Below are 143315 nucleotides of genomic sequence, written 5' to 3'. Positions count from 1 at the left end.
CTTACCAAAATACGTGATTACATTCATTCACATGTTCACATTAAGTGTGGTGCTTCTTCTCTGCTCCTTTCTGAAACTGCATTGTTTGTGGTTATTTGACAATCACACTCCGCTGAAAATCGGAGGTCTCCACGGTAATTTGATTTCTCTGTTTAAGTCGGCAGCAGCTCTGTGTGTCGGCGTGGGCAGCTTCAGCGACCCCGGCGACCTCCCCGGCCTCGCTCACTTTCTGGAGCACAGTGAGTAATTAATGCCGGTCGAGTCCAGTCGAGTTCTCGTTTTCTTTTCAGGGCCCCGACACAAGGCTGAGACAGGAAAATTAAGAGCTGATTTAGTGGGGGGAAAGTAAATCAGAGCAGTGGATTCTGTACATTTCATCAGTACTATCAATCAGGTCATTTAAAACCCAAAGTATCTTTGGATTTGTTGTAATAGAAAGACTATTAACTGATATAGGCTATTATAAGATTTAGTCGACTCCTCCAAGTGTGGGGAAAAGGAGCCTCGGCGCTGCCTTTTATCATGTTTTTTAATGTGAACCTTTCTCTTTGAAGTGAAAGGTAACCCTGTCACGTAATCCTTGGCTGCCACTACATTCAAAGCCTTTTTCATTTTTATGTCTCCACACCTATTGGCACTCGTGCAAATGAAAATGGAGACTGGAGAGATACAACCTTGTACCTACAGTTTCACTTCTGTGGCTCCTTATGTTTCAAAAAGAAAAAAAAAAAATAATTATCTAGTTCAAATGATCCGTCTTTAGAACACATCTGCAGGGGCAGCACTGCAAACCGGCATCAGATCCTCGTGTAAAATGTCAACTTTACTTTGTTGAATGAGCGCCCCTAAGGGTTTTCCTTCCTATGTTTATCCCAGCCTCAATGGAACGTGTCACGAGGTTGAAGAAAGATAGCACAGCAAACTGTGCTTTAAGAAGATGGGAGGTTACGTCGTCTATTTATATATTCTACAATCTGTCTTTAAGCTGCCACTTATCCTAGTTTTTAATGCACTCCAGGTAGATTTTGTTCCTCTTTGTTTGCCTTGTAATCCTGTTTCGTCAAGTTCAAGATCAGTTAACAGTATGTGACAACGCTCAGAATAACCCTCTCCTTGGGCCATGGTCATCCAGTATGGGGGGGGGGGGGCTGGGTGGGGGCAAAGGGCATAAAATTAGCTTTAGGGCTTTTTTTGACCCACTTTTCCTGCCGCTTATATTTGCATCCAACTCGTTACCTGCAAAAACCCATTTAATACTCGCAGATGCAAAACAAGAAACTAGTTTAAAAAAGTCAAACAAAATCTTCAGTTCAGTTGGATTTGAGTCAATCATGGCTGCTAACCGCCAGGACTTATGGGGGTAACGCTTTATATTAAGGTCCTTGTAATAAGCATTAGTTAATAGGTAATAAGACCTTAATAAGTGCCTACTAGATGCTTATTAACATTATTATTTGTTTATAAGACTATATATGCATTAATAGACTCCTTACCCTTATGGGGCCTCGCCAAGGCATTCATACTGAATCCTCTTATGTTTTGTCACATTACAAGTGCAAACTTCATTTCATTATTTTGGGATATTATGTGCCATGACCATGAATTAAAAAAAATAAATAAAAAATTCAAATCTGAACAGTGTGGCAGGTCTATGTTTCATTCCTGCTGTGTCAACGCTTTATAAACCCCCCTTTTGTTATAATTACAGCTGCGGATCGTTTTGCATCCCCACCAGCGATGCACATCTACAAGCTGAAAGTGGATTTAGATCTGGACTTTGACTTTGTAGCAGAGTTGGTTGGATTGTTGGTCAACCGCAAGTCGAATGCATCAACATAAGTTATTGCCTTGCAGCTTTGCTCATAAAACGGGGCATTTGTTATTTTAAAAAACGCCCCCTTCTTCGAATCATAGTCCGCTACGGACGAACAGAGCGCAGCGCCATCAATGCCGTTCCCAGCCTCGCTCCCCAGGGATCCCCGCTGGGCCGCTGCTCTCTGTCTAGACGCCACATAATGCTCTCCTTCCTCTGCCTGTCGGTTTAGGTTGAGCACACATTAGGCGTCATGGCGGCCTAGATTGCACATACTAACTAACTGTTTCTGCGCTAGGCCAGCTAAAGTGACTCATCATTGGGAAGTGGAGGGACAATAATACCTGGTTCTTAAAAGCTCAATAAAATCCAGTAGAGCCAATTGCCTTTAGTAGTCAGGTTATTAAGGCTGGATGGGCGAGCAGATTCTCTGACCGTTCCCCTCCTTGCCCTGCAGGTTTTAGTTTACAACCAGGTCTGTTGGTAGATTTGTCACACTCTTCCCATTTTTGAATGATGGATTGAACAATACACTGTAAGTTTAAAACAAAAAAAGTCAAAACAGAAATTATAGTATATTCTGAAAGGCAGTCACTAATTTGCTGCTATTTAGATGATATACATTGACTAAGGGTAATTCGGGCCATAAGATCCTTCTTTTATTGTGCAACAGCAAGACATGTTACAGCCTGAAGGAAAAGCTAGTGCAACGCAGACTGCCACACATCTTTTGGATTGCGTTCTGTTATGAGGCCGCCAGCGGCAGAGATTGCTGGGCGTTTTTCTTAGGTCATTAGTCATAAAGGAAGCCCGTGCTTATTTTTAAAGTTTGTCATCCAAACTGTCAACAAAACGTTAAAAGCTTTATTTAGAGCTATGTGAAGAGAGACAAAGCTATCATTTTCTGAAGTACATTGTCAGACTGGCTCATTGTCCAGGCAAACAAGAGGACCCATAAATAAAATACACTTCCTTTTGAAAGCGGTTGAGATGGATTTTTTTTTTTTTTCCACCCGTGCTCTTTTTATTTGTTTATTTATGTGCTCGTTCACTGACGTACAGTCACTTTTTTTCCCACGTCTCTCATCACATCCGATGTCCTTGTTGTATTCCAGTGGTGTTCATGGGCAGCGAGAAGTACCCGTCAGAGAACGGCTTTGATGCTTTCCTCAAGAAGCACGGTGGGAGCGACAACGCCTCCACCGACTGCGAGAGGACCATCTTCCAGTTTGACGTCCAGAGAAAAAGCTTCAAAGAAGCTCTTGACAGGTTTGGAAACCAGAGATTTCCTTTGTCTTTTTGTGTTCGTTTTTTTTTTTTCCTCCCTTTTCCGCCGCTGTCGCCCTTCAGAAGGGAACTTATTGAGAGCGGTCGCTTGACTGACAGATAAACAGAAAAGACAGAAACAGGGAAGGAGAACATAATTCAAAGCAGCCATTTAGATACTAAAAGCTTGTTTATGCACGTTTGATTACATTTGATTAAACTTTGTACAAAGAGATTGTGTTTGTCCAAAAGCATCTAATTATGCTAAGCTTGAATCTGGTAATGGGTAGCAAAAAGGGATGTGGCTCTATCAATGCCCAGATATGGAAGAGTAAAATCTGTTGCTGTCTTGCACACTTTGGCTCATTTTTAGCAAGCTGTTTTCTCTCTACATGTGTGCACACCTGAGTTTGCATTTTTATTCAGTTTGCAACCTGAACTTCATGGAAATCTAGGTTCTGCAATAGCAGCAAATAAGCAAATTGCTCAGTTTGTCTTAGGGTTGGGCGATATGGCTTGCAATTTAATAAAATCTCTCTGATTTTATTTTAGCAAATCCGATCATTCCATATTTTTGAAAACTTGCTTTTATTTCAAGCGTTTCATCTGGGAGTTGACCTTAATTCAAAGTAAAACAGATGGTAGGCACAGCCAAATATACTTTTTTTTTATTTATTAAGGGAAAATTTAAATAAAATGTAATCAAGGCTGGGAAAACACAATTGCTTTTTTAAAATTCTGTCAGTTTATATCAAGTTTGTACAAGACATAATGTATAGATTACATGTAACAATGAGAGCCTGAAACATTTTTAACTTTAAATTATTCTGATGAGAAAAGCATTGATTAGATTGTTCAATCCACATCACTTTTTTGTGTAGAAACTTCTTTTAAACTGTGATAAAATCTGATGCTGCTCTTAAAGTTTTAGGAGTAGTGCCTCATTCTTTCTGTATGATCTGGAGCCATTTTATCTTGAATTTACTGCCCACATTCATTTAAATGTGGGAGTAAGTCGAGCGCGTGTGTGTGTGTGTGTGTGTGTGTGTGTGTGTGTGTGTGTGTGTGTGTGTGTGTACTTGTACCGGCAGCTGTGTATGAACATTTTTGCTCATTTTACTAGTAAAGTGAGGACTTTCATGTGAGGTGAAAATCTTTTTTTTTTGGTCCTCACCTTTTGGGGGACGAGGGGTTAAGCTTAGGACTAAGGTGTCATTTAGGTTTAAGTCAGGCTTAGCTATATTCTGGTAAAGGTTAGGCCAGAGAAACGATTGAAAATGAATAGAAGTAAATGGAAGTCAAGGCACGGTCCTCAGTAAGTCTTTAAAACAAGGATGTGTGTGTGTGTGTGTGTGTGTGTTTTTACACGGTGGGGTTTGAAACCGTTCTTTTTAAGTGAATTTCATCATCTGCTGATGGATGATCCAACTTCTGCACAACTTTTACTGCTCCAGCTTCAATGATTTGAAGAGATGCGTGCCTACGACAGCAGAGTCCAGAAACTAATGACAAAACAGTAAAGTCTAGCTAATGCAACATAAATGTGATTGTTTTTAAAACGGTCATGGCCCAAAAGATAAGGAAAGTCACTCCTAGCTCTCTGGGTTAGAGGAGGGTTAGAGTAATAGATGCTAAAGGAAGTGTGCTGATCATGAACCTCAAGTGAGCACAAGGACAAGATGAAAGTTCCTGTTGCAAAAACAAATTATTATTATTATTCAGTAATAAAACTATAACTGAGGATTATCGACTGCACATCTGTAGAATCCCTCAAAACCCTTTTGAAAACATCTAACTGTAAAAGATTTGAGTGAGTTTTAAGCATAGGCCTGTGTTTACTCACTTAGACCAATTAGACCTCATTCACAGGTCATGTTCTGGAAATATACACAAAACAAAACGCAAGCACTACAATACACTGTTGGTATTAAATACATACTATTTTAATTCAGTTTAAAAAAAAAAATGCTTCCCTATTATTTTGTGGCCGGATGTCTGGCACCATTTATCTCTGGTCATTGTATCAATGTCTGGTTTTAGTTCTTGTGCTGTGACAGTCCCGTCCAGACACACTTGCTCACACATCTTTAGCATGCAGCGCTTCAAAAATGAACCCTCTGGTTCAGGGATACATCTCGGTCTTGGTAATTTTTTGAGGCCAGGTCCCGCTCTGGAAACAACAGGGGTAAAAGAATCTCCCCGGGAAATTACACCGGATCCTGGACATGTTTCTTTCTTTGGGAACTCACCTTAATTGTTGGGGAAAGCAGCCTTTTAAACAAGATGCAAGGCATTGTTATTTTACAAAGCAGCAGTCTTCTCTTGGTCACATTTTTGACACAATCTTGTTTGTTCATAGGAATGTTTATAAAGATGTGTGTGTGATTTAAAAATAAATAAATAAATCACATTGTGATGTTCATGGCTGACTACCCAAATCATTTTAGTGACATTTTCACTGCAGGAACCTTTTCCAGTAACCAGGAAATGGTTTTAGGGTAATTTTTCCTCCTCCATTAGTTTCCTTTGCAGGAACCAGGGCCAAATTGGACAAAAGCTGGTAAGACCCCCACCTAGGAAATTGGCCCTTTAACAGAGGTAGTCCGTTTTGAACTCAGCTTTAATTGAGTTTTTTGTTATTATAATAATAACTGCTACTAAACATTCCCTTTTTTCCAGAAGATTTTGTTTAACGTCTCCTGCAGTTCATATTTTCTGTTACTTTTTAATTATGCAGCAGGAGTAATTCACAATCAGAAATACTTTAATAATATTATTATTTGCAAATAAATTTACACACAGTCACCAATGTTTAGTGAGCTTTTAATCCCTAAATTAGTTAAATCCCAGGGTCAGATTTTAAGTGACTTTCATTCAACCAAGTAGTTTGTTTCTATAAGGAAATGAGACGGACGTCTCTTAAAATATAAGAAATGCTGTCTAAAAAGGGGAACAGTTTGGGGAAAAAATTGCTAAAATTGCTCTGTTTGTAATGTGCATTTTATTAAAAAAATGTCTTGTTGAATATTAATTATACCCTTCCAAATAATCTATAGAAAATGATTTATTAGCATCACAGAAATCAATTTGTTATAATCTACATAATGATGGGGAAGTGGTGGCCAAATGGTTTGTGTGCAGGGCGCATGTGTACTGGAGAAGCTGCAAGGTTCCCAGTTCGACTCCCACAAACATCTACTCTTAGTCCTTGAGCATGACTCTTAGCCCCAGAATGCTCCCCGGGTGCCGCACAGTGGCAGCCCACTGCTCCCTGAAGGGTGGGTTCATTGGGATGTATGTTGCAATGACAATAAAGATTATTATTATTATTATTATTATTATTATTAAATTAACTATTTAAATAGTCATTGAGCAAATTTTTGCATGTTTCCACTGGCATTTTAATGCTTTATCTTTGGTAATGAGCTTATGTCCACTTACGGGCACATTCCACCATTCACCATCACATTTTTGGCTGTATGTCTTTGCATGTAAGCTCCTTTATATGTGTTGTTTTTCTCGCTCTTAGGTGGGCACAGTTCTTTATCTGCCCCCTGATGATCCGAGACGCCATCGACAGGGAGGTGGAGGCCGTCGACAGCGGTGTGTCTCACCGCCGCTGTATATCACCTGCTGTGTTTTGAGATGATAAATCATACCTCATCTATTTGTGGTTCTATACATCACAGCTGCTCATGTGGGTCTTTTATACACCATCTATTGTTGTCTTTCTTTTTTTTTTAAATCCCTTGTCTATTCCTCTTTTGTGTGTGCATGTGTGTGTTTTTTTTCCCCTGTCAGAGTACCAGCTGGCGAAGCCATCCGACTCCCACAGGAAGGAGATGTTGTTCGGAAGTCTAGCCAAACCTGGGCACCCTATGGGCAAGTTCTGCTGGGGTAAGTCTGGGAAAAAAACCCTCCACTGGGACACTTAATACACACAGGGCCTCCTTGGAGAATGTGCAGCAATAACAAACAGGTGTGATGCATAAAATGCCAAGATTGTAGTTTATATCACTGCGTTCAATCTCTGCGGCTCCGAAACTATCCTTAATTGCTTGTTAACTCATCATAAATCTAGGTAACGCAGAGACATTGAAGCAGGAGCCCAAGAAGAAGAAGATCAATGTGTATAAGCGCCTGCGTGCCTTCTGGAAGAAGCACTACTCTGCCCACTACATGACTCTGGCTGTTCAGTCAAAAGGTCAGGAAAATCCATCCCATTCATCATTCATAAAGAACCGTTTAGTTGAGAGAAATTAACTTGATTCTTTTAACTTATTTCACGCAGTGAAACAAACCGATTCCACCAAAAGGCAGTCTGCAGGTTCATAAATTAAACTGGCATTTGCACAAATAGGGTTCCTCTTCATCTGTGTGCAGCCAGCTGGAGATAATTGCTGTCAGATAAAGATTATCCAACAGATTTTCAGGGTTTCGCAGAAAATGTCACGCGAGTAATTAACTACTTTATTCCAGTAAAATATTGACAAGTGTTGAGTTTTTTTTGTGCTTCGAACTATCATCCTCATTAAAGCAATGAGTTAATGGTCTTCAGTATAAATATGATCCCTTCTCATTGGGAGTATTTTCTTTTATCTTTTTCTCAATCTAAGATAGTATAATGGGAAACAGAGGTGTCACAATCGCTTCTAATTAGAAAAGCAGACAATAAAACATCTAAAAACAAAAAAAAAAATATGAGCGTTCAATCAAGCCTAAGTGTTTTGAACAACACGGTTGCTTAATTTCTAATCTTCTTAATTCTTAATTCAGATCTCATGATGCTTTTATACGCATCTTAAGCGCATATACGTTTTGTGTTTTAGTGCTTTGAAAAACCTTGTTTTATTGCTTTGGATAATATGCAGTGATGGGCAATAAACTTGAAAATATATTAGAAAATCTTTCTAAAATCCGTAGTACTGTTATGTCAAGACTAGACTCAACGGTGTTCTTGGCTATAAAATGCAGATTGCATGCAGTCTAGAGCACTTTGCTCTAAAACATAAATACACTTTTTATTATTGTCTTCATGGAATATTGAAAAAATTGCTCAAGCTGCAAAAGTAATTATCCCGTCGATTAGGTTGGAGTGTTGGTGGTTCTTGTGTGTGTGTGTGTTTTTTTTTAACATCCTCAAGGAGTTTATTATTGTAATCTCAACATGACTGTTTATTGCAGGAGCATACTTTTATTTTTAACCACATACACATTATTTGTGGTGGTATGAGATTCACATAGTTTTATAAGTTTGAGGAAAATAAACTAGTTAGGACAGAAAACTGAAACACGGATTTAACATCATCTAATTGCTTTAACTTGCCAATTGTAGTTTTAAAACCTTTAATGTAATTGATGGTGCTTCTTTGTTTTTACAACTCTCTTATGACTGGAAACACAACAGCCAAATTTATTATTATCGCTTTCTTTTGAGAGAGAGAGAAGATTGCTGTTTCCTTCTTTACAGCCAAGTCATTGGCGGTTTCTAGCTATGGGTGGGGGAGGGGCAATTTAATTGAATTTAATGGAAATCGTGAAAGACTTTGCAATATCAGCAAACATCATATCGTCATCCAAACAAACCGCTGCCTATAGCATCTTATCATGATAACGCTGGTATATAAAATACTTACCCCTAGTAAAGTATATATTACTCATCCTAGCAGTAACTGCGATAAAAGTAAATAAGCGATAGAGTGATTTTACATCTTAAAACAGCACTGTGAGTTTTGACCCAAGTATTAGCTTAGTTTAAGATATATTAAAAAAAATTTCATGTCAATATACAGCAATTGGTGCGTATCGATGCTACGTGCCTGCTGCCCTTCTCAAAAACTCACCTATGTAGTCGCGTTTCCATCAACCTTTTTTCAATGCGTATTTTGAAACATCGCATTAGGAAAGGTTGATTGAAACGGCAAAATTTTAATTAACTCACTAAATTCCGAGAAAAGTTTTTACGCTCGCATTAGGTGGTTTTTGACTTTTTCATAACGGTAAATGCGCTAAAGAGGAGATTTATCGAATGAGTTCTGATGTAGCGAACGTTTACCTCACACGACTGATCAGCTGTTTCTGCTGCCGGCGTCTTCCCAGATGTTCCAATAACGCTCGAAAACAGGTCTGGACGCAACAACCAGTACGTTTGGACCGACAAAGAGACGCGAGCATTTCTTATTCGTCAAAAATTAGCACATTCATTAAAACCTTGCTCCATTGCTGATCTGTTGTCCATGCTAGTTAGCGATATCTACTTCCTGTTTATTACAGCCAATGTCAATGGATGACGACATTACGCTGTGGGTCGCCTGGTTAATTCGCTATAAACTAGTAAATGGAAACACGTCTGATGCATATTTATTTTTTTATTTTTTTGGTTATTTTCAAAATTTGCTCAAAATTCGCATGAAAATTGGATGGAAACAGCTTGTAACTTGAAAGGGTCAGCTTTTACTAAATGGTTCATGTAAACATGAGCGCTAACCTCTACTTTTCTCATCCTTGAGTCAAAGTTTGTAATGACTGACGAGATTGTAATTAGCATTGTTTATCGTTTTTTTTAATATATATATTTTCTTTATATTTTAATTGAGTGTTATTAGTTTTTATTTCTGATGAGTGACATGTTTATGCCTATACTTTATCGCAAACATGTAATTTATAATTTATGGTTTTAGTGCTTCCACAGATTTACAAAAAAATTTAGAATTGAGAAATCAGCACTGTATTTGGCTAAAAAAAAAAAAAAAAAAACTAATTAAGCCAGTATTACTATGATGTTTGTTCTGAAATGTTTGCCCCTTCACTCTGTGGGTCTCTTAGAGAAGCTGGACACTCTAGAGGAGTGGGTGAGAGAGATCTTCAGCAAGGTGCCAAACAAGTGAGTACCAGAGAAGAGCCTCTCAGCAGCTGAAGAGGGGCGGTCGCTCTATAGATTCAGGCGCAGTATCCTCCTTGCAATGTGAATGTCAAATTCTCCTCTATCTCCTTCTCTGCACTTTTTGAATAATATATTAATCTTTATTTTCCTAATAATCCTGAAATGGATCCATTTAAGTGAGCTAAGTGTGTTCTTATGTAGCTCCAGTTCTCTGCTTTAGAAGTCATTGGCTTCCCCTTTTTTTAGGGAACCAACGCATGCATCGTGGTAACATGAAAGCCACATAACCTTTGTGTTGTAAAGGCTTTCATTTCGACTAAACGATGACAGGATGCTGTATTTGGCTAATGAGGTTTTTTTTTTTTTCCCAGCTCTGCTTGGGGAGAAGAAAAACCCTTTCATGTGTCTTTTTTAAAACTCATCTGGATGAACTAAACTAATTTTCATCTGGCTTGAATACATAAAAATGTTTTGGAGTTATGCTTTTGAAATAAAAATCCCCGACATTGGTTCTGTCAAGTAGCTATAAAAATATTCAGCTTCAAGTACTTAATGAAAATAGTAAGACCTAAGTTTCTTGATGCTACAGTGTTCAGTTCTTTGGGTTTCTTTGTACTGTATACCCCTGGGTAAAGATGTGTAAAAAGTCTTAAACTAGATTCCTCTTCTGTGGGCGTAACACAATAAAAGGTGGAAAAAATTAGGAAATCAAACCTTTAATTTCACTCAAAATTCATGACAGTAAATATTTGCTTTAACAAAGTGATTGAAGGTGCAGTTATTGGTTCCTCTTTGTGCCATCCTCTATTGTAAAGCCATTGAAGCACACAAAGAGAGAGGGATCTTTGATAGATCCTTACTGCACAATCTCTCTAGATCAGTGGTCTCAAACTCCAGTTCTCCTGCGCCTGTGCCCTGTATCTTTTAGATACGTCTCTCTTTCAACAGACCATGCTAGTGAGGCATCCATCCATCCATCGTCTTCTGCTTATCCGGGGTCGGGTCGTGGGGGTAGCAGCTTCAGTAGGGAGGCCCAGACGTCCCTCTCCCCAGCCACTTGGGCCAGCTCCTCAGGAGGAATCCCAAGGCGTTCCCAGGCCAGCCGGGAGACATAGTCCCTCCAGCGTGTCCTGGGTCTTCCCCTGGGCCTCCTCCTGGTGGGACGTGCCCGGAACACCTCACCAGGGAGGCGTCCAGGAGGCATCCTGACCAGATGCCCGAGCCACCTCAACTGGCTCCTCTCGACGTGGAGGAGCAGCGGCTCTACTCTGAGTCCTCCCCGGATGACTGAGCTCCTCACCCTATCTCTAAGGGAGAGCCCAGACACACTACGGAGAAAACTCATTTCAGCCGCTTGTATCCGGGATCTCGTTCTTTCGGTCACGACCCAAAGCTCGTGACCATAGATGAGGGTAGGAACGTAGATCTATCAGTAAATCGAGAGCTTCGCCTTTTGGCTCAGCTCTCTCTTTACCACAACGGATCAGTACAGCGCCCGCTTCACAGCAGACGCTGCACCAATCCGCCTGTCGATCTCCCGCTCCATCTTCCCCTCATTCGTGAACAAGACCCCAAGATACTTGAACTCCTCCACTAGGGGCAGCACATCCTCCCCAACCCGGAGAAGGCACTCTACCCTTTTCCGGTTCAAAACCATGGTCTCGGATTTGGAGGCACTGATCTTCATCCCGGCCGCTTCGCACTCGGCTGTGAACCGCTCCAGTGAGAGCTGTAGATCACGCCCTGATGAAGCCAATAGGACCACGTCATCCACCAATAGCAGAGACGCAATCCTAAAGCCACCAAAATGGATCCTCTCAACACCTTGGCTGCGCCTAGAAATTCTGTCCATAAAAGTTATGAACAGAATCGGTGACAAAGGGCAACCTTGGCGGAGTCCAACTCTCACTGGAAACCAGTCAGACTTACTGCCGGCAATGCGGACCAGACTCTGACACCGGTCGTACAGAGACCTGACAGCCCTTATTAAAGGGTCCGGTACTCCATACTCCCGGAGTACCCCCCACAGGATCCCTCGGGGGACACGGTCGAATGCCTTCTCCAGATCCACAAAGCACATGTAGACTGGTTGGGCAAACTCCCATGCACCCTCTAGGATCCTGCTGAGGGTATAGAGCTGATCCAGTATTCCACGGCCAGGACGAAAACCACACTGCGAGGCTACTGAGGCAGTTTATCCAATTGATTCAGGTGTGTAGGGCAACAGAACGTTGACAGGATTTGAGTTTGGGCTGTTGCTCTAGATCCTGGGTCTTCTCTCATGAATTCTCCCCTCTCCTCACCCCCACAGGGTTTATTGTAGCATTTAGATTTGCAGCCTGTGATGGCCATGGAGAACAGTTGTTTTTCAGTCTGATGACCATTTATTTGTTCAGTTTGCCAGGTTAGGATCAGTATCCTTTTTGAAAGACTAAATAACACTCCTTTTTGACTTACCAGCAGAGGCCACAAGATTTATATTTAAGATTTTCTATAGTGTTTGTGGTGATGTGTATTCTAACAATGCTACTAGAGTCTTTGGAAGAGAAGCAGGCCCAAAGCATCACAGGTCCTCCATTATAATACACTGTGGACTGGCTTTTCCACATGCTATTTGTTTCATGCCAGATCCACCTTAGGTGTTTGTTTCTGAAACACTGGTCCAGTTAAAGCCAGAGTAGAGCTGAGCAAACTCCATATGTTTAAATTTGTGGTGGTGGGACAGGAAGTCCTTACAATCCCAGGTGAAGCTTCAGTAGGGTTTAACAGACACCTGTGTTTATGTTTGGGTAGAACGGGTGTTTTCTACAACCACAAAACCAAGCAGCTGATTGGCTTGGAAGCTATAGCTTGTTTTTGTAATGGAGTCCTCCATGATGCCACCCTTTGCTGCAGTTCTCAAACTAAGATTTTTTTCCCCATTATTTTTTAACCTCCTTTACCATTCTGCTTATTGTGCATGGTGATGACAGAAATATTGGTCCTCACCCAGCTTAATGGCCTGCGGATATAAGAAATGGACTTCTGTGTCAAGTTATATTCGTAACTCAGGGAAAGAGTCATAGATTACTAATTATAATATCCCCGAAAGTCTGATCACCTTCTGAAGTAAAGTATAACTTAAAAGGGGCGGTTTGGGAGCCAATGATGGTACCCTCTGTGTTTTTGTTTTTTGCCGGCAAAAATTTCTTCGCATGAGATGAATGTACGTAGATTAAAGGCTATATTTGTCTTATATTATGCCACTGCAATAAAAAATGAATTAACTTTAAGGATTGTTTACACATCTTTACCAGAGGTGCCAATAAACATGGCCAACACTGTAGATAGAAAAACACGCTTTAACTAGCTGTAACTTGCATGTTTACATATTTTGTGCCTACAGTGGTCTGCCTAAGCCAGATTTCTCAGCTTTGCCGGATCCCTTTGACACCCCAGACTTCTGCAAGCTCTACAGAGGTACCGATCCACTTGGCTGCCGACGCCTGCACACATCTGGCGCGCTCCGTCTCAGCCTATAAATAAGTCTTGACGACTTGCGAGATTGTTAAAGCAGGTTGATGGCTGACTTAATGACGGCGCGCGAACATATGCGAGGCGACGAGCCGTTAACCCGCTCGGTCTCTCAGTGTCTGCGTCGCTCTGTCTCCCTCTGCAGTTGTCCCCGTCAGGAAGGTGCATGCCTTGAACATCACCTGGGCTCTCCCCCCTCAGGAGAAGTACTACAGGTGAGCCGCAGTTCATGTCTGACAAAGCTTTCAGCTCATTTTAGAGGAGTTGCATCAAACCTGTAGCTTTTTTTTTTTTTTTTTTTTTTTTTTTTTTCCCACGCTGTGCCGCCTTCCTGCAGCGTGATGCCTCTTCATGTGAACATAGAATTAGACCAACTCAAACATGCCATGCGTTGCCCTGGTTGTGGACGGATTGCATCAGTGTGTTTTTTTTTTTTGTTTTTTTTTTTGCGTTCTCGTTTTCATGTTCTCTGCTCTCCCTTTTCAGAGTGAAGCCTCTCCACTACATCTCATGGCTGGTTGGCCATGAGGGCACAGGAAGCATCCTCTCTGTGCTGAGGAAGAAGTGAGTGTTATTGCTTTGGTCTGTTTGTTTTTGTGCTTGGAGGGTACTCCAAATCGCAATTAAAACCTCCTCAATTTGCCGCGGTTTATGCGATGCCTTTCTTGCTCCGAGTGAGCTCCGAGCGTTTGAGCCCGATCTTCAAAACCTATACATGCCGCCACCGTCTCACTCGGCAGCGTGATTCATACGTTTTCATCCTTGGACGTGGCTGCACGAGAGCATTTCAGCCTCTCGTTGCTAAGTGGCAGAGTGATTTGCCAAACCTGGTGAAGTCCCACAATGCCGAGAGCCCTTCCAATCCTCCCCTTACCATCTGCACCACTTGGAAAGCCACTTGATAAAATATTCCTGTTTATTCTGTGCGCGCTGTTCGCTTGCTGATAAATAGTGGCAGCGGATTTTGGAGGGCACTCGCTCTCAGTTTCTTGTCAAACCACTGATACAGTAGAGTGGCTGTGCTGAATTTAATGAAAAGCCAAGAGGGGCGTTTGAAATTGGGCAGATGTTGTCCCCTTCAGTGAAAATGGGAAACAGTGGTGGATCTCAGTGTTTTAGAATATCAAGGAAATTTTCATTTATCTCAAGCATTTGGCTCAAAAAGTGAAACTCGTATTATATAGATTAATTTCATGAATCTATACAGTATTTCAATCAGGTATTTCTGTAAATTGTGATTGCTAGAGGAGCATGGGTCATAAAAAAGTAAATTTGGTTTCTCAGAAATGTGAATATTGTATCGGTCAGAAATGTTGGCCTATAGAAAAGTGTGATCATCTGTGTTGCACTTAGTTGTGTCAGCTAACGTTAATACATTTAAATTGATGCAGAATGCAAAGCATGGACTTCTAAATGTTTCTTTGCTGAAATCGGCCGTAAAGCTGTGCGCTAAAGTTGTGGAAAACATAAAGCGGTATTTAGAGATTACTATTAGAACCACCATTATGAGAGCAAAACATGGACGGTTCATGGACGAAGTGGGGAATGGTGGCCTAGTGGTTAGAGCACAGAGCTTCGGTCCCAGAGGTTCTGAGTTCAACTCCCACAAGCTGCCATTCTGGGTCCCTGAGCAAGACCCTTAACCCCCAATTGCTCCCCAGGCGCCGCACAGTGGCAGCCCACTGCTCCCCAAGGGGATGGGTTAAGATGCAGAAGTGAATTTCTGCATTGTGAGATCAATAAAGTCCCATTATTCTGTCTGGTTTTCCATGGCTCTGGATGAGAGTTGTCATGTCTGTGATACAGCCCAGTTGTGTCTTCGTACCTGGAATACCTAAAAGATTTGGACAGACTTTTGATGTTGATGAAAAGCACTTCAGTGGTCAATGTCATCCATGGAGTCGCTGGGGCTAAAAATGGGACAAACTGGTCGGTGTTACAACCGATGGCTGTCCAAAACTGATGGGGAAAGTATTGGACTTTGGAAGCAGATGCAAAATAAAGTGAGTGAAAGGAACCCAGAATGGACACGGATGTTTTTTCACTGTAGGAGGAGCATAACAGTGAACTTGGTGGCATAAACTACCAGAGAGATGGCTCAGCCTTACCAAGGTGCCAACAGACCTGAGAGCAGAGATTCAAGAGTTTTGTGAAAAGAGAAGCAGCAACGTCTCAGAGCTCCGGTGCTAACTGGGCAGCAGATCTGGCCTTTGCTGTTGTTGGGATTGCACTAATGAATGGACTAAATACTACGCTGCAAGGCGAGGGCCTCTTTGCACACATAATGTACAGCTTGGTGACAGCTTTCAGGAGAAAGTTGAAGTTTCTTTCAAGTCAATTAGAGGGCAACATTCTCCCTCTGATGCCAGCACTGCAGGAAGGCACACTGTCAACTAATCCCCTCCACAAGTATTCATCCATGTTAGAGGCCCCGCATGATGAGTTTTCAAGAAGATTTGAAGACTTCAAACAGTTGAGAGTGAAATGCACTGGATTTTCTTCCTCCTTTTACTCAGTGTGGATAATGCACTGCAGTGATGTCCAGCTTGCCCTCCTTGATCTGCAGTCTTATAATCTACTGTCAAGAGTTTTTTATTCCGCACCAAAAGACGAAATCTTTCCCCACTTGCAGACGCATGCTCAGAGGATATCGCTTATCTTTGGATCTAAATACATCTACGAAAAAAACGACCTAAGTGATGAAGTTTCACATATCCACATATAGATTCTGGCTTTGCTATGATCACTGTTGTGCTGTCCTTTGCACCTTAACTCAGACATTCAGCCAGACTTCAGTGCACTTGTTCAGGCCCAAAACAGGCTAGATTTCTCTGATTAAACACTCAGAGGACGGATGTAAACCAAAATAAGTAATGCTGGGTGCAGTTATTGCTTCTTCTTTGCTTAAAGTTCATTTAATGTTGATGTCCAAAAAGTAGTTAATAAGGATGATGAAGATAATGCTGCAAAAAAATAAAAATTTTCTAAATCGTTTTAATAAAAGTTAAACAGTGAAATAATCTTGCGCTTTCCAAATTCTCTTATTGTGCCGTTTGTGCCCAGTTACACCGTTAAAGCAGGTACCTTCGGCCATGCGAGCAGGTTATCACAAGCTGTGCTGGAGAATGAAATCAGCATCACTGTTAATCTTGTGAGCAGAAGGAAGCATGAACTGCACTAAACCTTCCTGGTAGATGGGGCTTGTTGACTCTGGACTTCAGAAAACACAGCGGATCAACACCACCGCACACGGCTCCTTAAGCCAGCACTGACTGTGGGAACATCACACTGGATTTAACGTGGATTCTGTGCCTCTCCACTCTTCATCCAGACTCTGGGGCCTTGATTTGGAAATTAAACGCAGAATTTACTTAAATCTTAACGGAGGACTTTTTTCTCCCTAACCCAGGTAAGACACTTTTGATATAGCTTCGTGGTCACATGTTTTGTAACATGAGGAATGCAGCAGCTGCAGCCCATATCCTGTGTTTGGTAGCTCTTGCTCCAGCTACATTTATTGGCTTTGGTTCACATCCAGTCCAGGGCACTCTGATCACTATTTCTTGTACACTTTTTTTTGTTCCTAACACACTTTTTGCTTTCCGCTCAACTTTCCATTGTTGAACATTGATGGGTTGTGTAAAAAAAACAGCTTCTTTAGCGATGAACTCTTGTTTGCTTTTTTCCATCCTGCAGGGTTTCAGTATCAATCTGCTAGACAACTGGGAAGAAACAATCTTCCCCGATGGTTGTTTAGAACATAACCACATTTCTGAGAAACCAACTGTATTAGCTGTAAGCCATGATTATTTAAATAAATGGCATGAAATAATTGAGCTATATCACTCCGTGTGTAATGAATCTTTACGATACACGAGTTTGACCTTTTGAATTGAGCTGAATTCGGATTTGTAGAGACGCTCCGGTGTATCTTGTTGTCACAAGGCGTTTGTTCATTACAGAAGAAGAAAAAAACAAAGCCTTTTCTTTTGTTTTCCTCTTATTACTTCATCTTGTCCCAGGCTTCTTGAAATGCAGGGTCGTCATCTCTTTGAGTTGCCCTAGAACAATTACCATGATTTTTGGAGGTTTGAAGTGCACAAGTTGTTTTTCCCATTTTTCACTGGCAATAAAAGCCTTCCCACTAGGAAGGACGAGCACATAAAAGCATGACACATCAACTGCCTGAATCTTTAGGTGTTTTTTTTTTTTTTTTTAAGTCTTCTCTGCTCCTGCAGGAAGGCAGCCAGGAAATGTGAAGTGATATTTCTGTCACTTAACACCCCGCTCACATTTTAGCACTTAATTTGATTACTGTTGGCAGTCTGCAGCTCTGTGTGAACGCCTGCCCCGACATTGTGTGTCTTTCTGTAGGTGTTGGGCGTTGGCTTTGTTCGGGGGGAACAGTGAGACTGGCTTCGACCAAAACACCACCTACTCCATCTTTTCGATCTCCATCACCCTCACGGATGAGGGCTTCCAGAACTTCTACGAGGTAAAGAAAACTGCCTTGCCTTCCACTTTATATATCCTGCCATTGAACTACTGTAGCCCCAACTCAAGGACTTAAAACATGGAACTTTAGTCACTCGCTTTGTTTTTTAAAATTTTTTTTATCAGATCTTCAATTTTGTTTTTATGACACCGATAAGATGTTCTTATTTAAACCAATAGGAGACTGGGAACATGGCCCTGCTGCCTCGTTTCTCTTGTTTCCACAGGTATTCTTAAGGAAGCTGTGTGTGTTATCTGTTGCTGTGACAACTGACTTCAGTAAACCTCAGTCACAGTGGATGATTGTTTAGCAGGATGGCTGTTTGCCTGCCTTTCTTGCTTGATTGAAAAAATGTATCTTGGCACAAACCTGCATCTATAGCTCCTGCTCAAAAGATTAAAAAACAACCTTGGGAGCATTTACTTTCTTACTTTAAATTAGTAACAGTTCATTGTTCAGGATGTTGTGCTAAGGAACATGGTCTTTTGGGGTCAAAGCAACTCCTGTCGCTGGCATAGTTTTGACATTTTCCTCACTCAGGCGGTTTTCTTATTTACAACCGCTATACTTTCCACATATTCACGTCACAGCCACAAACGTTATGTATTTTGTATGTATTGGGATGTTATGTGATAGACCAACACAACGCTGTATATAGTTGTTACATGGAAATGGGAGTATGGCCAGCATTTCTATTCAAACCCCCTTTGGTCTGATGCTTATGAATAAAAACAAGTTCAATTCAATTAAATTTTATTCATATATGGGGCAATTCATGAAACATGTAATCTCAAGGCACTTTTCAAAGTCAAATTTAATCATATTATACAGATTGGTCATAAAGTTTCCTATCTAAGGGAAACCCAGTTGATTGCATCAAAGTCCTGACAAGCAGCATTCACTCCTGAAGAAGCGTAGAGCTACAGGGAGAGTCGTCTGCATTGTCCATGACTTTGCAGCAATCCCTCATACTGAGCAAGCATGAAGCGACAGTGGGAAGAAAAACTCCCCTTTAACGTGAAGGAAAACCTCCATCAGAACCGGGCTCAGTATGAACGGTCATCTGCCTCGACCGACTGGGGGTTCAGTCGCAATTAAAACCTTCTCCGGCAATCGCAACGTAAACACAGCTGTTCTGTGAAGGCTTCAGATGTTTCATAGAGAACATTTGTGAACAGTCAAGCAAATGGGTCAGGGACAAAGTTGTAGATGAGTCTAAAACAGTAGCACCTGGCAACTGCAAGCTGACAGAGACATCCAGCGATACTGACAGGTGGAGCAAGCAGAGTATGAACCATGAGGAGTTGCAGCCAAACCCAGCTCTTGTGGGAAAATATGCTGAAAAGACAGTGGTTACTTGTGCACGATGCAAATATGTTTTTTATGGAAGAGTGGCAACAAGAAGGCGATTGTTCAAAGAAAGAAATGTTTAGTTTGCAAATAAACATGCAGTGGACACGGTTACCATGTGATTGAAGGTGTTTTTGTCAGATGAGATCATAAGACAGATTTGTGGCCTTCATGTAATATTCAGTGTGTAACAAAAAGCAACGTACATCACGCTGGTCCAATTAATCATGGTGGTGGCAGCATCATGCTGTGGGAAAACTCTTTTTCAGCAAATTCAGGGAATGAGGTGTGATTTAGAAAGATGAATAGAGTTTAAAATACATGTAAAATCCTGGAAGGCAGCCAGTTAGACTCCACAAAAGACAAGAGACTGGAAAAAGACTGACATTCAAGCAGGATAACAACCCAAAACACTGTCAGAGGCAGAGCTGCAATGGGGTACTTGTTAAAATAGCCCAATCAATGTTCAGATCTAAATGCAATTGAGAATATTTAGTAAGACTTGAAATTTGAAATTCGCAGATACACCCCAACTAATCTGACTGAGATTGAGCTTGTTTACAAAGCTTTGTACATCTGGAGACTAAAATCTTTTCCTACGCTTCTGATTGACCTCTAAATGACTTGCTGCTCCGTGCCAGGCAGGTTAGGCAGACGCAAGACATGAGCTCCGGTATATGTGACATAGCGAAATATGTAACATTATACAAAATCAGTGTAAACGATTAGCACTTAATATGTTACAGTTTGAGTAACGTTTGTGATTTAGAGATTGGCACCAGGCTACGCCATACCGTATAAAGTGACTCTGCACTGTCCACCACCACAAGTAAATTCTCATCCTATGGGAAACACTGGATGACGTGAGGGAAGGGTGCTGGAAGAGGCACTCCATGCCCCTTTTCCTCCTCATTATCATATATTTTAAGTTTGATATTTAGCCGAGGAACTTCCAACTTCCCTCAGTCTTCCAGCAACCTATATGCACAATTTTAAGGTGTGTGTGCTTTTTAATCTTGCCTAAATAGAAGTGCATACATAAGAACCTCCTTTAAGACCCTTGAGAGACCATCCATGTTCTGATTTATTTTAATTTCTATGGGAGGATTAGTGTTGTGTGAAGGGGTACTAATCTGAGCCAGAAGTTGTCGATGGTTGTTATGTCACTTTGGTTGAGTGACAAAGACTCAATCACAATCCACTTTTATATGCAGTTGCATATGCCTCTTCTCTGAATGTTTGGGGTTTCTTTTAGGACAGAGCCATATTATCAGCTTTGGTTTGCAGGAGAAAACATGAAAGCTCCAGGTTTTGGCTGCAGGACAAATGTTCTGTCCTTTAGCCGGATAGGTTACATGCAGCCAAGAATTTATCTAATGCTTTCCCCATTGAGTACATACCTCACATCAAATTGCTGCTGAGACATGCTCAACTTGTTCAGCTGACGACTTTTTCAGCTGCGGTACTTCACTCCTGTGGCCTCCAGGTTGCATCTTTAAAAAAAAATTCTGATATTTAACAACCAAGACAACGTTTTCCCCCTTCATAGTCATTTTATTGGTAAAAAAAAATCTTCTATACTGATTAGACCCTAAATTATGCATGTTTTCAGTGATGCCTCCTTTAGAAAATATATTTATGCTCTGATTGCAACAATCAGGGAGTCTATTGAAATATACATGGACAATTTGCAAATTAGAAATGATGACCTTTTTGGACCTTTGTCTGAATACTGGAGATTATACAAGAAAATCGCCACACCAGGACTGTGTGTCTTTTGATAAAAGGACATCTTTCCATTCCAGAGAGTTTCTCTTGAAAGCACTGGGAGAGTAGAAGTATTTCCTTTCAGCTAGTTAATTGGCAGTGCACAGCCACAGATAGTTGATGTACAGTGCTGTGTTACTCTCTGCTCTGTACAGATGAAAAAAGCTTGTCACTCCTGCATTTTCTGTGGGTTTATTAGAAAGAGCTTAAGCTGTAAAAACATGAGAACGTGATGAAACATTTTAGCGCTTTTGAATTTGTTTTTAAGCCTTTCCAGTCAGAAACCGACTCTGCCTAAAGATTCAGAGACTATTACTGAGAGTCGTCCCTTTAATTGTGCAGAAGGTAATGATGTTCCTATGTCTGAGATCCTCAACAGTAACACAGTGGGAAGAGAGATGTTGAAGGAGGCGAAGCACATTAAACAAAAAAACTTACTTTTCCGCAAAAAAACTTCTTGTGGCAGGCAACTGTCTAGATTGTCATGGTAACATTTTCTCTTTTTAAAATGTTTCAGTGTTTTTCTGTTTCGAGACAGCAATTTCTTAAGACCATTGAGCATAACTTTTTTTTTAACCTTAAAAGGTTGTCAAGTTTTTCTTTTCTTTTTTTCTTTTTTTTTTTTTTTTTGCTGCCCGTTACCACCTGAAATGCGGATTTCAGGCATATTAATACTGTCTGAGGTGTTTTTAAGAGCATAAATGTTAGATTTATTCTGTTCCCATTCACACGACAATCATTGTTAGAATTGCTGGGCTAATTCTTAAAACTTAATTGTTTAGCTTTCTTAGAATTTGCGTCACAAAAAAAAAATCTCGTGAATTTCTGCAGTTTATCCACCATTATTAAACCCTTTCACTGTAGGGAGTATTATCTTTCTTGTCATTCACATTCTCTATCTTTGCAACAAGGTCAATGCCAGTGACCTTTCTGTATTTCTCCACTGGTTGCCTGGCAACTGGTGTTGGCCAAGAAATAGTCTGGTCCATAACCCCCTGTGTAAACATGACATAATGTGTTAATTAGAGAGACTGAAGGGTTCCTGGTCGTAAAGATAGTTCAGCCAATCAGCCGCCGGCAATAGCTGCATGCTTCTTTTTTTTTCAAACTGACACATAAACGGTCTCCATCTCCATTTTTAACAAGATCCCCTGGAAATATTAGAGCAATACTATAAAATAAGTAGTTTAGAAGACTTATCCTTTCCATTTAAAAGACACCATATATTCATAATATTCTGTTGCTACGCAATGAAACATACCCGACTAGCTGTTGTTATAAACACTAATCGTATTAAAGGCTTTCAAATCCTTCTTTTTATATTTAAATCATCCAGAGTGGAACTGCAGTTCAGTGGTCTGAACTGAACTAATGTGAGACACGAGCTGTAACATCGCTCTGCCGACGCCGAAGTGTACGGCAGGCAGATCTGACCTCCAACAAACAAAGCCGTCATGGTGGTGATGGTGAAGCTCACAGCTTTACCAGAGGCATTTTTGCCTTATCTGCCAACATTGAGACAAAGAAGATGGGGAAAAAACATTTCAAAGTAGTTGTACATCAAAAAATGTACATTATTTAAAAAAAAAAACATCTGTGATGGTCAACAGGTGCAGTAAATTGTCAAAATGATGACCAGGACATGTTAATAGCATGAGAAGACAGCCATGTTTACAGTTTATTAGCAAAAAAAGTTGATTTGGGAGTGAGTTACTCTTTAACAGAGTGACTATAGTATATGTTTTAATGGTGGCATCAACCTATCCATAACAAGAATTTACAGTGACATTCTGTATTAGGAGTGCAAAGTTTAAAATACACTAACTATAGAACGCCTTGTACAATATTGGAGTCCTGTTAACTGATCTAGCTTAGAAAGACTCAACTTATGCAACCAGAAGTTGCAACATGCATATATCCAGAACACATAAAACACAGCAAAACTTGTGTAAAGGGTTACCTTTAAATTTAACCGCTAAACATACAATGAGATTATGAACAAAAGCTAAGCTTTTGCTTGTAGTTACCTACGTTCAGACGAACCCTCACTAGTTCCCCGTTGATCACCATTGTGTTTTACTATTCATGTAGTCGACCGCATGCCTTTATCCATCTTTTATATTTTTTGAGACTCCTTTTAGGTTCCACCCTCTAAATATTCAAGATAATGCATGTTTGAATTGCTATTTCTCCAGTCATAATGATAACTTTTTTTTTCCTATGTTTTTTTTTATAAAATCCCTCTGATCCCAATGTATTCATAATGCAAATTCCTGACAACGTTGTCAGAGGTAAAAGACCTGCAGCTCCAGCTGGTAAGGGTGTATGATCTGAAGAAATAGACTGATTATTTATAGCAGAAAATATATCTGCCTTATCTCTATAGAACAATATCAAGGAATAAAATTAATTTAATTTGGTGTTGACTAGGCTCTTTCTATGTTCTTATTTCATTGAAAGCACACAACTTATGTATTTCACTATTTTTTCCACTAACTGGAAATATTCTGTTGTAAACGGAGAATGCGGCAAGGGATGGATAGACTGAGATTTCAACAAACCAGTTAATGATTTCAGATCTTAAAAGAATGTGAGAATGTTGCTTGCCAATTGTGAAAACTAAAATCTTTACAGATCTTTTTTTAGTCCTGTTAATCGTTTTTAGAAGTACTCTTTTTTTTGGTTTTTTAATCTGGTGGTCGGTTTTACACCTTCTTAAGGGATTTTCGTATCCGTTAGCTTTTGGGTCGCATTAGAGAAGCGCAAACCAACAGGAGTGTCTGTGGTGACTTTGAATTTAGATTTCTCTGCCACATTTGTCTTGATTACTCATCTGTCGGTTATTAATGAAAGACAATTTAGCTATTGTAGGAACAACCCTGTTTCCCTTTGGGTGCATGGTACAGCCATCGGCTGAAGCCACAGGTTAAGCTTTGCCTCATTAAAGATGAAGCCGTGAACCACGGCGCAAGTAAGAGTGTTTCTGTTTCGCAGGAACAACTCTGTTGGTAAGCTGTTTTGCTAAACTGCAAACCGGATACGTTAAAAGTACAGGTCAGAATGTACCCAAGTGTATGAAACCAAAATGCTTTACTGCAACAGCTGCCGTCATACCTGTAGTTACGAACGCATCAATTCTGTGTAGCCATGGTTAGCATTCTTAGCCACAGCTCATCAGTCTGCAGTATCTATTAATGTAAGTTTAGCACCATAACTTACCTGTTTAACCAGTCTGTTAAATAAATATAAAAATATGTATTGTCCAACTAGCTCACCAGCTGTTGGTTAGCCTTCAGTTGTTCTAACAATTTCTTCACTTTTCCACAAATCTACTTTGATATGGCTGTCAAGTCATGTTGGCTTTGGTCTCAGCCCTCTTGGATTACCAGTAAATTTCAGTCTCCAGGACCAACTAATATGGATATTAATTGTATTAATCCTCGTATTATACAGGTTATTGCCTTGAGACTCATTTACAAGAGAGACCTGTTTAAACACATAAAATTACAGCAATTTATGACAGCAATTACAAATTTAAGTGTCCCAACAAATTTCATGACAAACAAATAACTTAATTATAAATACTAAATTAGGACGCCAAGAGGGTCATCAGCTACAGGCAACATATAAGTTGCTTGTAACCTTTTAAGAAAGCCTCTCATAAAAAAATCCTGATCTGTCCCCTAAATGTCTGATAACCCTGTTTTTGTGTTAACAGGTCACTCATCTGGTGTTCCAGTATCTGAAGATGTTGCAGACCCTCGGACCACAGCAAAGGTACTTTCACATTCACAGACTCACAAAATAACACAAAGTATATTTTGGTTGTTGAGCCAGCATTTTAAAAAAAAATGGATTTACTGCATTTTAGGAGGCAGTCCTCAACACTAATATTTAATGTGTTTGGTTTGCTGTCTGCTCATTAATGTTTAGTGCTTTTATTTGTTTTGGTGTGCATAGATGAGGTTTGAGGTTTTTCTTTTGGGTGAATAAAAGTTAAAACTTTGTTTGTTTGTTGACGTCCTCAGAATATATGAGGAGATCCAGAGGATAGAAGCTAATGAGTTTCACTACCAGGAGCAGGTAAGGATATTAACATGCAGATAGTGATGCACGAACAGCAGACCCCTGAAATATTCTGTTGGTTAAAAAAAGGAAAGAAAAAATGTTTTGTTTCCTTGTTGTTAGATTGACCCGATAGAGTATGTGGAGGACATTTGTGAAAACATGCAGCTGTTTCCTAAGGAGGACTTTCTGACAGGAGACCAGCTTATGTTTGAGTACAACCCTGAAGTAAGTAGCTCAGCTGTTCTGTGATTTCTATTCTGAAAGGCAGCATTTCCCTTTTTAGACAAAGGTGTTAATGAAACGGGTCACACAGATGTAAAACATTCTGGATTTTTTGCGATAATTTGCAGCCAACATCTTTTCATATCAGAAGCAACGCTGTTAGAGTTGTGCACCTGTCTTCTGTTATGGATGGGAGCTACAATCTAATTCTGCCTTTTCATCTTGTCTGCCGTCTCAGTGACTCAGATATGTACAAATCTTTGCGCGCACAATGTCTTACAGAAGGATTCAGTCGCCTTGAACTTTTTTTTCCTAACATTTTGTCAAATTACAATACGAAACATGAAAACTTTTCACATGTTGTGCAAATAAATCTGAAGTGTGACATACATTTGTATTCCGCTCCACCGAGTCAGTACTTGGTAGAATCATTTCTTGCTGTAATTACAGCTCCAATCCTTTCAGGGTATGTCTCAGTCAGCGCTGTACATCAGAAATCCAACATTTTCCTGTATTCCTTTTCGCAAGACAGCTCAAACTCGGTCTATGAAAACAATTCTTTTAATATTGTCCCAGGTTCCCAATTTGATTTTGACTTTGACCGGCCCGCTTTAACACACCAATGTGCTTTCTTTGTAACTCTAGCTGTAAGCTAACCCCCCGATTCCACATTCGCCGCGCTTGGACGCGTCTGTGAGTCCATGAAAGGCAATACCTACTACATCCGCTGTTACTCCGTCTAGCTACACTTCAAAGTTTCTTGGAGCCCGAGGAGAGCATGGGCGATCATTGACATTGCAAGCAAAATGCAAATCTCTTTGCTGAGGATTACCATGTTTCAAACTGAATGTTGAAATGAGAAAATCTGCTTCCCTATTTGGTGCAAAATGAGTTGTTTGTATCCGATATTTAGGTAAAACAGTTAACTTGATTGTGAATATCAAAAAAGTTATTTGATTTGTGGGTAACATTCTCTATTTACTAGGGCTGTACGATTTTGCCAGAAATCTAAATTGCGATATATTTCAACCATAATTGTGATTCCGATTTAATTTTTGACTTCTCTGCATTAACCTCAAGCAACAAAAATGGCCTCTAGATAAAGATGTTTGTAAATGAGGACAATTTAAAACAAGAAATTTCACTGGTCTTATCAATCAAAATATTCTTAATAAAGAGAATAGCTTGTTGAGTTTGACATCAATCCCTGTTGAATATAAAGTGCAACCAACAATGAAGTCTGTGTATTAAACAGTTTGACCAGGACGAGATTTCTGAAAGTTTCTGGTAAAAACCTTATGATTATATAAACTCTAAAACAAGTAATAAATTTAGATTATCTCACTGCTACAACTCTTTTCCCTTCCTTGTGGAGGCAAACCCACTTTAAATATATTACCTCCACCTATAGGACGCATCTTAGAATTGTTACGTGGCCAATAATTGCAGACCTCTACGATTTGGAAATTGCGTCATTTAAAATTGCAATTACATTGCAGATGCAATTATTTGTGCAGCCCTACTAATTACATTATTTAACTTCGGCAAACAGGATGTTGTTAGCGTTCTTTTTCCTGTTTGCTACCATTGGAGTTGTGGACCGGAACGAAACAAGAAATTTGAGTTTTTCCCAGTCTTAAGCTTTTTCGCAGCTTTAAACAAATTTTCTATCAGGATCAAGTTCAGACCAGCCTCCCTGTCCTGCTAACAGTGGTGGGCAAAGTCCAGCTAATCTACAAACAGATAATTCTGGAACTACCTCTTTGTTCAGCGGATTAGCATTCTTGCTAAGTTTTGATACTGTTAGCAGACCGATTATCTTCCACTATTGGGTTCCAATAACTGTAAGTCCACTAACAACGTTCACAAGACTCAGCAGCACCCAGAGGAAGGCGTGATATTGGCTTACTGTGCGTGTACACATGTCACGATGTCGTCGTCATGATAAAAACAGAAGAAGAAGAAGATACAATTGTGCGACAGGATTTTCTGCTGGGCACGGAGAGAGACAATATTCTCGAATGCTTTCACTGCTGTGTAAATGTTACATTTTAAGGTCATTTATCCTCAACTAAAACAACTACTGTCCCAAACATGCTGCGTTGCGTGAGTTTGTCATGCACCATGTGTGTGCATGCAGCATCTTTTGTCTGAGGACATGTGACACAGACTGACAGTCATTGGTTAGCATTAGCTTCCACTAATTTCCTTATTTACTGAGGCGTTTAGCTCTAGTGAAGCTCATATTTTTTATTAGTGGAATATAGGTAAGTAAAGCTGATGTTTTGGTTAGCGGTGCCTACCCACTACCCACTTACTGCTTAACGAAACAGCATAATGCTGCTGCTACTATGTGTCCTTAAGGATAGAGTGTTGTTTTTTCTGCCTCATAATTTACATGTAGTACAAAATTGTATCTTCATAGAGCACCCTCTTTTAAGATGTTTGTTGTGTCATCTAGAAAGCAGTAAACTTCACACAGGACTTTAAAAGCTTTTGTTTCAACCTGAGTTTCCTTTGCCCACTCTCCTTTAAAGTCTGAATTTCTGTAATTTTTTTTGCTTGTTTTGGCTGCTTTGCTAATTAACGGTCGTGTCTAGCCTGTCGGTGTTCATCGGCAGGCCAATAAAATCCCTTGAAGTTACCTGACAGTGTTTCAAAGTTCAAGGAGGTGCATTGTATTACTTTTGCGAGACAGTGTAAACAAGTAGCCTAGGGGACTGCAGTAAAACGTCCTGCAAACTGAGCCTGTTTCCTCGTGTGTTTAGGTGATCGGCGCAGCTCTCGCCCTGCTAACCCCAGAGAACGCTAACCTGATGCTGCTGTCACCAGAACACGAAGGCCAGTGTCCCCTCCGGGAAAAGTGGTTTGGCACACAGTACAGCGTGGAAGGTATGTGTGTTTTCATTTAATAGCGTGAAGCTCAAAGGCAAGAAATTCTTTGGTAATAGTCTGTCATAAAGTCCGTATAGTGGTGCAAAAGCCAGCGCAACAGAGTTCGAACATTTTAATTAAAAAGTGTGCAGAAGTGCGTATAACACCCAGTCTTTGTCACATTAAAGAGCTTTAATTAGATACATTTTACAGCCTTTATTTTTCTGGCATGCTGATGAGTGTGTGAACTTTACGCAGACATACAGCAGAAGTGGATGGAGCGATGGAGTGGAGACATGGAGCTGAACAGTGACCTCCACCTTCCTCCAGAGAACAAGTTCATTGGTGGGTGAATAAGCGTCTCTGAGCTCAGCAGAGTGAGAAAGTGGCCAGTTATGTGCTACACAACAAAGGGTCAGGAGTAAACAAGATTGTGCTTTTGCTCTTTATTCATTCATCCAGTAAATGCGGTCATTTCTGCAGTTTGTCGGGAGATTTTTTTCAACTGTTAAAAGTGTTTGAATTCGAGCTGAATGTGAGGTCCCAAAGCAGGACAGCTGGTTTTTGGAGCTAATTGGGGGACTTGGAGTGTGTTCTCTTTTTACTGCGCACTTTAAGATTTGCAGATTTTTCTCTAATTGAATGGTGGTTTGATTGGAGTTTCAACTGTGTTTGTTAAAGACGGAGGGAGAAGAAAAGACGATCTAACCATAGAGGTGATTAGGCTTTTTATCCTGTAGGTGCTCAAATGATGTTAAAACCCAGACGCCTTAAAAGGAGGGCAAACTTTCCTGACACCAATCTGTAAGACTGGAACAAAATGTCAATTAAACAACAAAAAAGAAAAGACGGTTAAAATTCTTTAAAATTTTCCTTTTTATGTCAAAAACTAGCTTTTGTGTCACTTTGTCCACTCAAATTTGATGGTCACGTAGAGAAACAGCCCTTTTATGGGGTCACCAACCTTTTTAAACTGAGAGCTACTTCATTGGTATTTTGTCATAAGAAGGGCTACCAGCACTGACCTTTGAACTATAAGGGTCAGTTCATGTCACAGTGAGGATTTTACTTACCAAAAATAAAGAAATGCTTGACTCAACAGTGTTAATCTCCTACTATTATTGGTTCATTGCAATCATAGAACTAATGTAATCAAATATCTATCCAGTTTACGACTGTACAATATTAGGGAAAAGTTGTGATATGCGATAATATTAGTAGATATTGTGATAATGATATAATTTGCAATAAATGGAGAAAAATGTAAGTGTTAATGTCTTTCTGCCTTAGGATCATAGCAAACATAATGAGTAGAGTATTCGGCTACTATAATGAAAATGATGAAAAGGTTGTCTCTGTCTGACTTGAGATGTTTTGGCAATGGAACTACTTAGTTGTATTTTTTTATTCAACTTTACCTCCTCTTTGCCTTCTCAAACTTTTTGTGTTGCGTTAAACAAATGTTTAATGGTACCGAGCCTGAATGCAGGGTGCTTACATAATTAGCTCACACTTATTGCATTCCAGGAGATTCTTTAGCATTAACAATATTGTGATCCATTATATTGCAATGACGATAAATTGGCGATATATTGTGGAGCCCTAATCCAGATACTGGAAAAAGCTTCAAATTTGTCATTTCCATCTCCAAAACATGGTGCCATTGGAAAAAAAATTGCCGTTCTTGCAGTGAAGCAGCTTATTTGCCTCATTGTCTAAGCAGTTCTGTCCCATATTGATATTGCAAACACTGAAATTGTGGTGACGGTTAAATTGTGCTATGTTGTGCTGTCCTCACCATCGCCATACAGAATAAACATCTTTGCTGTTGCAGCCTCGCCAACATGCCACTGTAAAAAATATTTTTCCTTTCCAAATAGTTTTTTTAATTTTTTTTCCCTTCTCTGACACGTAAACATGTAGATGATAGAGAAGAGAGCGAACTCGAAGTCTTCTTTCCTCAGTTGCTTTCAAACCGGAGCGTTTTATTAGAGGTTTAGTGCAGAAATAGCTATTTCCTTCGTTAGTAAGATGCTAATGTCATTGTATTCCTGTTTAGTGGGTCACTTCTTCGTTCTTCACTCGTGCTGTTTTTAAATGTAGTTTTTTCGCCTTCTGATGGTGACCAGCTCCTCTCCAGAAATCCTCATACTTTGAGAACTGCTGCTGTAGGCAAATTGAATTTCTTCAAGGATCTTCAAAGGGATTTTCTTGCTTGTACGTGACGATCACTCAGGTTCTCAAAGTGCCTCAGTTAGCAACGATTTCCATCTTAATAATTAAATGCTGTCATTTGTTCTGGTTTGTGTTTGAACCTTCTCCCGTCTTTATTGTGAAATTATTAGGACTGCTGTAATTGGAGGATTAAGTCGTGCTTTTGTCATTACTACCGACATTTAAAATTAATTTGTGAAAATGTTTTTTGTAATTTGATGGACACATTAGGAAAACACAGCTGTGCGTTTTCTTGTTAATTGAAAGCAATTTCATTAGTGGTTTTGAAGATCAGCCTTTTTTTTTTTTTTTGTTCAAATTGCAAGGCTCCTCCTAAAGGAACTATAACATGATCAGTTGTGTTGCCCAATCATATTTAATAATTTTAGATTTATTTATTTATTTTAATAAATTACACTGTGCTTTGAAAAATGTAAAGTACATTTTCTTAACTCTAAAATACACTGAAAACGGGTATCACAAGGAGACAGGCCTCTTGAGATTTATACTGAACAAAAGTTTCAATCTTTAGACCCAGGGGGTGCCAGTTTACGCTAAGTTAGCTGAATATATCGAGCAGCTCCCTTTGGGGCCAAAAAAGGGATTTTATTGCGTTTGAAAATGTGCACCGCATGCTGTCGCCACACTTTGACAGGTGAGAGTGGTGCATTACCTCCTTAGACTTGACATAAAAGCTGCTGGAGGTGAAGCTCACCTGATCTTTCCCTCTGTGTGTAATAATGAAAGCAGCTCCTGTAATGTACCTGTGGGCGCCGGTGCTACACAAGCCTTAAACAGGCGAATAAAAACACACACGCACACACAAAGATTTTTCACAAATTCACTTAGTTTTAGAGGCGGTACTGACCGGGCAGCGAACACGATGTCAACACGGTTTATTTTCACCAAAACATGGAGGTCTCCTAGCCGTCTGCTTTTAAAAAAGAGGGCCATAATCGCTGTTTCCACCGTCAAAGGGAAACCTGTTTTTCCCTGCCGCATGCTCATCCCCAGTCAGCCGAACTGACTTTGTTTCTGCTTGCTCATTATTTGAGTTGGTCCTGAGTGGATGGATGATGAACTGTTGTTGTGAACCTTTATTTAGCCACCGACTTCACCCTGAAGCCCTCTGACTGCTCAGACACAGACTTCCCTGTCCGGATAGCCAACGGCGACAAGGGCTGCCTGTGGTACAAGAAGGACAACAAATTCAAAATCCCTAAAGGTATGGTTGTTTTTTTTTTGTTTTTGTTTTTTTAGCTGCTTGCAGTATGTTTCCATAGATACATTTAATATCTTCAGAGACGTGTTGAGACCTGTTTGCCCTCTCTCCTGCCGCAGCCTACATCAGATTCCATCTCATCTCTCCGATAATCCAACAATCTGCCAAGAAGTAAGTTCAGCCTCAGATATGAGCGTGAAAAAGCGACCTATGCGTTCTGCTTTTACCACTCCACCTGTCAGCCTCTCAGCACATCTTACTGTTTATTAATACTTTTTTTTTTTTAACCCCTCAGCGGATTCAGTTTTGTTTATGCTTTTGGCCGTTTCATTCACTTTACTCTGTATCTGCTGGGTTTCTTTCTTGTTTGTACTTTCACTTCGGTCCACCTGCTGATGCGTTCCATTGTATTTATCGCTTTGTTCATCCTGTCGGCCTGCAGCATCGTCTTGTTTGATTTGATGGTCAACATCCTGGGCCACAACCTGGCCGAGCCGGCCTACGAGGCTGAAGTGGCGCAGTTGGAGTACAAGCTGGTGGCCGGCGAGCACGGTCTGATCGTCAAAGTGAAGGGATTCAACCACAAGCTGCCCGTGAGTGAACTCCCCTTTCCGTGCAGAGATATGCGTCCGTTGTGTGTTTACGCTGTGCTTTGCAAAATAAAGCTCATCTCTTAAGGTTTTGCTCATATTACAATCACAAAGTGCAATGTATTTTTTAGTGGATACATGCTTTTCAAAATGTTGCACAAATCAAATCTGATAAGTGTGGTGTGCATTTTTATTTAGCACTCCTGAGGCAATACATTTTTTAGAAGCATCTTTCACAGCAGTTTAAGGCGCAACTCTTGAAAGATATCTTTACCAGCTTCCCAAACTAAAGGGTACATTTCACCAATTGGTTGGAGAGCATCAATAAACAGCAGTTTTCAAGGTTTGCTACAGATTCTCAGTTTGACTTTTAAGTCTGGAATTTGACTGGGCTCATCTAAGACCCGAATAGTCTTTTGCACCCTCTTAACAGGATTCCTATAATGTGTCGTCCTTCTTCCTATCAGCTTCCCTGTCCCTGTTGCCACGCCCAGATGTTCTTACTGATGTGAAGTGTTATTTTTCTCTTCAAACATAGCGTTTTGAATCCAGGCCCAAAAAGGTTAAAATTTTCATCTTATCTGAACGGAGCAGCTTCTTCCATATGTTTGCTGTGTTGTTTAAACGGGACTCTTTAAGACTTTTTTTTAATGGTTTTCTCCTTGACACCCTTCAATAATTACCAGATATTTGGAGTGGACCTCTTCCAATTTTTACATCAACCGATATTTCCACCTGAGCTTTGGCTCTTTGCTGCTCCTCCATAGTTGTCTTGGGTCTCTTGGCTCCTTCTCTGGTTAATGATGTCCTTGCCCAGCCTATCAGTATAGGTGAATTATCTCACACATGTAGACACTAAGTTATAAATAAGTTGGTTACACTGGATTGTATTTGAGGTATTAGAGTAAAGGGGTTTGAAATTTGTAAAAAGAAAAATCAAAAAACAGGTTTTCTTCTCATTGCCGTTTACAAATGTGTTTGTGTTGTCATTTAAAATGTCAGCAACTACTGAAATTTTAGGTTTGTTTAGTGCACATCCCTGAAAACACAGCCGCGTTCACGGAGAATCTCTCAGCGCCGCTCTCTGACCGCGTTTCTCTCTGCAGTTGCTCTTCCACCTGATTGTCGACCACCTGGCTGATTTCTCTGCCTCCGAGGATGTCTTCAGCATGTTCATGGAGCAGCTGAAAAAAACCTACTTCAACATCCTCATTAAACCAGACAAACTCAGCAAGTATGTTGCGTACACTCCAACCCCAACCCACCCCCCTCACACACACACACACACACACACACACACACACACACACACACACACACACACACACACACACACCTGTCTTAACCATCTCTGACACTCCAGTCCTTCTGTTCTGTTTCTCTCAGGGACGTGCGTTTGTTGATCTTGGAGCACTCTCGCTGGTCCATGGTGGAGAAGTACCAGGCTCTGACGGCCGGTTTGACCAGCGAGGAGCTGATCGGGTTCAGCCGGAGCTTCAGGGCCGAGCTGTACGCCGAGGGGCTGGTGCAGGGGAACCTCAGCAGTGCCGTGAGCCAACAACACTCAGGACTCAGACAAACTGACCAGACTATTGACTGATTGCTAATGTTCGCCTCTGTATTAATTCAGTCTAAAGTGTATTTGACATTTCCCCCTCTTGTGTTGCTGAGTCCCTCTTATCTTTGCCTATTCATTGCTCCTTATTGTTTCCTCCACAGGAATCTGTGCAGTTTCTGCAGTACGTCACTGAGTAAGTTCAGCTTTTGCTCTGAACGCGCCTTCTAATCAGAACACCAGCACCATGTGATCAGATAGACACTGTTATTTATTGATTTTAATCCCCCTCTCTATGCCTCATCTCTTTATCTATTTCGTTTGCTCCTCATTTTCCTGCCTCTCGTCCGGCAGTAAGCTGCAGTTCTCCGAGCTGCCAGCAGAGGTGCCAGTGACGTTCAGAGTGGTGGAGCTACCTCCAAAGCATCATATCTGCAAAGTCAAGTCTTTAAACAAGGGGGACGCCAACTCTGAGGTCACCGTCTACTATCAGGTAACGCATTTGTAGCTCGTCAAATCAGACATCTTTCCAAATCTTTCATCTTTTCCTGCTTTTCAACGCAGATTGCTTTGCCTTCATTATCGTGTTATTCCCTTTTTCTTCTAGTCGGGGCCCAAGGCTTTAAGGGAGCACACCCTGATGGAGCTGCTGGTGGTGCGTGTTTAGAGAGACGTCCTTTCATCTTATCAGCCCACCTGGTCTTCGTCCCTCTGGTACTGACCGAGTTGTTGTTTTTTCAGATGCACATGGAGGAGCCCTGCTTTGATTTCCTCAGGACTAAAGAGACCTTGGGGTGAGTTTTTTTTGTTTTTTTTTTTGCTGCCTGCACAGTTTAGGAGAACATCTGAAATGCCGTTCAATAAATAATAAACCAAAAAATAAATAAACACAATAGTTTCTGTAATAACTATGATTGTTTATTCCATATTTAACAGAAATCCGACTTTGCTCTTGGTTACTGGTTTGCTTGAATTTTTTACGTAATTAAGCTCCTAAACGTAGCATGGATTAAAAACGTCCTGAATGTAATGTTTTGTGGCAGCACCTTTTGCAGCAATCACCACCAACAAGCAATCTCTGTACTTCATAAGATGTCGGCATCTCCTAACATGTAGCCTGGCCCACTCTTCCAAAGCTTTTGGCAGAGTGAGAAGGTACCGAGTCTTATTGGAAAATACAACCAGCATCTGCATTAATCTATTTTAGCAGTGTTCCGGATTGTCCTGATAGATGGCTGCATCGTCTTTGGACTTGATAAAAACAGAGTGGAACAACACCACCAGAGGGATATGTCTCCCCAAATCGTCCCTGACTGTTGGAACTTCAAACTGGACATCAACCAGACTTTCTGACTTTCCAAATCCATCCATCCATTTTCTAACACGTATATCCCTTTTGGGGTTATCAGGGGTGTCTGGTGCCTATCTCCAGCTGTCAATGGGCAAGAGGCGGGGTACACCTTGGACAGGTCGCCAGTCCATTGCAGCAATTCCCAACTAAAATACTAAATTTATTTACATTTAAAAAGAGGACTTTGGACCACTGAGCAACAGTCTTGTCCTTTTTTTCTCTGTTTTCCAGTTAAGAAGCTTCTGATGTTTCTGGTTTCGGAGTCGCTTTTATATAAGAGATGTTAAAGCGCTCTTGAAGCAGACCCGCAGTCCACATCATGTAAATCTCCCCAAAAGCTTTGCTTTACAATCTCAAAGCCGTGACTATCACTGTTTGTTGTGCACCTTTTTTCTGCCACAGGTTTTCCTTCCACTGAACTTTCCATTAATATTGGATGCAGCTCCATGAACAGCCAGCCTCTTTGGCTATGTCCTCCTTGTGGAGGGGGGCAATGACTGTCTTCTGTTCAGTCAGCAAATGTTTGTGTAGATTGTTTTCATTTTTATTTCTCTTAAGGTAAAATTCTGAAAAACTGGATTTTGAGGTTTCATTATTTTTATGTCAAAAGCATGAGAAATAAACCAAATGAAACCCTTCAACTATCTCACTGTGTGGGGTGAATGGGTTTCGCCTTAATGGGATGCACCTGTACATTGGACCATAGCTTTTTAAGAAGTCATGTTTCAGATTAAATGAGCTGTGAAGGTACCAGCACAATTTGTCCACATCTGCACATCCCCGTTTTGTTTCGCTCTTGGATAGAAAAGAAGCTAACGATGTGTTTGAACCCGCGCTGGCCGCCGCGGTAACACCAGAACAATGTTTTTTCACAAGTTTAAAGACTTTCATGGATGGATATCTGTGCGAGCTCGAAGCAAACGTGGTTTACCTCTCGACTGTTTCTCCCTCCAAATCCTACCCCGCCGTCTTTTGTGTCTCCCGCTGCAGTTACCATGTCTACCCCACCTGCAGAAACACCTCTGGTGTTCTGGGTTTCTCTGTCACCGTGGAAACACAGGCGACTAAATTCAAGTGAGTCCGCAGCACAATTTTTACCCTTTCAAAGATCCGATCTATCTTAACCACTTTCCCCGGATCCGGGGTATGATGTATCTGACTGTTCACCCATTCCCCACCTACAATTTATCTGCGTGGCGCTGGGGACGGAGGGAGTGGAACTGATAAATGACTAACGGGATCAAATTCAACCCACAGCCTCTAATATCTCCTCGCTCTCATCTCTTCCCCAGCTCCGAGTTGGTGGAGTTAAAGATTGAGGAGTTCCTGGTTTCATACGGGGAGAAGCTCGGTGCTTTGTCTGAGGAGGCCTTTAACACTCAGGTCTGTGTGTGTGTGTGTGTGTGTGTGTGTGTGTGTGTGTGTGTGTGTGTGTGTGTGTGTGTGTGTGTGTTATCGGTTCTACTGTTCACAAAGAGGCTACAGGAAGTTATGTTTACAAAGTGTGGAGTAATTTGGTGCCTTTGTGTAAGCAGCAGCTGCACGTTGCGGCTAAATTGCTTGTATTTGTGGAAGGCAGTGTGTGGATGGAGTGTGGTCTGTGTCCTCCATGCAGGTGACCGCTTTAGTGAAGCTGAAGGAGTGCGAGGACACACACCTCGGGGAGGAGGTGGACAGGAACTGGGCCGAGGTGCTGACGCAGCAGTATGTGTTTGACAGACTCAACAAGGAGGTGAGATGGAGACTAATCACGCGGTGTTCTGTTTTCTTCCCCCCCCCCTAACATGCTGGTTTTCCTTTGGGTTGTTCATCAGCCCTAACTCTGTCATCCACACTCATCATTTGTGTGTGATGGACCAGTCTGGACTCACTGATCCTGATCTGTTCAGGATTCTTGAAACTTTGGTGCCATCTAGTGATGCAGCTCCAGTTTCTTCTGGTTCTAAGGCAGGCCATCGTTGTTAAGTCTGCATCAGCACCCTTCCTGCAGGTTTCCAAGCCATGAAGGGAATTCCTACTTCCAATTTTTGCAGGGGATAAGCTTGTCTACTTTCAAACATTTGTTTTGAAATCTAAAAACATTTTTACCACACTTCCAGTGCCTTTGCGAAAGGTTTTCACATTTAGTCAGCTTCTAACAGTAAACTTTAACACATATGTTTTGGATTATATGTGATGCAACAACTCAAAATAATGCATAAAATGGAAGCAGAATGATGCATAATTTAAAATTTTTAATAAAGAAATTATAAAATTGTGACTTGCATTTAGTCTCCTTTACCCTGATACCCCTAAATGAAATCCACTTCAACTAGTTTCCTTCAGAAGTCCTCTAATGAGTAAACACAGTGTAATTTAATCTCATTATAAATCCAGATGTTCTCTGAAGGCCTCAGATGCTTTTTAGAGAACATTAGTGAACAAACAACTGTATTCCACTGAAACATGGCCCACCCACCTAAACTAAATATGTATGAGTATGAATACTTTAGCAAGAGATTGTGTGTAATACGTATTATAAGCACCCATATAATTTGGTTTGCAGATAAATGTTGCCAATAGAGAGTGATTATATGCCTTAATTGTTGTGCTTATTAATTGTTTTTTTAGATTGCTGCTCTGAAGCAGATGAGCCGAGATGAGCTCATCTCCTGGTTCCAGGAGCATCGAGGTGCAACCAGCCGCAAACTCAGCGTGCATGTAAGCAACGTTGTCATGTTCAGGTTTAACACAGAGATGAGACATTTTCACTGCCTCGTCCTCATGTTTATGCCTCTCTCTGTCTTTTTACAGGTGGTGGGATTTGGTGCGGAAGAGCACGATGAGGAGGGTGGGGCTAAAAAGCAGGAAGGAGAAGCAGAGGAGGATGTGAGTGAGTCTACGTATGGCGAGGTGTCCAAGCTCACCTTCCTTCCTGCCTCAACGAAGATAGAAGGCGCCACCGCCATAATGGACATACCCACCTTCATCAGAGACCTGCCCCTCTTCCCTTACCACAAGATACTAGAATGAACGTGTGCTCAAGCCTTGGGACAGACCAATGGCTGAGATCTCTGCCTTTTACTGAGCCACCCTCACTGACTCTGTCCATTCGGACAGATAGCAGCATCCGCTGCTATAAAGTTCTGGACGTTGCAGGTTAAGAGTGATGATGGAGTTTTATTTTAAGTGACTGTTTTGAATCCTAGCATTTGAAAATGAAAAAGAAAAAAAAAAACACTGCCTGGAAAATATATCAGATTCTATCTTTGATCTTCCGTTCTCCTTGCAGCTGCCCTAATTCAGTTTAACGCATCTTAAAAACAAATGTAAAAGCGCCTCAACCGTTCAGTATTTTGAGCTGTAGATGTTTCAATTTGACAGACTGGGTTCTACTGTTGATGAAAAATACTTGGCAGAAGTTAATAAATGAGTGACAGAAAGTTTTAAATGAAACTTGAATCTTGAGATGTTGTTTGAATTTTATGTGGTTTAACATTTGATTTATGTGGATGATAAAAATGCCACTTAAACGTTTTTTCCCAGGTTTCACCAATTCATGAATGCAAGTGGCACAATGTTGACAGGATTTAACAAATAAGCATAAGAATGAGGATAGATTCTAAAGTTTGAAATACCAAAATGTTTTTTTTTTTTCTTGTTTTTTTTTTAGGTTTCACAAAACCATACATAAACCATACTTTGAGTGTCAAATCATTACAGTTTGGTTAGATGGTACAAACTCCCAGCAGCTGTCATTTCAGGCCACTTTCAGACAAAACGTTGCAGTTTCTGTCCAAATATATAGAATCTGGTCCAGATTAAATTCAGGTCATTCCAGTACAATCCTACCGTCAGACCCAGAAACAATTACATGCAGTCCAGTTCACTCCAAATAATACACTATTAGTAGGTCAAAAAAAAAGGTTTCTCTCTGAGGAATACTGGCCATTTGTGTTTAGTTGTTGACCATCCCGCATGGAGCGTGTCGGGATTGGAGCAGCTCTTTTAGAAAAAGCATCCAGCAGAATGGGGCTCAGTGAAAGCAGCCAAATGCCTTTTATTGAAAAGCGTCAACAGAGCCAATGGCAGCAAAAGCTCCAGCAAAAATACCGTCCAGGAAAGAAAGGCATGCAGATGCCAAGTCACTGGGCCAAGAGCACTTTCTAAAGAAGGGGAAAACTAAGATGAAAATCTAAAAATGGGCAGAAGATGTAAAGTATTTTGAGAAGCATTTTACACGTTTGACTTAACACCTCACTGAACTGAAATTTGGTTACAAGTCAGTGAAATCTAGTGGAGATATTCTCTCTCCACCCAAATCCATCACAAATATAGACAGAAAACTCAACTAAATCATTATTAACAGCTTCTTATTCAGTCATTTTGACCACTTAGAACATCTATGGTGTCTCTAAACTAATATATTGGCTGGTTGGGCATAAAGATAATTAATCAGAGAAACTCCGGAGGGGCTGTAGAGATCCACAGCTCAGGTGGGAGAAGCCATTGACAGGACTACTATTGGTTACGCACCAGTTTTCTGCCCTTTATGGAACAGTGACAAGAAGAAAGCTGTTGTTGACATAAAGCCACAAGAAGTCGTCTTTGCTGCAAGCCCTGACAGAGCAAACGTGAAAGATGTCCACTAAACCTTTTGGCCTGCTTACAAAACACTTTATCTGGGAGAATGCTAACACTGCATCACCTTAAACACATCACCAGTGTGAAGCGTGGTCTTGGCAGCATCACATCATAATGATGTTAGAATGGCCTAGTCAAAGTCTCAACCTAAATCCAATTGAAAACCTTTGGCAAGACTTGAAAATTGATGTTCGCCGATGCGCCTCATCCAATCGGACTGAGCTGGAGGTATTTTTGCAAAGAAGAATTGGACCAAAATTTCATCCTAGATGTGCGAAGCTAGCACAGACATAAAAAGACTAGCCGCTCTACAGAGCGTTGATTCAGGGGAGCAGAATAGAAGTGGACGCTACATATCCATCTCATAAAATCGCAATGAAACGCACAAGAAAGCGGCCGTAACCAGACCAAACGTTGAAAAGTTCAAAGGGTATCAAGATACTGTATGTTAATGAAATGTTAAGATAAAAATGACAGACGCTAAAGCTATTAACCCAACGCAAGACGCCTTCAAATTAACGGCAACATCTGCTTCTCATCACGTTTTCCTGCTCGCAGAACCTCTAAACCGTCTTTATCTTCTTCAGAGGGTGACCGAGACGTGTCGCCCAGATTCATTCAACCCTCCATGCACACTTCCAGAAGTCAGAAATCTATTTTGTGGATGTCTGGTTTTACAGAAATCTCAGCTTAATAGGATCATTTTAAGGAAACCAGAGAAAATTGTTTTAATTAAGCTTAGGCCCAAACTTTAAAACGTCCTAATTGATAGAGAATCTTAAAAGTTTTTGCTTAATTTACCCTTCATCAAAATCGGCCAGGGGACTTTTTCTTTTTTTTCTTTTTTTCTTTTTCCCCGAGAAAACTGAAGACATAAAAGATGATTTTGCTGAGCTGGCAGCACGTTTCTTTCTCAGAATGGAGAAAAATCCTCCCTAAATAAGCCGAACGACTCTACCAGACGTGATCCTTGCCAAAACTGCGCGGTGCCGGTACCACCGACCGGGCAAGGTGGCCAATCTTCAGCTTCCGGGCCAAATTATTTAGATTTTTCTTGTCCAACTCTGGTAAAGACAGCGGCTCTTTGCTCTACAGGATGTAATTAAAATCTGATCAAGAGCCCAGCAGAGCGTGTTAACACAACTGACTAATATGCCCACGGGGAGATCTCCCTTGGTAATAATAACGGTACAAAATGGGCTGGAGAAAGGGGAAAAAAAAAAGTGCCAGATGTACCTGTGGGATCGATGCTGCAGCTCGTCTCTCTACTCATTCAGTGTAGAAATCGCATGACTTTTGGGTTCTGGGCATATGCTGCACTGCGAAGACCCAAAGAGCTTTCTTGGTGATGACAAACAGATCTAATTAGCTCTCAGCTTATTGTGATCCGAGCTGCGCCTCCCTGATGGATCGGCTACAGTCATATCCTCTGGAGACTGCAGGATATTAAGCATGGGTTACTTGTCCTACATTACACCGCGTGGACCTGAGATACTGCCGCTTTGATGGTGAAGATGGAAGGAGCAAATTATGAAAAGGCAGCTTTTTAGCTCAAGGAAAGCAGCTCTTTCTTTCTCTCTTTCTTTTCTTTCTCTCCCCCCGCTGCTGCTACAGTACGTCCTCGTGGACCACAATATAAAAACCAACATCGAATTTAAAGGGCGACGAAACCCTGCTTTTGTTCTGCACTCACTCACCCTGCAGCTTGCCAGAGAAAAGATTAACCCCTCATAGTTGAAGCCATACAAGGCACTTGATTTTACTGTGCTGCTTGAAATCACGTCTGAGGAAAATTTCGCCTTCCGCACGGGTTAACGTTTGCCTAAACTTGATGAAATGTCCCCAAGGAAGGTATATACATTTTGGACTTTTTATTAAACTGTTTTACTGTTTTGTTATATTTCTGTATAACAGCTAACACCCTGGGTCACCTGAGGTCACTGCACTGCACAATTACAGCCATTCACACCCCATGCTGTAAATCGTGTGGGGTTGAACACCTGCTATATTTTTTTTATTGTTTCCATTTTATAGCGTATAATTACACCATTAAATCTTTTAATTGGATGGTAACAAGAAGTACAACAGGATAATGTTCATTCATGAGTCTTCCAAACAGAATCCTTACCTTTTTTTTTTTAATTGCTTTTAAGGAACTGACCAACGAATCTCCATGAATCAGAATATCTTTTAAATGTAAACATTATATGAAATCAATTCAAAAGTTAAAGGTAATATAGCTGGATTGCACACCAAAGGAAACATTTCAGAAGTTTATTAATATTGATGATTGAAGCTTACAGCAAACAAAAACCCAAATATTCAGTTTGTTAGAAAATTAGAATATTACATCAGACCAATAGAAAGGATTTTCAGTACAGATGTGTAGGACTCCTGAATGGTTTGTACTCCATACTTGTCTGCTCTTGCCTGAATTACTGCATCAGTGCAGCGGGGCATGGAGCTGATCAGCCAGTGGTTCTGCTGAGATGTTAAGGAAACCCGGGTGGTTTGATAGCAGCCTTCAGCTCATCGGTTGTGTTGGTTCTGGTCTCTTATCGTTCTCTTTACGATGCTCTGTAGATTCTCTTCGGGGTTTTGGTCAAGCAAATGGACTAGCCAGTCAAGCAGAGCGATACTGTGATCATTAAATGAGGTACCAGTACTCGTGGCAATGAAGGTAGGAGAAAAGCCCTGCAGAAGAAACCACCATGGACCAATACCAACAGATGACATGGCTCCCCAATTCACACACTGTGGAAACTTGGACTCGGTGCTTCTCCATTCTTCCTACAGATTCTGGGACATTGAATTCCAAAGGGACAGAAAAAATTGGTTTAGTCTGAAAATAAAACGTTGTCTTTTTTTTTTTCTCAGCCCAAACAAGATGACATTCAGAACAACTGGCCAGATGCCAAGGTCCAGTCCTCTTGGCAGGTTGGCCTGAAATCAGACCGCAAGATGATAAAAAGAAGAAGAAAGGAAAACCTAAAATGTCATGATCCCTACAGCAGAAACTGTTACTGTGGATTTCATAGTGCATGACTGTAAAATTATAAAGTTTAACTTTCATGGGACTTATGCGAGGGAGAGCCATTCCAGTTAAAGGATCCCACAGCAGCTGTGAAGCATAAAGCCGGAAGTATCATGTTTTGCTGATGCTTCGCTAGTAGGACCTGGTCAGCTCACAACCATGAATTCAATCAGAGGATCTTTACGGAAATAGACCATCTGGAAACAAAATAATTAAAACTAAAGGAGAACTGGACCGCCCTGCGATAGACTGGGGACCTGTCCAGGGTGTACCCCGCCTCTGACCCATTGACAGCTGGAGATAGGCACCAGCACCCCTCATGACCTCAACAGGGATAGGCGTGTCAGAAAATGGATGGATGGATGGATGGATGGATGGATGGATGGATGGATGGATGGACTACTGGACCTCGCAATATGACAACGCCCCAGAAAATCTACCTAGGACTGGCTGAGAACGAACAAAAGAAAAGACCCAGATCTTAGATCTCATTGGGATGATGTGGGAGGACCTAAAACAAGCTGTAGATGCAAGGAACCCTTCTAACATCTCACAGCTTTTTGTTGATACCTCTTGTTTAAAGGAGCAATAAGTAACTTATGGGAACCTTGGGAACTCTCATATGATTGGCTCAGGAACCAGGAAGTAAACACGGGCTACACACTGCACCGAAGTCGTTCCACACCGTACCTCTAGGATTAAAAGGAGAAAAACGTGACTCAGACATTGTTGATGCAGAGAACCGATTGTTTATAGGGAATGTTACTTGCATCCCGGATATCTAACAAGAACGATTTTGGTTACTTTCACAATAAATGTCTTACTTATTGTTCCTTTAAAGCAGAAAACATGGCTCATGTTACTCAGGTCTCTTCCTTTTCCAGAGACAAATGTAAATGCCATAAACATTTATTTAGACACCTCTTTGGAGAGAACTTAAGGTTTAATGGGTTAACGTCAAGCGAGGGGAAAAAAAACTCCAAACTTTAAAAAGAACTGACGGCCAGATATTTGTGACCTTGCCATTTCGGTTCGGTTTATCAAAGAGGCTGAGATACGCCGCTGCTACCGCTGCTGTCTTAGAGGTATGCAGCTGTGTCACTAGCTTGTTGAGCGCCTACATGAACTCGGGGGGGCCGCGCTGTCCGCAGTAACCGGTCCCGCTAAAAGAGCCGTTGTGACTTTGTCCCAGAGAGTTGTGTTCAAGCTGTGTTCCCCCCCGTCAGAAGCTATTCGCTCTCCTCATATGCTAAAAGGAAGTGTATCACAAATGCATGCAGACAAGCTTGCTCATGAATCAGAGAAGATTGGATTTGTTCACCGGACACACACACACACACACACACACACACACACACACACACTTGCACGTACATGCTCTTGATTTCACCCCGTGTACACGCCCCACTGCTACACTGTCATTCCTGTTGTCTTTCTAATTTCATCCGAGGAACCCTGCCAAGGCCGTAATGAACTCAAGTCAACAGAGGCCCTCGTGGAAGGTTGTGATGTGCAGAGAAGGGAGGGGGGGGGGAGAGAAAGGGAACAGGAAGGAGGCACAGACAGCGTTAAAGAGAAAAAGGGGCCAGCCAGGTTAATGCCACTCATTTGTGTGATTTGTGTTTGTGTGTCTCCGCGAGCCGTGTGTAATGTTGTCAAGGTTTTAAATTAATCAGTGCAGTGGGGTGGATCATCTAAGCTGGTGTAATGTGTCGACTCCTTTATTCAATTTGAGCAGTAATCTTAGAGTTCCCCACCGGCGCTGCCTTCATCAGCCCCCTGCTATAAAACTGGCTTTGCTTAGCTGCAGCCAGACAGAGGCAGGGAGCTGCTAAAGGGATGAGTCATTAACAGGATCAGGATAATACTTAAATAAGGGAAGCCATGCAGACTAACTCTCCTCATTATATTATATTATTATGGTCAAGAAGGACATTGTTTGCATGGGCAGTTTGAGCTCTGGTGGGTATTAAATAGATATGGACAGTGCTACTATCTTTTATTATAAGGGTCGTTAACTAGGATTACAAGTATTACTGGTTAATGTGATTTTTTTTTTTTTTTGCCCCCCTTTTTAAATTGTGAGCTAAGACAGAAGCACTCCATTAGGCCACCTTAAAGGCTCTGGGTCGCAGTACATCTGGAAAACCTTGTTTTAATGTGAAGCGTTCTTACTGCTCGGCACCTTGGTAATTCCCTGCTACTCTCTTGACCTTCTGACCACAGTGCTATCGGAGCGGGTAATAATTACACTGCGCAAAGATGTTTTCCCTCACTCTACAGAATCTCTCTGTACATATCGGAGGTTTCTGCACCTCCACCATCGGTTTCGGAACGAGACCTTTTACTCACAGAGATTTATTGTGGAAACGCCAAATCAATACTCTGACCTGAGTTAGGAAAGCCGGAGTCACAGTTCGGTTTCCAATGTGCAAACGAACCAGCAGCAGCTGTCAAACAGGCGACCAGAACTTGTCTGCAAAGCCTGTCTGACGCTTTCAGTCCACTGGTACGAAACGTTCACACCACATCTTCTGACTTCCAGTTGGCTGATCATATCATCTTTCAGCAGAAAGAAAAAATACAGTAAGACTGATATGCAGATGAATAGTCATCCCAACATTGTCAAAGTAAATCAGTAATTTACCATAAATCAAATATTTCCGTTAAATAAATCGTTTACCTGTAACTTATTACCTACCTCTTAATTACCTCTTAAGTCCTATTTCCAGACAAGTACAGAGTGGTTTGATCAGTTGAAATCAAAACAAAAATGAGTTCAACTAAAAGACAAATAAAAAAGATTTATATGTGTTGGTTGAAAACAATGCATAATTTGAACCTCGTTATCTATATTGGTAAACATGCAAATATCAATTTAAGAAAATTGATAATTTATTGGATTGGCTTACCTGACCAGATTTCAAGCAGTTTCGCTTAACATTTCTATCACAGTAATCCACCATAGGAGCATGCTTAAATCCAACAAAAATGCCGCTTCACTATCTATCTATCTATCTATCTATCTATCTATCTATCTATCTATCTATCTATCTATCTATCTATCTATCTATCTATCTATCTATCTATCTATCTATCTATCTATCTATCTATCTATCTATCTATCTATCTATCTATCTATCTATCTATCTATAAGGTATATCTATCTATCTATCTATCTATAAGGTATATCTATCTATCTATCTATAAGGTATATCTATCTATCTATCTATCTATAAGGTATATCTATCTATCTATCTATAAGGTATATCTATAGATAGATAGATAGATAGATAGATAGATAGATAGATAGATAGATAGATAGATAGATAGATAGATAGATAGATAGATAGATAGATAGATAGATAGATAGATAGATATACCTTTCAAACACAGACAACTGTTCTTGGTCAGTTTTATGCCCCAATAGCTTTTACTGATGTCTCTACCCTTATGAACCCCTCAGAAAGTATCTACTGGGTAAGTACGCTTCAACAACTTTAAACTGTTTTATCAATATGTTCTTGTCCCTCTAATAGAGGGTACGGTTTTTCTCATGACAGTTTTTTTTTTATCAGAAAAGTGGGTTTCTTGCCAATTTATAAGGCCTTGCAGTTCATTGAAGCAGCTCACTCTAAAATAGATAAACGCATCCAAAGGTCTACTGAAGGAGAAGAAGAGCCATCTATGACACCCAGAAAAACACTTTGGATCCTGACTTGTTTATATATATATATATATATATATATATATATATATATATATATATATATATATATATATATATATATATAATATTATATTATATTTAGTTCTCTGCCTTTAGATTTAACTTAGAGGTTATATAATGAGAATGCTTGCATGAGGTTTATTCACAGCTATATCCTCTGATTGCAAACGTTACACTTTAGATCGTTTACAATATTGCCTTAATTGATGGAGAGATAATGGAGGGAATAGCCCACGCCAGAGCATGAAATGGCTTTCTAGTCAATTATCTAATTAAATCTGAACTCTGGAGAAGCAGCATCCTGCATACTGAACGGGAACAATGACTCTTCACCATTTCATCCAGTTTCAAATCAAAGCTGTGGGAATCAACTTAAAACCTAACCCTGTGACAAAAATTTTAAGGTGTTAAAATATTTGTAAATAGGCCAAATAGCAAAAAATGTTTATTGAATGCTCCATACCTGCCAGATCTTGTTGCTACGTGCAGACATGGTGCTTTTTGGGCTATCTGCATTGAAAGGAATGCTATGGTCGCCACTTCCTGATGGGCTTTCTATTGAGTAAGATACCTGCTGTATATAGCTCTTAAAGCCATACATCCCTCCACTCAGCAGCACTTCGCTGAATGATTGCAAGGCCTTCCCAGGCCAGAAGGGATTCATGAACCCCTTTATAAAAATATCACATTTGCATGACACTGAATGGACAAACTGTGTCAGGCTGCATCAGCTCGGGAGCAGTTTGGCCTTTAGAAATACCAGGGGATTTTCTGAGTGAGCTGCTGTGTGGATAGAGCCAATAGCCTTCCTAATATTAAAATATGTAGACAAGGCTGCTGAGAATTGACTGATTTGAGCGTTTCACAACCAAACGTGGGGGGAAAATGCTCAATTTTAATGAGCGGGTGCGGTCTGCTATGTGGTTTCACCTACTCCAACCTTGGAGAAAGCACAGACCCTTTCATTATACTGATTATAATCAATCTGAAGTACAATCCAGAGCAGAAAGTAATTGAATAATAGAGCAAATCGTAGGACCAAAAAGTTGAAAGATTTAGAGAAAGGAGCCCTAGTAAGGTGCACCGAAGTTCCAAACATCAAAAACATCTTGGTGGTGTCGCAACTTCTGGGAATAATAGGGGTAATATTAACAAAGACAGTCAGACAGCAAAGGTGATTTTGTAGTAGAGTCTAAAGGCTGAGTTGTGCACAGTGCCATGAGAATGCATTTTTGCCATCACTGACTTCACATTTTATGTAATTTCCACATAAAAAGTTCCTTTATTATGAAGAAATAAAAAAGTCAACCTCACTATATATGAAAAAGTAACATCCCCTCTAACTTTCATAACTGGTTTTGCAACACCAGGTGGTAAGAACTGACAAAGAGCATTTGTGATAATCTGAATCTTTTGCATCCTTGTGGAGTAATCTGGGCCCACTCCTCTTTGCAGAATTACTTTGAATTCAGCTACAAGGGAGGGTTTTCTACCATGAACAGCTTTTTAAGATCCCACCACACCATCACAGTTCAATCAAGATTTTGACTTTTTTTTTTTTTAACTGGATTTGCTGATGTGCTTTGGATCATTGCCCTGCTGGATAACCCAAGTGTGCTGGAGCTTAAGGGACTGATGATCCATCAGTGTTCAAGCAGCGAGCAGAAATCATGGTTTTGTCAAGTTAAGTTCTTGAAGCACCAAAGCAGCCCCAGACTATCGCACTACCACCACCATGTTTGACTGTTAAGTCTGTATTTTTCTGAAGTATGTCCCACTTTTTTGTCACAAGTCCACAGAATATTTCCCTAAAATCACTGAAGACCATGAATATGTTTTTTTTGGAAAACATGAGAAAGGCCTTTATGTTGTTTTTGTGTGTTCTTCCCTTTCACCTGGAACCTCCAGTACAGGTCAGAGGCCTATCGTCTGGAGAAATATAATCCACTCCAAAGTTGCTGGATGCATCAGAGATGGACAGGAAGTACATAGGACTGGTGGACTGCTTTGTGGCACGGTGTATAAGTTGGAAAAGCAGAAATGCCTCACGCATCTGTCGGGCTAAACACTGCAGTCGCGGTGTTCAACTCTGGTGGTTTAAGCAGTCAAAAAATGCCACTTCCGCTGTCTTCCAGCATTTTCTCATAAATTATCCAGGTGGGACAGTCCCACCCCCACTCCACCTGACCCCCCACGTCCTTCCAAATAGAGCCAGAGGACACCATGAGCTGTTATTTCTGTCTGCTCCCATACCTTCAGCACTTTGTCTGCCATGTGCTTGGCTCCCTCCCTCGGCCCCCCTCCCACGCCCACTCTCAACCGACCTTGAGCAATCGCAAATAGCAACAAGCTTTAAACATTTTGCTCTTCTCCTTTCTTCCTGCCGTATCTGCCATCCAGGTGTTGTCTGTCGAACATCCACTGTGTGTTATAGTGGGGCGGACTTCGGCAGCTGAGCTTCTCGTGAAGTATGAATAGACAGAGCCAAAACAAACGTTCTTCATGTTCTTGCCACCCCCAACAACAAGAACAGAATTCTTGGTTCAAGTGGAGTATGTGGCAAGGTTTATCTTTAATGCAGAGAGGGCAAAGGAGATGACTGTAGATTTCAGGAGAAACAGGAATATGTGGAACCATTTCCATCATGGGGGAAGAGGTGGACGACAGACTACAGACTTGACTGGAAACACAACACCAAAGCTGGATGCAAGTAAAGTAGACTGTACTTCTTGAGGAACCTTAGATCCTACAGTTTTTGCACCAACTATGCTGCTTGTGTTCTATAAATCTGTTGTGGAGAGTGCTGCCTCTGGAGGTGATTGTTTAATGGAGAATATAATGGACAGCCCTGAACGTCCTCATCAGACTAATTCGTCAGCAGAGTATCCTTGGTTAGAGGCTTCTTCAGACACTCCGTAACTGATGCAGCTAAACGAGATTCTTTCTACCCACAGCCATCACCATCTAAAATAACTCTATGAGGAAACTTTGACAACGTGAGTGGCATTTGTGGAAAATGGCTTTCATTGTGGTTAGCTGCAGTCCTAACGCCTTAGAAATGCCTTGGTAGCCCTTTTCCAGACTGATAGACATCAGTTACGTTCTTTCTGATCTGTTCCTAAATTTCTTTAGCTTGGGGTATGATTTGCTCCTTTACTAGATCTTTCGGCCTCTTCATGTTGTCAGACAGGTTGTATTTAAGTGATTTCTACAGATCAGGCAGTAATCGGGTATAGCTGTAGCGATAGTGAAACCGAACCACGGAAAATTCTGATATTCACAATTAATGTATGATTCCTCAAGAGGCCCTGTGATGTTTTTACACAGGACCAGGCTGATTCGGATACTTTCTATTCCCTTTACAAATGAAATCAACATGTGAAAATTACGTTTTGCATTTCCTCAGGTTGTCGCTGTCTGCTATTAAAATGTATTTGATGAGACGAGGCGTTCATGTTTGACAGCAGAGTTAAAACAGAAGAAACCTGTCAGGGGAAAATGCATTTTTTTCTTTTTTTTCAGGGCACTTTAGCTATCTGCCACAGAGCAAAAAACAAGACAAGAATAAAACTGCTTTATGTAACATAATGTTGTGATCTTTAGTCTCAGTAGCAGCTGGTTGCCTCTATTTAAATACACGCTATTAAATGATCCTCAGCAAGATTTGGCTCTACTGTAAAAGTAAACATTTTGACAGTTTTCTTGCCACTGAAAAGTGCAAAGACAATAGAAATAAGCATGATCTTAAAGAAGCAATCGTGGCTGCCCACTGGTCTCAGTAGGATTACAAGGTCGTCTCCAGGTCAATCTATTTACAGCGAGAAAGCTCTGCAGTGTGCAAACTTTGACAAACCACAAGAGTACTGAGAGCAAAATAGAGATATTTGGCCACTATGAACAGCGCCAACTTTCAACCACAGTGGCAGAGGGATGATTGATGGGATTTATTTTGCTTTCACAGGAGCTTGGCCAACGGCAATCATTAAACCAACCATAAGTTTCCCAGAGCCAAATTTGAAGCTATCTGTCAGAGAACAGAGAACATGGTGGAAAAAGAGAACAGGGAACATGGAGAGAGAGCATTCAAAGCACAGCAGTAACCCCACAGCACCAAGTGTGAAAATGGGAAGGGGGAGAAAAGAACCACGTGTTACAATTTGGCCAGACCAAAGTCCAAACCTCAAAATGATTGCAAGGTTTTAGGGAGGATATGAGGAGAATGAGTGTGTGAACAAGTGCCACCGACCTCAATTAACCGAAGCTTCAAAATTCCCCCTCAAAGATGGGAAAGTGGATCATTTTGCTACTGGAGGAAATGTTGCATTGTTTTGAATTATTTGCTGATCATAGTTTTTTTTTTTTACCTTTTGCTTCTCTGTTTAGGAATTTGTCAAAAAAAAAAAACATAATGACAAAGAGCAACACAATATGATTATTTTTCTTTGATCATGATAGTGATTCTCAGTCCTGGTCCTCAGTGGCCGCTATACTTTGAGCCAAAGTCATGCTACAGCATCTGGATCAGCTTTCAGTTCAGAGCTTGACCAGGCCACATCAAAACCCTTTATTTTAGATTGTTTTTTAGCCATCCAGGGTTGGATTTGCACATCGTGTGCTGCATAACCTGAATGTGTTTGAGCTTCAGGTCCCAGACAGATGGCTGGACCTTCACCTTAAGGATTTTCTGCTAAAGAGCCGATGTCATGGTCCTATCAGTTACAGCATGTCTACCAGGTCCTGAAGCGGCAGAGTCGCCCCAGACAATCAAATTAAATCAAATTACCACCACCATGTTTGAATTCTGGTGCAGAGTTATTTATTTTTTTTTTTTTGGGGGGGGGGGTGCATTAGTTTCATATTGCATGCAAGGACACAAACACCTCCTGAAGAGTTCCACTTTTGTCTCATCGGATTATTATTCAGAAGATCTTTGATATCAGCAAGGTGTTTTATTATTTTCTTCCACCAGTTTTGCCCAGCCTCTTCCTCATTGTCGGATCCTGAATGCTGACTTCAGCTGAGGTAATATCTGCACTGCTTTAGATGTTGTTCTTGGTATTTTTTTGTGACCTCCTGGATGAGTTGTTAATGAGCTCTTGGATGAACCCTGAAGGGCCGGCCACTCTTGGGAAGGTTCACCACCCTTCCATTTTTTCTCTATTAGTGGATCATGGCTCTCTCTGCGGTTCACTTGCTTAACAAAAAGCCACACTCAGACATGCCAGTCACTTTGTTTCTTGTATTTATTTAGATTGGAGTGAGATGCGTTGCTTTTTAAGCTATTTTAGCCTACTTGGTGTTGCCAGATAGGTTCTTGATTCCACAGGTCTGGCTGTAGTCATGCTTAAGTTACCTGACTCCGCCAGATAGATTTGCTTCGCATATCCATCTGGAAACCTTCCGTTGAAGTAACTTTGGGAAGGGGCGAAAATACTGGTTAGCTGATTGGCCTATGTTGGTGATAGACGGGCCAAATGAACCAATCAGATTCGTCGTCGCTCTGTTACGAGCGACGACGAAAACACAACCACAAGCCAAGCTACTCTTGCTGCTGCAGGTAAAGGCTCGTTAGCTCAGCAAAGAAATACTCTGTAATTCCGATAAAACTTGCTCGATAGCCACGCTAACGCTAGTTTTATCGGCTGAAACCGCCATGTTCTTTAGACTGAACTGTCGCGCTTCCCGTTGCGTCACACCTCAACCCGCCTCAAAGCCAACGCTGATTGGACGTTCGTTTGGTGAACGGCTCCAAATTTTCTTTAACGGAGAGTAGCCAGACTGATCTGCGAGTGAAACCTTGAAACCTCGCGAGATCAGGATGGTCTCACGAGGCTAATGCTTAAGGGTGTGGCAAGGGAAATCCAAATGTTTCCAAAAGCATCAGGTTAAAAAAATTGCGTTTAAGATTGGTCCAATTATAGTTTTAAACTGAGTCAGACTGATTTGGAAAACCATTATCCCGCAATAAATTACATTACATTACAAATTACATTATAAATTACATCCTCATGGGAAAACTCCTTTTTTTTTTTTTTTTTTTTACTCCACTCAGATGGCACTGCTCACAACAGTCGTTAACCTGGGGGATTCTGTTGATCCCGCCCCACCGGGCCCCGTCGGCAGCGGGTGCCAGACCTCCCCCCTCTCCACCGAGGACGCAGCCATGCCGCGCTGTGACGCTCCGCAGCCGGGCTCCTGCTCCTGCTCCTGCTGCTCCTGCTCCTGCTGCTGCTGCTGGCGCCTCGCCTCGTCCGTCTTCAGCGCCTCGCGCTCAGGGGAACTGCCGTGAGATGTCCTCGCGCCGCTCACCGGCACCTGGCTGCGAAAGAGAAGCGCGCGGAAAGCGGGGCCAACCAGCCCGCACATCATGACTTCATAGGTTCTGCTTTGAAACGACACTTAATTACACCGACCGGTGCTGGGGACGAACGTGGACGCGAGAGGACCCGGCTCCTGGGTACTGCTGAAAGAACCCGTGACTCAAACAGGTTGTTCGGATATTCTTCAGTCTAAAAAAGGTAAGCTTTGAACTGATTAGGTTTTTTCTTAATTAGGTTAAAATGGGCTTAGTGGAGGGGGGACTGTATGAATGACCTGTGGCAGCCTGTTCTGACGTTCTTTTTTTTTTCAAATGCGATTAATTTTGCAAAATTATCCATCAAAGTGGCTTTTACTGAAATTAATTACGATGATGGAAGTAGATAGTAAGGTCAATGAAATTGTCACAACTGATTTTATTTATTCTGGTATCATACATATACTGGCATAGGAAGAAGGAATAGGAAAATATAAGTAGAATAATTTTCTATAATAGAAGTATTTACTACATTGATGGGTGAATATGTTGAGTTACAAACCTTAATGAGTGAATGTAGCCCGATACGTGATTATTATTATTGTCATTATTATGGGAACTGACATATTAAATGTGCAACAGAAGGATGACTAAATGCTGTGCAGATAAATGACATGAAAGTGATAAATGAAGCATGGATCGGTCTTAATGAAGACCGATCCGTGTATGTGACTTTCTGCCCTCACCTTGACTCAATCTGGCTCATCTACTCTCGCTGCTGGGGTTGAAGGTGTCTCTTGACATCATGGCTAAATGTGATCTCATCCCCTCTTTTCTCTCCACCCTCACAGGGGCCTTCGGAGCACGGCCGGATGCTATCCCCCCGGTGGTGACGTCGAAAGGTAGAATTTGTAGGTGCATGAGTGATATCTCTCTCAAATGCGTTCACAAAGTTGCAGGGGAAAGATGGATGGCTCGATCCTTGTGGTGTTTTGTGTCGGCTGCTGTCTATTCTCTGGGCTAACACTGTAATGGAAGGTGCTTCTTCACTAAAATATCAGCCTTATAGCTAAAGAGCTGGGTAAGCTTTTGGTGTACTCTTTGTTTTGAGGCATACAATTGAACACAACTGACCCATAATAAAAGTCATATTAGGTAATAAGTACAATAGAAACCTCTGTCCACATCAAAACAACTAAGGTCAGTTTCATTGATTATGTGGAAATAAGAGGATGAGCAGTAATCCCAAGCCATAGGTTTGGAAATGAACGCTCTCGCTTGTCATCGCACCTTTTTCCTCATTCCTGCTGGGTCTGGCAGCAGACGTATCTGTCCTAGATGCGGAGCGGGATCTGTTCCTCTCCTCACACGCCGACATGAGTGCTCTCAGGCGCGGACGAGCCAGAAACAGTCCAGATTTTACTACCTGGCTAAATCGCCTCGGTGATGGAAAAATATTGTTCAAGGAACAATGCTTGAATAATTGATGCTTAGAGGCTTTAAATTTTGCAGGGACTTGCTGTGATTTCCAGCGCAAAGTTGCCCCCCCCCAACAAAATATTCATATTATTTAAGAATGGATATATCAGGCAGTGCCGTCATCTCTTGCCCTCATGGTCCGCCTGTATGTTCTCTCCTGTCACTGGTTGTAAAATCGTCTCCCTGCGTGTCATCTTTTTTGAAAGGAACTAACTCAGCCTTACATCAATGTCTTTTTTGGGCGTAATCAAACTCGGGTTTGCAGTATTTACTCAAGCATTTAAAACAACAAGTGTTTTGCTCGTCCTTAAAACAGGAAAGCATCAATCGTTCCGTTATTCCTGCTTAAACTATATCATTTGAATATTATGTATAGTGTATTTCATGATATTTTGACTATCAGAAATAAACTGAAGCAAACAGCTCAGGTTCAACTGGTGCCTTTTCCAATTGTAAGTCACATCTCATTCCCACACATTTTCCCCTTTAATGCACGTAAACTCATCATCCTATTCCTACAGGGCTCCTCCACAGTCTGGAAATGTCTAGAAATGTAAGGAAAACACAAAGAAAATCAATTTGTTTCCAGACTTTGCTCCCTGTCGCATTTTCTAAACGTTGTGTCCCACCTTACTTCCTCACTCACTTCCTTCTATTCTTCCTTCATTGTGTCCCTCATTATTTCTCTTTCTTGTTCCATTCTTAATTTCTTTCATTCCTCCCTTTATTATTTTCGTCTCTCTCTTCTCCCCTCCTTTACTTGTCTCCTTCCTAGTATCCTTACTTCCTATCATCCCACTATCATATCTCCCTACTTCCCTTCCTACTATTGTATCTTATGTCCTTCCTTCCCTTTATTCTCCTTTATTGTGTTCTTTTTCACTTTTTTCTTACCTCTCTTTTGTTCATGTCTTATTTTCATTATTTCTTGAGTCCTTTTTTTCTTCCTTGTATCATCCTGCTTCCTCTCTTCCTTCCTTGTGTCCTTCTATCCTTCCTTCTTGTCTTTCCTCTCATCCTACTTTCCATGAGTCTTTCTTTCCTTTTCTTCCTTTTGTCCTTGGAGGCTTCCTTCCCTCCTTCCGTCATCTTATTATTGCTTCCTCCCTTTCTTCATAGTGTCCTTCCATCCTTCCTTCTTGTGTTTCCTTTCTTCTTTCTTTCCATGTAACTTTCTTTCTTTTCATCCTTCTTTCCTTCTCTTCCTATGTTGTCATATTGTTCTTTCTCTCTTTGCTTTCTTCCTTGTATCCATTCTGACCTCAGCAGAATATTTCATGTTTGAAACAGATTGTTGTCAAAATGTATGTTTGGAAGTTTTTTTTTTTTCATGAAATCTGCATGATTGGGTAGCAATTCTGATTAATTGGAAGTGATTCTGATTAATTATGGAAGTAAATTCTAATACAAAATGCACAATTTTCACATATATATAATTAGCATATTATTTTCTAAACATTTTGTATTGCATTATATTCCAAATAATTGCGACTTTGATCTGTGCCTGGGCCAGCTGACCTCTGTTATTATAGGTGTCGTGTTGTGATCGCTGATCAAGTCACAATAAATCTGAATGACTTCCTGTTAGTATATATTATTTATTTGAGTCAAATGACCTAATTTCCTAAAAATAGATAGACGATGGTTGGTAACATCTTTGGAAGAGGAGTCCTTTTTGTACCCAAAGCATTAAGGTATTAAACAACCAAAATGTTAAAAGTCTGAGATGGTGAATAGCTAAAACAACCGGTACCCGAAACAATTGTGTAGAATTAGCACCGGATGAAGTTTATTATATATTTTCATGTGCCAGTTTAAGATCTTTTTTTGTTTTTTTTAGTGTTTTTCATGTCTTAAAATATTTCCAAACAGCCACGTTTGTCTTTGCCTTTGTTCAGTCAGCTGACTGGCGATGTGCAGCAACGTGTGGGGGAAGCTCTACTTTACAATCTAAACTACAGGAGAACTCTCTGCTCCCTCCTGCACTTCCTCCCGTATCTCATGAAAGATGGACAGATGATGTTTTGAGAAAATTGTAACAGCTGATTGAAGCTGTAGTTTCTGGCTACACCTTTTATAGCGGTTATGCGGCCTGTGCCTGCCTTTTACTCATGTTGTCTTAAAGGTTTAATGGATGATGTTTCGGCTTCCGGGGAGGATCATCTTATCTACTGGTTGTCCCACATGCTAATCTTTGTGACGCGGTCACCTAATGGCAATCTGCATGCACGCTCCTTGCTAGTTCCCTCTTGCTGCGCATGCACACTTCAGGTGTTCATGTATCCGGTGAGCTTCGGTTTCCAACTTTTATTGGTAGCGCCGCTGCTCTCACCGCATACTTTCAAAATAGCTGAGAGTCGCAGGAAGCAAACCGTCTTAGACGTTTATGAGAAGAAGAGGAAGGCCTCAGAGGAGAGAAACAAGGCTAGAGTGGATATGGGACACTTTTTTCCACGCGATCCCCCTGAGGAGCAGAAGAGCAGGTAGGATGGACTTGTGCATGCGCAGTTATTCAAAAAGTGGCCTGGACATTTCTTACCTAGATTTCTGGAAAAATCCTCCACTCTACCTTTAAAAACTAAAAAATGAAACACAGGAGAGCATTTTGACTCCTGTTAAACACCAAGGGATGCTCCTTTTGAAGAGACTCAACATAAAACAAACATACCCTACACAAAGGGACTTTGCATTCATTCCTGATCACCTTTTGATGATGCTTGTGTGTTCCTCCTGTTCAGCTGCTTGAGAAGGACTGAAGTTTAAAGCTAGCATCAGATCCCCTCTTTGCTTCAAGGCCACTTAGAGAGTCATCAGCAACACTTTTCTGCTTAGTGCTGTCACCTACATGATCACATCATAATGCAAATGCCTTGGCCTGTGTGAATCATCAATCAACCTGCAGTTGCTGTTGCACTTTATATTCTGGAATGGGTTGGCCTTCTTCGTTCTCGTCTAAACTCCACCACAGATAGGATATTATTCACTCATGTTGTTCTGATCTATAGTTCACCTGCAGACCCGGATCCTTCAAAAAACAAAAAAAGTTCCTTTCCAGCTGCTAACCCAAAGAGGGCGAGCAGCATAATTTGCGCAAATGTTTTTAACAACACTTGCCTTCTTATGCTTTAATTGCGTTAAAGAGGGAAGAAAAATAACAATATTTAGTGAGTTTGGATCATCATGATGACAGTTTTGGTGTTCTGGAAGCTCTATGACCAGGGTACGCTCTGTCTCCTCAGATAGCTGTCATCAGGGAGGCAAGAATACTTCTGACCCAGTGAAGAAAACACTCGCTGACTGCAAATAAAATTATTATTGGCCGATCAATCAGAATTTATGCTGCCATTCAATTTAATCAGACGGGTTAACAGAATACCTCCGAGGAAGACCAGCTCTGCCAAGTAACCACGCACAAGAGTTTCTGATTGGGTTATTTTCTTCCCTTCATACAAAATCACTGTAATGCAAAGATCACTGGCAAAAAAAACTGAGAATGAGGCTCATTTTGCATTGTTATATTAAAGAAAATGCTTTTTTCCCAGATCGGACTGAAATTTATTCAGATTAAAAACCAAAAAATAATTGGATTGTACCATTTATATGGGCACACAATCAATTAATCCGATCATTATGTGCGTGTATATGCATCTGGATTTATTCAGAATAGAGCCACTCTGACATGTGCAGTTATCAAACCCCCCCCCCCCCCCCCCCACACACACACACACACACACACACACACACAAAACACAGAAGAAGAACTTCTGTTTGATGAACAACAAAAATAGCAAACCTTGCGATGTTATACGAATCTGTTTGTCTTCCGAGGTCCTTGCAAGAGGCCCTAATTATGGTTTAGTCGTTACTGCATAAATGATAATTTTGACCTCTTTTAATGTTTCAAATAGAAAGGTTTTTCAGGAATCCCGACGGTTTTTGCTAGCCGTCATTTTTCTGCCAGTCAATAACGCTGAAATACGTCACGTTGACGTCGGGCGCACATACACACGTTTGCCACTTTTGGAACAACTTGATCCTGACATAATTTACATGCATGTTGACCAGACTGTCAACCAGCATAAACCACATCTCTCATTCACAATACAATTTAATTCCAATTGAGCTTAATCTGATCACAATATTCCAACTGGCTTGTTTACGTGCCGCATTTTTGTTCCAATAGGCCCTTTATTACGATTACTTTTTCTCCATGTAAACGTAGCTGTTGATCTGAAAAGTGTATTTTCCCCTTTAATTTCAGGGATTTTATTTTTTTTTTTTTGGTCTGCCGCAAGACTACTATAGAGATGACACTGTTGCTGTTTGATAAACAAATATGTTATCTCATCTTACCTTACTCTCAGCAGGAGTTCAAACTATTTTTTGAACCTAGATGTCAGAATATTCTCGTGCAGCTTTGGGTTATCTAATTAAATTTTCATTTCAGCGCTTCTCTAATTTCCATGGCTCCCTCATGGATCATCTGGGAGAACAATCTTCTAATTTCAGAACACAAATCAGCAACCCACGTAAAACGTATGAGAGAGGCCATGTTCTTTCTTTTTTTTTCTTCTTCTTCTTCTACCCCCTCACTGTTGGATGCACCAGGGTGTGTGTGTGTGTGTGTGTGTGTGTGTGTGTGTGTGTGTGTGTGTGTGTGTGTGTGTGCGCGCGCGTGAGCTACATGTGAGGTCTTGTGAATGCAGCTGACTGCAGCAGCGATTGTTTCATTTCCCACAGAGAAAACGAATTAAATTATGACACCTTTCTCTGCTGCCTCTCATCTGCTGCTTTTCACTCTGTTGAGAGATGACAAAGCCGCTAAATATAGGTCTGCAAGAGGAGTGTGAAACCTCTCCACCTCTCTCTGCATTTATGTGGGGATATGGCAGTTGAAAACAAGAGCGTTTTTCGTCGTAACCTGAACAAAGGTTTAATCGTCTCACAAAACAATGTTGAGTGTGTGTTTTTGGAGTGAAGGGGAAATATGAAAAAGCGAAAGAGTATCGTTTAAGTCAATGTATTTACATGTGTGGCGGTGCAGAGAGAGAACTGTATCAATAAAGCAAAGAGAAATCCTGTGTGATGGAGATTGATTTCTCTGCAGCTAGAGCACTGTTATATTAAAAACAATACCAGAAGCACTATTCTCTTAGGTGACTCAAAAAAAATAAAATAATGCTTAGCTGCAGTAATAATATAGAAAATAGGTTCAATGCTTTGTCATTTCAAATAGTAATTATCCCCTCATTATACAGTGAATGAATTCAATTTGTCTACTGTAATACTAACCCACAGAGCCAGAGACATTTCCACAGCTCCAGAAGGCGCTACTTATTTGTTCAATTTAATAATGACTTTTTATGCATTATTGAGCGCTTAATTAGACTTTAAAGGGCAATAGATTTAGTAAATTACTTGTATAAGACAGTTGGACAATTAATCTTGTGAAGAAAATATTATCAAATACACAATATCTAAAAAAGTATCCCCCCCCCCCATATGAAATTCTTCTATTTTTGCTTCTTTTTATTTTATTTTTATGTTTAAGCTTAAATGTTTCAACTCGACAAACACATTTTATGATCAGCGAGAGATAAGCTGAGTTTAAAAAAGGTTGTTTGATGAAAGAGATTTCCAAAGAAACCTGTCTGGATGTGAAAAATAAATTGTGAAAAAGAAATAACCTAAACCTGAGGTTGCACCAACTTTTGTGGCAATGGCTGTCATCCCATCAGGAACACATGGTAATTAGAAATCAGCCTTTTATGTCACGTTTTAGTCCACTCTGCTTAGCAGAACTGTTTTATTTCTGCTGTATTGTTGTTGTTGTTGTTGTTGTTTTTTTGTGCATGAACAGCCTGCTTAAAATGATCTCAATTGGATGTAAGTCCAGACTTTGACTAGGCCATTCTAACACATTTTTTCTTCTTCTGAGTCATTCAGAGGTAGAACTGCTGGTGTCCTTCGGATCATCATTCTGCTGCATAACTCAAGTGTGTTTGATCTTAAAGTAACAAAAAGGTGGCTGGAAATTTTCCTTCTGCTGGAGAGCAGAATTCTAATTTCCATCAATTACAACAAGATGTTGCACAACAACGGGTTTGGTTTGACTATGAATAATTATTAAGTGCCAAAGGCAATTATTAACAAAGTTAGTCATTTTGATCAAATTACTAAGGTGGGCAACACCTGATTATCAGGGAATTATGGCTAAAAGGTTTTCAGTCAGTTTCATGAATACCTGCCTGTGGGGTGTGGGATTATAGATCAATAGAGGAAGGAGTGAATTAATGCACTGGCTCAAACAGCAAGCACTGCTCGCATATATAAAGATTAAACACAAAAAAATTATCTCCAAAATACAAGTATTTATTAACAAAATATTTCAACTCCCAGTTAAATTACTTTAGTCCTCAGAACTCTTGTCTAAACTTGTAACATTCAAGGGAACTACTGAGTATAAAGTAAAACAATAAGCAAAACTAATAAATTACATAATAAAGAAACAGATAATAAACTTGAAGCCAATAACCAGTAAAATTATGCAGTGTAATCACAGCAGACTCACACACACAGACTCACAGGATGGCAGCTAAAAAATATTTATGGACTCTCAAGATGGAAAATGCTAACTGGTGTTTGCCATCTTATTGTTAATCACAGTTAATGTATGATATAACAAAGAAAGGTAGTTACTTGTTCACATAGGGCCCACTTTGTTTCTATTTTCTTTCCCTGAATAAATGGAATTATAAGTAGAAAATAGCTTTATATATTTACTCAGATCATCCATGTCTAACAGTTAAATTTGTGTAATTATCTAATCTGAATGGCAGTATGATCCACAGTCAGTAAACTTACTGACTGTGGAGCATACCTGAACCAGTGATGGAGATATTGGAGACTAGCAACCATCAGCTATGCTGATGGAGATTCTTCTTGAAGAAGACTTTATCAATACCCCCTGGACAAGTGCAACGCAATATTTAGTTATATTATTTTAATATAAGACAAGACCTGCTGCATGGTGACACCGTTTTCAGCCCAGTTGCCTTTGCAGCAAGACGGTTCTGGGTTTAAATCCCAGCCCACAGTCCCTTAGTGAATCTGGCTGTCTGTAACTGACTTATAGGTCCCGGTGAACATAATAACTCGTTAAATCAAATCACATACTTATTCTCGACACATAACCAGTTTCCAAACTCCAAACTGTTTCCAAATGTTTCCAGTAAAACATTCTGACTTTTCCAGGTCACACATCTTCTAATGTTTGCCTGTATTTTTTATAACTTGTGTTTTTCAGTTTCTTCTGTGAACACAGGACCCACTTAAGGTCCCACATTAACTATGTTGGCTCAGAAACACTGACTACATAAGAAATGGGTCCTCCAATCTGTGTCTTTTTGCGTCTTTCTCTCTCCATTCTGTTGGAAATTCTCTTAAGTTGAGCCTTCAGAACCTCAGTTTCCGATTTATGGCAAATCGTTACATGTTTGTCAAAATCTCATATCGTTTCTAAAATGGTTCCATCACTCTGTCTTCGTTGATGAGGATTAAGGAAGACACTATTTTGTCAAAGACTCTACAGCATGGAGTACTGCGTTGTGAGCTTTCAGGGACTGGAGGCATGCATGCTCGTTTAAACTCAGTGTCATACATGCATTTTTTCCCCCTGATTATTTACACCATAGTTATACTTTGGAGTTGTCCAGTCACGTGAGGTTTCAGTTAGACCTTTCAGCACCTTTGACATTGTTCATCACACACAACCAAAGTCAAATTTTGTTGATTTTGAAAAACAGTCATGGCCAATAAAGCTGATTCTGAAATCCCAATTTCATGTAAAAAATTGACTTTGGGCTTTCATTGCCAGAAGCTATAATAATCAAAGTGAACTAATAAATTGCATGACATACGTCACTGCATGACTAATGAATACACTTTACACTTTTACGCTGTTTGAATTGATTTACTGAGATAAATTAACTTTTAGATGATATTCAAATTTATCGAGATGCAAATGAATACAGTCCTTGTTAATTGAGAATCATAAACCTTGACTGCTTTAATAAACACACCTCACTCACCGTGCATTTAAACGCTCAAAAGAAAGAGAAGCACCAAATACACCCTGGGAAGAGCCAACTCCAGCTCAAGCAGAGGAGGATGTGTCTCTCGCACATCAAGTCACCCATACCCTTGGATCTATCTTAAAAGTTTCTAATAATATGAACCAATCAAGTGTTTAAAGGTTTATTTTTTTTAGCACATCATTGAATAATTTAATTTCATTACAAATTATTGTTTTGTAAAGATCACTTAGCATAAAAAAATTGCTTTTACAGCAGCGTTCAGAGAGGGAGATTTTACATAATCAAGAACCTGTTATAATTAAATGTTGCTCCTCAGCTGAGAAATCTCTGTATGTTTTAGTTAATCAAGTTGAACAGCAGACAAACAAAATTGCCTGGTGTTGTAATTACTATAATGGGAGTGTTTAAAATTAATCATTCTGCCTGAGGTGAGCCACATAAATCATTCTAAATTAATGTCAAAATCATTTGTTTTACATGCTGATTTAATGGGTCGTCCTCTACAAGTGCTTTTGTATTGGTGTTCTGAGCTATGATTTATGGTTATTTGATGTTTCCCTGTCATTCCTAGTAACATTGAGATACACTCGTACAGTGCCTTGAAAAGTAGTGATACCTTGTGAGCATTTTTACTTTATTTCACATCATAACCACAAATATTTTTTGGAGGGTTTTCTTTGAAAGTGCTGCAAAACCTTAACCTGACAACAGCCAGCTGTATGTCGCTCCGCCTAGCTCCACTCACATCCATCTGGGACACCGCCTTAGGAATTGCCTTTACTGAAGGCTGGGCCTTATCAAAACTCCTTGCATATGATTGGATAAGCCACTTGTCTGTCATCTTTATCGACGTGCTATTTCAACCAGTCACACCGAAGCTAACCCGTGACGCTGATGAGACCGACGCCGGAAAAAAAAAACCTTAATTTTTTATTTTTTATGTGTTTGCGGCTCTAGTGCAGGGTTTCCCGCAGCGCTATCTTGGCGAGGCGGCCGCGGAGAACGTGTCGTCGACCCCCCCCCCCTCCGCTCCGCGATCCGGTCCGCGGAAAACGTGTCGTCCACCCCCCCCCCCCACCCCCCACCCCCCCCACCCCCGCGCTCCGCGAGTCGGTCCGCCTCGCATAAGCAAATTCCTGCGGGAAACACTGTAGTGGCACGCGTTTTATTGACAGTGAGCTGACAGGAAGAGGGGGGAAGACAGGCGGCAAAGTGCCGCGGGTCGGAGTCGATCCCGGGCCAACCGCGTTGAGGACTAAAGGCCTCCTAATATGGTTCGCGCTAACCGCTAACTGCGTTAGATCAAAGCGTCCGCGGACGCGCCCCGGAAAACAAAACTTGCCAAATCCGGTCGGGAGAAGGGCGAAAACATGGTTTCCACCAACAAAAGCCTTCAGAGCCGTTCTCTGATGTTCTTTTAATGAAACAATATCAGATAGATTGGACAACACAGAAGAAATAGCAGCATCAATGCTAACGCTTGCTTCCTCGATGCGAGCCGCCATTGTTGTTGGAATCTCACGGTGGCTTCTCCACTACGTCACATCCATGAAACACCCGCCCTGCGTCCTGATTGGCCAGACCAAAAATTTGGTTGGGGAAATCATTTTCAATGAGCCGTGTCCCAGATGTATGTGAGTGGAGCTAGGCGGAGCGAGACATGCATCTGGCTGTTGTCAGGTTAGCAAAACCTGGGACTGGAAGGAAAATGATATCAAGTTATCAAACGTTTTACTAATAAAAGTCGGTTTTGAGAACATTGGTGAGTGAACGTTTGAAGTTTGCCGCGGCAAATGTGGAGAAAGTGTTCTGGTAAATTGCCCTTTGCGGTAGACGCTATGAGTTTTTGTGTTTGGAAACTGACACCGCACATCACTTTGAACACACAAAACGTTGGCAGGTTTTAGAGGATGTTTTTTTTTTTTTTTTCCACCAGGGGAATGGAGCCGCTCAGAGTTATTGGTAAAATGGATTGAGCTAAATTGCAGCCTAATCCTGAAATAAACCTGATGGAGGCTGAAAAGATATTGCGACGAGGCGGAGGGTCTTCTTCCAGCATCATAACTACCCTGAACATACCGCCAGAACTACAATAAGATGCGTTAGATCAAAGCTTATTTGTGTGCTACAGTGGTCCAGTCAAAGTTTTGATCTAAATCTAAATTGAGGACCAGTGACAGGACTTCATGTTTCCGGATGCTCGTCATGATGGTAGCAACACTTCCCAAAAGATTTGCAACTATAACTGCAGCAAAAAGTGGTTCTACAAAGAGCCACTCAGAGGTCTCAGTGCCTAGTTGGGTTTGTCAGGAGTGAAATATTTCAAACTTTATGCGGAGAAAAATGCTTGATACCATATTCACAACAGCAGAAACCAGATCAGAAAAATATATGTATTTAAAAATTGCAACATTTTATAGTCTTAACTAGGGACCAAAGATTTGTATCAGGCAGTTCACCCATCTAGAGAAATTATATATATATATATATATATATATATATATATATATATATATATATATATATATATATATATATATATATATAAACCATGCATGCAACTTAATTTATTTCAGTTTTGCAATTATTTGGAAAACAGTTTTGTTTTGTTTTTTAGCATAAAAGGCAAAAGCAAATGCTTTCAGTGGCTTCTCTGCTAACTTTTTATGCTTTGTTAATTTTTTGATGATCAACTGGAGTCAACAGTGTAGGATGCCTAAGCTTCTGACTAGTTTCTGCTGTAACCGTCAAGTGTTACCTGGGTCTACCACATTGTTAAGTTTACTTATTGTTTAACTATTTTATTATTAGTGTCCAAGCCTGAAACTCATACTTAGGAGTGTTTAACCTTTAACTAGTTTCACAGACAACTCTACAAATAAAACACAAAAACCATTATACTCAACTTCAATGATTCTGTAATAAAAATCCTACCTACAGAAGGGGAACTTCTAAGCAGTAAGCCTTTAAGTGTATTTACAATCTAAGGGTGTACATATTATTTGAGCTCTCTACATTTAATTGATTGGATTGGAGACACTCCAGGTGTCCTTTAATATTTTTTTTCTTTAATAAGAGTTTCTTTTTACCCCATGTGAAAATCATCTGATATTCATTTCATGCTCCAGTTCCTGTCAAAGCCAGAACACACTGACCCAGCCGAGCAACCTATTTAGATGACTACATTTTGGTCCGATTTGTTTTATCATATCTTTTTCCCGACTTAACTGCACCTTGGTGTTTTTGTCACCAAAGTGCAATTCATATTTAATAAAATTTCATGCACTTTTGATCAAAGTTAAAGCATACATTTTATTTGTTCATACACTTGCCTACATTTAAATGGACTTGTTTGTGATAAATCATTATTGTTACAAGCAATTTCCTATTCTGTTATTTTTCATTTTACTTAAGGCTAAACTTATAGAATATTTGCTTTGTTTCTCTTTGCTATTTTAATTCTAATAATATTCTATGATTACAGCATAAAAGCCTCCAATCTGGTATGTCTACAGTTAACAGTTTGTGATGAATCTATAGTTAATCATAACCTCTGTGCAATACTGAGTCTTTACCTGAATACAGCCTCAATGCTTCAGGGACGTTGTTTGTCTTATAGTAAACCCAATGAGTCCTTATTTACAGCTTATAGTCGGTAAATATATGCCTAACTTTATTTTTTTTAATAGTCTTCTCAAAGTTTTCTTAAACGTTTAGCTAAACCTTTCATACATGTTTGCCAGGCAACCTCCAAAATATATTGGCGTTCAAAACATTTTTGAAACCGTGGCATTTATGATTTAAACTTAATACCTTAGTATAGACGAACAGCGTTTTAGTCACAGACAAACAAAACATTCAACATCCAGGAAAAACTCACACGCAGGCCTGTTTTTCCCCCGCTCTCTTTAAACAGAGCTGTGAGTTTTAATTTGTTAAATAGGTTGACTCAGTAAGTGTGGATTTTTAGCCGAATATCTTAAATCTTATTAACAGTTTAAACCTTAGTTCTTGCCATAAGAGGGGCGTTGTGAGACTAATGTCAATTGATGTCATTATTCGGCTCACATGCAGTTTTACGCTCTGGTTCCATAAGGATCTATTTTTTTTAACTTGTCAATACCTGAGCCATTGTTCCTATTTAATAATATACCGGCGTTTTCCACAGTATTGACAGGTTTTGAGACGATTTTCATGACCGAAGGTTCTTCACCTTAATGCATCCCCCTCGCAACGCTGCGCCTCTTTTAGTTCCGCTACATCACATAATCACAGCATTCTGTTTTACACCCTTTATGCACCTACTTATTGTATACTGTATTCTATTGTTTCATACAGGTTTTACTGGTTAGTTTCTTTTCTCTTTGCTTGTTTTTATTGTTTTTATTTTTTCTTTCACCTGTAATCGAGTTCAGCCGCTTTTATGCCTCTTTAAGAAAGGCTTATTGGAGCCATTTAAACCATAGTACTCAATCCTGGTTGGCGCTTTTTCAACCACTTAAGGCAGTTGACGGACCGTTAAAGCATAACTAAGTCTAAAACGCTCTCTTTTAACAAACAGTCGCTTTTGTCCAATATCAAAAGGAGATTGCACTCTAAATATCACAACAGAACCTCAAAACCCCCCTTTGGTTGGACATAGCCAAGATTTGGGGCTGGGTCTTTGACCCCCGGGCTTACACCGTTATGTCCGCGTATTACTCTTCTAACTATTAATTATTCTAAAACATTCCTCTGCCCTCAAGGTTACAAAAACATCTCCTCACACAGGATGTGACATCACAGCTTCTAGAGATTTAAAAAGAAAATCTCACCTTATTTTCCTTGCAGCTGCTCGCTGGAATGCCATCTCCTTGTGGTGCCACTCAGGTCAGGCGGAAACACCATTTTGCGGAAACACCATTTTGTTAAGAATTTACCACATCTAGTTGTGGTTCTCCCTGGTTCTTTGCCACATAAGCTTATATGGATGAGCAAAGCCTGCTCAGGATTGCCCATGTTGTCTTCTGGGATCCAGGTCGACATTAGACTGAGAGCTTGGCTTCAGGCAAGATAACTGTCTATTTGTTTATGCATGCCACACATCCTTGTGTTCATTTCCCTGGTATCTGTCTTTCGCAGCCACAGCCTCTGTTATTTCATAATCCGTAACAGTACTACAGCTAGCATCAGGGCATTTGCCTCATTGGTAAAATACATCCAAAGAATACCTTCCCCTTTGATTTTGCCATGATATTGGAATTTAATTTTAGTCTAGAATTTACATCTGATTTTTAATTTAGAAATATGGGCTTAATTAAAAAAAATTGTAATACCTGCTTAAAGGTTGTTATTGGCCTAACCATGTGCTAGTGGGTGGTGGTCTGTCATATAAAATCCCAATAAAATACATTGACGTTTGTGGCTGTAATGTGATGAAATGTGTAAAGGTACAAGCTCAAGGATTATTTATACACTGTACGTGTCTTGCACACTGGAAACTTTTTTATGATCTTGGAACCTGATATAGATTAGATGAGCTTTCTTGCTTTCTCTTGTGGATATAATTACTGTCTAGTAGGCGTAATTTCTTTTTTTATTCAAACTTTCCTCTCGTAACTCTCTGCCAATCAGAGCTTTTTGTTCAAGACTTGCCTACAATAGAGAGAATAAAAACAGATTTAATATCAAATCTTAGGAAATTTCACAATGAGAAATTTCCGTGTAGCTTTTAGACATTAATTTTTTACCTGTCAGTCAAGGTCTGTTTATTCATATAAATTAAAAGCAGTTTCAGGGAACCGACAGAATAAGGCTTAGTATATTGTTAAAGCAACTTGGGTTGTCCTTAACATAAGTGATGTTGGAGTTAAACAACCTGTCTTGCTTACAAAAAAACTCAAAGTTTTCTCATTTGCACTGAAAGGCAAACTAACTCCATCTCTCAGAATCAGTTTTCTGCTAACTTTGTTTTAATTCTTTCAGGCTTTTTCTGAAGTGGTAACACAAAAGTCATCTAGGCTTTTATGTCTTCAACTGCAAACTGATGCAGTTCACCAGGTTTCATAGATAAAAGAAGCTGATTACGATCATCATGAGTTGCATTATCTTGTGGAAATAAAGTAAAATGTGTTGGTCTGAGCGGTTTACCCTGTTGGACTTTATGGTATGAGGAGGTTGATCATTTTTATGCAAAAATACAAAGATATGTCAGATATATGACATAAAGGAACCTAATCATTTCCCCTTGTCCCAGTATCATGTTTAAGCCTTCTTCTAAGAATTTTATGATCATTTGTGTCAAATGCAGCACTGAAATTTACCAGGACATCAAAGACTGAAGTGCAAACAGATTTCACACTGAAGACAGATCTTTAACATTCTGATATCCCTTGATCAGGAGTCACCTTTTTCAGTAAAGGTTTCAAATGATGCGAAGGGCATGAAATGGACGAACAGAGTGAAGCAAAACTACGAACAGAGCAAAGCAAAATTTTGCTTGAGTTAAAAAAATCTGAACTCTTCAGTCAATTTGCTTGAAGTTAAGGGCGCTCCTTCTCTTTTTATTTAAATGCAAAAATGTTTTGTTTATGTGTTACATATTTAGACAGTACAATTTGGTGATACTTCTATTAAGCAATGATGGATTTACTGGCCAAAGATGTCTGTAGCTGGTGCCCTGGAGGAAGATCCGTCTCTCGGGTGGTTGGGGGGGGGGCAGCATCTCCTGATGCTGGGCCACTATAGCACCTCTTCAGTAAAATCCATCTCCACTGCTCTGGTAATAGTTGGTGTCCTGGAATTAAATCCGTCTGCTGCGGGGCAGCAGGTCCTCATGCTCGTCCTGGATAGACTGATTTCCCGCTGGAAGCGATCGTCATCCACATACAGCTACAGGTGGTGATATTCGCCGAACCGGGTGTGTCTCTGGAGGAACTGGGTGGACCTGGGGGCGCTGGCGCTGTTGTTCAGCTTATCACATTACTGTACATACAGTACCGTGACTTGATCAGTAAAATCCATCTGCTCCGCTTTGTGAGTTGAAAAGACTCAGCAAGCAGATAGATGCTCCTCCTGTTTGACGATGCAGTGAAGCGGGCCGGGGCAAAATGGCTGCATTGGCGGAGCAAATTGTTTGTGAGAGAGAGGCGAAATGTCCAATGACGGGTGATCCAAGTGAATTTTTTGCCTGATCACGTTCGATGTGAATGTACCTTAAAGATATGCTGAGACATTAAGGGTAGCACAGCCTGGTTGGCTGGGAATGGGTCTAAATTACACATTGCTGGTTTAGATGAAGTTGGTATTTTTGTGAGCTCATAAAGCTAATCATAACGGAAACAGTGTAAATACAAATGACTATTTGACTTTTTGTTGAAATGTCACCTGGGGCAATTTAGGTTCCCTAACTACTGGTTATTAGTAAGACATTCCAGCATATAATGCAACCTCTTGCAACCTGTCTCCACACTGAGGCTGTATTTGCTTTTCTCAAGGCCAGTTTAAAATACTCTCACTTTTGAATGGCACGGGACGGCGAGCTCCAATTATTGATTACTTTCTTTTTCAGGAACAGTAATTTCAGAATCAGTCACAGTGGAATAGTTCCTCTTGTCAGATTTAGTAAGCTGGACCTGCACTGCATTATGCATATATATGGTTGTGCTCTACGAGTCGTGTGCACAGTTGGTGCTGATGCATTCAGCATGTTAATCTCATCCAAAGCTATTCTAACAGAACTAAGCACATATTGTAATTACGGCTTCTGAATATACTTAGGCGACTGTAATTATCCGCAGGGCATGTCTATATTTTTGAATTTCATTACAAGCACCTACCTTAAGGCCATGTTTAATCTTTTTACAGTTTTCCTTTCCAATTGTATTCAGGCCTGGATCTTTGCAGTGCCTTGATTTAACGTGTTAATGATTGACGTTACTTTTATGACCTTTAGCACAGCGTGGTATTTTTTTCTTATTATGAACTCAAATAGTGCATGTCTTAAATGCTCATAAACTGTATGGTTTTTGATAGTGAGCCACTCCTGCAAGTAATTAAAAAATGTAATTAATTGCTTCATTTATTTATTTTGAGGGGTGACTCAAAGATGTTTAATGCAGAATAAAAGCTGTATGCCATAGGTTTGCTGGTTTTCAGACTTGGTATCTGAGAGAAACCATTATTAGAATGATTGAAAAAATGGGATGGATTAAACAGTAATATATTACTTATACAGGTGTAAAACATTACGGCACACTCCCATTGAAAAGTATTTTTCCTCAACAAATAAACTGCATTTCTATTATAATGTCCTACAACTATAGGCTGTGCTGTACTGTTCCATACTACATATCATCACGCCATTTATCGTAGGGCAGTTTGTGTTTTCAAAGCCCATCTTTGAAGGTTCTTACTTTGTCAGAAAAGTGTCGCAAGATTAGCTCTTTTCATGGAAAAACTTTGAAAAGACTGAGTGTGACTTATGTAAATTAGTGTTTATCTAAGTTAATTATCAAGCTTTGTAGGTTTTTGTCACAACAGAAAGTTCTTACGTTTGCCGTTCAATGTCTTAAAAAGGCTGGTTCTATCTACATTCTAATTAGAAAATGACTGCTACAGCAATCTGATGGGTATTCAGAAACCTGTTTTGAGAAGAGACCCTGTAGGTTTAGGCCCCGTCCAGACGAAGCTGGGATTGAGTGTATAAGACAAGCTTCTTCATCGGTTAGGGGGTCCTGTCACAACGAAGCGGCCGCGAAACCGACTACGTCTGAAACCAACGCTCTCAGGCTATGTTCACACTGCATGTCTTAATGCTCAATTCAGATTTTTGGCTGAAATCTGATTTTTTTGAGGTGGCCGTTCATACTACTATTAAATGCGACCGCCATCCTACTACTGTCTAATAGTCCAGGTCAATTATTTTCATTTCATTTGGTTGTTGTTAATTATTCTTTACCCCTCTTATTTTGCCTGGGATCAGAATTTAGTAAAAAAAATTTATAAAATGAAACATCGGCATAGCAATCAATTGAAATGAGCTTGCTGACGAAGCAGCATCATTCTTCTTCTGCACCTCTGTAGAGCTTGTTGTTTGGGTTGCCAACTGTCCCGTTTTTTGACCCAGATTAAAGTGTCCCGTCTTTGACACTCTTTGTCCCGCAGATAATGATCTCCGGCTTTGAAACCTTTTGCTGGTCACCCACAGCTGACTGAAGGTGTCCTGCTAGCTGTTAGCTTCAGCTTCATAACAACGGGAGGAGCTAATTTTGCTTCTGTACGGTTCATTTCTTCTTATTATTTCAGCTGCTTCATTTTTGCATCTCGACAGCTGTGTATCAGCCTCCATCTCACCCTACTCTTCGTGTATTCTTCTGTCACACCAACCATCCGAGTCTCCTCAATCACTACATCCATGAACCTTCCCTGTTTTCTTGTTTTCTTGCTCTCTGGCAGCTCCATTTTAATGTCCTTTGTTCAGGATATCTACTATCAATCAGAGTTTTGTGGTTGAATGACATTTTTTTGTAAAGTTGCCAATGCATTCAATTCCTAAGAGTCTAAATCATTTCTTTCTATATTTCCTGCTGTGGGTGGATATTAATTGTTTATGATAGGAGCAGAGGCGATGACACATTGTGTGTTTGTGTGTGAGAGTGGGTGAACAGTCACGGTGAAACAGGGTTTTACTTCAAAGCAAAGACAGGATTATAAATTTGTCTTTAGAATGTAATATTAGCAAGGTTAGTGTTAATTACTGTAACTGCTAATCTCTTTCTATATTCCCTAGAGAATCTAAACCTATACCTCGACAATTTTTAAAAATGCTGCTAAGCAAAGTTCATAAATTCAGTGGCCACTACAGCTGTTTTTTTCCTGCAAATGAGACTATCTCCTATGTTGATCTGCTATGGTGCATAAAGTTTTTTTTAGTATCTGTTATTTACGTAGCTTTAAGATTTTATTTCATTGTCTACATCAACATAAAAAAACTTGTGTAATTTGCCTCACAGCTGCTTCAAGACAGTAAAAGCAGAACAATTGGTGCTTTTACGTAAATTCGCTAATAAGATAATAAAATACTAGATTCGTTACTAGTTGTTTTGTTTTTTTTGTAGAACAAATGTTGTTAGAAAGTCTGAAAAGTGCAACAGTGCTGATTTATACCCGACAGTGGTAGAGCTACTGACATCAGTTTCTCCCAATGACATCATAAAAACCTTTTAACCAATAGCAGTACGGATCTGAAATTCAATGCAAGACAACCATTAAACCATAGGAGGGCACCACACTGACGATTTTAGACAAAAAGGTAGGATTTTACCAAATATGCACTAATTTGTCAAAAATAATGACTAGTATATGTAGACAGACAGTACCGTAGGACAACCATATTAACAGTTTATTGGCAAAAAAAAGTTAATATGGGGTGAGTTACCCTTTAAGAATCAATAATCTTTACTGTCATTATGTCACCATAATGAGGTTTTGGTGAGACACCGACTCAGAATTCACTCATAACAGACAGATACAACAAGGCATAATATTTAAATAGTTGAATGCACTGACAACACTTCCTGAGAATCGAAAAGTGTGCAAATAGTGTCAAGGAACTGATTTGTGGAACCCAAATTCAGCCACACACAGAACTTCAGTCACAACAGTTTTATTGAAGGAGATGGATTTTGGAAGAGGAGACCGGTGAAGGATTACAGACTGGAGCAGAGGAGGTGATGGCAGGATCAGGCATGGAGTGGAGAGACTGGGCTGCATGTGAGGTAGAAGGTGCTAGAACTGTCCATGGTGAAGTGGGTAAAACTGAACCCTGACAAATAATCCTTAGCATCTGATAAGATTCAAAACTTCAAGTCAAAAAAGGCAAATAGCAGTCCCTTTACAGAAGATGTTAGTTACTGTGCAATTGAATAGTGTATTAGACAACAACAATCCCAGAGAGGTTGAAACGTGTGCAAACAGTCATTAGCAAAAATTGGAATGTTTTAGTTACTTGATGCTCAAGTCAAAAAAGACAGACAGCAGTCATTTTACAGGATGATGTAAAAAAAAATACTGTGCAATTGCATGAATGCATTAGACAAACATTCTCGGAGAACTTAAAAGTATGCAAATAATTATTAGCTAAAATTTTACCTTCAAGTTAAAGAACCGTGCAGTTTGCATGGATGTCCAAACGAACAAACTCACTGAGAAAATATAACAGTGTGCAATAGACATTAGCACGTGAGAGACCTTGCAAAGGATTCTCAGTTGGATCAAGAACCTGTGGAACCAGTATAATGTTTGTAAACATGTAACAAACTTTGAACTGGGATGGTGGTTAGGGTGTGTACTGGTAATGCATAGGTTTAGAGTTAGGTCATATAAGTCAGTGAAAAATTAACAGAAGTCAATGCAAAGTCTTTGTAAAGATAAAACAACCTAACACGTGTGTGCCTGAGTCAGTGCGAATGTCTGTGTCTGTATGTGTATGCATGCATGTGGCCTTTATTTCACCGAATTTAATCAAACGTGTAACAGGGTTAAGTGTGACGGTGTGTTGATTTTTGCACAAAATGGCCACTCCTCGATGTAGTAAGTACTAGAGGGAGCAAGAGAGAGAGAGAGAGAGAGCACAGCCATTAGATTAAAAATTAGCATATGTTCTTCAAATAAATAACTAAATCATAAGTAATGGTTTTCTGTCTTTTTTTCCCATGTTACGGTGTTGAGTCATTGAGTTTCATGGCCGCACTATCACAAGATAATTGGACAAAATAAAGGAAATTGAGGGCGCAACTTGCTTGTCTCTGTTGTGCTTTTGTCCAAAAGACTTCATGGATTCACATCCTGATGTGCATGCTATTATGGATCCAGCCATTGTATTTATGGGTGGAGAATCGCTCATGTAATGGAGTTAAGGGGTAACCTAGATACAGAACTCAATGATGTGATTTTAATTAATAATTAACATTTAATCTAGAACAAAACATCACTAATAAAAATGAAGAATTAGATGTTTAGGTTGATATAAAAAGGTGTCTATTTGTTTAACAGCTTTATTTTGTATTTTTATGGGGTTGTCAACATAAAGCGATTCAATTTTATTTCTGTTTTTTTTACACTGCATTAAATTAGATATTTAAATCTATTTGTAAAGCTTTTTTAATATAAATGTTGGTGATCCAATAGATTAAATACACCTTAAGAGGTGAGAGGGACTCAAATTTTGCTATTTTCAGGGAATGACTCTAAAATCTATATAGGTAAGTTAAAGTTATGCAAATCAAAGACTGGGAATTGGCCAAAAATGTCTGATGTTGTCTATATTGCCTGGTATGCCCCTAGTTACTAGATTCAATACAAAAGTCTTCACTTTTCTAACCCCTTTCACATGATAGCACAAAGCTCTGTTGTGTTACCGACCCACTAAGAATGGAAAAGTTCACACAGCAATAATTACCATTAGCACTCATTGCATACCTAAGGTTATAGCTGTGGGGGAAGAAAGTTGCAGAGAACTGAGCTGGTTTTACACGAGCAATTAGAGCTGTGAAATTTTCCAGCGACGATCTGCAGGTGAAATCACAGATATCTGCAACATTTGCTTCTGTCATTTTATGGTAATTTTCCAGGCAGATAAACAGGAACATTTCTCATGTGCGCCTACAAAAACAAAAATCTGAAGTGTTTCCCACAAATGTGTTTGTGTATGTGTACTTGTACTTACAGCCGAGCGAGTGTTTTACCACCAAAGTGAGAACTTTTTTTTATGGTTAGGTGTAGGTTAGAGTTAACTATATACTGGTGATGGTTAGGTGTGCGGTTAGGGTTTTTGGTTAGAGGGTCACTGTGAAGGGTTGTATTGCCCTTTTCTGCTGACCTGTATCATTTATTTGACTTATTTGTTGCTTTTTTGAATATAACCAAATACATAAATTCACACAAAATTCAAAAATCATCACTGACGAAGTTCATGCACCAGCCTTGGTGTTCTTTAAATGAAATAGTCGTGTATGTGAAATGTTCTGCCCTTCATCCAACATGTATCATAGCATCCTTAAGGAAAACTCTCATCAAGAACTGAACTGCAAAGTGTTCCTTCCTTCCTTCCTTCCTTCCTTCCTTCCTTCCTTCCTTCCTTCCTTCCTTCCTTCCTTCCTTCCCTCTCAATAAAACTAACACGTTTTCCCTCAGAAATAAAGGTTTTCGACTAGAATAGCTTATTATTTAGCTTGGCCCAGTCACTGGGTCAAACTCCAATGGGAATACATTGTGAATGTTTTGGAGCAAGTATCCAGTATCCTGAACATAATGCAGTTCAGTTTCTTTAGACGTATGCGTTTTGTAACTATTACCCCAGGGCATTGTAAAGAAATAAAAAAACATTCTGTCTGAATTCTGTTCACCCAGCCAACAGAGTTTACAATGATCCTCATACATTATTGTCACCGTTCATTCAGATTAGCTGGGGGTCGGGGCACTCAGACATGATCACTCATCTATACCCATTAAGCTGGAAAAAACTGCCTGTTTTATTCAGTTGTATACAGCACTACACAGCATGTACACAACACTATTTACAGCACACTCCATCATTTACTGTTTAACAGTGGGAAAGCCAGAGATCATTCTTTTCCATTTCATTTGTGTTTTTTGTTTTTTCCTGTATGTAAAGTTAGACTGCAGCAGCTTTTTTGACATTGCTTTTCTCCTCTTCCTTTTGTTTTACTCTGACAAGCTCAGTTTGTTCTGTTTCTCTCTGTGTCTCTAAAGGGTTGGATGGAGAGCTGGTCGAATGTCAGCGGGAACTATCGTTATAACCGGAGGAATTCTTGCCGGGGTGATACTGCTGTGCATTGTAGCAGTTCTCTGTTACTGTAGACTCCAGGTATCCATTAGTTTCTGTCTCTCACGCTCTCAAAAACAAAGAGAAAATTTTAAATAGAGCAGCTATTCCTAACCTGTTGTTTTTGGAAATTAAACCTCGGGGAAGCTGTTTTGCTTTCCCGAGGTTCTTAAAGGCTCATAAAACTGTCTGTTTCTAAAACGCAAAGTTAAAAGATACCAGGAGCAATATACAGAAAAAAAAATGAAAATTTTGTTGGTCTCACTGGTAAAGATGTGTAAAAATCCTTAAAATAAAATCTTCTTATTAAAGCAACTTAATGTCCCACTGAAAATTTAAGACAAGGATCCTACTTTTAATTTGAGTACTTTCATTCAATAGCAGAAAAAGTCCAGACGAGGACATATTTTTAGTTTTCTGGTATCTTGAACAGTCCATGATATAACCCCCTACAAGGTTCCCAGGGCCTATCAAAGAAAAGCTGTCCCACAGTGTCACAGATCCTCCACCAAGGGGGGGTACGCGTTTGGGTTTTTGTAGTTTTATCAGGTTTATACGTGATTGGATTAACTCCTGGCATGTTGACCGTACATCACTTCATACCTGCAGGGAAACAGAGCCTCCATCGAGATGACAGTAAGCCTTTAATATTTAAACAGCTCACAGCTCTTACGTTGTTTGGCATGTTTAATAATTCGCTGTTGTGGAAACAGGAGCTTTACGGATGTAGCTTATAGTCGGTCTTTACGATGCGTCAACATGTTTCTGGAGCTAATCTGCTTTCTAGCCATCACTAGTAGACATGACAGCTACCAGCAAGAGGGCTCATCGACATCCTTTTGCTTTTGCTGTTCGTTTCTCTCAAAGACGAAGTACTCGAAACATAGCTGCTGAGATTGCCTTGTTGATTAAAAAACGTCCTTCCCTGCAAACTTGCCACGTTGCAAGAGTTTGAACTTAAAGCACCAGCTCACTGTTTTGAGTATCAGACCCCAGGTAATCAGCTGTAGGAGAGGAACCAAAGGTGAAAATGGCTCGGTGTACACCAATACTGACCTAAATTCATGTTTTTTATCATCAGTTCATTTAAAATATCAATTATTTTTACAACCCTGACACCGGCAGCAACTTATAGTTCACTTGTGTAACCTGGAAATTGCCATGGTTCCCCGGGATTGAGCTTTAGAGACTTGGCATCCTGCTTGCAGTGTCAGGTGGCAAGATGAATGTGAGTCCTCCTTCAGCCGAGGGGCCAGTCCTGAAAAGCAATGGGTCTTTGTGTCATATTATACTTACCAGGGAAGCAGAAAGCCACGGAGTACTACATATAAGTTCCCAGAAAAATGTAAATTTTTAAAATAGATAATAAATGAAAAAGTTGTTTCAGTCAAATTTATTACAGGGCCACCCCCTGTAATAAATTTGGTGATTTTGTTAAAAACTGTTACTTCTTATGGTATTTTTCCCTTAGTATATATACAGGTTGGCTTTTTCAGTGTGACATTATGTTACTGTAGTAAAAGATGTATTTTATATTAAAGCTTTTTAGGCATCCTAACCAGGGGGCAAACAGATAAGCATGTCATCACAGAAGCATCCAGATTTTTGTGTGAGACGATTTAATGTGTCTGTGATTAAAATGCAGATAGAAGGTTAAATGAGAAGTGAAAAACAATTATAATAATTTCTACATCACAGCAGTGAAGTCTAACACTAAAAATCTTAAGGTTGTTATGTATATATTTTCTTTAAAGGGGACATATCATGCTTTTCAGTTCTTCGTTCACAGTTGTGGTCTATATAAATTGGAGCTACAATGTTTTGGTCTGAATTCCTTATTAATTTACCCCCACATCCTTCCTTTATACCCCTGTTCTGAGGTGTGTCTAAGAGCAACTCGTTTTGGTGCTGTCTCTTTAAATCCAAAGCCCCGCCTCCTTCCAGGTCACAGAGTGTTCTACTCCACCCTGTTCGGCCATTTTGTTAGTCTGCTGGGGGATGGTGTAATGAATTGACTTATCGCAGTGTACTGCTTGCTTATATTCTGTTTTATTTTCCTGTATTTTAATCATGTAAAGCACTTTGCATTGTCTCTGTACTGAATTGTGCTATACAAATAAATTTGCCTTGCCTGGTAAAAATGGCGAATCCGTGGCATTGGCTAACCAATGCAGCACCTGGACAGAATAAATTCAAATTTTCTCCACTCCTAGAGACTCCAAATGCACAACAAAATGAATTTAACGGCCAAAATTGGGGATTTTGCATGACATGTCCCCTTTAACACACAAGCTTAAAAGTATCTCCTCACATAAATCATTGAATGAAAGTTAATAAGCTCACTCCCTACTGTGTCACCTTTTCTTCAGTTCAATCGATTCCCATTGTTTAATATGTTCTCCTAGGAAAGAGTCTGAATACCTCTCCCCTTCTCTTTCCTGGTGTCTCCACTGTCCCCCCTCCTGCAGTATTACTGCTGTAAGAAAAATGAGTCTGAGGCGGACGTGGGCTCGGTGGCAGGAGCAGATCCTCTGTCTCACTTCCCCTGCAACGCGTGCAACGCCCTCGCCATGGACGGGACCGACATCACCCCGGTCTCCCTGGATCAGCTGGACTCAGGTTCTCACCACAACACCTGCCCCACGTGTTCGCCATACCCCATCCGCTCTGGACTCGCGGACGACATGCGTAACGGAGGGGAGCGTCTGGGCTTCCACACCTACTACGAAAACCCGTCTGCCTCTCTTCCCCTGCCCGTCGACCCCCAGAGTTCCTCCCCTTTGAGCTTCTACAACCCCACAGACGTTTTCCCTCCCCCGCCGCGCCCTTACAGCACCGACGTCTGACTCTCTCCTCACTGGAAACTTCTCCACACACAAAGAGCAACACACCGAACTAACACTTGGCCTTGTAGGATTAAAATCGGGTTGTTTCTTAAAACGCAGCACAATTACACCTAGCATCATTGCACATTCTGACTTTAGTCACAGTCACCCACAAAATCAGCCCACTGACAGGGCTCCTGTGGGCAGCAAATCCTTGCAGCAGCCCACAAACGCTACAGCAGGGAGATAATTTCCTCTCCAGTAAATGGCACAGAAGTCTAGCACAGCTACAGCTTGTGTTGGCCAGGGCTACATGTTACTGGAGGTGTGACGTAAAAGCATTCAAGCCACACCTAAATTGATCACAAAAACGTCATTTTTCTCTGAATAATTAAGTAAGTTTCAAATAAATTTTTTTTTATTTATTTTGTAAAAATGCACTAAACAACATAGACCTTCCTGAAAACTAAAACACACATTTTCTCCTCTGGCACCACCTCATGATGTTTCCAACTAACCCATCAAATTAGATTATTAAAGTACACTTCAACATGGCTTTAAAACCGTCGGTCGGTCACTTTTTTTGCTGCAACCGGTCGCAATGGGCTGCAGGCCCCAGGGATATATTTGTATAATGCTACGACGGATAAAAACGTGCTTCCACTGCCACCAGAGTTATACGAGTACATCCTTCATTGGTAGAGGTGCACCGATAAGGGGGGGACACATTTGTGCTTTATGAAGAGATCTGATGCGTGTGCCGCTCTTTGAATCTGAAAATAAAAGCGTCGAACAGTCGAGGAAATTCCTTTCTCTGTTCAAGCCTAAACGAGGAATGGATATTTTCTCCTCTGGTATCAGCATGAAATCTCATGTGAGCTGAGAGTTAAAGTCCGATCAGCAACGGAGAACCTTTGGGGCCCCGTGATCGGTCTTTGTTCATGTTCACGCAACGGACTTGCCTCCACATCCCCTCTTCAGTTCAGTTTCTGTTCTAACTGAGACATTCAAAGGCACGTGTGAACCCCACCCTCCATTCCCCTCCGGCTTACGGTACATGAGGGCTAACAGTTTTTCTATCAGCAGGGGTTGTTTGCCGGTAATAGAAACTTCTAATGGTTGTTTTGTCCAGAGATGAAACGGGGAAGGCGAGGGGGAGTTTTTTTTTTGTTGTTGTTTTTTTCTTTATGCGACCGTCTGCATCTCGCAGTTTCAGTCAGCTAGGAAAGTATCACATGTGTCTTAGTTGTGATCTCTTTTCTGGTAAAGTGAAAGGAGCTATTAAAGCGGGGGTGTTCGTTTCACCGTGTCTGCAGTATAAGTCGGTGTTGTGGGCATTTCTTTTGCAAATTCAGACAAAAGTAAAGAGAAAATCATTGGACTTTTAAACATGAAAAAGAGGGGGGGGGCATAAACTAAGATTATGTAATATGTTTTAGTGATTTTAAAGCCACGCTGTGTGCCACGGAGGTGCATTGTTATTACACAGCATGTGCCTGGATTGAAATATTTCTGTGAAACTTTACGTGAAAATTTGTGTTTTCTTATTTCTTACGCTTCTTTTCTGAAAGGGAAATGCAGTTCTGTAATTAGGAACAAGAAATATATATTAACAGGTGGGATTTTACACTAAAGATATTCCTAAATCATGATAAAACTTGTGTTCAGAGAGACAGAAATGTTATTGTCAAGTTTTATTAAAGTAGTGGTGTTTTGTTACAATAGAGTTCCTAGCAGAAGTATTCACACCCCTTTACCCTTTTCCCATTTTGTCACATTGCAGTCACAAACTTGACTGTGATTGTGGGGGTTGCGTGCACTGACACAACCTGACAAAGGCAAGGTATTGCATAGTTGTGAAGTGAAATAAATGCTTTTGCAATCTGAAATGTTTTGTTTTACAGCTAAAATCTGAGAAGTGTTTGTAAAGAAAGACTCTACAAAGTTTGCAAGTCTGGAGATGGTTTGTTTTGCCCATTTTCTATTGCATAATAGGTTATCCTCTTTCAGATTAGGCACGCTCGATAACATCAACTCTCAAGCACTCCCACAGATTCCCAATTGGACTTTGACTGGGCCATTCTAATTAGGCAATATGCTTTCATCTAAACTACTCCCTTGGCTCTGGCTGTGTGGTTAGGGCTTTTTTTCCTGCTGGAAGGTGAACCTCCGCTCCAATCTCAAGTATTTTACAGCCTCTGAAAAAGTTTTCTTCCTGGCTTGCCTTGTATTTAACACTATTCATATTCAACTTTGAATAACATCCCTTTCCTTGCAGGAAAAAAAGGTATGCCAACAACTTGATGCTGCTATCACCGTGTTTCACTGTAAGGTCTCTGCCGCACATAACATGTTCTGTTTGCTTTCTATCCACAACCCCTTCTTCCAGACTTCCTACATGGCTTGTGGCAAGACCAGCCGGATTTATCCTGAGATACCACCAGATACGGCCATTTAGGGGACATTTGAATTTGAACATTTGATTTGAGGGAAGCAGAGTAAAGGGGACTGAATTTCACATCAGCGCCAAACTTCAGATTTTTCTTTGTAATTTTTCTATATTGTGTCATTTTCTTCCAACTTCACAATTCAACATTACTTTCTAGTCTGTTTTCAATAAAACACATTGGTATTTTTGCTTGCAATGCGACAAAATGCGAAATATCTCCAAGTGTATGGATACTTCTGCAAGGCGCTGCTCTGTCATTACATCCCATTGTTGATTCAGAGCTTTATCACATCTTTCACCGATCAATGTTTTGATCAGAAGTATGTGCCACGTCAAATCAATATATACAATAAATCACAGTTTTTTTTTTTTATTTGCTGTTTCAAATGAGCTTTTGTGTTTCCATGATATTCTGAATGTTATCCCCATTCTCTGTTAGAACAAGCCCTGTGCTTTTTGTTGTTTGGTTTGGTTTCACTTTTAAGATTGCTTTTCTTTCTTTCAACTGTATTGATGGATTATCTTCTGGTGCACGCTGTTAGAGTGAGAATATCCACCACGCCCCACCTGTTTCCCACCTTTTTTATTGTTTTGAGCAGAAAATAAATGTTTAAATGTCTCCCCGGCCTTTTTCCGTGCGTCTTTTCCTGCTTTGACTCTCGAGGGGCGAAACACAATGTGTTGCATTCACAGCTTCTGCGTCAGGAAAAAGTAAAAGCACGGATATAGATTCAACGAGCTAGAGCGAAATGTGTTGACCGCAGAGGGATAAACATGCAAAAATAAGAAAGAAAAAAAAAAGAGTGAAAATCACCAACACTGAACGACGAGAAAGAGAAGTGAGAGTGGGAAAAGGAACAATGCCTTTTCAGCCGTTTGAGAGAAACGAGAGTCTTCACAACCAAAAGGAGAAATTAGGAGGAAGAACTGCAACGTCACATTAAAATGGGGCTTCGGAGCATCTGGGTGGGTGGGGGGGATAATAGGGGGCTACTCACAGGTGGAGCAGCAGAGACTTCCCTGTTGTTCTGCAGGCCTGCTTTGGTATGCATCGCCTCACCTGCTGGACCTGTTTGCTTTCCTGTCAGGTTGCTCAGTCCATGACAACAACAGAGCTGCCGCACCAACACCCCCCTGGGAGGAATCTCACAGATGCCACATCGTTTACTTCTTACACGCACGGCAGGGTTGACTCGACGAGTCTAGCAGGTTCACGCAGCCTCGTGTCAAGAGTGAGAATAAAAGGGAACAAACCTGAGAAAATTAAAGTGCGCGGCTCAAAGACATCGCCATGTTCGCTCGCTGCGCCTCTATAAATCACTCGTTAAGCAGGTTGCCTGGTTAAAGGGGCGTTTGAGGGGTCGTAAACAGCTGGATGTGTGCATCAAAGAGCACAGGTGAGATAAGAAATGTAAACACAAGTGTGGGTGTGTCCTGCGCTGTCTTTCCTTTCACACACTCTCAGGTCATACATAAAGCCTGCTGAACCCGGTGCTGCCCACACACCTGTAACGCGCTTGGCACCTCTGCACTTCTGCTGTCTCTGGTGTGAACGTTGCTCGCCTTCGCACTGTAAACAAAGTCTCCTTCCTTCCGGGAAAAACTTGGACTTCGGCCTCGTCTTTGCTGTTTAAGCCCTCGTGCGTGGACCGCTGGGTCTTCAGACCGAGTAAAAACCACCGGACAGAGTCTTTCTGAGCTCGTTTCAACGTCTCTTGAGTTCCTCAGGCGTCTACGGGTGGATTTTCTTGGCTTCTCTGGTTGGCTTTACCTGAAAGCGCTGCGAGGGTTCAGGGTCTGCGCCGGTGGGAGCAGCCCCAGGGGCCAGAAATCTGGGCAAGATGATGCAGGAGGTGTCCATGGTGACGGCCTACGATGCCCATGCTATTGACCAGATGAGTGAGGAGGAGATCCTGGCCTGTCTGGTTGCTGAAACGGGACCTACGTTCAATGTAAGATTCATTCACTCTTTAATGTTTTCAATATGATGTGTGAAAATACCCTGTGCTCACAGAACATGTTCTTCATCATTTGCAGGTCGGAAATAGTATAATTTAGCAGAAAAAAAATAAATTATGAATGTTTTTTTTTCTTCTAATTGGTTATTGGGGCTACTTTCTAAACTGGCTTTCTCTCAGATAAGATTATTGCACTAATCAGGGGTGTCCAAATGCCGATTTCTGTCTCTGATACTGATCTGAGTCATTTCAATTTGAGTATTTGTTGATATGCTCCATTCAAAAGCTCCTTTTTTTTATTTTGTTTTTGCAGCAAAGACTTGCACATTACATATCATAAGCAAAGTATTCAAATCATTTAAATCAGTGCCATGTATAGTTGTGTTCAAGAAAAAGTGAGCGAAATGCCTACTCTTACAATATCTCTATTTTCATACGCACAAATGCATTTGGGAACACTGCAGATTTGATTTAAAATCAATTTTGAGTAGATGGGGTATTAGTCGACAGAGGTGTTGGAGAAAAAGGAATATTAGGCTGCTCAAAGGTATCAGCGTTAGAAACAACTCAAACGTTTACGGGATCTACTGAAAGCATTCAAGTGAACCCCTTTTTTTTCTTTTTTCTTTTTAAATCACGTAACCACTTAATTACTGCTTAGTTACATAACAACTGTTGCTTCACACCCGTGTTGCATGGAGTGTGACGCCACCCGCTGGATTTGCATGAGGTTAATGTCCGGATTTTGGGCTGGCTGCTCCATAAAGACGATCATGTTTATTTGCTTGTTTGTGTTTTTGACAAACTGTCTGCAGTCCCCAAATCCTAAAAGAAAGATCTTGCTAAAGGGAAATGATGCAACATTTTTCTTTAGGCCAGTCAATGTGTTCTTTAGTAAACTTTGAACGGTTCTGCTCATCATTTTCTCTCAATATGAGGACCAATAGCTTGGCTTCTGCGTGCTCCCATGTAACTGTAGAACCTGCCTGAACACGCCGTAGACCCTCCCGGGTCACTCTAAAGCGGCTCCTTTGCTATTCTTTTGCCATTTTTGGGTATTCTTCAATCCATTTGAATTTTCTTCCTTGTCTTTCTAGTTTTGGTTTCTGTATTAAAGTGTTTTAGATCATGTTAGCTAATTTTCTTCTTTTTTTTTCTAATATCTTTTCAATCAAATCAAAAATCAAAACCCACTGTTCTCCTGTACAATGCCTGGAACAGCCCCTGGATTTTCAGAGTTGAATGCGCAGCTTGTCCAACATTTGCTGTCTTTGTCCCTGAATAGAGGCCACCTTTTTGTCATCCATTAGTTCAAAAACGTGAGTGAACTCACTGATTGGATTCTCCTCTTTCAATTAACAGTTCAATGATGAACTTGTGCCTCTGCTGGTTTCCCATCCGTTTAGCATCTCCTTACATACAGACAGTAGCTTTTCTTGCTTGAGCACTGGAAGAATTTGCTGATGTTTGGAGAAAATAGCATGGATATTAATTTCATAGGTAACATTTACATAGCTGTTTTTATCATGCACTTTTGCTGCTTAGGTTTCTGATCATCTTGATTGTCCTGATTAAGGCGATTGCTTCTCTTTAAGTACTTTGGTTTCTTGGGGTATTTTATTTGCCATTTCAAAGTTATGTTTTTTTGTGTTAAAACTGTTGTGTAGCTTTCATAGTTCAAATCAAGGCCTCTGAGCCACTGTTTTATTCTGAACAGAAAAGATCACATAATACACTGGGCTACAGTTTAGATTGTCTCTCTGCATTCCTCACATGCGCTGTTGCTGACTGGCGATGACTGAGCACAAATCCCAGCACAAAACATATTCCTCCGCAAGGAAGATTTCTGATTTGCGATACCAGATTCGTCGTTTTAGATATTTAAGATATGAAAATCCATTTCATGCTTTGCCATAAACCCTTCCATTCTCCATAATTCCCCAGATGCGTTTTAGATTACCATGTCCCCCATGTGCTCGGCTTTATCTTATCTTTGATTTATCCTTGTTTGGATCTCATTCTGAGGCCTGTTCTTGATTTGTCAAGCTCATCCTACATCCTACAGATCTGTTTCTGGGAGAGATGGATTTCTCGCTTTCATCCAAACGTGTCAGTTCTTCCACATTAACAAGCTATGTCTTTTTTCTTTTTTTTTTTTCCTTCTAAGGTCCCCACAAAGAAAGTGAAACTTGGGGAAAGTCGACTTCAAATCATGGACGATGACCCTTTGGACAAATACTTGGTCAGAACTGACTCCTTTCTTCCTCTTTTTCTGAAATGACTTGATTTTCGTTCTTCAGCTACAGAAAATCAATGCTTTTTCTGCAACTTGCAGAAAGAAAACCGTCGGCTTCAGCAGGCGAGCCTTCGCCTGGAGCAGGAAAATGATAGTTTGGCCCACAGACTAATCACCAGCAAGGTTGCGTTGAGGAATGCTCTTGACAAGGTACTATTGGGAGTCAATCTGAGAAAGGCGCAGTTCATCCCTAACTAAAGTTTTACATTTCAGGATCTGATTTAGCTACATGGCACTACAGTTGGATGAATATGATTGCTTTGGCGAGTTATCTAAAATCCTAGTTAACACTTTGGTATCATGCATGGACCCTAGCTATATTTACAGTAGCTAGCAGATGTTTAAATACCCCTTTAATGTTTTGTCATGGTACAGCGACAGCGTCCAGTGTGCTTCATTTAGGTTTTATGTGATAGATCAAGTTTAAGGGAAATGATACATAGTTTTCATGTTTTTTTTTAAAAAAAACGTGTCACGCCATGTATTTAGCTCCCTTTTTTATACTGTATAGAACCAACATTTTGCTTCAATTACAGCTCCAGCTTTGCATGCCGAGTGACCGAATTGTTTCTTGATATTTTTTTCTAAAATAACTCTGTCAGACTGGATGGACCACCACCCACAGTTTCAATTCATTTTGCAGCTTTCAACAGGGGTTCTTACAGACATTGTATTTAGCTCTATCAATAGTTTCATGTAATCTGAAGACCTGGATCCAAGCACCTGTAGGTGTTTGTGAGAGTGTGTCTTTTTATGTAAGCTTTATCCATAAGAAAAATGCTCAATAGTGGTTGTGAGGAGCCATGGACAAGCCCCTCAGAGCGTTCAGGGTTTTATGTTTTCCCAACACGTGGCGTTTTGCATGTACCCCAATTCGTTTAGTTTCGATCTCACCTGGCCAGAGCACCTTCCTCCGCATGTTTGCAGTGCCAAACTGCAGAAGGGTGCACCTCTGGCTTTCCTTTGACAATTCAAAAGCATTGCCACTCTTCCACAAAGGCCACATTTGTGCACAATTCATCGTCCTTTTTTTTACAGGTTCTCCCACCTGAGCTTTGCCTCTCTGTAGCTCCTCCTGAGTAACTACTGGCCTCCTCGCTGTGATAGACCGTGCTGTTGGTCTGTCACATAAAATCCCAAAGAAACCCATTACAGTTCATTGTTGAACATGACGAAATTTGAAAAAGTTAGGGAGATACCTTTCCAAAGCCTCATGCAGACATGGAAAATGTGGCGAAGTGAAATGAGAGTATTTCTATATTTTCGCAGGCTGAAGACAGAGTGGACGAGCTAACGAAAAACCTTCTTCAGACCCAACATCGACTGAAAGCCTCAGAGGAGGAGAAAAGAAGCAAAGAGGAAGAAGCTGCCATGGTAATAATAAAGTTTTTTAAGAAAATGTCATAAATTGTTGCTGGCTGTTGTCAGAAAAAAAAAAAGTAAAAGAAAAAAATCTATTTTTGTAGCTCAAGGAAGTTTTTCGGAGGGAGCTGGAGAGGGCTGAGCAGGAGATTAAAAAGTCGTCTGGTATCATCTCAGACTACAAACAGGTGATTCATGGCACTGTGAGCAATCAGAACGTATCGCTAGAATTACACGTGGGTGTGATTGGAGGAGGTTTTATTTGATGAAGTTCAAACGAGATGCTTTGTCTCTCAGATCTGCTCCCAGCTAACGTCGCGTCTGGAGAGGCAGGAGGCCGCCCACAGAGAGGAGTTGGACGCACTCAAGGTGAGTGCAGCACTCTTGCTGCAGATGTCCCCTTTTTATTCATTGCACTCTTCGCATTTTCTTATTTATTTTTGGTGTGCGTTCTCCTCTTTCCGCTTCTCAATTTCCCTTGTCGTCTTCTAGAGCACACTAGCGGCTTGCTCCCAGTGTCGTCACGTTGCAGAAGCAATCACTGCAGGCCGTAGCTCTGAAACAGCGGCGCCGACAGAGGGCAAAGAGGCGACTGAACAAGGCAGGCAGGAGTCCAGCGAAACCCCCCCACGGGCAGATTGGATTAGGGAGGACCAGGAGAAGGAGTCCCTAAGCGCCCAGATCAGAGAACTGGAAAAGGAGCTTGTTCAGACTAAACTGCAAGTGGTGGAGGCCAACTGCAAGATTCAGGTAAAATCTGATTATCTGAGCATCTGTAAATGTTCAGACTAGACTTACGCCATTCCCCATATCAAGCCATACTGAGGATTTAAGCTATGGTTTTAAAACTATATGTGATATGGTTCCTACAATCTAAAATCATTTTGTAGGTGCATAGTGCAAGTTTTGAAGTTAAATGCTATTTATTTTCTTTCGCATACTCGCCCTTACAATTGAGGCCAGCGAGAGAACATGGCTTAACTTCAAAATTTTAAACTTTCTTACCACAGAAGACATTACGGCTCTAAACAAAAGACCTGTGCAGTCACAGCGGCAGATGCCTTTTCCTCTACAGTGGTGTAATTTCAACCTGTCACCAGAGGGGGCAGACGTCTGTAAAAAAAATCTTGGAACTTGCTATGCTCCTTTAAAGAGATTCCAGAAGACATTCTGGAGCGATCTAAAGCTGGCTGAAAAATTAAGGAACGCCCCATCTCCCACCCGTTGTTGCTCATGGACACCACTGATCTCTATTATACACTGGAGTGCTGATTTTGCCGAAAAACTGAAGTCACTGGCTTGCTACTCCCTACTTGCTACTCCCTACTCTCACAGAATCCCACAGGATTTGGTTGCAACAACAAGCAGTTTTCTGGCTGTGTGAAAACGTTTCACAGGTAATTTTACAGTCAGTGGATGTACTAACACTATCAACTACTAGGAAATTAGGTGCTGAAATATTTTACATGCTATTCATATTAAATATATATATGTATATATAAATATGTGTATATGTATATATGTATATATAGGTATACATATATTTAGATGTATGTTTATATATATTGTTATTTATATATTTATAATGTTATTTATACATGTATGTATATATATATATATATATATATATATATATATATATACAAGCAAAATATGTCAGCACATGAATTTCTCAGTACTTGATAATTTTAGTACATAACATAAAAGTATATGCCATTTGACATTTTAAAAGTTTTATGCCCCCCCAGATCTCCCCCCACCCCCCACACCCCCCACCCCACCCCACCCCTAACATGAGAAAATCCTCGTTATTCGATGCTGTAGCGCACATATTCCCTAGTTACTGGGGGGAAAATAGGGAGTACCAATATGGCGGGCGATTAGCACTCCAGTGTATAATAGAGATCTGTGATGGACACCCAGCTAGCTGAAAGATAACTCTTATGTTTTTGCTTGGTTTACAGTAAAGGCAGTATTGGTTCTTTGTAAATATATCTGTACCTAAAGACCATGAACAGATAAAACTCACACAGCACCAATCACTAATCTTTTCAGAGTTTAGTAGTTTTCAGTTTCAAAACTAGGGTTGGTAAAGCCACAAGTTGTTTATGCTGCTTTAGTTTACTTCATTAGTTTATTTCAAATAATGATTGAAATGGAAGAGTAGTGGGAAAAAGAGATTTCCCACCAGTTACGTTATAACAACCGAAGGATTTTTCTGAATTTGAGTGGGAAGAAGTGGAAACTCCTTGAAACCTCGTTCCTCTGTGTCATAACTGTTCTTGTTTCGTCATGTTGGGGGATTTGTCATAATTCATCATGTGTTTCCACGCTGAGACTTTCCCCCAGCTCCACTCCATAGATGGATACAGAAAATGTTTCTGATCATTCTTTAGTCTTTTTTTTTTCTTCTGAGACTACGGCATTTTCTGCATATTTACAGGCAAACAGTTGTGGCTTACTTTATAGATCATTTGTGCAATTCTGTATTTAAACAGATTAACAAACTTCACAGCACTTCAGTTGTAAAATAGCCTGTTTGTATGTAGACAATAGCCAGGATTGCTAATTTTGTCCCTTCCATACCTCTACACGGTACTCCAGGTATGGTACTACAGCAGAGAATTAGAGTATTTGGAGTTAGTTGGGGTGTAAAATGTGCTTTACTTTGCCTAAAGTTGGAATTTGTTTAAGGGATAGTTAGAATTTTTTAAAGTGAGAGTCTTATAGGTAATAGTTCCTTTATCTGTCAAAGAAAATGACATAACACAGTGAGTTTGTTGAAAAATGAAAGATGACCAAAGCAGTGGAAGGCTAATAGCTACCTTCGGAGGTAATGGACCATGACAATCTCATAAAGGCACTTTCCAAGGTGACACAAACACTTTACACAGAAAAATCAATTGTCAGGGTAAAACCTATGATATATATAAACATAGGGATGCACGAAAAAAAAATTAGTTTTATAATTTACTACATCTGCACGCTCTTTTCATACATTAGGGAAAAATAAGAAGTAGTCACTGTAGCCTGTGTATGAAAACCGAAAGAGAAAAGTCCAGACACAGTTTCACCTTAAGTCAGCACTAATGCCAGAAATCCTGACATTGTCAAATATAAGCTACAGGAAATGTCTGACTTCCAGTAATGACCCTAAATCATGACCTTTTTAGGGCAAAGATATATTGTATTGTTAGAAAAACATGTGCAGAGTATAACCAACCCATGCACACACACACACACACACACACACAGATAGATAGATAGATAGATAAATAGATAGATAGATAGATAGATAGATAGATAGATAGATAGATAGATAGATAGATAGATAGATAGATAGATAGATAGATAGATAGATAGATCTATCTATATATATATATATATATATACACTCAACATTTCCCACAGCATTTTGCATTGTACATTAAATATGTGTCATTTCACAGGAGCTGGAGCACCAGAAGGGAGTCCTAGCCAGTGATGTCCAGCAAGCAAAGAACAACTGGATCAGCAAGGCCTTAACATCACTGCGGACTTCCACGGCTGGACATCATGGCGCTGGCATGCACAGAGAGGGCCCTCCGACCCTGAACTGGAACCTACACAGCTCCTCCCTTACGGGATGGCCCCCGAAGAAGCTGTCATGGCCTCACAAAGACAATTCAAAAAATGCTTGAATGGCTGGACTGCAGTGTGCAGATTACATTCATCTGGAGTCAAGAGGAAACCGTCTGCCTTCATTGACTTTTAAATGCTGTAAATACGTAAACTACTCTGTGTTTCCACTAGATGGCAGTAAAAACATACAGGAGGTAATGGAGCACAGGTGATGCCATAGGGACTTTTTGTCATTTTAAAGCAGGTGTAGCTTATTCATATTTTTTTTTATATATTCTTCATCTACTATGCATGTTTTATGACATCACATTTTTAACTGTAACCATTTAATATGCAATAAAGTTCATGTGATCCTCTTATTGTTTGTGACGAAGCAAAACAGTTTTCATGCAACAAAAAAAAAAAAACCCACAGCTGCAGTTTAGTTCCTCTTTCTATTGGCTTCACGGGGTGTTTAAATATCTGAGAAGCTGCTGATTGACACAGAGAAGAAAACTGCCGGTGAGGAGGAATATTCATTTTACTATCTCCACATTGGGCTGAGGAGTATAGCAGGACATACAAGTACCAGCGGATTTAGGAACACAGGAAAGTCTTTTATATTTATTAAGCTATTTATACAAAAAACTACTGATATACTTATGGGTGGCACAGTATATATCATAACTGCGGTCCTCGTTTTTGGCTGGGGTAGTCAAGCGCTAGATCTTCTGAAGGCAACACTAAGGGGTGAGTACCGATCGGATGGAGAAGATGTTGTGTGAGGACAATTTAGCAATGACATAAAAAAATATCAAAACAGAAACGTTGTCAGCTATTGTTTGTGGGTTTGTACTGAAACTGTTAGGATTGCAGCCTGAGGAATCCAAGCAGAAGTCCCAACAGTGTTAGAGAGACTGAACAGTTCATTGTACAACCTCAAACATGTTTGATTAACAGCTGAATCAAGAAGGGATGCTGCTTAGGCTTTCACATCATTGCCTTGTCTTATTTGTCTATCTGCCTGTCCATTTATCTATCTATGAAGTCAACCCTTGTTTTTATCAGTTTTCTTGTTAATTTCAATGTCCGGTAATGCATTTAACTGGACAACTATTATGATAACATAAGAGTTTAACTAAATAATTGATATTAAGCCCTTTCCATGGTTTTGTTGATAATAACCAATAGTTATGGGATTGCACTGCCAAAACCAAAGCTTTTTAGGAACTCCATCTTAACTTTTCCGTCCGTTTTAGTCACATGTTACACACAGGACTGGAGTTTTTGCTTGATTGCATAAACTTGGTTTCACTTTCGGTTTCACCATGCAGTCTTTCGCATAGACAGAAGAAGGTAACATGAGATGAAGTAATGTATTTGTTGGGTCATTGCTCAGACATTAGGGTTGACCAAAAATATCTGTTGCAGTCTGGCTTTTCTGCTGATCATACCATTAATGTATTTAGAGCAAATATCAATGTATTTGACGGCGTAGGGCAATACCACAGTGTTATTTTTCTGTGTCGCTGTGTCTTCCAGCATAGAAATCAAAGGAAATGGTGTGGCAGGAGCATATTGTTTAACATAGGGCTTTGGGTTGAAAAAATAAGCCGCAGGCTAATCTTAACTACTGAAAATGTAATATTTTGGTAAAAGCTGTTTTTCATTTGAAGTGATCAGGTAAGGCAAAATAAAGACTCTACTATAAAACAGATTGGTATTTTCATTTGCAAGAGAAAGCATCAGTCATATTATTGTTTACCTTTTGGTAAAAACTGAAAGGTTCAATTAATAAAGTCAATGCAGCTAAAAAAAATGTATATCAGGTTACAACACAATCACAAGACAATTTAAAGTAGTAATAAATATCTCTTCTTAACCTTTCCATACTCTTTCTGACCAATTATTTACTGTGTGAATGTTTAACAAAGTTAGCGTTAGCTTCGGCTAACTACTTTGTAGGTAAAAGGTCAACGTTGTTGCTTTAGTTCAGGTGTGAACTAAAGTAATTGAGACATTCATCTGACATTATATTACGCTGTAACTGACCATCATTACCATATCTTATGTCATACTATTTAAGAGGTGAAGTTTGATCATCTTGTATAATATTACAAAGTGGTGGGCCGTCAAAATGATCCAGCTAGCTAGGCTCTTCTCTCACCCTAAAAACCGGGTCACAATTTGTGACCCAATGTTTGGTTAAAACTGCCTATTTTTTTTTCTCCCAACAGCATAAAAGTACCCAGCATTTGGGTTAAAGGAATAATACACAGTTTTGTGGTCTGTACCTACAGTGAAATATTCCTTCTCTCTTTGTTGTGATCTTTCTGGATTTTCTGCATTGTAATTTTTTTTAAAACACACAATTAAAAACAAGTTCTCATTTCATGTGCTGGCTGAAGGGTTTTATTTTACATAGGAAAATAAAACTACAAACAAAAAAAAAAACTATAGTATCATGGTCATTCCAAATGACATTCTGGATGACTGAGAATCTTCACCAGCATAGTATCAGGGTGCTCAGGAAAATAACTTCTGTTTTTTTTTTGTTTTTTTTTTCTTGTTCAGATCCCCCTGTCACTCCCACAGTGCACTGCTGGTGTTCCAGCTATCCGAATGTGACGCTTTGCTCCTGGCCAGAACCTCTTGACTCCCATTCAACACATTATATCGCCACATACAGGTAAACCGCAAGCACGCTTTGGCCCCTGCAGTAAAAAACATAAGAAATAAAATTAAAAAAAATCAATGAATAAATACACACACTGTTTAGTGTAAGTCATGAGGTATGTACATTTTTCCACATGGCAGTGAGAGACAGAGTAACACCGATATGAAGATGTGCCACCTGATCCCACCTGGCTCTTCATCCTCCGCCCTGGCCACAGTACCACCATCTTCATCGTCTGATCAGGTAGCTGCAAGACAAGGGGGATTTCCACATCACCACAGCTGCTTTTCATAATAAAAAACGAAACCCAGATATGACTTAGTCATTTGCAGACAAGCATAACGTCTGCAGCAGAAACATAGTGTTGAAATAGTTTTCCCAAAAACTCCAGGCTCTAAAAAAATCCCTCGTCATGTTTTCTATCAATCTTCTGGGGAAATTATGAGGGTCCATGAAACGGCTGCATGTTACTCTTATACATCTGAAAGGATGTATTTTACGATTGTGTTTAGATCAAGTCATCAGGCTTCCTTCACACAATAGAGTATTTAGGTGTTTCATCATTTGTATCGATACAAATAGTGTTGAGTCTTTTACACATTGTCTCATGTCACAACCACAAACATTGACGTATTTTATTGGGACCTTATGTACAAGACCTGCACAATTAGTTACATAATTGTAAAGTGTGGGGAAAAAATCATGATTTGGGGAGTGCATGGCACCAGACAACTTTTAAAATAATATTTGTAGCAGAAAACAAGCACTTCCCTGAAGACATCATGCCCACCATAAAAGATAGTGGCTGCATCATGGTATAGGCATGTTTTTCTTTATTAGAGGAGGGTCTTGTTTGTGTATGTTGTTGTTTTTTTTACACAGCGAATGAAAATATCTAGTTTCCACTGTAAAAAAAATGTTTTGCATCAAATAATCACATTTCCCTCCTGTTACTTATTCTGCAGCTCTGGCACTGTCACCTACCCAGCCTGAAACTTCTCACTGAATACATTCTCAACGTCACGGCAGTTCATTCCGGGGGAAGCAGCTCTCACATAACAAGTTTCATGATGGAGGATATTGGTGAGAGCAAACACTTTGCATGATCCACCTGAAAACAGAAAAAAAAATGTCTAAAACCCCGAGAACTGTGTATTCTATCAGAAGCATCTATGAAATTCCAAGTTTGATCTCTCGGCAGTGAAACCAGATCCTCCTGTAGATGTCCGAGTTACTTCTCTTACTACCAGAAACCTATTGGTGGAATGGTCTCCTCCCCCTACGTGGAAAAGCATGGACATCTTCCCTCTGAAGTACCAGCTACTGTACCAGTGGAAAACCAGGGGCACCCCGAAGTCTCTCAATGTAAGTATGAAAAAAAAAATCATCATTATCACATGCTGGGTAAAACAGCAACTAAAATTTAAAAGCCCAAAATGCTGACACATCTTTTGTGGAAGTTGAAAATTACCTAACACTTGAAGCAATCTGATAAGCTTCGAAAATTCCCTTCTTTTGAAAAATCCCGCTGACAACCACGAAATTGCGCTATCATTTTCTGAAGTAGATTGAAGTGAGAGGCTGTAGTTTTGTCTGTAATTTTCAAATAATTATGCCATTTCCCTCAACCGTCTGAGAATAAAAACACATTAGCAGCCTTTCCCTGCTTTGATTCTGTTAGCCATGCCCACATTTCTATACTATGTATATTTGTACTAATTCAACCTTGTCTTACTTTGTAAAAACACCTGTGTATATGCATATTTACATTAAAAAGATAATTTAATTTTCTACCAAATTTATATACTCATTTAAAATGTCTTTACACTGAGAGCAAAGCAGTACAGAAGTTAATGTCCTTGTTGATACATTTAACATGAATTATTGAATATATCAGTCAGCCGCTGAGGGTTTAAACGTGCAGTTATATTTTCAACCCTTTTAAATCAGCACAATTTGATGTAACACATATTTTCACCAAACAAATCATTGTGAAAAAGAAACCCTGCATATTTCTTTGTAACAGTTTTAGCAAAATTGTGTACTTTCTGGTAAAATCCTATGAGTTTATTGGTTTACATTTAAGAAAGGCCAAAGTTATTGTTTCATCGGCAGATATTAAGGATACCAGCCTTCATTTGATGTTATGTTGCTACACAGCTGAGAAGGAGAAACAGTCAAGATGTTATATGTAGTTGGTAAATCTAAAATTCTTTAAAGTTAATGAATCATTTTAAAATTGAGAAACATCCACACTTTAATTTGAGGACGTTTATTCAGCAGGGCTAAATCTTATGTTAAGAAAAAACTGTGTTAAACAAAACCACCAGTGGGACAATTATTGGTTCTCCTACTTTTTACCAATAGGACAGCATTTAGTACGGGTCAATAACCTTTCACAAGGTTGGAGGCGTTTTCAGAGTGAGGGGTCTTTGACCGCTCCATTTCACACAATCTCTTTAGATCGATCAGAGTCCTGGGTCCGATCTGATGCTCCTTTCAGCTAATACCACACCTTTTCTGAAGGATTTAGATCTGATCAAGTTAGAAAAACCAAGCAGTAATAATAAAAAAGTTTCATTCACAGTTATTTCATAGAAGTATCAAGAATTGTGTCACCAGGGATTTTGCTACAACTGTTTCATGGGATTTTCCCCATTTTTCTGTTCTCTTTATACCGTAACCAGTTCGTCTTTCACCAGCTTGGTTCTGGTAAGATGGCAAGGCTACTTCCTGGAGGTCACTTCTCAAATTTCAAGCTTTTAATTGTCTAACGTTGCTTTACTACTTCGTCTTAACCCTATAACTCCAAATGTATACAAATATTTCTCTACCTGTTCAACAAATTCAGTGTTTTTTTCTTAACATACAATTTACTACATACAAATGAATATATTTTACATAGCCTATATAAAAATGTCAAAGAAAATGTATTTTTTGGTGTATCGTATCAACTATGATACAAAGAAAAGTTTAAAGCCTGAAGATTTCTTTTTATCTTTCTAAAGCAACCAAAAAAGATATTCTTTTCTTTCTTTTTTTATGTGAAGTTTCCTCACATTACCCGTATCAGCCTTTAAAGGGTTAGTCTGAACAAAAAGATGCCTACAGAATTATAACTAGCCCAAATCAGATCCAAAGCCATTGAAGGACCAGTAAAGTGTCATGGTGTCGGTTGAATGGCTGGTCCACATGCACGAAACTCTCAGCAGGCAGAGGAAAAAAGAGAAATCAAAAGAATCACAAACACAAGGAGAATCGTCAATAGGACAAAATATCCAAGTTACATTAAGCAACATGGGGGGGCTCATGTTTACCACATGAGTTAAACTCTCAGCATTGAAGGACTGGCAGCCAGCTAATATACTCTAGACTGGCTGATGAGCCCCAGGAGGGATAGACACACAAACAGGATAACAGTCCAGGTAGCAGCACTCCAGCGACCTCTAGTGGAGAACATAGGTGCAAACAGGCACAAATCTCAGTAGCCTCAGTAGACAGTGAAGCCCTTTATTGCCAATAAGCACAAAAGGAAACATCCCTTCAAGTTAAAAAGAATCCAACAAATAAAAGCAGACATTTTCAAATTTTGACAATATCAATGGTCTAGTCAAATCATCATCAAACGAGGGATAAAAAAGGGTGAATCATTTGAGTCTGCCTCTAGGAGTCAAGATTGTTGTCCGTATTCCTGCATCATGCTTATCCTAAATATTTTCATAGTGTATGGTCCTTTTTATGTTGTTCATCTATGGGTATGTACTGATATGCAGATCTGTGAAAGATATTTTATGTGTGCCACATAAACAAGGCCAAAGAAAGAGCTTGGTTGTATTTGCTAACTTGTTTTTTATGTATTGCGTGTCCTCTTCTGCAGCTGGGTCCCTTTGAGAACAACAAGGCCGAATTGAAGGGATTGATCTCAGGGAGGACTTACCAGATCCAGGTGTGTGCTAAGGAGGTGCTGGGCCTGGGGCAGTGCAGCGACTGGAGTTCGCCTGTTAACGTCACAATACCAACAACAAAACCATAGGAGCCTCCTCTCACTTTTATTTTCATGCACTCCGTTGTAAACTACCATGAAAGCCAGTGTTATTAGCTTTATTTATGATCACGTGGACAGTGCAATTCAGAGTTGTTTTATTTATGATGAAATGTATTAAAAAGCAGTGTTGTGTAAAGTACTGAATCTCAGAGTCAAGTAAAAGTATAAGTACCTCTACAAAATATGACTTTGGTTAAAGTCCAAGTAACTGACTGAAATGTTACTTGAGTAAAAGTCTTAAAGTATCTAAAATGTCTTGTACTTAAGTATGAAAATTACTGTAAAAATAGATGTACTCAAGTAATGTGATGAAAAGTAAAAAGTAAAACAAAGCAAATGCAGTTTGAATGACGGTTTTTGTATTTTGGTAAACTTTGAAACACACACACACACACACCAACAAAAGTCAACTTAACTGTATACTTCATGCCCTGGAAATCTCAGTATTTTATATTAGATATTTTTTCCCTTCCATTGCAGGAGGTAGAATATATTAGATACTTTGGGAATTCTCTGCCCTCTGAATCTCTGAGAAACGCTTCCTTTTTGCCATTAAACGCACAACATTCATTTGATCAGAATTAGTACATTTTGTTGGCCATAACGCGGGATCATTGAAATTAACGCTGTGTTCTGTCTCTGAGCCACTATGCTCAGACTATCTGATCGGGCAGTAAGCTCCTCCACCTGCACTGTCTCTGTTATCGCTAGAAATGGCTCTGTCTCCTCCTCAAACACACACTGCCCCCCCCCCCCAGCTCCCCGCCTCAGCTGGCTCTCCTGCTCCGCTCTGTCTTTCAGATTTCACCTGTACCTCAGCCCTCTCGCCACTTTCTGCTCTTTTGGCGCTAATCTTAAGTATTTCTGTAAAAGAAAAGGTGTTTTCCCCCTGTGACAAAGTGGGTGAGAACTCCATTTGTCTGTTTATATACATTTGGTAACATTCTGGTTTGTTTTGATTTAGCCATATTGTATTTAGTCTTTAGTTTGCAGATATATATATATACTATCCCGGGTTTGTTTATGTTTTGCATTTCTAATGATTATTTACTATAACATCGTGGTTCAAATCATTCAGTTTGTAATTGTTTTTTCATTTATCTTGTGTATTTTATTTCAGTGAATTTACCTGATGTTTTACTTTACTTCCTGGAAATTAGGCCTTCCTGTTGGAGGATTGGCACAGGAAGAGACCATCTGAAGAGGGGGAAGCAGTAATCCATCCATATTAAGTTTTGGGCATTGTGTAATTTAATGCTGTTCGTATTTCAACTGTTGCATTGTTTCATATTCAGATAGTGCTGAATTGGATTGATTTTAACAATGATACATTTGATAGGAAATGTATCAATTGTTTGGGGGGTGCCTTTGTGGGAGAGTCCATCGGAGGCCATTTTGTCTACCTTGGTGGGGAAAGGTATAAAAGACAAGAAATTGAGAGGTTCTAGAGAGAGGGAGAGAACCAGGTCAGTGTAGCTGTGTGCACGTGACATTAATTTTGGTTGCTTTATGTTCAGTTTTGATCTGTTTAGCCATGTTAAACCTTTTGGTTATTTTTTTGAGATTTTTTGTAAATATTTTTCAACACCTTTTTTGTGAATAAAACCACCTGCTGCACTGGACATCTTTTGCCTGACTGCCTTCCTTTTAGCCACTTTGGCCAGGCTAACTCACACCCCCTTACACTAGCTAGTGGAGGCTATACTTTAAAATCACATTGATAAACGCATTGCTTCTTACCTGGCTCTGGATGGGCATCATTCATCTGCATTTCCGTCCCTAGACCTGTTCCTGACTCATCCTCAGTTTTAAAAAAAATATTTACTAATAAAATCTTTCAAGCTTTGAAAGCAAAACTTTTCAAAGTTGCAGCAAGCCGTTGTCCTAATGGTCAAATCATTTTATGTTGGGGTGGGGGGAGTTCTAATGGCCCCTTATTTAAAGAAAACATTACATATACCTACCGCGACCCCATGAGGGATAAAGCGGTTTGGAAAATGGATGGATGGATGGATTACATATACCTAATGCAGAAATGTATATATATTTAGTTACTCTAATATTAAATATTTTTCACACAAATATTTTCTGAAAAATTACTTCTGCCTGTATTTTAATGGTCAGTTCAGAGTGTCAGTTTAGGGCCCCCCCTCTGTCCTGGGCCTGGGACAATTGACCCGTATGTCCCCCCCAGTCAGCGGGCGTGCCTGCAGGTATCATTTAATTAAGAAAATTAAGACTCTCTGCTATTAGATATTTACCACAAGGTTAATTTAACCTGCTTTACTACTGAACCAGCTTCTTATCATGTTGGTGGTGATGAACAAGCCCAGGCAAGTCCCGACTTTGTCGCAGTCAATCAGTAAGTGTCAAAACACTTGCGTGTGTGCGTGCGTGCGTCTCTCTCTTTTTTTATTTTATTTTATTTATTTATTAATTTTGTAACGAGTAACTAAAGCAAACACTGAAAATGTATTGGAGTAAAAGTATGCAATTAAGTTCGGAAATGTAGTGAAGTAAAAGTAAAAGTTATCAAAAAATGTTATACTCGAGAAAAGCATAAAGTTCTCCAAAACAAAAGTACAGTAGTGTAGTGTATTTACTTCGTTACTATACAACACTGTTAAAAAGAGTATCTATACAGTGCAGAAATCCCATTTATTTTTACATTGTCTGTCCAGGATCGTTGCATTGCTTGAATTGTAACATGGATGGCTATTATTGAAAAACAGAATAAAAACAAATGCATGAGGCATTTTCAAGGTGTGGCCACCTCAATCAGTCACATTTACCACCAGCGGGGTGACAAACTCCGTGTGCCTGATACCCATGGTGAAGGACGGGGACTTGTGGAGGTGCTGATAAGTCTTCTCTGGGCTGTACGCTCCTGGACCTGGAACGGCGGAGGAATAATTCAGCCTCTTCGTCCGGCTCTGCATAGTGAAGGAAGGCTGCCGCTGCCTGTAAATGTCCGGGTCGGTGCTTCTGTACTGCCCCGGTCCCGGTGTTTTGGAGAGATCCTCAGAGGGAGCTCCGGCTGTCCTCCGGCCTGAGAAGCTGTAGCTGGCGCTGGCGGGTTTGTGGGGGACCTGGGGACCCAGCAGATCCGGAAGAGTGTAGCTGGTGGGTTGGAGACGGGGTTGTTTAGGTAGACAGAAACACTATCATTAAACATTGTTAAAGATAAGGCTGTCAAAGACAAGAGTGATACATTTTTTTTTACTATTTCTTTATTTTTTTTGCTGTGAAATCATTCAAATGTTTCCTGTTATCCGCCAATCAAAGCCGTACTTGTCCAGCTATAAAAGCAACAGACTACATTTATTAACAACACAGACATTTTGTAGCATGTGGCTTGAGTCCATGACTCAGACAGTTTGGTAATTATTTTTCCTCAATACCAAAAGCATGATCCTCCCCTGACCAAAACCATTGGTACAACACGATACTATATGCAAGGCAGTTGTTTTATGGCAAGGCTATACAAACCTTTCCAAAACACTGCTTTTACATAGTCATCAATTGTGTGCTTGTTGGGACGAAACCATGTTTGAAATGAGCGTAACTTATGGCAGCTGGATGGTATCAGTGGAATCAATTGAAAGTCGCCTGTGACTTCTATGCAAACCAGAAAGAAAAAGAAATCTGAAAATAATCCGAGCAAAGAGAAAACAGGAGTGAGGGGCGAGCTGCGTCCGGGGTTGTTTGCACGCACATTACCTAATGGCTGGATCATTTAACCCGGAGGTAATCCTCCACGTTTGTCTCACCTGTTTGGCGCCGGTACCGGATCCATCGCGCGGTATCTGCTCCGTTCTCCGATTGTGAAGGATGGAGGTCTGCGCTGAGCGTTCAGCGGAGGAGCCCTCTCTGGGCTGTAGGCCCCTGGTCCGGGAGTCTGGAACGGCTCATCTATGAGCAGAAGGAAGATTGACTCCTCAGAGTAAAACCAACTTTACAGTGTCCTGCAAAAGTGATTCTACCTCTTAAACTATTTCAACCATTGTCGAGTTGCAGCCACTGATCTCATTGTGTTTCACTGCGATTTACAGTAATAGGCTGAAATAAAATGTACATTTGTGAGGTGGGAAATAAATTATGCAAGACTTTCTTTTTGCAAATATAACCCTGAAAAGTGGAGCATGTATTATTAATAAACTAAATGACTTTTAGATTTTGTAAAACCACCGTTTGCTGCTGTTAATGTTGCTTTGGCTTTTGGAGGACGTCTTCACCCGCTGTACGCATCTACTGACTGAAAGTTTATTACAGTCTTCACAAAACAGCTCATCTTCAGTCAGGCTGGCTGTAGGGTGCTCTCCATCCCATTATCAAGTTTTTTTTTCAGCCTCTAACATATTTTCTTCCAGAACCGTGCGGTTTTGAGCTCCATCCATCTTCCAGTCCCCTCAGGATAATGTTACCACCACCATGTTTTCAGGCTGATGCGTGGCGCTCGTTTTCCATCCCGGAGTTTTTCATGTAGGCCGAAAAGTTTTGTTTCGGTTTCATCTTACCAGAGTACCTTTTTTTTTTTTGCTGCTTCCCCTACCTATCTGGTTTCGTTTTACCACTTCTATACACAGGCCGGATTTGTTGCTGCACCGCAAACTGATTTTTATCTCCTGAGCTGCGGATCTCTGTAGATAATCAAGAGTTACCACAAGCCAAATGGATGCTTCTCTAAATAAAGCTTTTCTTTGTAATGTGACACAAAAACGCCGTCACAACTTGACACAACTTCCTGTTGCCCATGTGGTTTAACCCACTTCCAGTTACTGTAACTGCTGTGTCCTGACATTGAGCGGCTTTAAATGCTTTTTTTTTTGCCTGATTTGTTTTTACCTTTCTTCCCGATTTGTCGGCTTCTCCCTGAAATAGAGAAGGATGGCGTCTCTGTCCGGCCAAACCGGGTCATCTTGCCCCCAATGTAGTATCGTGGTCCAGGACTGGAGTCGATAGAGATCACTAACAAACAGAAAATACATAGACGCTTAATTTTATTTGTCTCATTCTAGCACTTCTAAGCACTAAAATAGATGTATTTAAATCACTGGAACACATGATTAATTGACTCTGAGTAAAAACCTATCACAATTCTTCTCATATTTTCCCAGAACTCAATCTCTGCATGCTTAAAGCTTTGCTTCCTGAGACATATGCAGTAGGATTTTAAACCCAAACTTACTGGCACTGCTCATGCGGCTGCGGAAGGAGTATGCAGGGCTGCTGGGTTTGGTGAAGTCATGGTTAATGTATCCAACTGTAGGGGGCAGCGCATAGCGTCCTGGACCTGGGCCTGACAGCGCGTGGGAGTAAAGGTGGATGAGGAGGAGGAGGAGGAGGAGGAGAGGGATGAAAATGATGCAACAGATTCAGCTCCAAGTGTCACTGCTGCACGCACCCGTCGCTCCGTGGCTCCGGCTGTATCTGTTTCTGATCATTCCCACATGGAGCCCTTTCACTATTTTTCTATGGTTATGCATTTTAACATTCTTCCTCTGTTGTTTTGGGAATGATTTCCAAACAAAGTCAAGATCTTGAATAAGAAAAAGGAACAGTGACATTGTGATGCTGTGAGAGATTTCACGGCAAAACCCAGTTCAGCCCTAATACAAGCCATGTGGACACACACACACGTACAGCCTGCAGACACACACAGAGGCATATAGATTTCTCTGACTGACCTTTTTCCTTAGCAGAGATGATTGGTCGCTTCCTAACCACCTCCTCCATACTCCTCCAGCCTCCTCCTTGCCCGCTGCTCTTCCTCTTCCCTTCTGACACCTGTCCAGACATGTCCTTTTCTTTTGCCGTCTTTCGAAGTGAGTCGTACCTTCTCGTGCTGAATAATTCATGACCTGGAAAGGAGGAAATCCAATCTTGACCGTAGGCTTAAGAGTCCAAAACTTACTGCCCACATCTTCTTTCTCCAAGGCCAGCAAAAATGGTCGCCACCACTGGGACCCCAAAATAAAAATGAAATCCAAAGTAACAAAATAAAGATCTTGCACTTTTCTGCATTTAAACACATCAGTCGCGCCCATTTTAAATCTAATGAGGGGTGTAAACAAACACCTGCCACAATTATCTAATCTTCATTTTGAAAAACTTAAAAGACAAGCTAACATTTTCCTTCCTCTTCACCAATATGCATAATACTCTCCTTAAAATGCATTCGATGGCTATTAATATTTTTGCAACATGCTATAGATGTTTCATTTCATCCAAACGTTTAATAAAAACAGGAGATCTTTTAAATCAAACCGAAAAATATATGTTGAAAACCATATTGAAGTAAGATCTCAATTATACGTATACCAGTAATAGCCATTTATTGTACAAACCATTAAACAAATAAAAAGGACTTGGCCTGCAAGGTGTTTCAGGTGGATATACCTGTGAATTACTGTAATAAATGTTAAACATGTGAGAAATAAATATCGACAAGGTCCCCTCCGGGTCAGCGCTCAGTCTCTGCCTTAAGCTAAAGGATTCAAGTATCTTGGTGTCTTAGTCAGGAGTGATGGTAGCATGAAGTGGGCCTCTTCCTGCTAGTCTGTGACGGTGAAGATGCAAACGGAGCCATTTAGTGGTTTACTGGCCTGTCTATAACCAGACAATAGCCTGTAAGAGATTGTCCTAAGGGATCGTTGATGGACCATCAGGAAGTACAACAGAAGAACAAAAACAAGCTAGGAGTTTAAATACTGAAGGACAAGTGGAGAATGGCATTTAAGCAGGTGAGTAAATCAAGAGGTAACATGAAGCTGCTGGGGCAGAAGGAGGGCAAGGAGACGGAGGAAAGGAGGCTAATTAATACGAGTGAAGCTGAGCGTAGACACAAAGAAACTCTTAAACAACAGGGAATGACAAATACTAACCTAAGGCGCTCCAGAGCCGTCTCAGGCCGTAGGGTCCTGAAAGAGTAAACTAGAACACACAGGGAGGAGAACACAGGACTAAACTAAGAAAAAAAGAACAAATAATAATGAATATAGAGAAATAACTAAACAAGCTATAACCTAAAGAACATGACAAGGAAATAATCCAATAGAAAAACCCAAACACTACAAGAATGTGACAAAAAATATGTGAACATGACTTTTTAAAAATTAGCTTTGAGACACGAGTGGCTGAAATTAGCTTCCTCTGTGGGATGACAGGACTCACCATTCAGAAACGGGTGAAGGCCTCCATCCTCCGTGAGGTTGGGATAGAGCTGTTGGTCCTCCTTTGAGTGCGTGACGGGGTTGGAGCCTGTGATCAGGAGGTCTTTGGACGATTATTTTTTGATGATTGTCCAGTACAATGCAATGGAAGACAAGCCCTGGACATACAGAGAATGTTCATCCTCTCCACTTTAGAGCTCTTCTGGTCTAGGGAACACCTTGAGATTCTCTAGAATCAGCAGGAGAGTTTTTGGTGAGGATAAGAATGTTTGATTTCCCTCCTGGACCTGTGATGGACAGATGGATGATAGGATGGATGGATGGATGGATGGATGGATGGATGGATGGATGGATGGATGGATGGATGGATGGATGGATGGATGGATGGATGGATGGATGGATGGATGGATGGATGGATGGATGGATGTTACTGAAAGCTGCCTTCTTTATTGTCCATTGTATTGAGAGTTGAATCTGTAGTGCACACAATCACCTCACAGATGACCTTTCACCTGTTTGAACCCAATTTTTTCCCCTAGGTCACTTCAAAATATCCTTTCTGGAGGTTTAAGTCTTGTCAAAATAACCCCTTATTTCATCGAGCGGTACCCCAGAATTTCCAAAATATCCAAGTTTCATTACCTCAACAAAAAAAAAACCTTTCGTCAGATTGCTTGCAGAGATGCCAAATCTTCTCTGTATATGATCTTAATTTGCACATTTAGATATTTAGAATCTTTTAAATAATTCTGTTAGTTCTAATTTTAAACATTGGTTTACATGTTAAATCTGGGATATGAACCTGTCTTTTTATGCTACAGAATTATCACACATTTGAAAATAATAATGTTTAAAAGAGCCTCCCCTCAGGACTGTTATGTTATTAATATTTTCCGAAACTTATAAAAGTATCCCTCTTGTCTTAAAAAAATACTTAATTTATCATTCAGTATTTATAATAACGTATTGATGGCACCTCTGCTGAGGAGAGCTTTCGGTCAGTAAAAGAGAATCAATAAAAAACATTAAAAAAATCCTTACCTGAAGAGATAACCCGGTTTATCTCGGTTTTGGTTGCCGTAAACGTTACTGGCTACAATGTATGCTAAATTACGTTTATTTATCTTGGTCCAGATTTGAGCTAGACTCCAATTTCCCTCCAAGCACTCTGTACGCCTGCACTGCATGACTTAGCAAATCCCTTCAGGAGCATCACAAAGTTCAGATTGCAAAGAGGAGAACATCCAAAAGCCCAGTACCAGAAGAGACCAGCATTGCCTGGATGTCTCAGACCGGACTTTAGCACAGAACCTCATGAGAGACAGATAAACCTCTGCTATGCATCTCATCTTTAATCAGTTTAATAATATTGTCTATTCCCTTATCATGAAACTTACTTTTAAACTGCATGAATTCATTTGTTTGTTACATTACATTTATTTAAAGGTTAGTGAATAGATATTAGTCTAATGAAATATTACCTTCTGTTGATTTTTCTTAGAATCTCTAGATTAATTGAGATTATCTATGATTTTTGTTTTTTAACTATACCTGTGAAAAATATACAGTAATATCCTTGCTTCTTTAAAATATGGGGTGAAGGTGTCTTAATGGATAGGAAAATAATCCATATTTCAGATGGATTTTGAGGTTATGACATTGGCTGTTTTTTTATGAATTACTATATTATTACTATATTATGATTATTAATGCAGTTTAACGTGACCTAATCATTCTTAAATTACAATCTCTTAAAAATAAGACCCTATGTCTTAACGAGATCTACTTGTATAGGTATAAAGGTGAAATTAAAGAGGTATAATAATTTTTAAAAAATTGCCACCGTGTCTAACAAATTACCACCAAGTCATCATTTGCCAGCAATAGCAGAAGAGCAACGAGAAGGATTAGCTTTTGGCAAAGGCAGAGGTAAGTAATGCCCTGAGAGCGAGGCCAGAAGTAAGACAAAGCTTCGCCCAGGTTAAAGTTTCCGGCCGCAGTGACTGAGTGGTCACAGATGCAGTAACAAGACTCTGATGTGTCAGCAGAGGGAGGTGAATTCTCTGCACGGCCGGGCACTGACAGGAAACACCAGCAGCGTCTCAGGTTTCCCCAGACTGAACAATGAAACGGCGTAATGAGAGGTGTTCAAAGACCCGACTCAGGGTCAGCGGGCTGGGATGGGAAGCAGGTTTGATTCATTGGGTAGATGCCTTACTATCATTTCCCTCACTGAAGTGGTCATTAGCAGGAACTGGCATACGGTTGCTTCTCTGCAAGTTATCTTGACAGGGTCAAACACAGAACTAATCACAGATAAAATCAAAAGCATCACTTTGCTGGTGTGAAGTCTAAAAAGGATTCCCAGTTTTAACCCACCAACCCAAGCACGCATTTGTCTGAAAGCAGCAAAGTCATCTACCAAATGTTTTAATTTCCCAACTACACAGTAAAAACCCTTCATTATTTAGGCCACACTGCAGGTACAAGTTACTGTCAGCAGGTGGCAGAGCTGCACCATTTAGTGAGAAGCAGGGCTTCAAATCTATCATTATAGGAATGCATATTCATTAACACATGAAAGAAATACATTTTTTACAACATTACCTTTAACTTACGGTTATTGTTTACCGTCAAGGCAATGAGTAGAGAATATCATACCCTGAGAATATCAGGGTATGATAAGCCTGTGTAAAAAAATACCCTGGTATTTACATCAAAGCTTAAAAAAAAAGCTGATTTTACTGCTTTCATTTACATCAGGATCATTCATAGAGCTCCTAAAGTATTCATCATATTAGTGATTACAGTTATAATAATATCCACACCCTATTTATTATAATTTTGATCTTTATACATCAAGAAAAACTGAATACATTCAGTAGTTTGTTTGCAACTGTAGTTTCATAACAGGACCGCCTGTGACGAGGGACACGCCTTTGTTTTCCACACCACCCTTATGTTTTTCATGTTTCCATACCACCTAATTTGGCTCTACTGTAAGACAGTGAAAAATTCAATCAGCCTCCATTCACCCAGCTGACTGGTAGTGTTAAGCAACATGTTGGGGAGGGGCGGTGCAGCCAGAGAAAACGGTTTGTCACTCAAAACTGTGATCTTACCTTTTAGGTTGCTTTTGGGGTAATTCTTCCTCTCTGAGGCACAGGACTCATTTCATTGGACACAGTGACTCTCTTAACGGGTTTCTTTTTGCTTTTGTTGTGGTGTTGAACATCTTGGAATTAGAAGGAAGCAATAAAAAAAAAGTCTTTCACCCGGTATTCAGGTAGTTATCAAATAAAAATAATTGTGGTACTCCTAACTGACCTAAAACAGGAAAAGTTTAGTTTGATTTCATGTAAGACCGTGGCGGAACAAAGGTGGTTATGTGTCTTTTTGTACGGTGTGTGTAACATAATATATGGATTTAACTGGATATGCTTCATTTTGAGCCTTTAAAACGGGCATTACCAGGATCAAGCTAAAATTAGAAAGAGACAACTGGTGTTGATTGCTATATTTTAAATGCTCAGATCAAACACATCCCCACATCCTCACATCCACACACACACACAGAGAAAAAAAAAAAATCAAACCTCATGTTTTCTGGCAACATTTTTATAGAACACAGTTAGAGATTGATAACAACTTCAGTCATTGTACAGTCTTTACTGACTAAATTTAACTTAATATTTATAAAACATAGCTTTATACTTTAAATATGCTGGTACAATTTAGTACAAAAATAAAGGCTTTCCACAGCCAACACAAACACCGTCAGTCACATACTGGCACTCGGAAACAGACAAATCCTCGGCGAACCAGACTGGCACCAGTGTGGTGAAGCGCTCGTTCAAAAATACTGAATCATAATCTGTCCGTGTTTTTTTTTTTTACACTGGGATCTGAGAGAAGGGATCAGCTGGGGGATTCATGGATGCTGAACGGCCACTAGATGGCGCTTTGAAACTGACCAGGAAAAAACCTCCAAAACGCCACCGATGACACTCTGAGGTGCTTCAGCCAAACCGCGTCAGGTAAAATTGGAGTAGGTTCCATCTCCTCTGCGCACATTCAGACCAATGCGTGTCGAATGTCCTTACTGCCGTCCGACCCTCCTCGTGCTACAGTGTGGTTTGAGTCCCACGTACTTTCTGTCTTGCATTGTCCGTGATGAGTAAAACAGCTCCGTCCTTTGTGACGCGCTCACATCGCCTGGAAAGGGTGCAGAGAGGAAGTGCTTCCCACTTTTTCTTTTTTCTGTTTGTTTTTTTTTTCCTTTGGGGTTTCTTTTGGAGCAAATTGTCTTTTACATTTCCGATATAAGGATGCAGTCGCTTTTTCTTTCATGTCTTTCTCATTCACACATATAGACGAAGAAGGAAAAGAAAAAAGAAAAAAACACTGCATTCATTCAGTTCTTCTCTGCTTGCAGAGCCAGCATGTGCTACGACTTATCCCCTTGGAGAACCTGAATTAAAGACACGGTCTGTTACAAATCAGCTTTCACAAAACGTTTTGTTTGTATTTGTGTACGCAGGACATGTGTGCACGCCTGCTTGCGGTTTACGTGGAAGACGTTGCGTGTTTCTTCTCGGCATTAGTGATGCTTACCTACCTGGTTGCGAGTTTTTGGCGATTTCTGCATGTCCACCCTCCACTGGTCGTACAGCTTCATGGACATGCTGCTGCAGCCGTAGGCGTGCTTCTTCACCCAGCCCAGAAACTGCTTCAGCTCCCGCCGCAGGGTGGAGTTGGAGTCCCCGCTGGACTTTGAGTCACAGGACATCAGTCGCTCTGAGGGGCAGGGAGGGAGACAGCGATGATAACATGGAAAATAACGTTTCCACTGGGCTACACTGACTCATTTTTCAGTTTTCTAAAGAAATTTCACAAATATTAAGCTAAAAAGCTGCTGTTTTTATGGGTGAACATTAAAAAAGGCCTCAACTGTTTAACAGCATAAAGACGATTAAAGTTTTTTTTAACGTTAGAGGAAGTAGAGATCAGAGGATTCTCCAGCTGTATATTTGTTTGTACATGGTTCTATGAATCTAAATGTTTGTGTTAACGCCACGATACTGAGTAACCTTGGTAATTTTAAATGAGATTTTGATGCAGTCTTACATCAGTCAACGCCTCAATTACAACAGGTTTGTTTTTTTTTAATGGCAGTTTCTGCTAATGTTAGGTTCAAGGACAAACAGAAAATCCGATTTCAGCTTCAAACCAGCATTAAAAAAAATTAAAATTATCAAAACTGCATGTTTATTTTATTTGCATTATCACTGGACAAAAAGTAGTGTTTAAGTCACAGTTTACAATAATTTAATATAACTAATTTCAATTAGTTGTTTTAAATGAATCTATAAATTATGATGTATTGGTTCAATATGTCATATTTTTATAGCACATATAAGCCCAAGGCTTATTATTTATCTCATAACTGGGTAAAAAATCCTTTCTCTATCAAGAATAATGTCAGAAAGGTGTTTCTTCCTCAGTGTTTGTGTCTTAGCTGAGACGTTTTAATAAGCTCTCCCTGTTCATAATGCACAAGATAATGCTAATGAAATTCATTATTACCAATAATCCATGCCCAAGCTACAAACAGAATGAAACTGTGCTTTTCTGAGTTGTGACCAACCAGCTAAATCTGGTGCAAAGACCCAGGTAGGCTACTAAAATTGCATTTTTACCATTATCCCATTGTATTTCACTGGTTATCCTCACAGCTCTGTCCCTAATCCTCCCTCCCCAGAACATAAACTCCTTGGTTTCACTCAGTTCTCGTCAGATCCTCCTGCTATCATGCTTGTTAGCCATACTCCCTGTTGTCACTGCTTTATTTTCTTTTTGCATCCTGTTGTTTCTTTGTTTTTTTTCCAGCTCTCTGTTTTAGTGCCATGGAAATGCATCAATTTTGTGAACTCTTGATTCCAGCAGCTTTATTTGATGCGTACCGTTCAGAAAGTTGCAAAAATGCTCATTAAGGTTTTTGAATGGTGTCCGTCATCGGGTGAGTACCCGAGTAGGCAGAGATGTAATATATTTCACTGCGCCGCGAAGAGTTGCACGAAAAAGCCAGCAGGACCGGCGGGGAGCAACGAATGCCAACGCAAACAGAAAGGGAGCATAGCAGAGCCTAATCCTCCAACTAACAGAGGACCCTTTTTTGTCTCTCCTTGCTGTAATAAATACTTTCTGAGCCTTCCCCTGAAGAAAACCCTCGCAGAAAAATGTGAGTTTTTATGAACAGGGTTTTGTTTTCATAACTGTGGTCTATTTTGTGGCCAGTTTATGATAACATTTTATACAGCAGTTATTGTATTCCTGAGTCTGGAACAACCTAACTGAATCCAGGATGGCAAACAGCACAAGTGCTCAGGCATTTCTGACAGCTTTCATCCCTTTTCCTGCCAGACAATGAGCTCTTTTTCTGTCTAAAATACAGCAAATAGGTCTGGCTTCCTTGACATTTGACTTGCCCAGACCATGTTGGATGAATACATACGACAAATTAGTTCAACAGAAAACACGCGGGAGGACTGAAAGTACCATTATCTGTTTCTATGAGGACGCCGCAGAGAGCTGCTGGGTGCAAGGTACACTGTGATATGAAAAAATTGCTTCCTCATGGACCAAAATGCTCCCAAACTCTGAGATCAAGAGTGAAAGAAGCACTTATGGGGGGACCTCTGACAGCGAGCCTGTCTGCGTGTGGCTACGTGTGGTCCTGCTCACCACTGTGGGGCGTGGAAGCAGCTGTGGGGTGGCTCCACTCGCTCCAGATCCCAGCTTTGCGAGAGCCGTAGATACCCACGGGGTTACACCGAACCTGCGGAAAATATGGCACAAGTTAACAGCTAAATACACCCAGCCCTGCTGAAATCCTTGTTCTTCATTATTTACGTGAAAGATTGAGACCACGATAAAGCCTACAAAGTCCCCCCCCCCCGCCCCCCCCAATCTTTACCGTGATGTAAATGGGCTTTTAAATACAAAGAAAGTTTGAGTGATTTATATTTTCTGTATTATTAAAGGTTAAAACAAACACATAAAGCTGTTGGAAGAAATGATGAAAAAGATCTTTTGAACTAATGTCAGCGTTCAGTCCTCCCTTCCATTACAGTAAATCTGATCTGAAATAAAGTTTGGCTGCAGCGCCGGATTTTCAGATATAAATTTAGCAAACAAACAAAAACAAAAGGAAAGAAATTTGAGTTTGGCTGATTATTTCTTTGTTGAAATAATGCTTCATGGCAACAAATCCTGTACATCTGGCAGGTTTGTTCATTGAGTTGGGTATTCTGAGTTGGGTATTAAGGAAAAACTCAGACGGATTTTTCTGCTACTGACTCTTGGTGATGTTTTTTGGATTAGATGGATGGATCAAAGTTTACAGAAGAGGATTAGGGCCACTCAAAAAAAAAAAGTCTACTCAATTCTGACTTTTTTCTCAGAATTCTGACTTTTTTCTCAGAATTCTGACTTTTTTCTAAGAATTCTGAGATTAAAGTCAGAATTCTGACTTTTTTTCTCAGAATTCTGACTTTTTTCTCAGAATTCGGAGGGAAAAAAGTCAGAATTCTGAGAAAAAAGTCAGAATTGAGTAGACTTTTTTTTTTTTGAGTGGCCCTAATCCTCTTCCGTAAAAATTTGAAAAAACAACACATATTGTCAATTTAACTTCATATGTGAAACAGGGGCCTTAGTAGTGGGAGAAGCGTACACAACATCCTGCCACAGCGGGTGGGACGGCATCCCATTCATCAACCAGCTTTTATTGGTGGTAAAGAAAACTGTGTCGTTCACTCTGGCATGAACAGCAGAGCCAAGGTGACCTCCAATCTACAAAATCTGGGTCTGGGATATTTTATTTTTCTGGATAAGTTTTTCTTTTCATAAAATAATTATAAAAAAGGCGTCTCTGAATCAAAGCGTTATCCCAAATGCGTCACAGGCACACAGGTGTAGAAAAATATGAGAAACTGCTGCAAAATAACATATGGAATACATAAAAGTAGAACTATAACCTGTGATAGACCCTTACACTCTGGGAGTAAACTCTGGCCCCTTGGGATTACCGCCGCTGCTCGTTGTTTTTCTAGTGAGGAACATGCCGCCCCACACCATCACACTGCCTCCACCCCCACTGGCAATTGTGTCTTGACATTTGAGGGGAAACAGCATTTAACAAGAGAATTTGGAAAGACTTATTTCCCAAAAGCTTTGTCACAACTCAGAAAACATCAACCAAACACAATTCTTTTTCTATCTTTTTCCTCACCGCTGTACAGTGAAGACTGTTTTATTTGGGAGCGCACTGAAATTAAGTGACATGTATTTTTCCAAAACTGATGGAAACAAACGGAAATAAAAAAAAAAAACTAGTAGGAGAACTAGTGGGAAGGAACAGTGATTTCCAACAAGCACCGGTTCTGCTTTGCATGTGACAACAATCGGCTGTATTCTCTGTATAGACTGATTGCAAAACAGCAGAAGCCTTTAAAACCCAAGAGAAAAAAAAACAAAACCTTAAAAGCCTGTGGCAGAATTTGTTCTGCTTTGAAGGAACCAAAACTCTAAACTTGTGGACCACAATCCCCCAAAAGTACAGTATGTTTGGCACAGAGACAGCATTGCTCTTCGCCTAGAAGAACACCATGAATGCTGTAAAGCATGGGAGAGGGAGCATCATGATCTGGGGTTACCTTGTTTTATTTCAATGTGTATAAAATTAGAAGCAGTTTTGTTTTACACAGCAGCCGATGGTGCACTGCAAAAACGGATCTAAAAATAAGTAAAATGTTCTTAATTAGTGTATTTATCCTTGATTTGAGCAGGTAAATAAGATTATTTGCCAATGGAATGACTATTTTGACCCCTAAAGTAAGATAATTAGACATCCTGCACTTTAAATAAGACAATGGAGGTAAATTGTTCCTATTTTAAGTGCAAAACTCTTATTCCATTGGCAAATCATCTTATTTACCTGCTCAAATCAAGGACAAATACACTCATTTTAAGAACATTTATCTTATGGTTTAGATGTCAGCTGGAGACCTAAAGCAGAGGAGGGGTTTATTAGATTGGTCAGCCAGACTAACTTTTGCCTCTCTGCGATACGGCTGAAGTTAGACTAGAACTGCTCCCACAGAGGGCTTTTTCTGGGGCGGGGTTAACAGAAACAGCGGACGTGACGTAAAAAAAGGCACAGACAGACTTCCGCTGTCAACATTTCACATTATAATTTAATGTGGCGAGCCGCGGTTGAGTGAAGACGACCGTAAATGGTTCTTTTAAAACAGAAGAAAGCGCACTATCGAATGATCGCTCCGTAGCGGCGGCCATCTTGGGTTTTTTTTTGGCTGAGGGATTCTCGGGTGCTTGCACATCACTCAACATACAAAGCCCGCCCATGCCTCTGATTGGTTGGTATCAGGAAAGAGGATCTCTATGGGAGCAGTTCCAGACTCAATTGGCTGTGTAGCAAAGCGAAAGCGAAGCTGAGTCTGGCTGGCCAGGCTAGGGATTTATGGACTTCGTCATCATGGGGTCACTTGAATTAAACTGTGCATATCTGATAGATTTTAAGAACTTCTGCAAATTCAAGTGAGTAAAAATTACCTCCTCAAAATGTGGGAGGCCGATAGACTCCTCCTAAGAAGACTGAAATTAAAATCAAAAGGGGCTTTAATTAAAAACTAGTTCTTCTCCCCCTAACTGCTTTGTTGGTTTTTCATTTAAATTGTATACGTTGCACTAAGTGTGGAAAGTTGGGAAATGATTTATCGTGGTATCAATTTGTTTAGTCTCAAAACAAGAAGAACTTCAACAAGCAGCATATAGACCTTTTGGGGGAACCACAGTTAATTCACACTTGGCAGCAGAAAGCACATGGGCACACGTTCTCCATACCTGGACAAAGTACACCGTTCCGGCTCTCAGCCCCGCCAGTCTGCACGACGTCTGATTCCCGACATCATTCATCACCTACGAAAGCGAAGGAAAAGGCACAAACACAAACAAGAGCTGAGCGCTGGAGGTCCGACCGCAGTATTAAATACCAATGGGCATAAACTAGAACACAAAGCAGGATCAAGACGCAGAAAACACAACCGCAAACCATGTACAGACCAAAACATGCATGTGCACCACATTGTTTAGTGGCTCCTGATCAGCATGTTTATGAAAGTATTTTAACGTAACCGTGCCTGCTGGCTAAAATCTGTTCCCTATTATTTATTACAGACTGGGATACGCGGACACACACACACACACACACACACACACGCACTGAAGACGGAGAAATACGTAAAAAAAAAAAAGAAAAACAGGGAGAGAAAGAAGCACACACATGCTGCAGTTAATAATCGGGGCTAATAATCACCCCCACCTTCTCTCTGGCATCCTGTCTGTAAACACTTGTTAAGGAGGACTCCAACAGAAAGCAGAACATGTAAATTACAGGCATCGGAGAGCTAATGATGTGATGCACAGGCGGCCAACTAGGCAGAGGTTACAGCTGAGCGTCTTTGCAGCCATATTGAAGACATTAACAGCTGAGACGTATCCCCTCCGTTCCCCAGCATGACCTCATGATTAGGGCCGCTTCAGACGGGCTTTGTTTCCACCATCAACCCTTCTAGTCACTTGGACTCAGGCCTCTCTCTGTCTCTCCTCTCTCTCTCTCCTCTCTCTCTCGTCCTTCCTATGGTGTCGCCCCGCCGTGCCGCGCCTCTCCACTCCTCCTCCTCCTCCTCCTTTTCTTTTGAACATTTCCACTTTGCGAGTACGGACTTGCTTATATTACAGCGGTGTAATTCCTCCCTAATTACAGGAGAATCTTCCCTCCTATCCCGGGGAAAATGATTTGTCTGAAACCATCTGTGTGACAGACTGTTGTGTGTTTTGCGAACATTCCCCGCTGTTTTAAAACGGGAACGCTGTGATCGCTTGCGAACAGAACGTATACAGCTCAAACTAGTACCTCAATGTTACCTCACCTCCCAAAAATCATTCAGAACCGAAGCTTTAGGATAAGCTGCAGGGAATTTATAATCGCTGTGCATATATGTTTTATTCATTTAGGGGAGATGGTCATTTCCCCCGTTTTATAGCTTAGAGCATTGAAAGGAGTCAGCTGAGGTGTTTTGGACATTTGATCAGGATGCATCTGGGCGCCTTCCATTGTTTTCACCCCCCCCATGGGAGGAGACCCTGGGGATGAACCTGCTGGAGCGACTATATATCTCATCTGTTCTCCCCCCCCGAAATGAGCGGGAGGACGTCGCTGGGATGTCTGGGTTTACCTCCAGGACCTGTTGCCCCAGAATCCTGATCTCTCATAAGCGGAAGACAATGGATGGATGGATGGAGGGATGAACCTTGAGTATTTTTCACTATTTACCCCCATAATCCATAAATGTCCCATTAAGGTTTCTAGGCTGAGGAGACAGAGTTTTCACTGTTAGCGCCCGCAAACTGTGGATCGATCCTCCACTCACTGTAAGGGTGGCCAATAACGTGAATGATTTTAAATATCTTTTAAAAACTCATATTTTTAACTTTTTTATTTCTAGTTGAGCAAGAACACCAGGCTAGTTTCTAATCGATAAATATTGTGTCAACCTCGCTTATTCTGTATGTTTTACCGTAGATGGCGTATTTTATTGTCTATGTTTGGGGTGTGTGAGACTGTGTGGGTGTGGTTTGGGTGTGCTCTCTCTCTTCCACAGGTGTGGCTTGGGGAGGAGCTGGCTGCACACACCTGAGGCCTATCTTCATCTGGAGCAGTGTTTTAGAGCCTGGCCTCCTGTGTGCTCGCTGCCAGATGCTCTCCGCTTTAGTTAGTGCTCTTCTAGAGAAACCCACCATTACTACCACTAGAGATTTTCCAGGGTTACCTTACTTGTGCTCCAGGTTCCAGCTCCACACCAGGCTTCCTACAACCCAGCCACACCTTCCACCTCGCCTCCTGCTGCTACACCCAGTGAGCTTGCCTGCCTCCACAACCTGCCCCCGCGTCCGGAGACGCCGCCTCTACCTCACCTTGTTCCCTCAACTCCAAATAAACGGTCATTTTACTCCTTCCCCTACGTCTGGTTAGCTGCCCTGTGGGCTCAGCACCACCTGAACATAACAATTTTGTTGCATTACACACTTTTGTGTGTAACGCACTTTATAAATAAAGTTTGATTTATTGATAATTCCTGAAAATACTGAACAAAAGGGTTTGCATACATCAGTACTGAATATTAGTATTGAATGGTTAGTGTACATGAATGAAATGGAAGCAGGAAAGGACAAAATAGGTACAAATTGTCAAAATGGGTGAACAGAGCCAGGGCCACAGATCAGAGTTAGAAAAATCTTAGGAAAAAACAGTGAGACGGCAGAATATTGGACCAGACCAAGTTTTTTTTCAGTTTGGGTCTGAAAAGATTGTTGACACCATAGGCCTGTAGCTCTTGTGTGATGCGATAAAGGCCATATTAGGATTTCCAAAATGGCCTTCTGTACCGCCCATGTCTGTTTTTATTTTACTTTATTACATTTTATTTACCCCCCTTTTATTTTGTTTTCTTTTTCTTACTTTTAATTGCAAAGAATCTTGTTTCTTTTACATTTTATTCAATTAATCTTTTAACATCATGATATTTTGTGAATCACTAAAGATGGAATCCCAACCTAACGTTTAATACAATGACTGATGAATAATATCAGGTAAAGGGTTTTGCTGTGTATAGTCGGTGTTGATGCACCTTCAGTTTAGAGAAAACCAATGTTTTACCGTCTATATCATGTTCTTGTATTGTAATGAGAAAAAATGCAGCGTGTAAAAAAATTAACTGCAAATTTAGAGCCTATGAACATATTAAGTACATTGTTGTTAAGAAGTTTATGTTTGTATCATTGTAATGTTCGATTTTTGATTTTGTGGTGTATAGAAAAAGGTTCTTATTCTATAGTGTTCAAAATACATATAATATTAATTTTCACACTCATTTTATTATTTTATACAATAAAAATATATTTTTAAACCCTGTAAACCTGTAAATTGACACTTTTTATATGTAACGTTCCCATATACACATTATATATATATATATATATATATATATATATATATATATATATATATATATATATATATATATATATATATATATATATATATATATAAAATACGATTTCTTTACCTTCCAGTCTTGACTCTCTTCCAGCCTGTAGCGGATCTGGTATTTGGCCTTAAACAGGAAGTCTTTCAGAGCCGGTGGCGCCTCCCAGCGAACACTGAGCTGGTCCTCCAGCTGGCCGACACGGCTGACGGTCACGCCTGACGGAGGGTCTGTGGTCACTGTCAGGAGAGGGAACGCAGCATAGCATCAATATTCTGTCAGGGTCTAAAACGAGGAAAAACACTACAGCATGTTAGCCAAGAGGGCCCTGCAGAGGATAGTGAGGGGGCGGATGTCATTGTGGTCTCCCCATCCTCTGTTCAGGGTCCGTTTTAAAGCAGCAGGCCTCTGATAGGCATCTAAGGGAAAATCTTTAAGCTGCTGCCATCAGGCAAACAGAACCGGGGAACCAAAGCAAAATCAACAGAGCGCTTCACAGCTTTCTGCCTCAAGCTGATCAAATGCTGAGCTGCAGCCTTGTGTTTGATATATTTTGTTTGTTTGTTATTTAGTTAAAGTTTATTCAATCGTTTTTTTTCCACAAATCTGTTGGAAGGATCTGAGAGAAACAATGACTTAACACTTTCTGTCTTATAACAAAAAACACGTTTCTCATGTGTAAATTGAAAATGACAAAAAGTTTCATTTAGATTTTTAGTTTTGGTGGAAAAACCTTGCTTGTAGAGTCTTTTTACAGTTTGGGAGATTGCAAAGACACCCTAGGCAGTTCAAATAGCTAATACAACCCCTCAATAATATTTAATAAACGTCCATGGCTCCTTTTGGAAGAGATAAATAAATCTTCTATGTATATATAATAAATATTTTCATACATAAACATGTTCACATCTGCAGCGTTTGCACAGTTGACAGCTAACTAAACCTAACTAAGCCTTTTGCCTGTATATTGACAAATCAAATGTTTAATTAATTTAATTAAAGTTTGAGTGCATCTCAAAACTTGTAAGTGTGTATTTGGTTAAGTGAAAAATTATATATTGGTTTATTTTTCGTGAAGTTTTCACCTTCTTTTCACCTCAAACATGTTTTTTTTCTGTCTCCAAGACTCCAAAGTTCATTATAAAACCAAAATGTATCCAGTAAATTTAGATTTAATGGTTTTCTCTTGTTTTTTCATACATGTTTTCTTTATAACTCTTGCCTAGCTTTAAGCGTGTCAAGAAGGATTTTCTCATAATCAGGACATATGCTTTGCACACATCTTAAATGTCTCTAAACGATATTTTTGACCTGCTGACCGCCTGGTTTTAGAGCAGCAGCAGACACAGAAACCTTCCTCTATCTTCTGAATAAACTAAGACGTAACAATGGTTTAGTGAACTGAAATGATTATTATTCCTCTCTTTTGCAGAATTTTGAGATGCAAACATCTTTTTATCCTATAAAATAATAAAGTGTTTCTTTCCAAAACCTGGAAAATGACTAAAAGAACACTGCTTCAACTTACACGCTGTTTACACACAAGGCAACTCTTTTGGTTTAAGCTTAAATGTGTAAGAGTCGGGTCTTTATGTAGTCCACCACAAGGTTTTCCTCTTTAGTGCACACAAATGTTTACCGTCTCCGGTTGCCTTGTAGTTTTTGATGGCTTGTGCGTTAGACTTTCATCATCTGACAATAATTATCTCAGTGACAAACAAGCCCTCGGTGACAGCCCGCTGTCTTAATCTCGCTCTCATTTAGCTTTTGGTTTCAGAGCTCGTTTTAATATAAACCTAGGTTCTCGCTCACAATGTCATTCCCTACAAGTAAACAAAGCCCCAACAGCGAGATGTGAGTTTTTTTTTAAACAGCAAAAAGCACAACGTGAAGCTGTAATTTGAATCAGCAATGAGGGAAAAAAAAAAAAAAAACACTCATATTCTCCTCTCAAACATGCAGCCTTATTCTTTTTTTAAAAATGCTTCTTTAGTGAATACCTTTAAAACTGCCGTTTATCTCTGGCATAATCTGAGCGATGATATCAAAAGCAGATGTTTTAAAGCACAAATGTATTCTTCGATAATGTGATGCGGTGTCAAGTTTCTAAGGGGTAGTGGCCGATTTCTAAATCGAGGTCCTGTTAAGTGGTTCTGGGTAGAAATGCGCCGATCAGACTCCTCCTGGCCAAACAGCGATTTCCACTTTTCTTCTAGGTCTGGAACTGCTGATTTCGATTTTCGGCAACTATAAAAGTTTTTCTCTGAGGGCTATGACGCACAAAAGAAAAGAAAATGTGCTTTAAGTCATTTGACAAAGTGGTTTTGAATGGGACAAAAAGAAAAGTTGTTACAAGATTACCCACAGCTACGCATCAATGCATTCAGTCATGAGAAAGGATTAGGACACCCCAGTTAATATTCAGTTCCTTACAGGGAAATTATCACATCTAATTAAATTATACATCTTGAATGAATAATTTAATTATTTATTGCTGGGGAAAATGGGGGATTTTTTTTGCGCTTCAAAAACAAAAACCTACTGAGTTGTTGTTTTGTTTTTTTAACTGACCAAAAGTGAGAACATGTCAGAGAATCTGTTGTAGATGCTGTAATGACATTTTAGGGATTTTGGAGAGCTTTTCCATGCATCTTGCAGTCTGCTTTCAGCGAGAACTAGCTGGAAATCGTGCGCAGGTGTGCAGCTGTCATGAATGTCCTCCATTTAAAGACGGAGGATTTAACTTTCTTTTAAGACCTGTTTAAATCTTTTACCATACGAGTTGCTATGATTTTCTTTCCGAAGGCCTCAAACAGCCCTTTAAATCTGTACAAGGAGGTCAGGCTCACTTCAACAGTCAGGAGCATGAAAACTAAATGTCTGAGGTTTCAAAATGTTGAACAATGTAATACAGATGTGCTTAATGTTTGCCATTTTAACTGTATATAAATTTATAATAACCACTAATCACAGATTTAAAAATATCCATATGTGAAAGTGATATGTTAAATATTAAAATACTAATTTTGTTAGGGTGTTCTCAATTTTTTCACAGCACTGTGTGTTCGTAATCGTTGTCATGTTTTTTTTTTAACTCAAAATAGTGCACAGGACTCAAAGTTAATGCTGCTAGTTGATTCCTTTATTGACCAAAAAAGGAAGGTGTTTTCTGTTCTGAAACAAGGTTTTTCTTATTTTTACCTGCTGATCACAGATTAGACCCGATCCTGATAAACCTGCCCAAATCAAAACTGCGACCCACCGGGGAGTTAAAAGGGGGCGCGGCACTGAAAATCTTCCTGTGTGAAACACCTCTTTCCAGTTGAGAATATAATTGTAAAAGGCAGTATAAAAACAACCAAAATGGAGCTAACCTTAACTGCCATAATATTGTTTTTCATCAGCTTACATTTATAATCATATAGATTTTAGTACATGGTTTACACAGGAATATCACTGATGATGTAGCTCCTCCAACCTCGAACTTCAGGTGTGAATAATCATTGGCTTTTGAGCAAATAACTTCTTAGTTAAAGTATGACAATGATTTAAAGCTTGATAAAACAGCGTTCACATAAACTGCTCTAATGTTTTTGAGACTGGAGGTGGTTCAGCATGGTAGAGGGCCGTTGTGGTCTTGATCCCTCTTCTAACAGCTTCCATGACATGAGACTAGGGATGGGCACCAAATTTGGTACTTTTATACCGAGTACCTATTCCCGTAAAATCAGGCAGTGCCATGTTTCGGTACCCAAACACATCATTTTGACACTAAGGCAGTGGAAAAGTGGCCGATTTTCCATGCCGGACCTGAACACAGCATTGCACGCACAAGAGCGTAATGAAATCAGCAGCTGCTGGTCCAGTCAACAAAGGAAGCGTGGCTGATAGAAAGCGCTGGAAAGTACATCTACACTTTTCATGATGCAAGTGGCGTGAATACCTCTAATCTGAAGAAGCTACAGGTCAATGCTGCCAAAATAGCAAATTCCATGCTATGACTTTTAACCCCTTCTAGCGACCCTTTTTCAAAAAAGAGACTCATCTAGCGACTTTTTTCTATGTTACTGGTGACTTCCTGTGAAAGCAGCAATAATTCTGCAGTTATAGTCTTAAAGCAGCAGCAAGCGCATTCTCCAAGCGCCGTCTCACAGGCAGCTGCAGCCTGGTCCTCAAAGTCGCCTGCAGTCAGAGCAAAGAGAGCAGAGGAGCCTCTCCGGTCCCATAGTACAAATGTATCCCTCCGTGGAAGTTGGATCAAATATAATGTTTTTAATATAGTATTTCTTTCTCTGAAACTGCTGCCCCAAAATAATTCTCTGAATTTGATTCACACACGGTTTCAATCCCTTATTTACCCTTGTTCACTCTGTGGGCCTCTGATTACTGTTGTTTTGGTAAACATTTGTTTTATGTGATGTGGATCCCAGCAATGTAATCAAATTAATAAATGATTGCAGTAGGTTAATTTGTAGATCCAAATAAGTTTATATATTGAGAAATAATTATTTAAAAGTGAACAATTTTGATATTTTATTATTAAACTAAGATGTATTACCTCATAAACACACAAAAGTACTGAGTGTAGGTACAGTGGTGCACCGGTATCGATTCCCAGGTACATCTACCACAGGTAAGATATTAACTGTTTAAATACTTTAACCCTAACCTCTTTTTTTTTTTAAAAAACTAAACTTTCCCTTTAAGGGAAGGGCAAGGTCAACTTTTTCCAGCTGTAGGATGAAAATGCACAAACACGGCGACCGATAGAGGAAAGCCTCAACCCTGCAAAATTCCACGCACGTGTAAATGCAGATACTTGAGACGTGACACACATGGGGATGAATCAGTGTTTGTATATGTTGTGTCACCCCGCAACACGTCATCATCTCCAAGTCGTACGCATTGCAAGTTTCCTCTAGCCTCCCCCGTCTCTCTCGATCTCCCAGCTACCGAGGAATGCGGGAAACCCGTAGGAGTTTCCACCTCGCCTTCGGCACTGATTGGACCCGACCGTAGGTGTGAGTGACTCACGCCGGCTCGGCGCAGGTGCGGTTCCTTTATGACCCGTCTCTGCCGTGGAAGACGCTTGAATGAAAGCAAAAAGGCTGGGTCAGTGAGAAAACCCCCAAAACACGCCATTCCAGCGCTCTCACGAACGGAGAAACAAAAAAACGCCCACTACCTGGATGCCCCTCTGCTTCGACGCAGGGCCCTGCCCTACCCTCGGGGCGCGTAAACAGGTGCGTGCTTGCATACATCAATAAGAACAATAGGATTAGGCTTTGATGGACGCTCGTTTCCCTGCCTCTGGCGAGTCCGGCCCAGAAACTCTGCCTTCGCGCGGGACGTTTTCCCAGAAAAGCACAGAGCGTGCCAGCGGTGAACAAGGTGAGGAATTCCAAGCTTATCAGGTTGTATTATTTCAGGTCCAAGTCTTAAAGCCTCAAAGCCCGGGTTTGCTCAGGCCTCGGGGTCTGCAGCTGCCTTGGAGACAGGATTAGGTTCGAGGATCAGCATGGAACATTCCATCAGTCTCTCTCTCTCTCTGTCTGTCTGTGTGAGTGAGTGGGTGCGTGAGTGTTTCTCTGTGTTTATGTCCACCAAGCATGAGTAAAGAGAAAATGAGCGTGTCAGAGGGGAGAAGCTGCTCTGAACTGATTTCCAAGCCGGCGCACAACACAAGTCATCTTCGGGTGCTACACAATGAGATGTGCCCCAGAGAGTCGAAACAGGAGCGTCCAGGTCGGAGTGCGCGTCTGGCACGGCGAGAGCATTCGATCTCGTTACGTGCTCCTTAACTCCTTTAAGCTCGGGCAGCGGACCACATAACATAGCTTTAAAAGGGAATGCAACTCAGTTCCCATCAGTATGAAGTCAGATGAATAACTGGGGGGGAAAAAATGTGTCCATGGCACTGGAGAGGTATGTAATGCCCTGTTTTCTGCAAGCACAGAACCAGATTACAACGTAAAGTATTGTGATGTGCCCCGACATACTGCTGTTACGGGTCAAATCGGAGCTGTTAGATCCTAAAAGTTAAAGATATCGTTTTCTTATTCGGATCTGAAAGACATTTTAATAGAGACGTAACTGGATTCTGGTTTAACAGCAAAGCACGCTGAACACACGTGTTTTTGCTATTATTCTGTGTTGCCCTGCGATGGACTGGTGACCGGTCCAGGCTGTGCCCTCGCCCAGTGACTGCTGGAGAGAGGCAGGTCCGATACTGATTTACATTGTTTTCTTCCTTCACGTTAAAACCAGGAAAACTAACAACTCCCACCGTTTCAAGCCTATAAATGCACCAGTCAACAGCACTTACTTTAATGTCCTTTTGGGATTCAAGAAATAATAATTGTTTTGATAACTAAATGGTGATGATCTTTCGATTCCTTATTCCTTGCTGGATTCAAAGCTACTACCTCTAGATAAGAATCTGTAGCACACTTCTTTTCTCTTTATATGTTACATGTATAGTAAAGAAAACCTCAAAATTATGATGAAAAAAAATATGTTTATATTGGAACTGGAGCTTTATAACTCCAAACAAGAGGTTTCAGTGACTGTGAAAGGCGCTGAATACAAAAGATTTGACTGAAGTGGCTTTTAAGGCAGCTTTGCTTTATGCGGCTTTAGTCAGGTACATCAGAAACAGCCAATCTAAACTGCCTGAACAAAGAGTAGCTCTTCAAAAAAAAAAAAGACTCTTTTTTTATTCAACTTTGCACAACGACAGAAGGCCTTTGGTAGATGCTTTTTTTTAATAATCTTTTGTTTCATTTTAATGTCACAGCCACACCTAGAACTGCTGCATCCACTTTGGACCACAGCTGTTTCAACATGTCAGCAGGAGAAGACATCCTTTTAAGATCAAGAACAAGCTCTGCTTATAAAGCCTTCATCGGCCGACGCTACTTCACACATCAGGGCCGTTCTTACGATGCTGCAAAAAGCCGATAAAACGGATCGAGAAGGTGGAGAGCCCGGCATGGCATGGAGCAAACATGCTGTGAGGTTTTCCAGGCAGTTTAAGGACAAATGAGAACACTCATTCACTTTCCACTGAATGTCTGCTGGGAAGAAGCGGAAAAAAAAAAAGCCCTTAAGGCAAAATTGCATCATTACACATCTTTCATTTGTACAATTATGTTAAGAGCTACATTAGGTTCAAACTGTGTTTGCGCTCTCAGGTTTGTCAAATCAACTGAGACGTTTGTGCTGCCTGGCTGAGGTTAAGGAGTGAAAACTGACAAGGAGCTAGCCTGGCTCCTTGCAAAACAATGCAGGCTAATTAACGTCTGACAAGCAGCGGTAACAAGCCATTAAACGGTAGGCGCACCGTGGAAATGGGGATGATTTTAAGAATGTGGCAGGTGTTAACAGGAGGCTTTTCGATAGCTTGGAGCCACGAAGCTGTTTAGCGCTGCTTACAATGTTATGGCTACAGGACAATGCGGTACTTCCACTGAAACAATTAACTGTTATCATTCACCTAAATTAATTAAGATTTACCCGCTAATTAAGATGAGTGATTCAATTTACCCAGAGGATACATAAACCCTCTGCAGTGAAGAAACGCTGCCAGGTGATGTTCACTTTAAAAAAAGCTGCCTCTTCGGGCTTTGAAAGCTATCCAGGGTATATATAAGCTATTGGGGATGATGCTACAAAGACAAGCAGATAAAGGCAAGAGGGCCGAACGGCGTTTCTTCTCCCACTCACCCACATCTAGGATGTCAAGGAGGATGACATCGGAGGTAGCTCGGCCCAGCTGGTTGGAGGCCTCCACCCAGATCTCATACGGCGTGAAGAGGTGCAGGTCCTGGGTGATGCTGCAGGAGTACGGCTGCGTGTGGCTGTAATCCTCACAGTTCTTCTCGGTGCCGTACCATCTGAGAGGAGGAACAGCCATGGCCCGGAAAAAGAACGTGTTTTGCTGTCAAACAAGTCTTTGCGAAAATTGAGTTGTAAACTGTATTTACGGTTAGTTTTGATTTTCTTTCAGCGTAGTTTCAGTGTATGCGTGTCGTTTTACCCAGTGTTGTATAAAGTACTAGAATCTCAGAGTCAAGTAAAAGTATAAGTACCTACCAAAATATGACTTTGGTAAAAGTCCAAGTCACTGACTGAAATGTTACTTGAGTTAAAGTCTTAAAGTATCTGAAATGTCTTGTACTTAAGTATGAAAATTACTGTAAAAATAGATGTACTCAAGTAATGTGATAAAAAGTATAAGTAAAAAGTAAAATAAGGCAAATGCAGTTTGAATGACATTTTTTATATTTTGGTAAACTTTGAAGTTCAAATTCACTTAAAATAATATAAACAACCAAGTGCAGGAGAAATTTAGACAGTTTAGACAGAAATACAACCTTTTGTAAGCTTTCAGTTTTCCTTCTTCAAGTAAGGTCTGTGCTATACACTTTAAAATGGTACACAACCAAGTGCAGGTAAAATTTAGACCAGGGGGTGTATACTAAGAACATGGTTAAGTGATAAACCAGGCTTAGTTAACCTACAGGAAGTGGTAAACCTGCTAATAAATACACCTGTAACGTTATCAGTAGGTGGGGTCAAAACATTTGAGTTTCTCTCTCTCTCACTCTCGCTTTTTTTTGTAATGTGTAACTAAACCAAACACTGTACAAATGTATTGGAGTAAAAGTATGCAATTAAGTTCGGAAATATAGTGAAGTAAAAGTGAAATTTATTAAAAACTTTTATACTCGAGGAAAGTATAAAGTACTCCAAAATATACTTAAGTACAGTAGTGAAGTATTTTTACTTTGTTACTATACAAGACTGGTTTTACCTGAGTTTGTACTTCAGCTTGTACTGCGTGCTGATATTAGTCTCTCCTTTTCCCCCCGGTGCCCAGCTGCACATCAGGTCTTTGGTGTTCCTCGACCAGCAGGTCAGATTGACTGGTTTCTCTGGAGGCACTGAGATGGATCCATGTGGGTTGAAGACAGAGAGTGGGGAACATGTGGGTAAAAAAGGGAGGGGGGGATCAAACAAAGGAGAATAAAGGAGCAGAGATAAGAAGTCAGTGAAGAGGCAAATGTTCTTACAAGTACATATTTCAAACCTATTATTAAAGTTCTTCAGAAAAACAAGTTATTCTTTTCTTATTTTTCTGAACTGTGTGTGTGTGTGTGTGTGTGTGTGTGTGTGTGTGTGTGTGTGTGTGTGTGTGTGTGTGTGTGTGTGTGTGTGTGTGTGTGTGTGTGTGTGTGTGTGTGTGCCATCTGAGGCAGATCTATGGTCCCTTTCTCAGAGGAACGCGGTGTCCTCCTCAGTACCAGTAGACAAATTATGATATCAACTGCATCTCTGTTAATGTGCTTGAGAAAAGGCCAGCAGATTTCTCTTTGTGGTCTCAGATGTGGGATTCTCCGATATCATTCTTCCCCCTCCTCCTCTTAGTAAAAACGGAAAACAGAGGGATGACGATGCAGCCATTAAAGAGCTGGTTTTGAAATAACTGGAATGCACTGTTTACGCCACAGATCAGACCAGCTTACATGGTTGAAATATGTTTAATTTATCTCTAAAATTGACTAAATAGTCTGTATAATATGGGGGTATCAGTGAGGGTAGTTTAATTTCTAAATTACTGTTTACCCGGTAAGGTTTATTCCTTAGAAACTGGAGATAACTATTTAAAAAGCTAGAAAACGTTGTTCATGGACAATGTCAGTGTCCCACGTTTACAGATTAAACATTTCTGAAGTAGCTCGCAACCACCTGGATGTCTAAATGAACCTTCACAGACATTTAAAACAATTGAAAAATATTAAAATACTCATCTGAGTAAATACGCCGCTTTGCCTTTTCTAACCCGTATAAAAAAAAAACGTTTCATACCCAAGCATTTTCATGGCTTTTTTCTTCCTAGTGAAGTATTTAATTGAATTGTGGAGAAAAATATTCATAAAATCGATAAAATGTCACATACAATTCACTAGAAGTCTGATTTATAATATTTTGTCAAGACGTTTTGCTGTACTTCCCTATTTGGGGAAAATATCCTAGATTACGATCACTGATTGAACCAAAATACTTGAGGAACTTGTTGGTAGACATTAATTCGACCTCATTTCTTCACAGTATAGTATAAGACTATATGTAGACTATAAAAAAAAAAATCACATCCTTGTTCCTCAGGTAGAATATTACCTAGGCTGCAAAACTATCAAATGGCAAAGGGACGAGCGACCACCATCCAAACAAGAATTTTATATACGTCAGTTAGTGTCTGAAACAAAAATGTGGTTTCATGTTAGCAGATTATGTTATCCCATCTATGAAGCCCATAAACTTGAAATAACCAGAATAATAATAAGTACAAGTACATACTGTGGTAAATTAGTCAAGGTAAAAATACACACATATGTGAGTTGCTTTGTTAACAAAAAGGGAGTGCTGGTCTTTTTGTGCATTTTCTAAAGGATTTCTTGCCATTTTGTCCTAAACATGGACATAATCAACTTAAAATTTTATCTCTGAATTTTGCTGCATCCACTGCAATAATAATAATAAAAGCGATGATTTTAAGTTTTATTTAAAAATTAATCGCAGTCTTTATTTGGGAACAGACTGTATGTCGCACTGTGCAGTTAATGCAGTTAATGCCCTACAAGCACTGTTTCTAAAAGAGAAATCTGTGCCTCTAAAGAGCACACAATAATTACATTAATTATATCCTTGAATGTTTTTAGCAAAGTACTGATGGAAAAGGTAGTAAAAGTAGTTAACGTAACAATTTCTATCATACTGTTTTTATGTGGGGTTTTTTCTGGAGTTTGCAAATGTCATTAATAATAACCTTTCCTGGTTATCACGACAGATGCCAGTTCTCATTAAATTAATCCCCGACTCATTCCCACCAGGGGTATGCTTTGAAAACGGATTTCCCGTAACTTTCCAAAATTTGCTTAGTCTTGTGTAAAAACATGTGACTACAGGAGTCTGACAAATATTATCTACCAGCGGGACGTTGCACAGAGTTATTTTGGTAAGATCAGGAGTCATGATTTCTCATATCTCATAAAAACGAAAACTGGGAGTAATATAAAATCTAAAGAAAATATAGTTCAACTGAACTCTGCATGAGATTTAAGCATTTTTCATATAATTTATCTCCAAAATGCATCAATGGTTTCTTAAAGGGTAACCCAACTGTTACCTTGTTTTCTTCTTTCCTAATAATGCCTTCCTATTTTCAAGAGTCAGCTGTCCCAGTTGTAAACCAAATCTGCCTCTGATGCCAAAAGACGTTCAGACCTACGATGCTGTTTGCCTGGGGCCATGTTTCCACGACAATAATTCATTAAAAAAGCAATTGTTTCTCCGTTTCTGCTAACACACCATGATGGCATTTTAATTACAATCTCTGTGCCGACGACTCTGGTAGAAACATTTAAAAAGGTGCAATTTCCTTGCCGTGCCACTAGTAGGCGGTATGCTCTTTAAAGCTCGACACCATACGTACAAACACCCACCCTGTTTAAAAAGGTGCCCCACTAAGGGGATAAAACAAAGGAGAACTAAGGATTAGAGATAAAAAGTTATCATACGCATGTAATAGGGCTCCACCGAACAGGAAGATTCTGTTTTTCCAGAGTATTCAACAACAATGTTTTCAAAATGTTACCTCATGGTTTTCAAATTGGGCCTTTTTTAGAGAAAAGGTACACCATTGTGGTAGGAGCAGTAGAAACGCAACAAAACTTTTCCGTTTTCACCAATAAAACATTGGGTGTGCGCAGGGCCTTGGCTGCCAGCACAGGACCAAAAAGCACGACTTAACCCAACCAAGATAGTTTATTTTATCTATTTGATACAAACCGCTTTCCCCCAGTGTAATATAGTGCCGCCCTCTTTGTGTTAAGATAGTGACAGGGTATCCCTTAAACATAAGACCTCCTAAGAGAAAAGGTAAGGCTGTATTTATGAGAAAAGTGGGGTGAAGTTCAGAAAAAAAAGTTGTTAAATACTTGCTCACACAAATGCAAAAACACAGCTGTTTTTTTTCCTGTGTGTGAAGTGTTAAGTCACTAAAGCAACAGTGGACCACACAGATGGTCAAAGCATCACTGAGGCCTCGTACTGGGTCTTGAAGGCAGCAATAAAATGCATAAAATACAACTTCAACTGTGCAGGGACACTTAAAAATCTACCCACTACTTCCTTGCTCTCCCTTTTATTCCCATTTCCTTTTCATTCCCCTCATCTCTTCTGTGTATTACTCCATCCAGTGATCTATTTTCATCTACCAAGCATCTACTTAGAAATCTGCGTGTACTTACAACGGAGCATAGAATCGGATTTCGCTGGCATAGAAGTGTTGAAAAGTTATACGTTTTAAACTTTAACTTACTCCCAACATACAAACAGGAGCCAGCCAGTATGTGTCCCTTGTGATTGTGGCAGACGAGGTTGTCGCCGGACGTTTGCCTGGAGGCGTTGAGCCCAACCAGCGTCACGCTCAGGTTGGTTGGGCTCAGCACTTTGTAGAGGGAGCTGGGAAGCTGCTGACCGTTCAACGTCCAGAAAAGGGAGTTGGCGTGGACCCCAAGGTCAGGGTGGACCCAGCAGCTGGCGGTCAAGTTGGACCCCATGCGAAGGACAGGGTCCTGGGGGTAAACAATTGCTACGTCTGAAAGACAGAAGCCAGTTGATGGCATTAGTATGGGTTAGAAGAACGGGTTAGTGGTTTACGGAGATGAGAGGATACGACGTAGACCCAAGAGGGAATAATATATACTGTACGTAGGGATGAAAAAAACTTTGCTGGAAATGCTAGTCTGCGGCGAACACATGGCCTGTTAACCAGTTGTTTAGAGAAATTATCTCCATAGAGCCTATTTGTTATAATATCCCTTCAGTCAGAGGAAACACCTGAACATTGTTTTGAGCCTGTTTCAGGTTGGCCAATACTTTATTTCTTTATTTAGCACAAAAAAATATGCAGATGATCAGACATTTTCATACCGAATCCAATATGTTTGAATTTCTTCCCAACTTTTCAGCCACAGCCAAATATGAGAATGGATTGGACCGTGACACCAGAGCACTATGCTTTCTCGGGAATGTGAATCAAGAGAAAGAAGAGAGGGTCTTTTTCTATTTATTTATTTTTTATTCCTTTTTTGGTAAACCTATTGAAGGCCAGCTGGTGACAGTACTGGGTCTTTGAGGTTAAGAAGTTAAAAGTAGAAGATGTAGAAGTTTACCCTGCTGGAAACAACTCTATGGCTCTATCCGAATACCTTTAATAACAGCTTCTAGCTCCTATTCCTAGCTCCTGTTACTCGATCTTCCACGGGGTCAACAGTAAGAACTCTATCATGGATAGGAAAGGAGCTTCGGACTGCTGTACCGAATTCGGACAGCCTTTGACTCCGATGTTATTACAGGACTGATACGCACATGGACAATGCAAGTCAAATCCGGACCTACAACCATCCGAAAATGAACTAGATAGTGCTCGCTCTCTTCTCTCAGGACATTTTTGTTGATTTCCATGAGGGGGCTGTGCTGATACGTCATGTCACGCAAAGGATTGTGGGATACCTTACGGGTTTTTAGCACCAGTAACGGACGTTGCAGGGTTCCTATGCTAAAGTAGCTGCATACAGGTTCCTTTTACTACCTCCTTCCTGACTGACTGTTGTACATACAGCCGGAAAATTGGCTTAAGGCCTAATATTTATCAGTACATTTGTCATAATTCGGTGTTGTTTACAGTAAAGCATTTACTTTTACGTCGGGTGGTTTTGTGCTAAGATTGATTGGTAGTAGTTTGATACAACTGTTGTCTAAAGGGAATGGACTCCCTGATGATACACAACGTAGCACAGCTATGTTTTTATGCACACGTGTTTTCAGATTTCTGTTTTCAACCATATTTTACCCAGAACACAATATAGTCTTGTACATTTTCATTTGTAAAGACAGAGCTGAAGGCCATGCTTCATTTTACATCCTTCACTCGTGTATCAGTTTAGTGGCTCTCTCAGTTCTTATAAGGTTGAGCTAGGAAGGTGGTCTCATAGTTTGTTGGTTTAGTGTCTTCTGGCTTTGACTTTGTTGCCTTTCTTGGCTGCTGCGATGCGGGTGTTTTTCTACAGTTTCCAGCAAAAATTTGGAGTAGCCTTCTATTATGTCAATACAAAACGTTTGTTTGCTATGGAGAATAAGCTGGAAGTGCTGAGGAGACAGCCAGCTGACCAACTTGACGAGAATAACGCACACAATGCAGCGTGCAGGGATGGAGGCTGTTAGTTGGGCATGGCTTAAAGCTGACATGGAGGAAACAGAAACAGAAAACTGCTTCTTTATATTTAAAAAGTGTTTATTCTGGTCAGGACATGCATATTCCAACATCCTATGTTTTGTTTTGCTTTAAACTGACTTAGGATATCACTGATGTACTATTCAAAACTGGATTAAGGTCTGATTAAGGTCAACCGCGCCTTGTTGGGAAGGACGCGTCTAGATTCGAAACCTTTAAGGAACCCAAAGCTTGACTGATCCTCTTCATTAAAGCAGGATTCAATCTTTGGCCAACATAGATCACATTGTGTCTATTAAAACAAACTAATATAAAGTCAACAATGTGAACACCTGGATGCTACCCTGCAGAATTTCAGCTTTAGACTCACTCATCTTCAGGCCTTTCACATCGTTTTATACAGTAAAGACAGTGCTGGGAACCCTTGGCGGGTTTATCAAGCCTAGCATTGTCTCAGAAGCAGGTTTTACTTTAGCACACAAGTTTGGCTACAACGTCTAGCAGGGGTCCAGCCCCTAAAGCACTGAAAGAGCTGGACAGCAGTCATAAGCTTACTACTAGATAATATATTCAGACTGTGGTAGGACTGTTTCAAGGAACACATCAAACAATCTTAAGAATCTGCAGTCACAGATACACCGACAATTCACAATGAGTCTGCTCATCTGTTTTACGGTTCTGTTAGGGTTTTGGACTCCCACTCCCACTGAATGCAGATGAGTCTGGCATGTAGGAAAAGCTTGCACAGTTGACCGAAATACCATTAACACTTTGTCCACACCTCTCAAGTTTGGACAGGTCAATTTTGGACAAACGTCCAACTGAAAGTCGATTAGAGAATGCTCTACTGTCCCCTGGAAATCAACCGTAGAAATGTACCTCCATTATAACAAACTTCTTATTCTCTTTCCTCAGAAGTGAACGTTCCTTTTTTTCAGTGCGATGTAAATGCAAAGAACCAGACATAGAAATCTACAACAAAAATAAGCTCAACGCCACTAGCACTTTCACAGTACAGTGCAGTCATTGTATTCATTATTCAAACCAGATAAATCAGACTTTAGCATCACTTAATACCCGGCGGTACAACTCTAAAAAGTTAAACTTGCAAATATGTTGGTGGAAACCTGAGCACACCTTTGGTTGGGGTGCTTTTACTCAACAGCTTTTAGATGTGTCCCTGGTCCAACACATCTGACTCAAATGTCTGAATTATATCCTCAGCATGCAGTCAAGTTCTCCAGAGTCCTGCTAATAACCTGTTTATTTGACTCAGGTGTGTCGGACCAGGAACACATAAATGTTGCAAGACACTGGACCTTGAGGACTGGAACTGCAGATCCCTGCTCTACAGCAATATTTTCTCTGGACACCCGGGCGTCAAAGATTAAAGCAGAGGGTTTTGATGGAGAGCTATATTCGACACCATAGATTAGGGATCCAATGATCTGATCCCAAGTATCGTCTTGGTGTCCTGGTCAATGTTTTTTATGATTATTATAGGAGTCCATGACCTAACTCATCTTCTGATACCTGCTGATATATTTTCTACTGACTTGCAAAATTAAGATGATATGTGGTAAATAATGGCTGTTTATGGGAATTTGCAGAAATTCATGGGATTAAAAGGAAATAATCCAGAAATTTTAAACATTAAATGTTGGCTGCTAACAGGGATTTTTTAGATAGATTGGGAAATTATATTTTACCATAAACCAGTGTAAAAAAATTTTTTTTTTTCTTCAAGTAGGTCTCAGTGCAAATCCCCATCTCATGCACCCTGCTTGCTGCCGGAGTACCGAGGCCATGCCGCCTACATGCACTGTTTATTCCTATGTTTCATGTACAGATGGTTTCTAAAGCTCTGGGCAACACACTCTAAACATAAGACTATTAAATCCACACATTTGAACCTATGTACTACATCAATGAAAACTTTCATTATATTATTGGGTAAATATCTTTGATGTGTGGTATTAATGTTTGACTTGCAGAAAACACATGAAGGTCTGCATATAACAAAAAATCTGTTTATATTTATGCTTGGATAAAATACACTTGGGTTCCCAGAAATCCCATTAATTAATTTAATTACAATGGAAAATTTCCTACTTGAACAAGCTCTGCAGATCTTGACTGACTAGTGAGGTAGTTCAGCCACTTGATTCGGGTGTGTAGGGCAAGGGACTCATCTAAAAGTTGCAGGACACCAGCCATTAAGGATTTGAGGTTGAGACGAATGAAGCAGATCATGTAAAAAAAAAAATGTATCTAACAAATTAGGGTTTGCTCTTACGCTCTATGTGTTTTTCACCCTTTACGTTGATGTTCAAGGTGAACTGTGCAGGCTGCTGCAGTTTCTGGTCTGTCTGGGTCATGTGAGCTGCTCTTTACGATGTGCCCCACCAGTGTACAGGACATCTGAAACACTAGTCATTAAATTTACTACTTGGAAAGCAAAGTTCTACGTTTCTGAGGCAAGAAAACAGCTTATTCTGTAAGTGTTGCCGACTCACGGCAAAATACTGTGTGTTACGGGCCTAATCATCAGCGCGTCCAATTAAAACTGAGTAAATATGCTAATGTGAGCCTAGCCCTAAATCACCCTATTAAAAAGTTCATGGAAATTTATTGAAGAGTTTAGCTGTTAACATTAAGTCATTAATATGCTACGATATGACTAATAGAGGAATGCATCTATAACATGTTTAGAAACTACTAATTACGCACACAAGACAAAATGACTTGCGCGTTTAACGAGCGGTGTCTGTCGGCTGTCCTGGTCCAACCTCTGTAAACAGAACTGCTGGGAAGCACTGCAGAAGAAAAGGCCCCTAAGGGCTACAAATGAGCAGTTTTTAATGCCCTAAAGACGTGAGGTTAATTGTTTTTTGCTTAAGCACATTAAAACGTTCAGGTAATCCATTTGCTTTTGTTTTGTTTGAATTGCTTCACAATGGAAAGAACAACTACCATGCAAAATTAGCAGTCCAAAAAAAAGAAGCTTTGATCTCACAGGTGAACCAGACAATAAAAAGGAGGATCAAGGAGAAAAGATGAGGATAAAGGCTGATTTTCTAAAGGCTGCAAGATACTAACAAAAAAAAAAAAAGTTTCCCACCAGCGTAGAAAGCAATATGAACCCATCTGAGAGGGTTTCGAGGAGGGAAATGACTGAGCAGCTTGCAAGCGAGAGTGTCAACACAGTCAGACCACTACAAAATCTGCGCCCGAGGCCACGTCTATTCAGCAGCCCGCCACCTTACGCTGACAGACATTGTGTGGTCTTTTATGGCGGGGCCGCCTTTGAAGACACCAGCTCATCTGGAACTCCACTCCTGTGTTAATATCCCCGCCGCCTCCCGGGGGCCCTCCGACACGACAGTCCCACCGCGTGCACGCGCGCGCACGAACACAAACAAACCCATGCAAACGCGCTGTTTGTCTTGTCACTGGATACAAGTGGACCAAAGGCGGCCATGATTAGCCGGTAATACGGCGCTCCAGCTGAATAACAAGCAGTGTTTATGTGTTCCAGGCGCTAAGGTTGGGACGTTGCCCCGGAGCGGGGTGTGAAGCCCTTTAACACCCATACCTTCACAGTTCAAACGCTGCGAAACGAGACACAATTACTGCTGTTTATTGTCTCTTCCCCCAAACACGTTCACCGGAGGAAATGGCTGTAAAAAAAAAAAACGATTTGTTTGGAGAGACGGAAGCTCTCATCACGCCCGAGGATGAGTCCAACATCGTGACCGTGGACGAAGGAATTCACGCTGAGAAATGAGAAAATGCCTCCCGCTCTCATTTTCAAGACCGCCGGCTTTATCCCGAGTCTCAGGCGGCTGGATTCTAGTCTGCGGTGGTTTATTAAAATCTGCGTCTGGAGATTTTCTTGAGGAAGTCACGCAACATTTGGTGACAATGAGCCGTGCAACGTTGTCTGTGAAGAGGTTGAAGAAGCAGCAGCAGATGTGATTTATTCTTGATTCACGGACAAACGTACAGAAAAAAAGTTAATTTCTAACGCCGCGCTGAAGAAAAGGTGCTAAAAAAAAGGAAAAGAACATTATGCCTGGTCATATCTATGAGACTCTTGTTTTTCTTTCTCAGAATTTCAGATATGTAAGACCAACAGGTAATGCACTGATGTAACTTGGAAGGAAAATGACAGTTTTCTTTTTCTTTAGCTGAAATCTGAAAAAAGTGACATCAATTTGCATTCCACCCCTTTTAGTATGATACCCCTAAATAAAATCCAGCACAGCCAACTGTCTTTAGAAGTGACCTAAACATTTATTGGTCTGTCATGTCGAATTCAAACAAAGTCCATTGGATTTGGTGCGTAGCAAAGCTACTGTAATTATTGCATTATTTGTTCTTTGGCTATAGGGTGCAATAACAATTATACATTTAAACTGCTTCATTCTAGTAGCAGACTGTGTGAAAGAGATTCATTGCCCATTATAAAAGTGAGTTAACCACTAACGAGCATTTACGTTGTAGAATAAGCAGAAGGAAAGATTCAGGGCTTGTTATTCCCTTTAAAGCCCTGAATCCAGACTTTCTTTTATTACGCCTTTAAAAAAAAAAAAGGATGAGGGACTGAGGAGCTGCTGTTTGCCAGCGAGCTCACCATTAAAACTAATCCAGCCTCTTAGTGGCTGAACCGGACATAACCATGATTTATTTACATTATTGTGCATTAAGCAGGCTCTCCCACATTCTAACAAAACCCCGAGCAAGTGATATCACCGCTTTGCTGCGGTCCGTAAAGCCCCCATGCTCAGCATGTGTTAAACGAATTATGGCCTGACTTGTTGAAATCCAGCCTCCCAGGAGGGGAGCTCTCTCCCCGCATGGGATACAAGCAATGCAACAGCAGCAGGAGGACATCAATAATCTGGGCTGTCAGACAGACAAAATGCCATTTGTCCCCTTATTTCCCCCGCTAAACGTGTCCACAAATCAAGCGGAGCACGGCCAGAAAGGGCCCCCAGTAGGCCTGGGCCGGTTACTGCCATCAAGTTTTTTCTAACTGAGATTTTTACCACCTTAAAAGGGGAAAATCAAGAGTTCTGTCCCCGTTTAAAGTCCTTTTCGTTCGAGGGCAAGACAAAGTGTCCGGGCAAGGGGAGTGTTCTCCAGGTGAGAGTGAAGCATCCTGTCCGTCGCTCACCTGGCTAGAAGGAAGCTACAACATGCTTCTATCCACCGCAACACTTCTGGCGTCATGGTGCGGACCCTAAGAGTGCCCCACAATCAAAATAACCACAAACGCAACAGGTAACATGATTACAACTGCATTAATTTTTGCGTTTTAATTTTAGCAACAGCTGGAAGAACTGTTGATCCACCTGCCGCCTTGATATGCTGCCATTAACTGTTTTTTTTTTGTTTTTTTTGTCGCCTGAAACACTGCTTTTTTTTTATAGGATATTTCAAATCCCTGAAAACTGCAAACGTTTTTGAAAGGAGCCTAATTCACATGTTTCAATAATAGGCAAATGCAACTTAACATTTTTGTCATTTGTCATTTGTCAAAATCATTGAAACAGCACCTCATAAACAATTGGACTCCTCTTCGATATAAAAAGGATCCACTTTAAAGGCTTCAAGGCAGGTTTTTTGACTGCTTTACGGCAGCGAGGTCGCACAAGTAAAAGTTTTGAATGACATACAGTCGGTTATTCATAGGGCTGGACGATATAAAAAACAAAGCATATCGATAAAAATAGATAAATAATTATCAACAAATTCTAAACATATATTTAAGGGCAGCCCAGACCGTTTGTTGCTTAATGACCTATTTTTAGATACAGAACACACAAACTGAATTCAAACTCAACCCTTTATTCAACCAACTTTTTACCAAAACTGCAAGTTTTAAAAAAAGAAAAGACAACGTGTGCTCTCTGAACTTTTTGAAGGGGGCGGGGCTTGGGGGCGGAGCTTGGTGACAGAGATTCCTCTGTCTGCGTTTGTGATTGGTTGGGAGGATGTGATGACTAATAATAATTTACAGGGCTAGACTGCAAAAGGAAGGAAAACCGTTATTCTATTGAACTTTTTATTGACCTTTTTTTTTCTATCATTGATTTGTGTCTATCGATCGATATTTATTGTTATTGAATCATCGTCCAGCCTTGGTTATTCATATGCCTGACTGATGTGAATTAAAAAGGATTTTTATTTAGCCAAGAAGTTTGTCTCTGCTGAGAAATGACATAAACATTTCTGAAAAAATTACAAAAGAATGTAAAATTTTGGAAAAGATTCATCTGCATTTATTTACATTTTATAAAAAAGAAATAGGATGTCCTCAACTCTTCTCCCTTGCTATGACACCAATCAAACCCTTCTTATATTTGCTGACCAGGTTCTTGCCAGTATCCTCTTGTATTCTGATTAGTTATTTTTGGTGATGAGCTTCAAGTCTTTCAGGTCTGAAGGCCTCCTTGCCATCACCCGAATCTTTAGCTCCCGTCCACAGATTCTCTACACTATTCGAATTTAGACTCTATTTCCATGCAGAAAAAAACATGTTGGTAACGTTGGAAGATTGCCTGAAACCTGAAGGATGAATAATGTCGGGCCCAGCGGATCATCTTGTCAGCCGTGCGTCTAAAACCTCTGTGCGATCTTACCGGATCTAAACGCTTCTGATTGTAACATCCTGATTGAAATAGATACGTCTGCATCTGCGTCAAGGTGTACCAATATTATACTAAAGAGCTATTTCACAGTTTTCCATCAAGTAGAGCTGCACTGGATCCTCTCTAGCTTCATTTCTAAAGTCCACATGGATAACTCTACAGTGAACAGAGATTCACCTTCGCTCTGCCTATCAGAACATAAACGAGACCGTGTCCACTGGTTTTGTTGCCATCGGACTGTCTGATAAATATTGCCCAAATCCTGACTCATCGGGTCAACCCAATCTTATGTATGGTTGAGTCCAGGTCTCTGCAACCTGTGGCTCCGGAGCCGCAAGTGGTTCTTTGCACCCTCCACTATGGGTCTTAATAACTCTAGCTAAAAAAATGGCAAAGAACCAACCAATGTTTTTAAATATAGCCATACCAACAAATGCAGGTCATGAAATAATACTAATTATGGTATAATTGCATTAAATGTTCACAACTGGATCACATCAAAGTCTAATTTGTGTCATTAGGTGGGAAACTTGGTGCTTTTTGTTGCCATAACTTTCCACAAATATCAAAATCTCTAAGAAGAAAATGTATCCACAGTCTCGCAACATTTTTACATCATTTACTTTCGAACTTCCGTAACAAACACACACACACACACACACACACACACACACACACAGTCCTATAGTAGAGATTTATCGAAAAAACACAAGTTGCGTTTTTTTTTTTTTTTTTTTTTTTCAAAAAGTCATGGCACATTTGCAGTGTTTGGTTTAGCTGGACCGGGAGGAAAATTGGCTCTTTGGACCGAAAAAGGTAGCAGACCCCTGGTCTAGTCTGGTCTGGATGCATTGTTCCACCCCTATCTGGAGGTGCGCTAAACTGATTCCAATCTTATCCCAAACTGGGTGTCATTTTGTAATTCATACTTTATATGCTTTAAATATAAGCTGTTATAGCATGGTATACATTTAGATGTTTGTTGTTGTTTTTTTTTTTAGAATGTCATAATAAACCTGTGCTATAAATCTACTTACTCGTCATACTGGCTCAGCCTCCATGCAGAAATCACTGTTATTGCAACTTGTATTGGAAAATAAAATTGCAATGCACTTTTATTACGGTTAAAATAACGATATTTATATAATCATAAATAGCATGTTTTAATTATCTGCAATCAATTAAACGTGACCCATATAGCCTAATGTTTACTGACTCGTTTGAAATGTGATGTAATAGCGCAGTAATCCGGTTCCGCAACAGGTCTGGCTTTAAAACCGAACAGAACCCAGCCGCGCGGTGCCGTTTCCACTCAGCTCTCCTGACCCACACTTGGACCGAGCGGATCCACGCAGATCCTCCCCACACCAACCTCCCCGCGTCCCGTCGCCCCCTCGCTGCAGGAGTGGGACTTTTGCGCATCGATGGACATCTGGGAGCAACTTACGTGTGGACAGGGACAGCACGCCGGGAGAGTGCAGCGTCAGGAGAACCAGGCAGAACTCCAGGGCGGCTCTCATTGTGGACGATTCTTCTGTTCCGCCGAACTCCCCGAAGCTGCTTTATTCCCCAAGCGGTTCCGCGTCCTGCTACCGCTGTTGTTGTGGTGTCGCCTTGTCTTTTCCTCCGAGCCTCCACGCAACAAATTACACCCAGAGAGTGAGTGAGAGAGAGAGAAAGGGGGGAGAGAGAGAGGGACGAGGAGGGGGGGAACCCAGTAAAAAAATCCGGATTGTATTAAGAAGATAAGTCTCCAGAGTGAGGGAGCGCAGCTGGAAAAGAGAAAAAAGTGTGACCCGCTGGGAAAAGTTCTCCTGTGAGGAGCCAGAAAGGAACCCGTCCCTACGCTGGAAGAGTGAAAGCTGCAGTGTTTTTCCTTCTTAATGGTTCCTGCAGCTAAATCATACACAAGTTCATACTTTTTAAGCCCCTCCCCTTTTCCCTCTCTCTCCCTCTTTCTCTCTCTCTCTTCCCCCACGGTCGCCAGTCATTCCTCCACTCTTCCCGTCCTCTCCCTGCCCTTTCCCCCCCCTGAACAGTGATGGGTAGGAGTCAGAACCATTCACTTCCACTGAATCACTCTGGCTGTGATAGTTTGATAAAAACGCCTTTCACTGGTTTTGGTTTTGAAAACTCATCACTGTATTTTAAACACAATTTTTTTTCTTCGTAAAACGCACTTTTCCAATAAATCTAGTCTCTCCTGACTAGATTGAGTGGTGATGTGACAATAAGATTTGCTCCCCGTCAATTTACTTGTGTTTAATTAGTTTGTTGTCCCACATTTATGTTTCAGATCATAAAACTAATCACGATTATATAAAAAAACGACAGTTAATGCCAAACAAAGAAGAATAACAGAAAGTTGTTCACATCTTCTGTTAATCATTGACCACATTTTTGGTTCAGATAGATTTTATTATTATTATTGTTATTATTAATTATTATTATTATTATTATTATTATTATTATTATTATTATTATTATTATTATTATTATTATTAGATCTGCTGTAACGTTCTAATCTTGAATGTTGTGTTTTTATCACCTTGAGTCTTTCTATAAGGAGTTTGCATGTTCTCCCGGGTTCTCACTGTACTCTGACTTCCTCCCACTGTCCAGAAACGTGACTGTTAGGTCAACTGGTCTCTGTGAAATGGAGTTTAGACGTAAATTCAAACTGGAAGACTCCCTTCAGATGCTCCATCATCCCCTGATTGTCACGTTATGTGCCTGTGCTCCAGCCAGTCTGAGTCAAGTCTTCCATCTCATCTCCTCCTCCCGGCTTCCTTATTTCCTCTGGTCTCTGCCATTAGTGTCTGGATAGTGTCTGGGGTAGACTTCACTAATCCTAATCCTAAAATGATCATCCAAGTTCATACACATTTGCAGCTTTCACGTCTTCTGCCGTGGTCCGAGCATCAAAGAACTTTCTGATTTATGTCAATAAATCTTTCTAATTGCAGTCTCTCCATGTTGAATTGCCCTCAGGGATGAATATGTGCGTGCACGGTTGTCTGTCCTGTGAAGGACTGGTGACCAGTCCAGGGCGTACCTCGCCTCTCGCCCAATAACTGCTGGGGATAGGTAAAAACAAATCAAGAAAGCTTTTAAATCACATGATGGTGTATTGTCAATTCCTTTTGAAAAAAAAAAAGAGTGTCAGGGTTTTCCCAACCTTAGCCTTCTTTAAATCAATTATTTAGGTGATGAGACAGAAACTTTTCACATCTTTTGAGACGCGTGTAAAGCCATACGTGCAACAGAAAATAGAAAACTAAACATCACCCTGAACTTATTATCCTCCTTTGCGGAACACCGTAATCAGGGTTTCAGAGTCAGTTAAAGGTTTTTACTGTATGCTTGCTGCAGGATCCCTTTTAAAATGTTCAGCCTTTACGTGCCGGTACCTTCTCCCGCTTTTAAACGCTGGATTATTGTCTTGGCTGAAGGGCAAAGTGGTGAGACGCCTCCATGTTATTGCATGAAATAACTGCCATCAGATAATACTGGCCAATTGGTATCCGAGATAAAATTCTTCAGAAAAACGAGACAAGGGCAACTTTTGTTTTCACAGAGGAAACTTTTTTTTCCCCAACAGAAGAAGAGTTTCCTTTTGTCAGCTTAGACGAAACAAGTCCGGATCTCTGTGGGAGACCTCTGACAGACAAGCCCTGAACAAACCAACACATCAGGGGGGGGGAAGCACAGTCGCATCAGGTCGTACTGGGATTGAGAAATCCACATTTGGGCCCCAGAGCGTTTCCGGTCTACAGAAGCTCATCCAGTTGGGCACCGTGACTAATGTTTGACTAATGTACAAGTTCGTATAAACCCAGATTAGTCCTGGTCATCCTCTGTCAGCTGAAGGCGGCGGTGAGTCAGCAGGAGGCCAGCCGCAGTGTTGGGGCTAACAGCCGTGGCGACCTTTAGGTCCTGGCCCACAATGTCCCCATTCTCCTCGCTCAGAGAGCACTCTTGTAGCAGAAGCAGTTCCCGCTCGCGTCCTGCTGTCACCGTACAGTAAATGTGAAAAGATCTTTGGGACACCGTCACGGCTCTTTAGTCACTTTTCCCGTTAGTTCTCTATTTCCTCCCGTTCCCCCGGCGCCGTACAAAGAACAGCAGATTCCCGATGAGCGTTTCTCTCCGTCTTGGGCCAGTCAGTGTGTCCATCGCTCAGCTGTTGTTCCACACGCGTGTCCACACACCCCAAATCTCAAAAAACAGCTCCTTTTTAAAGTCGCACCTTCTCGTTTGGAAATGCCCACAGCTTTGCATGAAGTCATTCACACCAACACTGTAATATTCTGGTTTCTGTTCTGGTTTTATTTTTGAGTTATTTTACTCTCCTGCTTTAGGTTCTCTGGTTGCTTTGAAGTTTTGTATTGTCTGGGTTAGTTTATCCTGTTTTTGTCATCTGTTTTAATCTTAGCTTTATTTTCTGTTTTTTAGGTTTGTACTTCAGGGTGATTTTGTTTCTTAGCAAGTTTGGTCTAGTTTCTGTTCACTTGTCCTGTCGGCTTTTTAGCTTTGGTTTCTGATTTATTTCTTGTTTTCCTGCACTGATGTCTGGTCTAATTA

General features: G+C 40.4%; 6 protein-coding genes across 12 annotated transcripts in view; 4 read left to right on the top strand and 2 right to left on the bottom strand.

Annotated features, from left to right (window-relative positions):
- nrd1a (nardilysin a (N-arginine dibasic convertase)) overlaps positions 1-38618 on the top strand; it is a 47717-nt gene extending 9099 nt beyond the window's left edge. For both annotated transcript variants that reach the window (XM_012853927.3, XM_021311343.2), the window contains 29 exons: positions 158-239; positions 2929-3082; positions 6609-6682; positions 6881-6976; positions 7161-7283; positions 9905-9962; positions 13348-13421; positions 13621-13690; positions 13962-14039; positions 17850-17970; positions 24806-24864; positions 25116-25170; positions 25276-25380; positions 28146-28269; positions 28510-28596; positions 31571-31690; positions 31807-31858; positions 32130-32280; positions 33384-33511; positions 33664-33826; positions 33997-34028; positions 34187-34325; positions 34440-34487; positions 34574-34626; positions 36174-36257; positions 36476-36566; positions 36799-36915; positions 37794-37883; positions 37977-38618. In XM_012853927.3, the coding sequence (XP_012709381.2) occupies positions 158-239; positions 2929-3082; positions 6609-6682; positions 6881-6976; positions 7161-7283; positions 9905-9962; positions 13348-13421; positions 13621-13690; positions 13962-14039; positions 17850-17970; positions 24806-24864; positions 25116-25170; positions 25276-25380; positions 28146-28269; positions 28510-28596; positions 31571-31690; positions 31807-31858; positions 32130-32280; positions 33384-33511; positions 33664-33826; positions 33997-34028; positions 34187-34325; positions 34440-34487; positions 34574-34626; positions 36174-36257; positions 36476-36566; positions 36799-36915; positions 37794-37883; positions 37977-38195 (2847 nt within the window). In that variant the 3' untranslated portion in view covers positions 38196-38618. The remainder of the gene's footprint in view (positions 1-157; positions 240-2928; positions 3083-6608; positions 6683-6880; positions 6977-7160; positions 7284-9904; positions 9963-13347; positions 13422-13620; positions 13691-13961; positions 14040-17849; positions 17971-24805; positions 24865-25115; positions 25171-25275; positions 25381-28145; positions 28270-28509; positions 28597-31570; positions 31691-31806; positions 31859-32129; positions 32281-33383; positions 33512-33663; positions 33827-33996; positions 34029-34186; positions 34326-34439; positions 34488-34573; positions 34627-36173; positions 36258-36475; positions 36567-36798; positions 36916-37793; positions 37884-37976) is intronic.
- A 14084-nt stretch (positions 38619-52702) lies between these two features.
- LOC105918766 (protein FAM163A) lies at positions 52703-82159 on the top strand. Of its 3 annotated transcripts, none has more exons than XM_036150786.1 (4): positions 52703-53088; positions 53717-53776; positions 76193-76307; positions 78734-82159. In XM_036150786.1, the coding sequence occupies exons 3-4, from the start codon at positions 76215-76217 to the stop codon at positions 79109-79111; spliced, it is 471 nt and encodes a 156-aa protein (XP_036006679.1). In that variant the 5' UTR covers positions 52703-53088; positions 53717-53776; positions 76193-76214; the 3' UTR covers positions 79112-82159. The 3 variants fall into 3 exon arrangements, with proteins under 3 accessions (XP_036006679.1, XP_021167017.2, XP_036006680.1); XM_021311342.2 differs by having other exon boundaries at positions 52992-53087; positions 53715-53767; XM_036150787.1 differs by lacking the exons at positions 52703-53088; positions 53717-53776 and adding an exon at positions 71585-71696.
- Positions 82160-82549: 390 nt separating this feature from the next.
- On the top strand, positions 82550-91133 carry LOC105918767 (rab GTPase-activating protein 1-like). Of its 3 annotated transcripts, XM_036150785.1 has the most exons (9): positions 82550-82936; positions 83268-83491; positions 85665-85739; positions 85833-85943; positions 87063-87167; positions 87260-87343; positions 87453-87524; positions 87648-87905; positions 90605-91133. In XM_036150785.1, exons 2-9 carry the CDS (start codon positions 83381-83383, stop codon positions 90833-90835), a joined length of 1047 nt encoding a protein of 348 aa, XP_036006678.1. In that variant the 5' UTR covers positions 82550-82936; positions 83268-83380; the 3' UTR covers positions 90836-91133. The 3 variants fall into 3 exon arrangements, with proteins under 3 accessions (XP_036006678.1, XP_012709376.2, XP_021167016.2); XM_012853922.3 differs by having other exon boundaries at positions 82550-83491; XM_021311341.2 differs by lacking the exons at positions 85665-85739; positions 85833-85943 and having other exon boundaries at positions 82553-83491.
- Positions 91134-91225: 92 nt separating this feature from the next.
- On the top strand, positions 91226-97647 carry ebi3 (Epstein-Barr virus induced 3). The gene is made up of 6 exons (XM_012853928.3): positions 91226-91505; positions 93330-93444; positions 93573-93675; positions 94398-94515; positions 94634-94797; positions 97310-97647. Exons 1-6 carry the CDS (start codon positions 91418-91420, stop codon positions 97463-97465), a joined length of 744 nt encoding a protein of 247 aa, XP_012709382.2. The 5' UTR covers positions 91226-91417; the 3' UTR covers positions 97466-97647.
- A 2438-nt stretch (positions 97648-100085) lies between these two features.
- Positions 100086-103330, bottom strand: odf3l2a (outer dense fiber of sperm tails 3-like 2a). Its single transcript, XM_012853923.3, has 5 exons — positions 103165-103330; positions 102666-102776; positions 102323-102445; positions 101248-101389; positions 100086-100597 (listed from the first exon to the last, which is right to left on the bottom strand). Exons 1-5 carry the CDS (start codon positions 103274-103276, stop codon positions 100252-100254), a joined length of 834 nt encoding a protein of 277 aa, XP_012709377.2. The 5' UTR covers positions 103277-103330; the 3' UTR covers positions 100086-100251.
- Positions 103331-108251: 4921 nt separating this feature from the next.
- On the bottom strand, positions 108252-140655 carry crlf1a (cytokine receptor-like factor 1a). 2 transcript variants are annotated; one of them, XM_036150843.1, is made up of 9 exons: positions 140179-140655; positions 130159-130437; positions 126589-126718; positions 125499-125668; positions 117855-118012; positions 114571-114645; positions 111394-111487; positions 109264-109446; positions 108252-109120 (listed from the first exon to the last, which is right to left on the bottom strand). In XM_036150843.1, exons 1-9 carry the CDS (start codon positions 140249-140251, stop codon positions 109104-109106), a joined length of 1179 nt encoding a protein of 392 aa, XP_036006736.1. In that variant the 5' UTR covers positions 140252-140655; the 3' UTR covers positions 108252-109103. The 2 variants fall into 2 exon arrangements, with proteins under 2 accessions (XP_036006736.1, XP_036006735.1); XM_036150842.1 differs by having other exon boundaries at positions 109268-109446; positions 140179-140654.
- Positions 140656-143315: the final 2660 nt, after the last annotated feature.

Source organism: Fundulus heteroclitus, chromosome 19 (genome assembly GCF_011125445.2).
Source record: "Fundulus heteroclitus isolate FHET01 chromosome 19, MU-UCD_Fhet_4.1, whole genome shotgun sequence".
In the NCBI taxonomy this organism is placed as follows: domain Eukaryota; kingdom Metazoa; phylum Chordata; class Actinopteri; order Cyprinodontiformes; family Fundulidae; genus Fundulus; species Fundulus heteroclitus.
This window is presented reverse-complemented; position numbering and strand designations above follow the sequence as displayed.

Coding starts and splice junctions, on each gene's coding strand:
- LOC105918766 (XM_036150786.1), top strand. CDS start 76,215: ATGTCAGCGGGAACTATCGTTATAACCGGAGGAATTCTTGCCGGGGTG. Junction 76,308..78,733: donor TCTGTTACTGTAGACTCCAG/GTATCCATTAGT, acceptor CCCCTCCTGCAG/TATTACTGCTGTAAGAAAAA.
- LOC105918767 (XM_036150785.1), top strand. CDS start 83,381: ATGATGCAGGAGGTGTCCATGGTGACGGCCTACGATGCCCATGCTATT. Junction 85,740..85,832: donor ACCCTTTGGACAAATACTTG/GTCAGAACTGAC, acceptor TGCAACTTGCAG/AAAGAAAACCGTCGGCTTCA. Junction 87,168..87,259: donor AAGAGGAAGAAGCTGCCATG/GTAATAATAAAG, acceptor CTATTTTTGTAG/CTCAAGGAAGTTTTTCGGAG.
- ebi3 (XM_012853928.3), top strand. CDS start 91,418: ATGGGTGGCACAGTATATATCATAACTGCGGTCCTCGTTTTTGGCTGG. Junction 91,506..93,329: donor TCTGAAGGCAACACTAAGGG/GTGAGTACCGAT, acceptor TTTCTTGTTCAG/ATCCCCCTGTCACTCCCACA. Junction 94,516..94,633: donor TTTCATGATGGAGGATATTG/GTGAGAGCAAAC, acceptor ATCTCTCGGCAG/TGAAACCAGATCCTCCTGTA.
- odf3l2a (XM_012853923.3), bottom strand. CDS start 103,276: ATGTCTGGACAGGTGTCAGAAGGGAAGAGGAAGAGCAGCGGGCAAGGA. Junction 101,390..102,322: donor CCGACAAATCGGGAAGAAAG/GTAAAAACAAAT, acceptor TTCTGCTCATAG/ATGAGCCGTTCCAGACTCCC. Junction 100,598..101,247: donor CCGGTACCGGCGCCAAACAG/GTGAGACAAACG, acceptor CCAACCCACCAG/CTACACTCTTCCGGATCTGC.
- crlf1a (XM_036150842.1), bottom strand. CDS start 140,251: ATGAGAGCCGCCCTGGAGTTCTGCCTGGTTCTCCTGACGCTGCACTCT. Junction 125,669..126,588: donor AAGCTGAAGTACAAACTCAG/GTAAAACCAGTC, acceptor TCCTCCTCTCAG/ATGGTACGGCACCGAGAAGA. Junction 118,013..125,498: donor CCTTGACATCCTAGATGTGG/GTGAGTGGGAGA, acceptor CTCTCCTGACAG/TGACCACAGACCCTCCGTCA.